This window comes from Corvus moneduloides, chromosome 8, assembly GCF_009650955.1.
Source record: "Corvus moneduloides isolate bCorMon1 chromosome 8, bCorMon1.pri, whole genome shotgun sequence".
Classification (NCBI taxonomy): Eukaryota; Metazoa; Chordata; class Aves; order Passeriformes; family Corvidae; genus Corvus; species Corvus moneduloides.
The window spans coordinates 20474904-20596799 of NC_045483.1; the positions used below are offsets into that span (position 1 = coordinate 20474904).

General features: G+C 39.0%; 3 protein-coding genes and 1 long non-coding RNA gene across 15 annotated transcripts; 2 read left to right on the forward strand and 2 right to left on the reverse strand.

Annotated features, from left to right (window-relative positions):
- Positions 1-37862: 37862 nt before the first annotated feature.
- Positions 37863-62405, reverse strand: LOC116447671. The gene is made up of 4 exons (XR_004241646.1): positions 62317-62405; positions 47215-47289; positions 40723-40839; positions 37863-38846 (listed from the first exon to the last, which is right to left on the reverse strand). It is a non-coding gene; the product is annotated as an uncharacterized LOC116447671 (long non-coding RNA).
- Positions 51978-57910, forward strand: EIF3F (eukaryotic translation initiation factor 3 subunit F). The gene is made up of 8 exons (XM_032117074.1): positions 51978-52263; positions 52376-52446; positions 52589-52668; positions 53740-53877; positions 54958-55049; positions 55260-55396; positions 55534-55647; positions 56399-57910. Exons 1-8 carry the CDS (start codon positions 51993-51995, stop codon positions 56474-56476), a joined length of 981 nt encoding a protein of 326 aa, XP_031972965.1. The 5' UTR covers positions 51978-51992; the 3' UTR covers positions 56477-57910.
- A 90-nt stretch (positions 62406-62495) lies between the features above and the next one.
- ANXA7 (annexin A7) lies at positions 62496-75748 on the forward strand. 2 transcript variants are annotated; one of them, XM_032117072.1, is made up of 13 exons: positions 62496-62585; positions 64142-64199; positions 66977-67187; positions 67503-67604; positions 68699-68739; positions 69004-69106; positions 69390-69484; positions 70156-70269; positions 71526-71696; positions 73195-73365; positions 73479-73554; positions 74758-74870; positions 75396-75748. In XM_032117072.1, the coding sequence occupies exons 2-13, from the start codon at positions 64143-64145 to the stop codon at positions 75516-75518; spliced, it is 1377 nt and encodes a 458-aa protein (XP_031972963.1). In that variant the 5' UTR covers positions 62496-62585; position 64142; the 3' UTR covers positions 75519-75748. The 2 variants fall into 2 exon arrangements, with proteins under 2 accessions (XP_031972963.1, XP_031972964.1); XM_032117073.1 differs by having other exon boundaries at positions 62506-62570.
- On the reverse strand, positions 72468-119592 carry PPP3CB (protein phosphatase 3 catalytic subunit beta). Of its 11 annotated transcripts, none has more exons than XR_004241644.1 (16): positions 119376-119592; positions 108601-108801; positions 106384-106508; positions 104179-104290; positions 103154-103299; positions 97745-97884; positions 97569-97646; positions 97381-97475; positions 95728-95853; positions 93707-93784; positions 92150-92176; positions 89141-89225; positions 88184-88281; positions 78753-78811; positions 78061-78132; positions 72468-72847 (listed from the first exon to the last, which is right to left on the reverse strand). XR_004241644.1 is itself a non-coding variant. In XM_032117062.1 (16 exons), exons 1-16 carry the CDS (start codon positions 119443-119445, stop codon positions 80904-80906), a joined length of 1617 nt encoding a protein of 538 aa, XP_031972953.1. In that variant the 5' UTR covers positions 119446-119592; the 3' UTR covers positions 79338-80903. The 11 variants fall into 11 exon arrangements, 9 of the variants coding, with proteins under 9 accessions (XP_031972953.1, XP_031972956.1, XP_031972955.1 ...); XM_032117062.1 differs by lacking the exons at positions 72468-72847; positions 78061-78132; positions 78753-78811 and adding exons at positions 79338-81082; positions 82744-82773; positions 84369-84395; XR_004241645.1 differs by lacking the exon at positions 92150-92176 and having other exon boundaries at positions 89141-89222.
- Positions 119593-121896: the final 2304 nt, after the last annotated feature.

The following is a 121896-nucleotide window of genomic DNA, read 5'->3' on the forward strand; positions in this document are numbered from 1 at the left end:
AGTGTGGAAAGGTTCAGCTATGAGGTGATCTTGAACAGCTCAGAGATTTTGTGTCATGGTTTTCAACCTTGGTGGTAAATGCTGCAGACTCCCAGCTGGTATGAAAGGGGTCAGGACAGCACTGTCTTCTGGAAATCCTTTGGAAAAATAGATTTTAACTCAGTGAGCAGTCTTCATTTGTCCTCAAAAGACTCTGAGTTACTTTTAAGGTAGACAGTCCCACAACCTTTATTCTTTATAATTTAAATGGGATCATTGTAAGAAACTATGATTATTGTTGGTATTGATAGTAGAAAGTGAAGAGAGCAGCATTCTGTTTGTGCCTGCACTAGAGCCTCACTGGAGACAGGACAAAGGTAACCTTGGCATCTGCTGTCATGTTCCAAATCCCAGGAGGAATGAGGACTCTGAATGCTGGTTTAACACTTCTCTTGCTGGGAACTATGTAAAGAGAACAAACAGATTCTGCAAATGAAGACAGTTTTTTTCTGAGCAGAGATAAAGTTTGACTTTTCTTTCTCTGCCTTCCACCACAGCCTATTCCTTCTCTCTGTCTGGTAGACAGGGTAGTATAAAGGAGGATATATAGATGTAATCATTCAGGGACCTGGCTGAATTTCCAGCTTTGCCAGTACTACATGCAGCCTTGTACAAAACACTTGTCCACTCTGTGCATTGCCTGTATTTCCAGCCCTTTCAATTCAAATAGCAGCTGCCACACACATACCAGTGTCCACAGATACGTTCTCTGTCCCTTACACAGAAAGTCAAGGAAGTTTTGATTTGTCTAAGTCTACTGCAGACCATATGTGCAAGACATCCATGCTTCCTCAAAGGGAATGTCTTGCTGTGCAGTTGTGACGGGGTGTGTGGGCATATGTTTCTGCCTGGCCTAATTAATCACTAAATGATTTCAATAACCGATTCTTCTTTGGCAGGCTATGCAGGTTAATTCACATCCGTTAATATATATGTGCACATATACACAGGTTCACACAGAAAACATACAGCCATCTTTGCTAACTAAACACAGCTCATAATTTCAACAGGTATTATGGTGTTCCCTAGTAAGATACAGATAATACTTAGAGTAAGATTTTCCATAAAAATAGAAATAATTTATGAACCTGAAATACTTTCCATAAATGCATTATAATGCTACTTCAACTTCTTGTTGTGATTAATAGTACTGACATCAGACTTGAATGTTTATGAGCAAATAACAACAACAACATTAAAAGGGTATGGACAGAGTCCAAGTGCATTTCAGGCTTTGGTTTGAACAATTCTCAACATACGTTTACTTTCACTGATAAGTTCTCATCTCTAATAAGAACTCTTAGGGACATCCCATCCCAAAAAAGGGATCAGATCTGACATAGGGAACAAGAAGCTTCAGCAGTAGGGAGACTTTTCCCTTCTATCTCTAGAGGTAGAAAAATACCTTTACCTAGCTGGAAAGGGAAACACAGCCCAGCAAGATGCATGAAGTGTGCCAGGTCTCAAAAGTAAATAGTGAGGAAAATGCTAAGCAATCACTAAGAGTATGCAATGTCCATGACTAGCTGTAAAAGTACATTCAGATTGGATGCCTTTTATGTAATTCCACTTTTCAAGATTCGCTATTATTTCTACCTTAAAAGAGCAGAAATAATCTGTGGCTCAGGACATTTTCTTCCCTTCCATTCATAGAATAATTGAGTGGGGTCTTCTGCCCATTCTTGTCCCATCCACCCTGGAAAGGGAGAGTGAAGAAATTTAAAAAAAAAAAAAAAACGAACAAACAAACAAACAAACAAACCTACAAAAAAAAACCAAAACAAAAAACCAAGAAACCTGCAGGAGAGAGTGAGCTATGTTGTTGGGGACAGATTTTAAAAGTGAAATTGCTGAAACAGTGTAGGGTTAGAGACAGATTTAACAGTTTACATAGACAATGGGGAGAGCAAAAGTACAGGTAATGATAGATTTTTTTTCCTTCATGTAGAGCAACTTAAAGCTGATTGCTTTGGATGAAATAACAATACATCTTCCTTAGCCTAATTTTTAATTTATAAAGCAAATTGAACTGAGCAGGTCTGGAAAAGTTCTGAAATGTCTTCTTTGCATTGCTTTCTGCCTGTTTTTACCCAAAAGATAGATAAAGAGACAACCCAGAGATGTGCTGAATCTAAAATTATTTGGAAATAGGGAACAAGAAGCTATGGGGACATAAGGAACATAAAGCAAGAGAACCTAAGCTTGTAATACTTTAGACGAAGGCCCATCATGAAATCTCTGACCTGTGGATTCTTACTCAGCATCACTGGCTGTTAAGTTTATTTCTCAGTATTTTCACTGTAAGACTGAAGTCTTGAAAGCAATTTGGGAGAGGAGCAAGCACTTATTCTCTGCTGGGATTTAATTTGCTTTCTGTCTTTATTTCTGTCAGCCGCAAGGGAATCTTTATCTACCCACAGCAAGCCTAAAACATTTGCAATTTGAAGGATCTGAGCACAGCAACATTAAACAGAAACAAACAGAAATAAAACCAGAAACAAAGCAAAGATTTATTTTAAAAAAATTTAGAGATTCCTTCATCTCTCCTGCATCAAGAAGATTTATGCTTGTAGAGAATCTTAGATCTAAGTTCAGACCTATCTTGCATAAAGAATCATAGAAATAGTGGTAAACTTAACACACAGATTTTGAAATAACAGTCATCATCATCGTAATCTCAATTTCCATTAAAGGCTCGGAGGGCATTTCAGAACTATTACTGAACTAATATGCCCAGTGCAGCCATTGCACAGATGGTTTTTTCACATTTCTTTTTGTCAAAAAAATTAAGTAATATGATATATAATCCCCCTCTCAGCCTTAAAATTTAAGCTAAAATAATCTGTAAGTCTTCACTCAATAACCCAACTCAAAACATCCCCTAGGTGACCTGTTTAAAGCTGCAGAGTTCTTCTCTACTCACAAGCTCCCAAAATCTCCATTTCCCACCAGTGCAGTCTCTTATCCTAGTGGGTGGGCATTTAACGCAAACCTGTATAATGCCAGGACAGAGTAAAGTAGTAGGTCCCAGGTATTTGTCCTTTGACAAATCTACTTGCAGCTGGGAATATATGAGCTCCTGCTGAGTCCCAGCCTGTCATGGGTAGCCTGCTTTCAGCACCCAGTTTAGTTCTAGGCCTCAGTATCCTATACGGCAAATTCAAGTGTAATGCCTTGTTGACTCATCCCCTGTCTTTTTGAAATACTCAAACTACCAATATAATCCACACTCTGAAAATCAGGATTTTCTAGTCTTCTAAGTAATGCTTTGTTGACTCATCCCGTCTTTTTCAAATACCCAAACTATCAATGTAATCCACACTCTGAAAATCATGATTTCCTAGTCTCCTGAGTAGCCACCATCCCACTGCAGTAAATTAAGTGCTGTGCACAAACTTTAGACGTGGACTTGCTCCCCAATAACCAATCTACCAAGTAGCTTAAGCAAGAGACCAGTATTAAAGTCCTAGGACAGAGCACAAATCCTGCTGTGCTGCCCCTTTGACAGGATGTCTAATTTTAGTAAAGGGCCAAAAAGGAAAACTGAGGACAGTATTGTTTTAAAAGTTATTACAACTAGTCAACCAAAACCCTTGAGTCCTCACATTTGTATTTTGCTACATAGTCTACATCTGCCTCAGTCTGAGGCTTAAAACTGATGAGGGAGAAGTAAGCTGTATATACAGAATCCCTAAAGTTCTGGAATGTTAGATAACAACAAGTCATTTTGTAGCATTTGTTTTGAAATAAACATATAAATTACAGAGAACTACTGAAAGTCATACCCTGAGTTACACGGCTTTTGCTGTTACTTGTCTGCTGAATAAACCACTCCACTCTGGGAAAACACAAAATATCAACAAATCATGCCTCTATGACATATACCTTATAGGCATACAGAAATACTGCTGTTTAATTTGGGATACCCTTAATGGCCAGACTAGAAGTCAAGTTTCCTCTGTAGCTTTCAACACAGTTTCAAATACAAAGCAAAGCTCAATTATTTTTGAGACTCTGAAAATTAAATGACTGTCACAGTCTAACACCAAGCTGTGAATCTGGGACAGAAGTCCTGTGCACCACATGTTCCCATCACAGGACATTGACTGCAAGATGTAATCATTTCTCTTAACACAAATTAAGAAATCTGTCCTTTCATACCCATGAATTACCCTGAAAACTCCATTATCTCCAAGCTGTTAAAACAGTCACAGTTTTATTTTGCCATTGCAGCACTTCTATTAAGTGTGAAAGTAGTGCTTTCCTCTGGGATTGCACAGTATTTTAGGAAACCTATCTGTACACAAGCCTTTGCTGAGAATGTTTATCAATAGAAACCATATCTATAACAAATCAATAAACATTTAAAACAGGTAACATGGTGCAGCTGAAGTAGGGAGATAAGAGCTTCCACCTAAGCATTATGAATGTAAAATTTCATTGTGTTAAAGAGTAACACAGGTTGTGACTACTGGGGATTTAGAATGCTGTCTTAGTGCTTTTACTGGTTAGAGACCATTTCTAAGAAATAAGCATCTTCCTCATTTAGCTGGTACCTTGTTTGACTGACCCTGATGGGGTGGACAAAGGAAAAGAGACTGAGTATCATTTATCACACACACTACAGAGTGATGAGAGGATATCAACAGTGGGGACCTACAGGGCAAAACCTGTGAGTACTGACTTAGATACTGGACGGCAATGATAAATCTCCTGTGCCAACTCAGTCTGACTGCCATTATTACCCAGAAGCTTGGGGACAGATTTTCCTCCTCTGCATATTAACTAAGGGAATATGTGCAAATGTAACATGCCTTAAAACTATTAGTCCTACAGCTTGACTTAATAAATAAACTTGGATCTTGACTTAATAAATAAATTTTGATATTGACTTAATAAATAAATCTGGATATTGCATCAAGACCTTTCCAGCTTTATTGGCTGTAGCAACCATTTTAAGGACATTGCCACATGCCATTTTATCACACTGCATACACAAAGTGTACTCTGTATTTTTCTTCCAACAAGAACTTCACTGTGATTGATTTAAGGACACATTCACTAGCTATTTTGATAGGCAAAATCACAGTCCAAGGTATGTAGATATATAATCCTGCCAGGTACATTCTTGTCTGAAAACCCATGTATGTATGTACGTACATATGTATATTCTTGTTCCCATGCCACACAATGCATTATGTAAAAATCACTATACTTTGTAGCATCATCTTCTGGTGATGCTTGAAGCTGCACAGATTAAAGAAATTGCTCTGCCTTCCAGTGAGCATTTAATTTGCCTAAACGTTAGTTGTCATGATAAATAGATTGTAACAAATGTGGTTTGGAAAATTTAATCCATTTCTCTGTTACTTCATTGGAACTTGAGTCTGTAAAAGGTACTTGGTGACTATGGAAAATTACTGTGTATAGTAGAGCAAGACTATTAATAGCTTCCTAATTTCAAAATAATAGAGACACACATCCCTTCATGAGCTGGGTACATCAGAAGAGTCATCCTATGCCTCTGTATCCCATGTAAACACATGTATCCCTCTGCGTCCCATGCAAATACAGTCTGTGGCAGGACAACAGTGCAATAAAGACTACTGCAGTAGAGCAGAAAGAGAAATTCTGTATGGTTTGCAGAAAATGTCAGATGTTAATTTGAATAAACTTTTCGTATAAACAAATTACTAGATTTGATGGTAATGGCCTAGAGAAAGATGTTTTAAAAGAGCTACTGTCAATGACAGAAATCGTGCTACATTGGGTTTTATGAGATAAACCTTCAAAAGTTCATAGAAGAAATTGCAATGCAAAAGCATCACCTTGGCAAAAGGAATAGTGATCTGATGGCTACTGCTGAGACCAACCTTTAACCTCAAGGTACAACTCCTGCCATTGATGCCAGCATTTTTGATGGAGCAATATTTATTAGCATGTTGAAATCTGATGCTAGCAACACACTTAATGATTATGCTCTGAAAAGTTTTGTCATACCTTTGAGCCAGAGAAGCAGGCCTGGAGGCTAAGCTGTTTGTGCTGACAGATATCTCAAGTCTCAGATGCAAAGCCAGAAAGGAAAGGGAACCAAAAGATTTTCCAAACCTCTAGCATCAAGCCAGCAACAGCTCTGGGGAAACACATTACAGGAGTTACATGCTGAACAAGGCCCTGATGAGTTTATACAGATGGTACTGGCAGCTGAGTTTCCTTCACCCTCAGAACTTGAATAGATTGAGAGGACATTGAGAGAAATCCCTCCAAAAGTAAGTGTATGACAACACTGAATTGCATTCCTCTGGGGCCATAATGGGACATGAAAAGCATGTGCTGAAATAGGGAAGATTTCATTGGTTTTTTTATTCATTTTATGCTGCCCACTTCTTTAAATTTCTTTTCCTATCATTTCTAAATGTTTATAAAGTTGTGTATATTCCTAAAACACAGCAATGTGTAGTAAGTACACATACACCAATCTGAGTTACTACTATTAGGAAAGAGAAAGAACATATCATTATTTAGCAAAACATGCATTGGTGACGTGCTACACAACAGGTCATGTTAATTCTAGAACTTCTACATAATTCATTGCTTTAGCTTTCAGGAACCCTTAGACAGGAATATAAGCATATAAAAAATAAAAAGTAACTGGGATGTGTTAACAGGATAAATAGTACTGAGACATCAGGACTCAGATATTAGGCAAACCACCACTGGCACCATGGAAAGGTCTAGCAGAAATTTTAGATTTCAGTGTCTTTACTAACTGACATCTTCAGCTGACAACTTCAACTGTTGCAGTCTTCAGGTTTCATCATGAAATCAAGAACTTTTCGTAAGTTCTGGGTTATTTTTCTTTATTGTGCTTAGGCAGAGCAATCATAGTAGAGCCTATAAAGATCCAGTGTCACTTCAAATCTTGCTAGGTCCTTAGTCTCGCTGACATTCATCAACAGAAGGCTCTACTCCCTAATTACTATTCATTAGTGCTGTGTGAAAAAATATTTCCTTTATAGCTACATCAGCATGCTTGTCTGTGTTTTATTGTTGTTGCTCCATCTTTGCTGCAGCAGTCAGACACATTACATACCTTTGAGGAACCATGGAATTAAGCAACTTGGATGTTGGAACCAGCTGAACAGCTCAAAGCAACTACACGTCCTGGAACGTGCAAATAGATTTATGTCATCTATATGAAGCATATTTTATTTAATGAACAATAGACCAAATCTCTGTCTTGTGAGCTTCAATTAAACTCCTAAGCTTAACCTCAAGCTGGATACATATTAAAATAAATTCCTAGGGATGTATTATCAACAGAAATCTGACCTGATCTCCCTTTAAAATAATCACCATGTAATCAGTTTCTGTGCAAAAACAGAAGTCAGTGTTTCCCCACCTCTCTATCTGGCTGTATAAAGCTGGTCCATATTAAATTAATGTGTGCCTTTGATTTCTCAGTCTTTGGAGGCTGTGACTGTGTGTGGTCTGTTCTCTCTGTAGAGTATGAGCAGCAACTCGTGTATCTTCTACATTTGTTCAACAGCCATGAGTGGCCCAGAGTATCTCTGCAAAGTGAGGCACATATGGCAATGATTAATGGGGGCTGAGAAGTAAATAAACTGCCCAAGTTGCGGGGGAGACTTTGAAAGGGGCACAGAATGGAGGAGAACAAAGCATCCCTTGAGTTTGATAATGCATTCATAACCAACTGTAAGAAAAATGAAGAGATAGTGCCTACACCTAGAAGCAAGAGAAAACAAATTAGGCGGACACATTATGAACCAGGATTTATAACACAATAAAAATGAAGAATACCATATCTGGAAAGATCATAATAAAAGCACCAGCTTCCTGGCAGTTCTCAAACAGGCAGCAGGGCTACTGGACTATTAGCTTCAAACAGCAGTTGATAAAAATCAAGGGAAGGGCAAGAAAAATGGTATGCCTGATATTAACCTATAGAGTTCTGTATTTTTACTTTGCAGATTGTATGTTTCATCTATAAATACCTACAAATTGTATGTAAGGTATACGTACAAGAACAGAGAACTGCACACAGAAATATCTGCTGTGATATGAATGTCATAGCTGACAAGATACATAGGATTCAGGCTTACTTTTGGGTTGATATTTGAGTACTGGCCCTTTCTCCAGGGTTAGGCTAGAAGGATCTGAAGTTGCTCAAGATGCCAGCAGCATTCTGAGGAAAATACGGGACAAAAGAATACATTAGCCTAGGCCAAACGCTGGGGAGCAGGAGCCTTCAAGTTGTCTTGGTCATGGTCTTTTTCTTCCTGCCATGCTCCTTTTTAATTTCTTGGCAGATGTAATTTTTATCTGTGCATATGAAAGGGGAAAAAGATGAGATTTCATATCTGCTGGGTTTACTTGCCATGCTGCTAATAATGCAGTGCAGCCCAGCCCTATAACACTACCATCCCACACAGCCACCTAAAGTCTAGAGAAAAAACGTGGGCAAACTGTAAAGCAGCAATCAATCCTAAGGCCTCTACTCCAGCACGCTGAGTGCTCTGGGCTTCCTCAAAGCAGAAGGAAATATTCTTGAAATACCTCTTCTTCTATGGAGATCTGACTATGATCTATGTTTGACTGGACCAAGTACAAAACAGTGGGTAATTTCCTGCTGATTCCACAATTTTCTCGGTCACGGGGGCACAAGACACTATTTGGACACTCATCCAATGCACTGATGGGTCTCAGGAGAGATGGAATCATAAATCCCTCTGAAGCAGGTTGCCTTCTTAAGGAGCAAAACTTCAACAAACCTGAAACAAGCAAGCAAGTTTTCACATAACTTGGCTTTTCACTTTTTTTCTGCTAAAAAATCTCTATACAGCAATGTCTATGAGTACTATATATTACAGGTAAGGTTCTCAATACATCACAGCCTGCACCACTTCACCATCACTGCTACTGGCTGTGATAAGAAGGATGAGGCTATCCAGTTCCAGGATTTGAGGCATTCAATTTGAGTTTGAGTGTATTTCATCCACCACGTGCAGCTTTCCTAATGTTTAGCTGAGGAGACTGTCATGCATCTGACCTTGTGCATTGATCCATTTAGATAGGGCAGATTATAAAAGTCAAAGGAAATGGTCAAAGTAGTAGCCATTTTCTTGGATTTTTTCTATTAACATTTTCAATTAGCTGTATGTTTTTACATCTTTGGCTCCTTTGGTTAAATCTGAGTATGATGCCACAGAAATAATGTCTTAATGCAGAGGGCAATGAATAGAAGAGCAATATACACTACATACTTTACACACTTAGGAAAATATATTCTCAGGTCACTGCTAGGCTGATAAAACACTCATATGCTGCTCTCTGATTCTGTGACATGAGCAGAGCTCCTTTACTGAATTATGATATTGCATTAATTCATTCCAGGTCCAGCTGTTAGGCAACACAGCTACAGTTCCATTTTGATGTCTTGAGCTTTGCGCATGTAATAAATCACCGTGACAGCACAGGGATTTATGTGAACAATTCCTCATATATTTATACAAATTCATACACCTATCAAAGGCTGTCTTGTTTTGCAGCTCATTTCAAACACCACCTGTGTAGTGGTTTGGTCCAATATACTCATTACTGTCATGCTAACCCATGACAACCTGCAAAAGCCTGCTAAGTTTCAGGATCTGACATGTTCATTGAGTCAATTTATGCAATGAGAGATTCAGTAGGACCAAAGACTCATAGGACCTTTTGGAGAAATGCTTAACATGAAGACTTGTTGTTACTTCCTTGTTCTCCCTTTAGAGCCTCAAACACATTCTGTATGCTCATGTATTGAAATGAAAGTGATAGTAATCTATGCATCTTGACTGTCCCCACATTTTAGGGCATTCACCATGTCCCAGTTGCACTGGCATGGCAGTTCCAAGCAGGCAGAAGAACCAAGTACACATTTAGCAAAGCTGATACACAGAAGAAAGAAATATCTCCTGGCCCAGAGTTATGCTGAACAAAAGGGACAGGTCAGGCTTTTCAGAAACGCTCGGGGCACAGGACACACAACTCCCATTAAAAATTGGCTAAGCGACTTCATGTTTCTTTAAAAATACTAGCTGAAGTTATTCAAAGATCATACCAGTTAATATATTTGGATGTCATTACTCTGGTTAATAACAATAGGAGCCTAAGTCAGGCTCCTGAACCCACACTGAGGTATTAAAGTAAGTGTCCTGGTTTGCAAAAGTGCTGAATACCAGGCACTCCCACTGACTCAACGAATGTGCTCAGCACCTTGCTAGCAAATCAGGCTCAAATTAGAGCACTAAGAGACGTGAAGCTATTAATCAGCCAAGTCTCAAAGCAAAAAGAGTTCATCAGGGGAAGCAAGGAATAGTAAAAAATTAAGACTACAGGGAAGAGTGAAGAGAGTGCTCTACAAAGTCAGCTTTAGATTGTTACAAGAGATTTTTCTTCAGACGTTTGATATTATTAATGTAACATAAAACAGTTCCAAAACCAGAAGCTCTTTGCTTGAGTCTGCTTCAACAACAGTAACACCACTTTCATATAATGCACAATGCATCCCCAGAGATTTGCTCTAAATCAAGTTGACAAGAAAATCAAGACAGAAACCATGCAGAAGAGCTTTGAAAAATAAATCAAAAAGGCTATGCTGATTCTGCAGCATAGCTCTGTGCACAGATAAGCCAGCTTTCTCCAAAGTCATCTCGGATTGTTGCTAGGGCATGTGAAAATGTAGAGAGGCAGGATAGGAGCAATGTAGAGATTACATATCATCCACGGATATGGAAAAGAAATTGCCTTCACTTACACGAATTCTGTTGGAACTTCTTCAGCTCTACTATTGCTTCAGCACAGGCAGGACTGGGCCCCTGTTGTCAAATACAGCATGTTCTTCTAAAATGTTTGAACTACCACTAAATTACTTTTATGCTTACTTGACACAGGTTCTTCCAAACAATGTCTCTTCTGATTTTTTGCACAGACTTTGCACAGTTTTCTTTACACAGATTTATGTTTTCCACTTCTATATTTTCCTATCTTGCCTTAATGTGGTTTTATAAAAGGGTAAACATTTAGTCTCTTTCCAGAGACACATGGCACCCAAAAAGCTTTCCTAAAGTGTCCCTTGAGAAGTCTCTGGGGCAGAGGAGTCCCATGTGAGATAGATCTACCAGAAAATTCTCTGTCATATCATGCCCCAGTCTCTGCCACTGGTGCTGGGCGTCTAGCCATTTGAAAGAGGATATGTCCCAAAAATGTCAAAGCACTGCTGCACCCTGAAAGGTGTGAAAGACACAAAAATTCAGAAAAGATTCAAGGTTACTCTGAGTTAGATGGCAGCATGTTAAGGCCTGAAGTTTATGAGATATTCAAGTCACCAAAACCCTTCCAGTCTTTGGCTGGATCAGTGATTCTGGCCTACATATTTTGGTAGACACATCTTCCTCCATAATTAATTTGATACAATCTTGTTTTGACAAATATGCAGTTCAAACTTATTATTACTTCCTGACATATTTTATACAAAGCTCCACATCTATTTTGCACCTTATATTCATTATTTTAAGCAGTTCCCACCCCAGAGTCCTTGCACTCCATGTTCCCAAGACAAGAAATTGAATGACTAAGGGAAAAATGTATGAAAGGTGTTGTGAATAACAATGAAGATGGGTGTGCTCACATATATCAGCAGTTACCATGGTCACAGATGGCCTCCAGCCTCAAGACCGCCAGGTGACAGTGATTTGTAGGCAGTGCAGCAAAGACAGGCCTTAAAGGGGGTTTTGAAAGATAGTCAGGGGGTAGTTGAAGTTTGGCAGAAGATTTTACAAGAGAAAGTGTCTAAATGGAAAAATGCCGACAAATAAGGAGATAAATGTTAGTGAAATAAAGCAAAGGCACAGAAAATCAGGTATTGCATTAAATAGTGAATGAAGTCTTAGCAAGGAAACAGAAACTGCTCCTTTGGCTTTGTTGGTATTTTTTAAAATGAAACATGATTTTTGGTTTGGTTTTAATTGTACAGCTTATATTACAAGCTTATATTAACAAGCTTGTTGGGTCTTTTCCCACTTGGAAAAAATACTGAACTCATTTTATATACATGAACACTCATTTTCTGAAAATATTAAGAACTTTCACTGGAACATTGGTGAAAGGCCAAGTTTATTAGTATATTTTTAAGAAACAAAGTGCACACAAATCAATCTGATGTAACAGACACAACTTTGTATCCCTGCTTAAACTGCTCACCTGTACCATGTTTTGGTAGTTCTTACTGAATCATAACTACTTGTCATGTTACTAGTAAAATCTTTTAGGGCAAATTTTGTAGGTAAAAGTAAAAGTTCTTCCTAGATTAACTGATACAGTTGAGAAAAAACAGACAAGCTTCTGCTACTGTCAGTTTCCTAAGCCTTTGATAGAAAGACTCCATCATTCCCAACAGATTTACCTTCTCTGACCCTCTGACACAAACATCTGAAAATGCCATTTAATTTATTAGTAACGTAACTATAGAGAATAACGACTCTTGAGTAAGATGTGGATGTGTTCAGACAAGGAACAAACTGAGGAGTCTAAATTTGATGTTCCAAATAAGCATCATTCTAGAACAAAGTTGCAAGCCAGCATCCCACCCTGTTTAGGTCCTGAAAGAGCCCATAGATTTCACTGGCATCTGGGAGTGATTGAAAGGAGGGAGCACTTGCAAAGACCATTCAGTTACTGGAGATCTTGAAAACAGTTATTAGATTTCTCTGTATATCAGCAGAGAAAGGGGGGCAAAAAAATCCAAATGCAAAACTATTCACTAATTTCCTTAAATTTCTAGGAAAGCAAAGAGAAATTTCACACCTTCCTTAGTTACATGTATTGAGGGCAAGTATCCAAACATAAAACATTACCGTTTTAGGAGCCACACAGTGGCTCATTGACTTCTCTCAATCTTATTTATGCTAATATACAGAACCAGCTCTTTCTTTGCAAGAGAAAGATTCTGGGCATGTATCTGACTTGGGAAGGTGGCTGTTTAGAGACTGAGTGGAGTGCTACTGTTCAAAGAAGAAATTCAAAGAAGCTCACTGTACTTGAAATGTATACACTGTACAAGGTTACTGAAGAAAAACCCAACAACTAACTGAATGAAAGAAAATGTGCCTAAACGTTAGTGACCTGGTTAGAAGGACTTTTCCACTAATGGGTATCTGGTGTTGTTACTTAATGACCAAGCCTAACTTCAGCACTTTTAACGTGGGGGATGAGCTACAGATCATTGCATAGGCCTGTTGCGAGTGGGAGGAAGCAGGAGCTCCCCAGGAGGGTGCCAAGCCACAGGCAGCTCTCCCATATCCAGGGGACAGAGCAGGAAGGTACGGGAACACAGGAGATTCCTCTTCCACTTGGTGTGTCCAAACTGATGCTGAGCACTTCACAAATGCTGTGCAAAGTTCATAGACAAGCTGGAACAAGACCAAAACTTCTCATGCAATCCACGTCCCTCAGCTATTTTGAGTTTGTGTCAGACAGAAGTTTGGACAAGGCTAATGCTTTTTCCAAGTGTAGACTATAAAATTCAGGAATAACTTGAGAGCAAAGTTCTTTTATTGGGACCAAAAAGCAGCTAATGTCACGGTTCATAATGTCCACAAAATCCTGACCCAAATCTCACCAAAAGCTTACAAAATTCAAATGTCACTTTCTTGGTCTATCCCTGACAGAAACAAGGAAACTAAAGCCATCTAAACCACGTGAAGAGTCTTGGCAAACCAGTTCTATTACTTCATGAAAAGGTCAGGACATAGTTGCAGAACATGTGTTTGTCCAAAGCTACTAAGCCATGAAAAGGTGGGGCTGTCACTAGCAGAAGTACATTTAATGGGAGGTGTTACGCAGCATGGTGACAGTATCATTTAATATATTATATTATTACTATTAATATTGTTATATTATTATTTAATGTTTCTAGCAACATATCAGACTACACTAATAATTCACATTTCTGCTCTCTCCTAATCTGTTAATGCTCATCAGTAAATCAGAAAATTATGATTAGTTCTGAAAGTATTGCTGCTGTATTTCCTAAAAAGCATGTTTTTAAACCAAATTCTCTGCACATAATCATATTTATACACTAGAGATAATTTCCAGTGAAAATAGAAATAAAATGGAATTGTCCACTAATAAAATACTTGCGTATTAAAACCTCTGATCGTGAACCTCAAGACATGAAGGCTCTGGTTTGTCTGAGCTGCAGGCCAGCATATGCAGGCAGAATGCGAACTGTAACCAAATGTGATTACAGCTTTATTTTGCAAAAAGCATTACACATATTGGCCTCTCTTTCTCAAAAACTGTGTATCGGGATAATTCAATGACCGTGTTTTCCAAACATCAGTGTTGATGACTGAGGCCTTTTACAACACTCACAGATTTCCATGAAGTATTAAAATGAGAGATGTTTATATAAAGCTGACACCCTGAATGCACTAATCAAGTATCTCAGTGACATAAATGTCAAATAAATTAAATCCAGTGAGGTAGAAACATGTCCTGTAGCATTTTTTACATGACATTAGGAATGCAGTAGCATGGTAGTTCAGAACAGAGCTGTACTATGTAAGGAAAAGCTGCAAGGCTAGAGATGAGAGCAGCAAATAGAGGAAAATTGTTTTAAGTGATTGCTGACTGCAGGTGCCCCATTTGAATTTTCTTGTGTCTGTACTTTTTCCCTCACAAATGCTGAGTGTCTAGAGAATGCAGCATTTTTGAAAACAGTTTTTAAGTTCCATGGATTTCAATTTAAATATATATAAGGGATGAGGATTCATTCAAACATTGGCTTTCTTTTTTCCAACTCTAACATTAGTGGAGCCATTTTCAGCAATTTCTTTCATTTCTTTCATTTTTCTGACAAAGAAGAATTACTTAGTTGGAGCTCAATGATATCCTGGTTTCCCTGATTATGTAACTAAATAGCCATAAAACAAACCAAGGATGGGTTCAGCACAGCTGACATGGAATGGGGAAATGAAGTTGATCTGTCACTGCCTTCTGGGTGACAATACAAAAGACCTTCTCTGATTCAACTCCTGCCTCTGCATAGTGCTGGTTGAAATATATTCCTCCTTTGTAAAAATTGGGTGGACACTTTTTTCTTCCCTCCGCCTCTCTATGGCTAGAGCTTCATCTCACACAGTATTCTGTTGACAGATTCTTCTGTTTCAAGGCAGCTGCTAAAACATACCTCAGGAATTAATTTCTCCTAGCATCAAGAGCCCTGGCTGGGAGTGTCAGAGTGCAGTATTTCCTTGTCACAGCCTTCAGGTCACTTTACATAAAGCTGTAGCATAAGGAAAATATTGAAGTTTCCCCAGAGGTGCCATTTGATCACAAAGCAGAGTGTATGTCTTAGAGAACCATCCTTGGATTTATGGTAAGTGCTGAGAAAAATCTAAAAAAATCAGTGACAACCTATTTTCATCTACTCAGGTTTGAAATTAATGTTAAAGTTATATATCAAAGGCAAAGTCATCCAGTAGCATATTACCATGCCCCCTTATCTCCCAGATGCATACCTTGTTTTCACTCAGATAATTACTACACAAAGACTAAGTCTGTCAAATATAATTGGAGTGGGAAAGGGGGCTGTTATGCAATGTTTTTATATTCCAAATACCACCTGTACTGGACCGTACAGGTGAAAGAGTAATTGTTTTTAGCTGTCATATCTTGCACATGGCTTCTCACAATAAGCGCAAACTTCCTTTACAAGTAATTGCAACCAAGGGCAGATGAAGGACAAATCTATTTGCTTTGTGCTGATCCACACGCAGCACAGCATCTAATAAAAATCTTACTCTCCAGCTGCTGGTTATGTGCAAACTTGCATTTGTTACAAGTTTATGTGAATTTCCCAACCTGAATGAGAGCAGTAGGACTTCAATGAACTTTCACAATCTCTGTCAGAAGCAGCACCGGAAGGAAACTTGTCTCCCAAGTCAGTGCATCACTGGTGTGATGTTGATACTGCAGCATCAGTTCTGGAGGCTGCACATTAGACATTCGAGTGCATCTAAGTGGATGGTACTGGTCTGGCAAATTCAGGGTTTTTCTCTTAGTGAACGCTTCTTGCAGCTGCTCAAGGGTCTACTAGATGCCTCAGCTTCTAGTGCCCCAGCCAACAGAGATGCCAGAGACCTCCTCTCCAACAGAAATGTCACAGCCTAATGTCTTCCAGACAAAACCAAACAAATCCTAGGGACTCTAATCAGCTCTATCCCATTGAGAGCTGTACTATTTATAGATCCTCTAGGAGTCAGTCCACACATAAGCAACTTCAGCAGTAATTAAACTCATAGCATAGATGCCATGAATTTTTCCACTACAGTTTATATAATTTTGCCAATGAATATGTTTGATCTCAGCTTAAAATCATCTGAAGGTTTCAAAGCCGTAAATCACTGCAGCATGAGACTGCTAGCATTGATGAAGAGGTGTCAGCCAAATGTCTTTTATGGGAATTCCAGAGACCAAATCTCTTCCTATTGCAGCATGTCCCAGGAGGCTGCAGAGAATGACTTTCCCCAGCAAAGATGACCCTGGGTCTGCTCAACAATGATAAGAGTTCAAACCGCAGGCAATTTGTCCTGTGTTGCCTTTAGCAACACTGATATGAAAATTATGTTAGATACCCTGGTGATAACTCCTGGTGTCCTAGCTGGGCTATTTTAAAAGAGAAACAAGGCCTTCTCTTTTGCTAGCACAGACACAGCTCAAAATAAAGGCTGCAAAAGCAATACTTGCCTGCCTTTCTAATGGGTGTGCTGGGAGCTTGCCTGTACTGTTGGTGTGTGCCCCTGCAGCAGCATTAGCCAAACATTGCCTCATTCTGCTTCAGCTGCCTTGCTCTGGGAATGGGGCAGTGTTTCTGTAGCAATGCCACCTGCTCCCTTCCACTCATGAAGAATCTTGTGGATAAGCTAGCAGGAGTGGTGATTCACTGCATTCCTCCTATCACCATGTACTGTATTTCCCTGTTGTCACTTGCATTTTAGTTATAGGCAAGTCCCTTTGCCCCATGCTCATTTCTCTTCCATAGCTCACAAGAAGCAGAAAGGGATGAATATTACTGTCCTAATGACCTTCATGTTGGACCTGGCCTGGAACAAGCATCTCTCAAATGAAGCCACCAGAAACATTGTGCAAGGCCAGTACAGTTTCAAGTAACTGCTAGTGTTGTCATCAGGACTCCATTCACTGTGCACTTTCTGTAGCCACATGTGCTGTCACTAGCATGGATTGATCTACATTACTAAGTGTTTCATAACAAAAGTTTACAGGAATCAAATACCAGAAAATGTATGAGCATCATATTACAATTTACTACCACAATAATTTTGTGGTTTGCACTGAGGTTTTACTACTGCTTTCCAAGCAAGCTCTCCGGAAACATGAAAGAACTTTCTATGCTTAAGTAAATGCTGTTCAAGGAACAAGACAACCTCCAGCAGGAAAAGGAAACTCCTGCAGTATTGGCTGGGAGAGATACCACAGTATTTCATTAGAAGGAACAGAAAATTGATGATCATTTCTATCTACATGGTGTGTATTCAAACACTCATTAAAGTGTTCCTTGTTTAAAACACACACTAAAATCAAAACACTTAGCACAATATATTTCAGTTGCTGTGACCAGTCTTCTATAATCCCTGGACTTGTTAAAGAATTTTCCAATATGTGTAAATATCCTATTTTTATTACAGTTGTTGCTAACCTAGTATCAAGCCACTGCTAAACATTTCTGAGCCCAAAGATCTGCACCCAAAGGATGTAGGGGTACTGCTAGAGGGTTCTCGCTTCTAACAAGTAAAACTGTCCTCTTGAAGAAACAGCAACTGCTTCTGCATTTAGTTTCTGCCACAAGTCTTTCTTTGTGAGACAGACACAGTCAATACTATTTGTTTTTAATAAAGAAGAGATCACTGAGATTGATGGAAGGAGAGACTAAGGTGAAATACTTAAGTAGTGCATGTGGATAGCTACTTGTGTCACTGCTAGGAATAAGACAGTCAGTCACACAGGACCTAGAGAAGGCAAAGGCAATACTTTAGGTTATGGAATGAGATTGTTTACATTTAGATTAACAACTTCAGGAAGAGTTTACAGATTCATACAGTGCTCAGGGGGATAAATCCTTACTGGGGGATAGTAGAGCATTACTGTCAGAGATGATACGATTTACGAGACACAGAAGTCTCACAGTTAGGGGTTAACTTGAGAGAACTGCAAGTCACATATACAGTGCCTAACAGAACACACAAGAATATGTACTGAAATCCATGAGAAAGAAACATCAGAAAAGGTATCCTAATACCACTTCTCAGAAATCATCTGTTCTATATCTACCATTATCTTTCAAAGACTGAATTCTGTAGCTGTTAAAGCTGCCCTGTGTGTGACACTCTGCACTAAGCAGGCTCAAAACTTAGTGAATCCACTCAGCTGGGGATTTCTCCTGTGAGAGGGAATCCTTTTGCAGCATAAAACAATTGCAGCTGTTCATTCCTCAGCTCCTGCTACAGGAAATACAGCTGGGAAAGTTAGCAAGGCCTGGACAGCAACAATTTTTCTGTTCCCAGCTTCTGGAATAACAGGTCAGCCACTCTTTTTTATAACTTTTAGAACAAGATAGGAGCTGACAAATTTTCCTTGGACAAGTTTAGCACAGTTTGCCACAAAAATCTGAGAAATTTGTGTGTTCTCTGCACCCCGCTAACATTGTCTCCAACTCTATTTCTATCTATATTCAGTGCTTAATTACACTTGAAAAAACAAGTCTTGTATGATGCAAGTCTTCCAGGAAGGTGTTTCCAATTAATTCAGAATCTTGCTAATCTGCTCACTGTTACAGGGGCTGGCACAGAGCTCTCTGCTCAACTACCGCTTGAGATGCGCATGTCGAGATCTTCTGCAGAAGGGAAGCAGAACATGATTTAAATTCATGGTTTTCTTCTAAAATTGGAAAATCCATTTCAAATCCTGTAGATAAGCATTTGTAGCATCCTGTACAAAGAGGAGCCCTGTTACCTTAGGATGGATGACACTCTAAACAAAAAGGCTTGCTCTATTATTATGAATTAGGCAATGTGATAGGGGATTTTGGTAATGTTTTTAAAGATGCATTTAAGCAATAGGGAACACACTACAATCTTCTTTACTCCTTGTCTCACACCCATCACTTAAATATGACCATTCAACACATCCCCTTAACCAAGTCTGGTTGTGAGGCTTTGCTCAGTCTGAGTTTTCTTAGTAGTCTTGACTTGGATACAACTGCCTTGGAAGTACTGGAGTAGTCAGACACCAATTCAAGAACGGCACTTGAGAAGAAGGGCCTCATGTCTCGTTAAAGTCAACAGATCTAAGTACATGGGCTGCTGCAGCTTTGCTTATCAGCATTCAGTCAAGCAACTATACAAGTAATGCATTTAGGCACATCAGAGTTCCTTCTGCAGCAGTCTAGTTATGCTTCTGGAACACTCAACTGGAAGTCTAGCAAAATTATCCTTCTGAGACAGCTAAATTAGATTATTCAGAACTCCAAGACTCTGCAAATTAGGATTGCTGGTTTCCATCCATCTATCTTAGACAAGTCTCTTAAGTGATAATTTTTCCTCTACTTTCTTCTCATACAGTGCCTGAAATGCAGAAAAGGCCCTCTGCAGGACTCTTTCAAGAGCACAAGCAAAACAGGACAAGACACATAGGACAAGAAAATTCAGGAATTTAACTTTTTAAACAGTATTTTCAGCTGAGGCTTGTATTAGCCCTTCTTGACTTAATCGGCCTTTCCATGGTGGCTATGGCAGTTGTGTTCCAGCAGCTTTGAGATAACATATGGGGAAAAGAGAACAAATTCACTTGTAAAGGAACTCCACTGGTGTGTGAGATTATTCTAGGTGTGAATTAGACTAAGTAGCTTATCCCCAAGCAATTTTCAAACTCCTGTGCCAACTAATACTTCGCCAAAAGCAGAAAACTCATTGCCAAATCTTACCTTGTAGTTCAGCACAGTGCTGCATCTTGAAAACCCATTTTGGGAGAAGAGCTGGACTTGGAGGTGATAAACAGGATAGGAGAGTTCAATGCTATGTGGCCGCTCCTCAGAGTTCCTTCCAAAAATAAGCTACTACACCCTTTAAAACAAAACCTTGACCATGCAAGACATTAAAGCCCTCAGCTCAAGCACTCTTTGTACACAGCAGGAGGAGAAGTTTTCAGGACTAGCCCAGCCAACAGAAACAACTGCTAAAGCAAAATCCTTTTGTGACTGGTCCATTGTTTCTGAACACCCAGCAAGAGGCAAAGGGTGTCCCTCACTGGAATGGAACAAACCTGTGTAACAGCAAGAAGGTTTGCAAATATCATTAGCTACCATTCAAAACAGCAAGACGGTGGAAAAACAATGTGAGGGCTTACATATGCTTTATCACTTCTTTGCACTCCCCACGCACAACTGTCCCAAACAATAAAAGGGTGGGAGGTTGCTGTCTAGTGAATGGAAAGGATATTGTAAGGCAGGATCTCCTGAAGCCAGGCTCAGAGTTAAGTGCAAGCTGCTGTAAAATGCACAGCAGGAACCTGCAGTCAGACTGAAGTTCAGGCTACACTACTGCACCAGGGAGCAAGGACATGCAGGGACATTTATCATGCCTTGCACAGATAATCTGAGTTTGGAGTAGCACTGCCTCTCTGTACATCTGAGCACACTCTGGCCTATGCAGGTGCATCAATACAGTGTCAAAAGCCATCTGTGCCTTTTGGAGATTATTGTTTCCCCACTGGGGTTCCAGAGACACACAAGTGTCAGATCTGGTGACTAGTCTTTGGCACATGACCCACAGAACAACCCTCACTCAAAGCATATGAAAAAGTCACACAGAGGACAAACAAGAATTATGTTGTTACAGCTGATACAGCCAGAGCAACATATAAAACAGGAGAAGTAGCTGGTAGGAGAATGTAAGAAGATACGAGATAGAGCAGTCCCACCCGAAGATGTGCTGCCAATATTTTAAAATAACAGCTTCCAGAAGCATTTCCCTGTCATGTGATGGATCCCACACAGGAGGGTGTGCTGCAGAGAGAAGTACTGGGTGGGTCGAGGAATCTGTTTGCTCTTCTCTTGTTTTCCCCATTTAAGCAGTGTTTTTATAAACACAACTAAGGAGGGAGGTGGCTCCGCTTGGCAGACAGGCACCTCCTGAGTAAATTTGCTGAAGGTGATTATTCTCTGTTCCTGAAAGCTGTACTGAACATACTCAGTAGCTGTGCACAGAGCTCAGGAGGTACAACCTGAAGCAGTGCTGAAGGCTTTATGCAGGCAATTAGATTGATCCTTCCCCCAATATTCCTCTTTGAGCCTTCTAAAAGTAACTGCTCTTCCGGCATTTCAAAAGTAACTGAGTTTTACTCCCAAACTTGCTTGCATGAACCTCAAACAGGATTGACTGAGTAATAACCAGAAAATGTAATTTGGCATGAAAAATCACTTTCTTCTTCAACAAGGGCTGGTTCCTGAAATTCCAGTGACCATCCTCCCAACACACAGCTGTCCCAAACCTTACAGACTGACACAGATATACTGAGCATGATAAATATGCTTTAAATTCCTTCCCTATAATCTCCCTTATTTTAGGCATTCACTGGTTTTCTGACCACTTTTTGGGTTCTCAGAAACAGAAGAGATGTAAAAAGTACTGCAGTGCAGCAAGGCTCACTCCTGTTCTCACAAGGAGACGCAGTGTAGGAGGAATTTGCTCTTAAATCACCAGTTTCAGTCCTCTTCCCCCACACACATATAGATGATGCTTAATTATAACCGACATGTATTTCTGCTGCAGGGATTGCTTTATGTATTTCAGTCACCTAATGCTAAAAAAGCCAAATCTTATTTTAGTCCCAGACCAGGTTCTCAAAAATCAGAGCTAGCCAGGTCATTTTATGCTCAGTAAGAGGGAGACAATTGTATCTACCTTATATACATCTGTCATTTCATAACCAATAACCAGGTGTTGAATTGTCCTCTGGGGAAGAGTCCCAGGAGGGCTGAGAGACTGAGGCATTACAAAACTGCTTACTTCAAGGCCACTCATGATTTATGCACTATATGACTAGCCAGAATCAGCCTCTAGGGTTAAGCTTGCAGATACTAGTTTGCAATAGACAGAAATAGTAAGTGACCTAATCAAGTATTTTGCTACTTAATACATAGCCTAATTAAGATATTATAATATTCAGGAAGTTACATGCCCTGTAAGAGATTTCTTGTAATATGAGTAAATCACATTTGTGTAGGTTTAGAGTAATTAATGAGAGGAAACGGGCATTAGAAAAATAAATAAAGAAGAACCAGAAACATGCAGGAATGTTGGCAAAGAAATGCAGAGGCCCATCAGCAAATCAAAGCAGCACTGTGACCTGGGATGAAAATAGTTTCCCAAGTAAATTTAGCATCTTCGGTACATTAATAAATCCATGTGCACAGCATGTAGAGAATGGCACACAATGCTACAGATGCTGAAAGTAAGGGTAAGGGAAACAGTCTGTGTTATCATCAGGTATTTAAAAGAGCCAGGTTCTTCACTGTAGGGTGAAAAAAAGGTAATCTTGCTTCAGAGAAGACAAGACGAAAGTGGATTTGTGCTCCATGCAGGACAGAATTCGTGGTGGTCAAAACATAGTGACAACAGGGAGTCTTACTTCCAGTAGCCTAAATGTAATCTCCTGTTTCAACAGGCTGAACTTGTCAAAAAGGCCTGAATGAGGTTGAGAGTCAGAATCCACTGCTTGAGAAGGCTAGAAGTCAGCTCAACATCCTTATCAGAGGGTTCAGCCTGCTCCCACTGGAGCCAGAGAAAGGAAACCTCTTACTCTAACATATTGCATCCTCTCCACAATGCACATCTAAATGTAACTACAGTGAAGTCTGAGGTTGGCACTGAGTTTGCCTTGCCTAGACAGCTTCCCCCCCATGCAAGGGTTTACATCAGGCAATGATGTTCCTCATTTTAGGATTCTGATCCCTCTGATCTGTATTTTGGTTAAAAACCACTATTGACAGCTGGCAGCCAAGACTCACAGAGTGCATGTAAGTCACACAAGAACACTGAACAATCCCCTAAAGGTGTACTAAGTTCCTCTGCTTCAAACTACAGAACATCTATACCTACAGGTGGTCACAGGCCAGGTAGCCAGGGACAAAAACCACAGCTGAATGGGAAGACTCATGCACAGTTTTCCATGGCTAACATCAACTTCGGTAAATAAAAATTACCAGAGCCAAGTCACAACATTGCTCTGGTATACCATGATCCAATATTTAATCTTTAAAGGATTCACCTTCTCTACTCCCTTAATGCTAATAGTACCACTGTTTTCCAGGGTCGGTATTCCATGACTGGAAAACAAGAACATGTACTTCCTGTAAGAAGAAAGACAACAACTAACTACTGGAAAACTTTAGTGTGAAAGCCAGTCTTGATATAAGGATATCAAACTACATGATGTCCACTGCATTCTAGGCACATTTTGCAATTATTCACTTATCTACAGCATTAACAGTTCACCTATCATTTCCAGCTTAAATTTGCCAACTTCCATTTACTACAACAACCTCTCTGTGCTTTAATCTGAGCCACCTAGGTTGCTTTTCCTTTGTGAGATATTTCACTATGCTAACTTTAGCTAAAATCATGAACCCCAAGCATATTTCATTATGCAAATTGCATCAGATTTCAGAGCCTTACTGAGAAAGTCATGTTCAGTTCATTATATTTGTAACAGCAATTGCTAGGAAGCCCAACATATAGCTGAAAAGCAACTGTGGAGTTTTTGTTATCAGGGGTAAATTCAGCTGCATGAACAAGATAGAAACCAAGTTCTGGCTTATTTCAGAGACTCCACCTTCATAATTCCCCCTGAAGGATATGGAATAGCTACAAACAGGACAAATTCAGTTCTGATAAGAGCATTAGATTAGAAAACATTACTGACTCCATAACCCCATGCACAGTGCAGTGTTATAGTTGGGTGGTTTTTTTAATACGGTGACTTTGTCTAGTCATCATTTACCCTTCAAACTTTCTACTTAAGCTTTTGAATTATCAGCTATGTCTTCATCATACCAGTAAAAGGCTTTCATTTGGTTTGAATTTTTCTTTAAATTAACCAGCATGGTCAACTTTGAAGCTTTACCCAAAAGCAGTTTAACACAGTTACTCATGACTTGCCAGGTCTTATTAACTCAGGGAAGGCAAAAGTTTAAGTCAATTTTCTTCCTGAGAGATAGATTTTGAGTATATGGTGATTATCACGGCTTACTAGACAAAAGGAACCTGATTAGCTAAGTTAGTTTATTTTTAGTATTTTACTCTTGAACCATTTTTCAATGTTTCAAATGCTCAGAAACACATATAACAGGCAATGGAATTGCTGTTTGAAACATTACAAAGGGCAAGAAAACTTTTTATCTGTTGCACTGTGTGATTTCTAGAAGACAGCAGTGAAACATTCACTTCCATAGGGCTGACTGAACATCTTTTGTAAATAAAAGGTAAAATCAAAAATGGCCATCATTTTTACTCGTATTATAGATTATGATGTAGTGACTAGTGGCACTGAGCCAGTCTGAGGGGCATATTATAGATACTCAGGCCAATCTCAGGGTTATCAGCATCTCAGTATTACCTCACATTAGGTAGGAGTAAGCATGTTAATGTAGTCACGTATTTTTAAAATATGCATTTTAAGTGTTCCCTGAATCTGGTAGGCCTTAAGCAAGTATACCCTATAGAGAATATTCTGATAGTTATTTCGTGCATTGATGTTTCTAGGCAACACAAGTATCATCCTACACAGCTGGCCATACTTGGCCAAGATCATGCAAAGAAGGATGACATTGCAAAACCATAAGCAGAGCTGGATCAATACACTTTGAAGATGCTGGAGCAATGCAACAACATGACTGTAAAAGTGTTCTGTGACTGCCAATTTGTGTGTATCAGGTAGCACTATAGGAAGCCTATGGACTTTTTAGTCACCCATATCAATTCTTCTGGTAAACTTACACCTACTTGTGCAAGAAAGACCAATTTTTCCACAGGGTGTCTCTTGTGAAATAATTTTTTCCTCTGCAGTTGAGCACATAACTCTGTTTTCAGGCTTCCTATTCATACCTGCGAGAAGTTGCTAACAAATGACATTCAGGGAATCTCAATGAAGCAGATAAGAAAGATTTTTCTTAGAACTTTTGCACCACTCTTGGGCACAGGTATTTTATGATCAGGTAAAGACAGACATCTGTGCACCTTAATATTCAGCTTTAGAGAAAATAAGGTCAATTCTTAAATTTGAGAAGCAACATCCTAAGACAAAGTAGCAGCAAGTCTGTAATGTTACTGTTAGAAGGTGATTTATGTTAAAAGCATGGACGGATCCAAAAGAGTTTATAATAAATTGTATTAAGTATAGAGGATGCACTGATCACAGCAGATCCACATCCCTTTATGTCTGCAACACTTGTCTCAACCTGATGTTGCACACCTGTGTTCAGCTATAGCATCTGAAACATTTTCTTACTGAAGTCTCAGAATTAGACCCTATATTCGTTATTCCATAAATGAACCTGTTAAATTCAGAGGAACCATTCCTGAAAGCAAAGCCAACCATGTTGGGAACATTATTGGAGTAAAAATCTATCTGCAAAAGTTGTTTTGAAACAGATTTTAAGCTGTGGTCTTCTACAAAGTCATGGTTCTAATAAATTTTGCAAAATTATGTAATTGCTCATGAAAACAGAACTCTTCAACAAATATTTACTTTTTTTTGGTAGAAAAATATTTGACCAGACTTCGAATTCAGAATTATGATCCTTAGTCATTGTTTGAACTCCTGAAAGCATGAGTAAATTGACGGTTTTATGCCAGTTATCTCAAGGCTGTTTTACACCAATCACCCACCATCCATGTTCATTTCTCTATCCTACATGGTACCAATTTGTGGCTCACTGCAGGACTCGAATCACAGTCACTACACAAGATTATGCACAAGTACTGGTGCAAGCACTTCATGCAAAGATTTTAGTCTTCTCTTTCTAGGAATGTTCTTATAAGCAAAAGTTTGCATGGATAAAAACTAACAGAAAATGGTAGGATTCAAGGGGTGTCAGGCACCCCTTTGGGTGTTGGGGGTGCTTTGAAGGTGTTTGCCAGCCTTTATTCTTGCAGAAGAAAAGGTTGTAGCATTTTCCTGTTTCTGCCATGCATATGTTTATGTCCTACACCGATATAGGTATTACCAGATGACCAAGTGCAAGCTGGAAGTCAGCCAGGCTGTGTCAAAGCTTAAACTGGTAATCGGTGCAGCTCTGTTGTTTCAGCTGAGGGATAACTAACACCAGCTGAGGATCTGGCCCTTTACATGCTGTCAAAAGAGAATGGCTGTAGAAAAGGATTTCCACAGAATCAGGTTTTGTGTATGTTTCCTGCCATTCTTTATCTCTAGTTTTCCATTGGCCTATTTCATAATTTTATTACGTTGCTCCAATTAGATTTGGTTTTGCAGTTACATAATTCTCCACACCCTCCCCCAGCCCTGATTCCACTACTGCTAAAGATTCAACCATAAACAGGTTTTATAAGCTCTAGAAACAATTCTCTAGCTTTCAGGTACTAAGGAATTACATTCCCTTCGATTGCAAGGTAACTAGCTGGGCTGTCAATTGAACAGGTTAAAACAAACAAACAAACAAACAAACAAAACCCAACCACAGACAAATAAAGGTTTTTGAATCTTCTGCTTGATACAGCAGCACTGTATCACAACAATAGTAACTAGTCCAGACTTGCTAACTCCAGCAGCAGAAGTGCTCACTATGTGTTATTGCTATGCAGATTATCGGTTCCATGAAAATAGCAAAATGCCAGGTCTCACTCCTGCAAACTGCATGTCTTCTGCAAGGCTCCATAAAGAATCAAAAAGACTCAACAGCATCAACTATTTATATAGCACAGCCCATTTTTTTTCTTTTGGATTCATGTTCTAGATGGACCTATGGCCTCAAAAGACTGATATCTCTGTCCATTATATTCATTAACTACAGCTTCAATGACTTTTAAAGTTACTGTTATTTTACTCCTTTGTAAAGACTATGCTATAACTGCATTCGTTTTAGGAGTCTTTAGGATTTCAGCCCCTTTAAATGCACAAATAAATTTTCAAATTTCCTGACCTAGCCAACCAACATTATTAATCCATGAACTTCAGAGAAATAGGAAACAAGACACATTGGATCAAGATTAAAATTCCACATGATACTCAGAAGGGCTGCAGAATGAAGTTCTAGATTGAAGAGAAGTGGTAACTACTTTATGCCGAATTCATCATTAGATTAAACAGATGTGATTTCCAAATTTATGCCAAGTTGTAGCCACTTCTTATGAGTACATGACCTTTTCCATTCCCATCACTCCTACCTCCCCTGCCTCCAATCCCTTCTTTATTTTGGCATGAAGCCCAAGACTGCATGCACCAGTTATGTTTTTATAATACTCCAGTCTCAGTTTCCACTAAGAGGTAAGAACAGCCAAAATGCACATTGCAGGGCCCTTATAAATAGTTAACATCTAAACAGCACTCCTACAAGAAGAACAGATTGAAAATGGCAGCAAGATGCTAGATCTTACAGGATATAAAAATGCTGAAAATGGAGTAATCAGAGTTTGGTTGAAGAGTCAGGGTGCACAAGACAGTACTGTTTCAAATATGATTCTGCATTGATTAATAGCAGTGAGTATATGTGTCACATTTTGCTCAAGCAAAAAGCACTGAGAACCTGTAAACAAATGTTAAATAGCAGGCTAAAAGTTAAAGAGGGATTCAGTTAGCAACTACTACACAGAGACGTCAATAATTCATGGACGCCTCATCCAGATACCTAAATATCCAAAGACTTAAAGTGTAAGCAAACCAATAGGTCAACAGAGTAGGCTTTTCTATTAATCTAATAGGGGCTTTAAAAGCTATCTGGAGTAGACAGGCCTGGCTGTCTTGCCATCATTTAAAGATTTTTGTGGTCTCTTGTCATGCCAAGTCTCAGCTTTCTCCAGGACAAAAGTTCTGAATACAACTTTGAACAAGGTTATGGCTAAGGATGTCTGTTGCTTGATTTTTAGTGAATTTAAAAGGCTGGATTAAAACCCTTGTCTTTTATCCTTTCACTTTCAGTTGAACAAGGATTTGACATTTTCTCTTGCAGTAAGTAATTTCAAAGGTCTCTATTTCAAGTGATTTTAGCACAGGAAGTATTGGACTAACAGCTCTAAATATAAAAGAGGCAACAGAGAGCATGTAACAGAGCAGAGTTGTAGAGCAGCCTTTCATTCACCTAACCATGGTCCAACTGGTGGTTATAAATGTGGACTTGATATAAAAGCTGACTGCAACTTCGCCAACATGTTTCTCTGCAGACTATAATAGTAGTCCCTCTCAAAAGCTGTACCTGTCTGATTTGCAGGTGTGCTGAGCTAACAAACCCAGGCGTGAGAGCAATGACAAGGCACCAAGATTTAAAACACTAGAAATGGAAGGTCCACCTGCTGCCAACTGCCCTTTGAATTGGCTAAGTGTTATTGCATAGAGGGTTGCTCTAGATCCAGTCTAGATGTGGAAGCTTGTGAATGCAGCTATACACAGCTTTTAAAGAGTTAACAGTATGTATAGGAGTATAACTGCTAGGTACATGACATTCTTGAAATTGGTCTGTGACCAAGTCACCTGGATGCAAATACTAAATACATAATTTCAGCCTGTTATTCTCTACATAATACCTGCAGCATCAGGAGTTGGAGTGATCACCTCTATGTAGTGACCCTGAGCAGCAAGAACAACCAGAGCAACTGCAGAGTTAACCATAAAGAACCCATTTCCAGTGCTCATGGGAGTTAGGAGGCCAAAAAAAGAAATCATGCACATAACTATTGTTACAGCTGATATTATATATAAAGGCTTAGAGGTACCAAAATGTCATGAGCTGCGTTCTTCAGCAAGTTTCAGTTCCAGTTTCAGAAGTTTCTATGGCAACTGAATTGTTAATCCACAGGGTTTTTATTCCAATTCATGCTACAGATCACATTTGGCAAATGCCATAAGCTTTCAATTTATGGCTAATTGATTCCGCGTTTGGGGATATAAAGTCCCATTTGCTGGATTGCAGTGAGTACTTTGGTTTTGTATTCTTATACACTGCTTCTTTTAATCACAAATATGAAAACCCAAATATTTTAAACAGAACTTCAGTAATGCATTGAAGTACAATTTAAAAGATGCAGACAGGCTCAATGTTTGTGATACTGAGTGCCTAGAATGTCCCTTGTGTTACTTTCCCCGCACATTTTTTCTTGTGTAGGCATTAGTGGGCAGGACTTGCCTGCACCTCACAACAACCTGCTGAGGCTCCAGCTCCCAGCTAGGGATGCCATGGGTTATAGAAGCTTGGGACAGAAAACAGAACAGCAAAGGATGCGCAGAGCTCACCAAGGCCTGGCTCCATACCAAGGTCAGTCGCTAGAAGTTGTTCTAGTACTAGAATGTTCCTTTAAAAATAAAAGGTGCTACATGTCTCTTAAGGGATATTTTATGGCAAGTGTACTCCCTTTAAGGAATGTGGTTATTCTCCCCATTCAAATGTCTTTATCTGCTTCCAACTACAAATTATTTTGAACTATTAAAATTTATCAGTTTTAATGTTCAAAAATATTATAATCAATTCCATAACACTGCTTAAATTAAAAGAAGTTAAATTGAGGCTCAGACTTGAAAAAAACAATATTTAACAGCTCTGAATATTTAGCAGTCTTAAAATTAGAACTCGTTCCATTTTTCCAGTAATTAGTATTTGTACCACAATTATAGTTTGTCTATAATTTCAGTAATCCTTAAGAGTTTAGCTGCAAATAGAGAGTCCTTATTCCATGTACAAGAATTTTTCCAATCAGCGGCAAACATTTAAAATCTCTTCAGACACAGTGTTTAAGAGATCCCCATGGATGTGGGGGAGAAGAGGGGATGAAGACAACACACGTATATCATTACCAAAAAATTCAAAGTCTGCAAAACAAAGTCTAATTTGACATCACAGGCTAGTGCCTTCAGAAAGGCCCCAACATTCAGAAAGTATTTAGGCTATTAGTATTTGGTACTTACATCATTCTGAAACTTACACAAGTCCTGTCTCTGTGAGTGTTCTCAGCTCAATTTTGGAGGAAGCTATTTCATTTTTCAGTTTTACCACTTAACTCTGAACCTTTTCCTCAGGCTACTTATTATCAGCATCACACCAACAAGTTCCCCAGAGGTAAAGTTTTCCTCTGGGATAGCCTCTGGATCCAGCCAAGGATCTCCACAAGACTTCTACTTAGAAACTCTGGCCCAGTCATATGAGTTACTGCAAAACTCTGCCTCCAACAAGCTCTGTTATCCTGAACGTACTATCAGCTGAAAGATTAAAGACATATCCGTGCCTACATGCTGTTTACAATCTCAGCAAAGAGCCTTTTTAGAAGTTTATACACAGTATGTAATTTTTTTTGTCTGGGTCACAAGTACAAGACATGATACTGCCCTGGCCTGTAATTTCAATGGAAAAGTCTCAATTATATCCATGATTTATTACCCAAACACAATTTCTACTATTTTAGGTGTAATCTTTAGACAATATAAGAGGAATACTTGAACCTACCACAATTCTTCTAAGATCGAACATAAGCCTTTTCAGGTGGAAATCCACACCAAGAAGAGAGTGTATTCAATAACTGCATTTCTTAGCTTGCAGAGTGTAAGCTACTGAACATCTAAATAATTAACGTAGCACATGAATAAGAAATATCCCTTAAAATACAGGGCTTTTCTTGCAGGCAAGCTAAAAACTATAGGGACCCATTGTGAAGTCTGCTCAAAACAGTAGCTTGGTTTCTGGGACAGCTCTATTTTCATGGAATAGAAGCTGCATTAACAAATCCAAGGTTCAGTACTTCTGTTCCATCCTAGTCTTCCATAGCTCTTTTACTTCAAAGCCTCTCCAATTTCAACTACAATTTCTTTCCAAAAGCAACATCTCTGTGCTCATATTTTTCCATGCAATATCAGTCCTTTAAATACTAAAACCTAAGTCACACTGCAGAAATGGGAAAAATGTTCTGAAGAACCAGAGAGGAAAAAAAAGGAAAAAGATTCCACAGATAGCTTTACAACAGAGCTATAGAATTTGCAAATCAATTTTGTTGTGCCAGCCACTAATCTGTGCTTTTGTATTGTGATATTATTCAACAGTTGCCAGCAGACACAGCAAGACAATGCTTTAGCACCTGATCAACTGCATTAGAAAAATAATGGCATTTATAATTTAAAATGGACAGTAAATTACTAAGTCTTGGTATAATTTTGGATGTTTCACAGCAAATATTTTCAGCTGATATTCCCCCTCCTTTCCCCTTCAATTTTCTTCTCGACATACAATCACCCATTGAAGACAAGCATTTGATCATTGAATGAAAAAGAAAACTGGTAATTTAGTACTCTGTAGACTCATAAATCTGTGAAAAATACTTGAGGCCCTAGTAACAGTAAAAATCACAAAATAGAAGGTCTTCTCTGTTATAGGGCAACCAGGCAACTTTGTGCTCACCAGCAGTTGAAATATATGCTGCATGACAAGTTTGGAAGCATCATTTATTTCTGGGAATTGGAAATTTTAAATACCAGTAACTAAATGTAGTAAGTGTTCTCGATATTCCCAGATACTTTCCCTTTTCTAAAAAGGAAAGGTGGAAGATTAAAAAAAATCCACAAGTAGTATGACTTTTTAAGAAATAACTCAATTTCTAAAAGAATTCAACAGACTTCTGGGAAGTGTTAAATAGAAAAAACCCAAACTTGTAGGACCCTGGTAGCTCGTAAGTAGAATCATCACTCAACCAGAGTTTCCTTAAATTGTAGTACCTGAATGTCACATTATGTGCAATCAATCCTATGCAAGGTGTAACATAAACCCCCCCAAACTACAAAGAATACAGCACTCTTCCAAATTTTAGACTATGCTAAGCAAGCATAGATATCTGTAAGGCAACACCATTCAGCATTCAGTGCCTACTAGCCTCTATTTCTACGTTTCTTTCTCATTCCTTTCCCCTGCTGTCTTGGGATAAGGTCAATGAGGGAAACTATAAAGGTAAAAGAAATTAAAAGAAAAAGCAAGAACAAAATACCACTTAAGTTACTTCAGCAGTACATCTTGGCAGTTCAGGATCTTTCTTAAGATCATGCCATTATCAACTACCCCAGATAACCACCTTCCTCACACTGGACCTGCAGAAGAACAGTGCAGATATGTACTGATGCCAGATGGTTTCCAGCTCCTTTTGGGCAGCACATGCAGGTCACTGAAACTGTCTTCTAAAAAGACCTTAGAAAAATCTGGTGAACACTTAGTGAATGTGCTACTCTGGGTTTGCTGTGATGCTTCCTGAAGTCTTCTGTAAAAGTCTTTCTTCATTTCCATAAAGACAGCTCCATGCAACAACACACACACTACTTCCTCCAAAAAAAGTTCAGCTCATACTGAGCTGGTAACTGGGGTCTCTAATTCTCTGCATTCACACTACCTTATAAATGCACGGAGGGGAAGCACTTCCAGATCTCTAGCTACTGTCCTTCGACTTCACTTATAACAACTGCTCTGCAGTCCCAGGAATGCCCATCTGAGCAGCCTGGCCTGAGCCAGCATTCCTGGTACACTAGCCAAAACCACAATACTTACAGATTATTCTCTTAACTGCCTGGAGAAACATATCATCTTCTGGCAGAATGCAAAGGAATTAACAGTTTAAAAAACTCAACATAGTAAAGAAGGAATCAAGCACAAGAAAGTTAACAATATAGGCTATCAGGTTTCCAGGAAGCAGCAGAGAAGATTCTGGTCTCGTGCCCTGTAACTCACTACGCTACCAAACAAACCACTTAGTGACATAAAGCAGCAAATAAACACTGAAAACCATCTTCTTTCTGCTTCTATGTTATCTCATGAAAGGAGGCTGTACACAGGTCTTCCACGTCTTAGGAAGCATGAAACTATTGCCTCTCTGGGAACACTGTTACCTTTTCTGCAAATGCAGCATGCAAAAACTTACAAGATCATAGGTTCAAAGGTTGGAAAACACTTTTAAGATGATGTAGTCCAACCATTAACCCAGCAGCAATGTGTTCAACACTAAACCATATCCCCAAGTGCCACAAGCCTTTTGAACACTTCTGGCTGATTTCCAAGGGCAGCATGTTCCAACGCTTGACCACCTTTTAAGTGAAGAAATTTTTCCTAATATCCAATCTAAACCTTCCCTGGTGCAACTTGAGGCCATTTTCTCTTGCCCTGTCGCTTGCTACCTGGGAGAAGAGACTGACTCCCACCTCACTACAGCTTCCTTTCAGGCAGTTGTAGAGAGCAATGTCTCCTCTGAGCATCCTTTTTTCCAGGTTAAACAACCCCAGCTCCTTCATCTGCTCCTCGTAAGACTCGTGCTCCAGACCTTTCACCAGTTCAGTATAACCTTCTTCAGAAACAGAAAGATTACTACCATGTGGATCTCCAGTCCCACTGGTTGTCAATTATTCCAACGAAGTTAACTTCTGGTCCTACTGTAAGCCAGGGTACCGAAATGCCATTCTGTAGTTCTCAAACACGCAAGATGCTTGCTATGGCCACTGCATTGCATGTTTTAGACCTAACTGGAATGGGAAAAGTTTTGTTACAGAGTTTAGTAGTGTAATCTGTTATATTTAGTGTTTCCAGAATCATACCTAGAGATTGAGGCAAATAATGATCAAAATAAAATGTGAATGTTGGAGGGGGAGGGGGGCGGGGAAATGTGAGGTGGGGAAATGTGGTGGTAATTGGGGAGGAAAGAAAAAGACAATTTATTAAGTTAGCAATAAACTTCAGAACTCAAAAAATTTAAATAAATAAAATAGCATTCTGTCCAGATAATTTTAATTCACTACAAGAGTATAACACCACTTTGTGTGGGAAGAATAACGCGCTGCATCTCAAGAAAATTTAAGGATTCATGCTTTAAATCCTAACCCTTGCTAGGAATGAATTCACAGCTCAGAGAGCTCTCAAGTCAGAACTTACTGGTTTATGCCTGTTTTGGAAAATATTCTGCACTGCCAAAAGAGAAAGGTCAACAACCTCAAATACCATGAACTGTGTGACAGTATTACACAGTATGATCTCTCACTTGCCCATCACAAACCATCTTCTCTGTCTTCCAGGTGACCTCTATTTACTGAACAAATATTCAAGTACTTTTGACAAATTTAGGACTCATGACTTAAACTGATCTTTACTGATACTCACCCTGAGGGAAGATTAAATGAGGAATGAAGGGAAGGGCTAGATTCAAAGTTGTACCCTTGTGTGTTCTGCAGTGCACTTATTTAGTAGTTTTCCATTATGTGGCTGTTGCTTTGATTTTCTGAAGAATTTTGTGCTCAGCAGTACACACCTAACTGTGCAGTTCTTGGCAGTGGGCCCCACCAGCTTTGCAGTGTCTACTGGTATTTATACTGGAGGCATTCCACATCTCACCACAACTCTCTAGGACCTTCTTCAGACAGGTGTCATGACAGAGAATACTTACCCAATTCCCTCTCCAGGCAGTTGCTTTAGCACACAGACAATTGCACGGAAACTCATTTCTGGGGACACAGAGGAGTCTACTGCAGAATCACTCATTGCATAACATTCTATTAACATATATTGTTATTTTCCAAAAATTATACTGAATTGATTCTTAGAAGAACTCCTACAAATATTTTCTGAATCAACAGACACAGGGAACCTAGGTGCCAAATTTGCCCTTTTGATCATATGTTCAACTCATGAAAGAGGATCCAAAATTCAAAAGTCATCTCCAACTTTGAAAAGCAATTTGATCCAAAAGACACATATCAAAGCTTCCCGAGGGTTATACTGTATAAACGCTGTGTTTTTTCAGCTGGAGGTGGTTTTGAGCTACTTTAATTTCATCAATTATCTTTCAGATAAATATATAATGCTAGACATATACAATGTCAAAACAAAACTGTATATGCCATGTAATAGTTATCTTTTGGAAGGCTGTTAATTCTGCCAGTGAAAATTTTATTTCCAGAATATTACATTTGAGCTAGGCCAGATAGGCTCTTCATTTTTCCTATTTTTCTTTTTTTAACTTGTTAATGCAACAGAATACTCCATGAAGAAGCACACAATAAAGAGAACATCCTTCTTCCCACCCTTCAAAATAGATTGGCTGCAAAAAAGAAAAACAACCCAAAAACCACCTGAAACATCATGATGTCAAGATGAACAGGTGATGTCAAGAATACCATGAAATAACTGGTTTACACCAAGACTTCATTTAGTATATGGTCCCTGTGAGTGCAGACTTCGACCATTCTGCTTGGCTTGGATAATAAGCCAGTGGCCAAAGGCTTCGTAACATTTTCTTGGTAACAGCATTGGTGTGTTTAAGGGACACAAGGGGTCATCTGAATGTTATGAATGGAAAAGTCGCCATCCTAAAGAGCATATAATTTTATATATGATGGGAAGAAGAAAGCATTTGTCACATTTTACAGGCAGAAAAGGAAAACATACAGTTACAATACTATCACAAGAAATTGGTGGCTGGACCTACATATTTACACCAACATAATTGTTATTATTTTGCTGGACTTTTCCTTTATCCACTCTAACAGTACCCAGCAACAGAACAAATTGCGGACAAATTCAGCAGTTTAGATATCATGGTTAACTAGTAATGAGCATCAGAACCAGCTTCTGTGACCACAATTTGAAGGAATGGAAAGATGATTCAGCCTAAGTTCAAGCTTCCAAACACTTTTTCTTGCAAACGTAAGATTAGGACTGAAGGAAATAAACAGCTGGTTTACAAGTCTGCAGAATTTTCTGAGGAGCAGCAAGAACTGTAACAGAGGATTTACCAAATAGATACACTAAGACAAACTTCGTGTTTCTAAGTTATGTCAAGGATTCTCATATACCTCCATCTTGTAGATTTGTATATTTCCTTCTTCACAGATTTATCTTCTTGCTGTTTAAAAAGTCCCAACAGCAGTGGAAACTGGATTTTGCTGTTCATCCAGAATCCAACACAAGCAATCTTGCTTACAAGTTCTTCCATCTCTTTTCTTAGTCTCTTCCTTTTTCCTCAGCACCTGAGTTTCCACTGAAACCAAGAAGAAAGCTTTCTCAAGAGATATATTCAGATACTTCACAGCCAAATCCCCAGAATTTTGATGTCTTTACACTAGTACCACCACAGCTACCTCTATTAGCCATTATACTGGACACACTCCAATTCCCAGCTTGCTGCAAGCCCCTAGCTCTCCAGGAAACCATTTTGTCCCTTCTCCATACTAAGAAGAGAAATGGCCTTCTAGGAATCAAAATTACAATATACCTCTTCAAATCAATGGCATTGTATATATGAAGTCAACAGACTCCAACATCCTACTTTTCTATTGTACAGCTGTGTCCTCTGATGTAAAAGCCCTCATGTATTGATTTTTCTTAGTATAAATTACCGTCTCAACAAAACTGAGGCTGACTGTTGGTCTCAAACATCTGCTGATGCTTTGAAGATCTGTCTAAATATTGCTAACAGTGCTTTCTATAGATAAAAACAAGCCCTATAAAACGTGGATAAATAGCATAGCCTCACACACATAAAACACAACTTAAAAGGTTCTTCCTAAGCTGTGCATTGAACCTTGCAGTGCCTCTGGCTCATCATTACATCTGTCAGCTCTGCCCTGCCACTGTCTGCTGCAAGAAGTCCCTTCTTGTGGGGCCTCAACAATGCCACACACTAGGGTGTTCCACATTGCTTTACAGAGAGATTAGAAGCCACTCCCATTGCCCTCCCTGACACACAGAGAAGGCAAGCAGAGTTCCTGAAAGTGGAGGCAAAAAGGTCAGTCTCTTTAGGGAGCTGAAAACATCAAGATCACCTATTTGAGTGCCTGCATGCTTGAGTTGTGTAACAGGCTAGGGAGTGTGCTCCTAGAATTGGTTCCCCTCCTCTGAGGACAGGAGAACCACCCAGACATGTTTGGATTGAGGGTGGATCTATCAATTCTTCAGACGTTCATGGAGCCAATCCTCAAGCTGCATTGCTCGGTTTGAACAGGTCACAGACGACATACAGGGGAATGTGTTATTTACTATTAGTTTTGGTACATTTAGGTAATGGAGTTGTTTTATTTCTTTGGGAAGACACTCTTATGGTGCAGAGTTATCTTGCCATCCCTTGCAGTAGTTGAGAAGGAATTGTAAGTATGAATTACTGGCTGGCCTGTAAACCAAAACCAACCAAATGTGGCAGTTCATATTCACTTGCTTGCTTTGCATATAGTTTCCAGATGTCAGGAACCCCAAGAAAGAAAGTCACTCGCCCAAATAAAGTTCTCAAAATTACTACAATGCAAAGTCATCAACTTTCAACTCATTCAGTCATACGGACAGGCAACTAGAGAGCTGATATAAAACCCTCATTATTTTCCTGCTACAAATAACAGGCACTTAAAAGTCCCACCACATGAGACCATTTACTTACAACATAAAGGAAGATGAACTCCTTTCTGTCCTCCCTGTGGGACAGAAATGACACTGTAGCTCATCATCAAAACTGAAAACAGGAAATGTCAGTAAAACACAACAATCTCTTAAAATGCAACATAAACAATGCCATCCAAAAAAAAAGTGCAAAAAATGTCAAGACAAGTTCCTCCTAAGTAAAAACCAGCTTTTTTATTCCATGTAATGCCACCAGCTGACTAATCCTGCTGATTCACATAGGCAGGTGGAGTTACAATAGCTTTTAATGGAAACACTCCTGCAATTTTGCATAAAGAACACTTCTACACTTTTGACTACATTTGTGCTCAAGGAACATGTTGAACAGCTTGACACCAATGCTTTAGAAGATGCTGATGAATGAACCCAGACCTTCAAAAATCCTTATACTGGAGCACAATACTTCAGAAGTAAGGTTTAGGAAATCAAATCACAACCAGTTTTCATACAATAGGCGTGTCTTAGATGAACCAAAAGCAGCTGAAACTTGACTGACCAAGAACACCTGGCAGTGCACTAAGTATTTCACTACCCTAAAACACATTGTTCTAGTCACAACACAATATCTAACCTTATGCAGGTATCTCCCACTCTACAGACATAAACTGCATGGAGATAGTCAGAAAAAATGCTTATAAGCGCATTATTAGCTTCTCTTTAATGGAAAAACAAATTGGTTTAATCTGTGTCATATTAGACATTTTAAGCAGACCCTGCCTTGCTATGAGCTGCAACCCTTATATTTGCTTATGCATCAGTGTTCTCACCCTCCTCACTCCTGACCCACACACCAAAAGCTGAGAGTAGAACAGGATCACATATTCCCAGTGCAAGTGTGCATCCCAAGTAAGGTGCACTGCTGTATTTAATTCTTCTCTAGTTGCCAGTGCACTTCTCTGTGCTAAATTTCAACCCAGTCTCAGGACTGAGAAACCCAAGTACCTCTTCAGGTAAAAACACATCCTGTTACAGTTCTATATACACACAGTTCTTTGTTTTGCCAGTTGCTAGAAGACTACAAGCAGGTAGGACCTCACTGGTAGACCTGGTCAAAAAATTAAAAAGAAATCAAGTTAGCTCAAGCCCTATCTACTCTAATTTCTAGTCTAGTCTGATTAATCCAGTAATTTAGTGCACTAACCAGGAGTATAGGCAGTAAAGGCCCTTACTCTTCTTGTCCAAGGTAACCTAGAACCTAGAGAACTCAAGGCAAAGCACAGACCTTCTGGGCTTCCAGTAGTCCTCCTCACAAAGCAGAAGCTCTGGGCTGGGAATCTCAAAGCTTCCCAGTTCTAATCAGTTGTTCTGGCTTGCTCAACCCTTCATTGTGTAATAAGGAAACAAATTATTTCATGTAGCAATTGCCATTTCCAAGGGGTTACATAAAAATTTCTGATTTGCAGATAACTGCAAACACTGGTTTTATTCTGAATTGGGATAGACTTGAGCTAAGATTTCCTATGAGCCAGAAATACTTGAAGTTAATAATGCTCAGGAATAAACACTGCTTGTAATTTGGTTTTGTAGAGCATCAGTAAGTGTTTGGGGCATTGCAAATGGCTTCTTAAGGGTGGCACTTAAATACCCTACAAGTACACCAAAGAGGTTCACCTCAGTAATTCAAGTTCTGTTGAATTGAAGGGTTTCACAATGCCAGAGATGGAGAGGAAAAACTGTGATAAATGATACAGGCATTATTTAAAAGATGGTGTCCTAGGTTTATAGATCACCAATTCTGATAAGGAAATGAACAATACAATCTGAGGTCAAACCAGACTGGAAAATAAATTCCCTCATTACAGAGAATAACATTCCTGCTGCTCCTTGAGCCACCTAACTTTCCCTGGTGTTTTCTAGCCAATAACCAGCATGTCTTGCTTGTTGTGATTTTGTGTATGCTTATAGACAGACAACTGGTTTCAGATTATGCTTAGTTCCTCTGTGAAGACAGAGTTCCTCACAGTTATATTAAAGCAAGTAGATCTAGCTTCAGGTAGATGAAACAGTTTATTAATGTCCTAGACCACTCACTGTTAAATGCAGAGAGCAAACCAAACTTGTAGGAATTCTTTAAAATCATGTATTGGAGGCTTACTCTCACTTTCACGGAGACTGAACCACCCTTGATATATAGCCCGTCAGCTCCTGCATCCCACAGCATGTTGCTATGGTTTCATTAACTTGAAGCTGAAGCCAATACCCCAGTTCTTTAGAGCAACCCACTGAGGCTTCTTTAAATACAGGATGAAGAAAGCCTCTTCTTCTACCAGACTTCACAAGGTCTGGAGCAGTGAGCAAATTAAAGCTCAGATATCTCCCAAAGCCAGCTCTACCCAAGCCATACAAACCAAGCAGTTGCCATTGCAGTGATCTTGTTCAAGATGCAGCCAAACTGAATCCTAGGAAATACTGGGAAAGAGATTTTTGTGGCAGTGCTCTTCCCCAGGATGCATTCTTGATAACACAGTGCTGATGCATATTTAGTACAATGTCAGACTTCTAGGGACAATCAGATGCTCTTAACCAAGTTGAGATTTTCAATGGCTTCCCCTGGATCCTATCTTCCCAAGAGCTTTGTCTGCTATCACCATGCTCATACCACCTCTTTAGAATAATATCAGGATAATAATTTACCAAGATTGTGACAAGCCCAAGTCAGTGCTTGTGGAACCCCCAAGAGAAGATACTGAAAAAATGGTGAACAAACACCTTTCAAAGGATATCTCCTGTTCATTAGGAGTGCTCTGTGGCCACTAATGTTAACTTAGTTTAATATATATCACATCACAGCAAGCTTCTGAGAAAGCATATGCTGGGTATTTTTAAGTGCAAATTACTCTTCTTTTTCAGTGATCTTTCTCCACCACTATTCTCCACTGGAATCTTGGATTTCAGAGACAACAGTTACGAAATGAGATTACCTGTTCCTCTGATTCAGCCATGCTGGAGTTTATGCAAAGTAAATCAACCATATTGTGTTATTTCCATGGGCACAGGCTTCACGGGAGCAGTAAAAGCAGAGCTCCTTCTGAACTTTGCTGAGGGAAGAAACCCAGTGTCAAAGCCAGTCCAAGTAAATAAAGTCACATACACAAACACCTGCTTCTTTAGAAATCTAGAGATGTATAAACAGGGTTGATACCCTTGCCACTTGCTCTTCTCTCCGCCTCAAGCTCTAGAAAATCTTAATTTCACAAGACACCCTGGTATCAATTACACTGGGTAGAAGGACTACCCAGGCATGCATCACAGTCAATGAGGTAAGAATCTGTCCCAACCTCTACTGCAGCATGACCAGCATTTATTTACCTTTTTTCTTGATCAGACACTTGGTATTTCTTGAACAAAGCTATCCAGATTGATTGACTGTCTCCAGAAGAGCAGCAAATAGCTGCTTATATCCTGGTGATACCTGTGATTACAGTCTGACTTAAGAACTCATCATCTCAGTTCTAGTTATGGATCAGACATCTCTGTGCCCCGGGACAGCTGTTTGGTTTCTTTGTCCTCACCTCCTCTCACTGTTGGGATCTGGAGAATGATCATGTGTTTAAGCTGCACAGAAACTGTCATAGAACAGCATCATCAGGCTGTACTTTTAACACAGCCTGAACCAATCCAAACTGCTGGCGTGCTCTGTCCTTGCCTCAGAGTCCCACATCCCTTCTTGGCACTAACAGAACTGACACCAAGAAAGTTATTAACTTTCTCACCAGATCTCAGAGCAAAGATGGCGCTATATGAGGACAGATAAAGGCCAGAACCAGCAAATTGAAAGGCAAGGAGAAATATGTGGCCAGTTAGATCAACTTCAGTCATCACAGGAGCATAGATTTTGTAATTCTTGATGTTATGAGAATCTGAAACATTTTTAAGTGCAAGTATTGGATGCAGTATGGAAAGTGTGAATGGAAGGCCAGAGCAAAGCCTCTGAAAGAGTTTTCACTATTCAAGCTAAACAGAGTCTATTGGGAAAGGACAAAATTAGACTCCTCAGCGATTATGAACAGAAGCTCTGTTGTTGACTACAGCAGCCTTCACAGCCAGAAATGGATTAAGGCCCAGAAGCTGAAGTGAGGTGGCAGACAGATGAGATGGGTCCTCTAGTTGGCAGAGCGCTAGAACAGAAGGGGTGCAGCTTGCCCACACAGCAAGTCAGAAGCAGAACTAGGTAGCTGCCCTTCCCTTTTCCTATATACTCTAACAATTTTAGCCATTCAGTCTAGTGTTTTCTAGGCTAAGCATCTGTTAGAGCTTATTTTGGCTCTGCTTCAGGTCACAGTCTTGTTCTCAGGACGGTATTTTGCCAAATGAAATAGAAACCTTTTGGCTCTGTTGCTTGTGAGCAGATATTTAAAATATTGTTTTTGTCAAGGACAACTTCTTTTGATGGGCTGCAAAAGAGCCAAATTCAACTTGATACAGTATTACAATCCCTGGAAGCTCTGGTGCGTATTTGATTAAAGGGCAATGGAAATCAAAGATTTCATTTTAATGGAGCAGTCTTTGAGCCTTTGCAAAAGTTCTACCCCAAAACCCAGAATTTGTGGCGACACAAACTGGACATACCACTTAAAACAATTAAGCACCATGTTCTCTTTGCATAGCATATGTCCTGTAATTTGACTTCAGCTGAAAAAACAAATGTGTTTAGCAACAACTAAGATACATTAAAATCTGACTGTGAACCCACAGTCAGAATTATGTCTTAGGAAAGGCTTGCTATTACACAGGAAATAAATTCTGGTTTCCATGCTGAACAAAGATGATAAAGACTGAATACTACCTAATGCAAGCCATGTTAAATACCAGACTGTGCTCCAAGTCACTATGCAGACATTTGTATCTGCTGGAGCACCTCAGTTGCAACAGAATATTGAAATACTCTTCCCACGATATTGACATGCAACACAACAGCATAGAGAGCTGCCATGAGAAAGCAGACTGAAAAAAAGCATATAAAAGTTTTCAAGGAAAATGAATAAAAGGAGAACGAAGTAGTTTCCAGCCTAAAAAAGGTTTCTGCAAAATTTTGGCTAGCATGCAGTCTCATCACCTTTGGAAAGTTCTGTTACAGGATTTACAGTCACGCAAGGGTAACAAGCACATCATGGTGAAGTTTTGCTAACTTGTTGTAGCCAAACATCAGCAGCTCTACAGTTCTTAACCAACAAGTCTTACATTTCTGTGAGCTTTTATATACCCATAAAAAAGTAACAAGGCTCCCACAGAAATGAGAAGTATGTTCCACACATTACCTTTTTCCCCACAGCCCTCAGATTTACTGTAGATGGTGGCATGACTGATCATCTGACTACCATCTGTCCAACATCTGCTTTTTAGGAAAACCACCCTGCAAATATAATTAGCTGGCTCTAGGCTACCATTATTCATAATGAGTAGCCTGTTGTATATTGAAGCTATCACTAATGCTATTCCCTTAAAAAGATTCAGCATACTGACTCAGAGCCTGAGATCTCTGATTGGGGTGTGTGACAGTGATGCTATATTGCCATCAGCTTTTAACACTCAAATATCCTAGCAATCCTCTAAACTGTGAAAGCAGGCCACAGTAGCTTGTCTTAAAAGCCAAAAAAAAAGCCAAAAAAAAAGAAACAAAACCTAAAGCCAAACCCAGCAATTATTGCAAGATTTGCAACAAAATGATGTGCTTGGAATCATCCTTCTGATGGCAATTCAGTAGCATGGCACCTTACACAAAAGAGAGAGGCACCTTACACACAGGAGAGCCATGAACAGAACTGCAGGTGCCTCAGTCATTTTAATGCCCAGAGCTCGCTACAAACTGTTTAGGATTCCCCTTCTATCCCCTAAAGGCATAGGTAAGCTGAGCCAAACCACTGACTATTCCTGATTCCTATCTGAACTGTAAACCATTTGGAGCTATATATCCTTTTGTATCTGTATAGCTCTATCGAAACAGAAATAATATTTCAGTCTGCCAGAAATCCAGATCCCAGACTCAAGAAAGCTACAGAAGCTTTAAGGTGCCATGACCCAAATTCTGCTTGCAAAGTGAGCTTCTTGCAAACTCCCTCTAGACTCATAAATACAGTTCTGTTTCCAATAACATGATTCTATTTAATGCCTTCTGCATTTAAACTCATAATCCTTTAATAACTTCGGGAATATTTGAAGATATTAAAAAAAACACAACTCAACCAGAAAGCAGTTGGACATCCCTGAAGTTGATTGTTTATTTGAAAAAGACATAGGACAATAAAAGGCCAGACTGACCACAGTAATAACTCCCAATGCTGATTTGAAAAAATTAAAAGCAGGTCAGGAAGCTTAATTCTAAATGTGTTTTCAATTGATCTTTGTTCCTGACTGTGTTTAATGGTTAGCCGTTTGAGAAACCCTCTGGGGTTCTGCTAGTTGATTTCAAACTGGGAAACAGCAAGCAGTACCACAGAGAGAGAGAGAGATGCTTTTCTTTTCAAGAGAGTGAATTAAAACACTGCTGAAGGTTGCATACTACCAGTCTCAGAAATGTATTACAGAAGAAACATGGAGGAACATTTTTCACTCCCTCTATTTATCAACTGTGCTCATACATCTCCCAGGACAGCATATCCAAACTTCTAACAAACTAAAATAATTGGCCCCATAATTGTCTTGCAAAGCATGGTAGCGTTATTATCCCTGTCTTACTCTGATGGAGAAAGACTCTAGGCTATATTCACATGACCAGTATTTTAACTGTGCCCCTGGGTTTAGTGTTTTCATAGACCAGGTGTCTTTAAAAGCCATATCAGCCAATACAGGAGTCAGTGCAGGAACTGAGGTAAAATTTGACTTGGTTCCACAGGACACAATGTACATCTGACCTCTACAACTCTGAGAGCATCCATTAGACATTCGTTTTGCAGGAGTGATGCTGTGCTGCTCCCATATGTGACTTTAGCTTCTGTTCTTCTGCTTCTAATCACTTACTCAATTCTTAAAACTAAAAATATTTTTTAAAAAGCAAAGGGAAAAAAAAAAAAAAAAAGGCAGGAACAAACAAACAAAGCCATTCCCCAAGAATCAGATCCTTGAGGGAGATGAAACTTTATTTTAGCTATAAAGACAAGATATTTGAAGCCATGGGGGCAGGTATACTCAGAATAAGATAAAATGCATTAATGAACTAGAATACAGTGATTAGAGTGTAGAAGCAAGAACAGAAAAGCAAGCTGCTATCCCAGAATCCCTTTCATTCCCAAATACTGAGAGTACAGCTACCCCACTGCTGGCCAGCACTATTACAAGCTGATGCCATCTTGTTTCCACAGGTCAGGGCTGCCTTCAGATGGCTTGCATTAAGCAGGTAAATTAGATACCTATGTTAGACATCTAGGCTCTGTAGGCTCTCTGTACAAACAATACAAAGTGGCTTAGGAGGGCAACTACTACAGAGCACCTGTATCAGACTTCAGCAAGGTGACTGAATTGCCTTCAGGGGGTACCTCTCTTGTCAATCACCGCAGAGAGAACACACAGAGTCCAGGCTCCAAACATGGGTAGTCACCCAAGAGAAAGGATAGACTACAGAAGTACTATCCATGATTCGTTCCCTTGGCCAGAACTTACTGGAGAAGTATCATTTTTCTGTCTACTTAATTTTTACAACAACAAATGAGGTAAAAAAAATTGAATAGGAAGGCTGCAAAATCTTATATATTAAATCCATTGGGAGACTTCTAACTAGGAAGTCAAAGCAATTTCTTTTTCTGGGTAGGCTTCTCCTACCATTCAATAATCTTTTCTTTCAGAAATGAATAAGGGATTTTCTTATATTTGCCAGTCTGGGACAGGACATAAAAACGCAAAACGTTGTGACTTCCGCTGCCTTAAGATAAAATGCAATTCCTGAACCTGACCATTCTGTTAATGAACTCTGCAGAATAGTCTAAGTTTTATGCAGGCGAAGTGTAACATATTGTCACATTTAAAAACAAGGCAATGTATACATATTTGGTTAAGAAAATGCGTAACAATAAAAGAATCTCCGAGAGAAGTTTCACAGTATTTTCAGAAAAAGGCAGAATTCACTGTAAACTTCAGAGGGCAGAGAATGAAAAAGAAAGATTTCTAGGCAGAGCTAGATGAGGGAAGATGACAGGGCATGGTGAGGGATATCTCCCATAAATTTGCCGTTGGCAGAAGGCAGCCTTGCTGTTAGCAAGAAACAAATGACTGGGATGATATTTCGGTAATGGATCAGCTTGTTTTTTATTACAATGTAAAAAAAAGATATGCAAAGGGATGTCATCCAGAACAGCAAATGGCAAATTGCAAATGTTTGAGAGAATTAGAACAGAAAATCCACAGAAAATCTAAGAACAACTGTGGAAATTCTGAACTTTTCATGTCAAATTACACCATAAATGCTGTGAATTTGTAGCTGCAAATAGAAATTTGACTTTTCAAAATGGGCTGGAAATCAGACCTGAACAGTCTAATTAACTGTGTTTATATACTCCCCTCTCTGCCACAATAACTCTAGCAGTGCTGTGAAGACCTGTGATACAGCTGGAGTACTGGGCAGTTGGAATCAACTCTTTGTTTGTGCAGACCAGTCCAACCAGCCTGATGCAGTTCACTCAGCCAATGCAGTATCATGCTTTCTGATGCAGAAAGGCAAATTGGCAATCAGAATGTAGAAGGTGAATTCATATGTCAGCGCTCACGGTATTTCAAATCTAGACAGACTGGTTAGGACAGCATTTAGTAAAAAGCAACCTATGCAAGATTTGATACAAGATGAAATCAAATTTTGCTGCTGCACCTGAGACCTCAGCAGCATGAACTCATCTCAGCTGGAGATTATTTATTATTGGGAAACAGTATGGAGACAATACCGTTCTCCTTCTCCTTAGGCTAGTGGAAGATTTCCTCCCTTTCCAAAGTGCACAGTCTCTGGGTCAGGAAATGCCCTCTTCAGCTTCCTCTCAAAGCTGCGTCCTCAAAGGGTAAAGTCTTTCCTGCCTTTCCTCAGTAAACTAACTGTGCATATCCTATCCTCTACAGTAAAAAGACAAACCTATCCTCTATACAGGATAAACCTATCCTCTACAGTATAATCAGTCATATTTTGCAGAAGTGGAAAACTCAGATCTAAATGTTAAATGACTTCCCCAAAGTCAGTTTCACAGGCAGGAGGATAATACTATTCTAGTTGTTATCAAACACTTCACATTGTAAGAGCTAAAGCATTACCCAAAGCATGTCCCTGACATTTTTTCAGTTATCTGGATGCCTTGCCTTAACATCACCCAAATGCCAGTAACAGAAACACATTGGACCCTCAGGTCTCCCAGGCTCCTACACAGAAACTGTCCCCTAGATTTTATTACCACTGTTCCTTTTCAGCTCCCATTTCTATATGTAAATCATTATCTTCTTACCTTCTCCCTCATTGCCCACTTATTCATCCAACACATCATGATGCAGCTGCCTCAAACTGGAAAAAACACACGGAGCTGTGAAGGGACAGAAAACACTGTCAGATTCTGGTGATATAAAAATCATATAATTCTTGGAGTTCACAAAACAACATTTTTGCCATTCCATATCTTGGCAGGCTTCCCTCCACCATCAAATGAAATATGCATTTTTCATTCTAGTTACTTCACTTCTGCATGCATATTTTGTCTCTAGACACCAAAGCAAATGTTTGTGCTGAATGACACAGCAAACATTGCCGGTCTCAAAGGTCTTGTTCAACACTTTTGAGGACATATGCAATTTTGGTCTGGGCTGAAATGTATAGAAGACAGTGACTTTGACCCATGCTGTAATGGACACCAAGGAGAAGGACATGCTTATTGATAAGAGAAATAAAGCTGTAAAGTGATTGCATAAGAACAAGGGACTGGAAAAAGAGATTATCTTCCCAACAAATAGCACACTGACACATTAGCTATTAGAAGTGTTAGAAATTTTTAATATTTGAAATCTGCCTGCACAAGATCTTTCACACTTATCTGCTATCAGTGGCATTACACTTAATTTTATTTGGATGTCAGGTATTCAAGGACACAGCTCTTCTCTGTTACAAATGCTTTTAAGTCAAACACAGTAGCAGCAAGTTACCAGACAAAGGAACACTGTGTTTAAGGCTGCCTACCCAAGATTATTTATTCAAGTTGACTACATGGAAAGGACAGTAGTGCTCCACTCTTCTACCCCATACTCCTTGGGGAAGGAAAAAAGCCATATCTAGGTTTTCTTTAGTTCTCACTGCATGGGGTAGGCAGAAAGAATATAATACACAGACACAAGGTTTGATCTTGCAGGGTAGCGCACCTAACTGCAAGCACATTCTATCTTAGTTTTAAGTACAAAATGCCTCTCATGCAAAAGCTGACTCTCTCCATGATTTGAGTCAAAAGCAGAAAATAATCGTTATTATACATCATCAAGAAGCAAGAATGTCTTGAGAGATTGGGGAGCTCATGCTCTCATCAAAGACCCAAAGCACCTTTCATTTCCATATATTTCAGTAAAATTTGGGGTTATACTATCATATTATCACATCTTAAGGTTGCACAGTCTTACTATCCATAAGTAAGTCTCTTCATGACATTCTTATGGGAAATTAAGGTAGGATTTTATTAATTATGAGGAATTAAAGTAGAACTACGGTAAAATTAACAAATTCCACCTCATGGATTCAACCTTAATGTTACTAACTTAAGAAACAAACTGCTGTGTGAAATACATGTAATAAACACCGGTGGGAAAAGCCGTGTGCACAAATTCCCACTTAGGCTGCCTACTTGAAAGGCGGCAGAGCGCAGTGACCGAGTGACCGGCGCCCACGGCCGCGCTGTGTGTGGGAGGGCACCGGAGCCGCAGCGCCGCCAGCGGCCCCGAGCTCCGGCCCGGCCCCGCGGGGCCCGGCGGGCGGCGCGCGCCCTCTGGCGGGGAGCGCTGCGCATCCCCCGGGAGCGGCCGGCCCTGAGAGCCGGCACAGCGCCCGCTCCCGCCGGCCGAGGGACCTTTCCTCCGGCTGGCACGGCAGGCAGCACCTTCGGTAAGATCTATCGGTATCTTCACCAAAAAAATACACTGATGCGTTTATAAAGAATACCAGGACTAGCATTTTCAGTCAGGTAACCCACCCAGGAAAACAGGGTGAACACATGACAGTACGTACTAGGGGAGAGGCACGGTATGAGACAACAGAAGACACTGTTGAGAATTTCATGGAATCATTTACGTCGGAAAAGACCTCTAAGAGGATCAAGTTCAACTGTTTACCTGTCACTGCCAGGTCCACCACTAAGGCATTTCCCCAAGTACCACATCTGCACATGCTGCTTCCCTGGGCAGCCTGTTCCAATGTTTGACAACCCTTTCAGTGAGTAAATTTTTCCCAGTATCCAATCTAAGCCTTCATGGTCTGGAATACCCCTTTGGTCAGTTTGGGTCACCTGACTGTGTCTTCTTGCAACTTTGTAGACAAAATGTACAATGGGAGACCTTTCTTATAATAAAGGAATAAAAATATCAGATTCAATCCTATGAAACTAACCAGATAAAACTACATCCTGAAATGATGAATCAAATAAGTTGTAGATATTTTATTTTACTTGTAATGCGATGTAGCAAATATCCCCTAGAGCAAGAGAATATGTTAATTCCAGGAATACAAGCAAGATAAGAAGATGGCTACTGATAAAGAAATTAAACATCATCAGTGAAAATGCAGCTGACATGACAGCAAATGCAATAATAATGACTCAGTCAAAATCAAGGACTATAAAGAGAAGTCATACAAGAGCAGAGCTTGGAGATAATTATATTCACCACCGAAATCAGATACAGGGAAACCTAGCAAGGGAAACTGTAAAATAAGACGGCCCTGAGTTATCATGCTGATCCATGTACATACGTGAATGTGTTTTCTGTGTCTCTGTAGGCAGACAGATTCTACTGTAGTGTAGTTTATGAATATCTTAATCATATCAGTAGATGGATATCAAGTTTTCACCAATAGGCACCATTGATAAGTGTATATACCCTCCTCTGAAAGTAAACTGATACTTTGTGAAACAATATTAATTATAAAGGTCTTCATTTTTCAGCAGTCATTTAGCAAGGAAAAAAGACTTTTGTAGCTTGGACACATCTGCTTCAAACACAATCACGACTGATTTTCTTATAATTAGATTTATACAGTCTTCGTATTAAGTGAGCTTTGTATGAGCCAACCACTGATCTTTGACTTTTGAGATACAGACTATCCATCTTCATTCACTACATACACTCTCTGGCACCCTGTGCAGCTACTTGACATTAACATATTAGTAGAAGTTGCCTTGAAACACAACTGCGGCTCCATATTAAGTTGCCCAATTTTTAAGGTGGAAACATTAAGTATAATGGGCTCTTATAGAGCCTTGCTTGCTCCACATGACTCTGCAGCTGACTAGGTCAAATTAAGCACCAAGCCCAGTTTGACGAAAGCAAGAATGAGATCAAACGACTGCTCTCTAACAAGAACACATCACACATTAGGCTTCTCAATGACACATCAAAGCTCTGGGAACAGAAGCCTTTTAAAGCTTTATGCAATTTGATCCAGGCACGCCTACAAGAAATGAAGGCTGCACGGAGAAAACCTAAGAATAGGAGATCTACTTTTTACAGGTACGCAGACTTGAAAATGCTTTTATGAAGAGATAAAAATCTGTTCATGCTCCCATGCATTATCTCTCCTTTGTAGCTTTGAAAGGTGTTCCCCATTTATGTAAAAGAAGCAAATTGCTTCTGCATAGGCAGAACATGTGATCCTTTATTGAGGTGCTTCTTTAATACTCAGGAGCCTTCTTCAATGACATAGTTGAAACTGCTCATTAACTGGTGACATTCAGACCTCAACTAATGAAGCAGACAAAACTCCAAAAGCCATCCGTCATGATGTAATGGTTAACAACAACAACAAAAAACTTCTAAAATAATCCAATCTTCTTATGAAGTTATTGAAAGTATACGCGTTTCATTTCACAGAATATCTCCTATTGGAAGGGACTCACAGCTCCAACTCCTGGGCCTGCACAGGACCATCCCCAAGAGTCACACCATGTGCCTGAGAGCATTGTCCAAACACTTTCTGAACTCTGTCAGGCTGGTGCTGTGACCACTCCCCTGTGGAGCCTGTTCCAGTGCCCAGTCACCCTCTGGGTGGAGAGCCTTTTGCTAATATCCGAACTAAATCTCCCCCGATACATTCCCGGGTCATTCCCTTGGCTCCTGTCCCATCAGCACAGCCATCTGTGTCTGCCCCTCTGCCTCCCCTCACGAGGAAGCTGTGGACTGTGATGAGGATTCACCACCTCAGCACTACCTGCCCCACCTGCACAGCTTCAGAGCTTGCTCGAGAGTGAACACACAGGGCACTACAAATAACAGGCAAATGTCATCCAGTAAGTGAATTTGTTGGGTAATCACTAAACCTTGGATAGAAGTAACCGGCATTTGCTCTCTACATAATTCTTGACAACCACTTACTCTTCTATTGAGGCAATAAAGACCTGGCGAACAGGGCTAACAGCACTTGCCTGTCTCACAGGGCCAAGAGCGCTCGGGCTGTACAGCCCCGTACACAGCACTGCTGGAGCACCTTCCCGCCGCCGCGTCCGCGCTGCTGCGTTTGCCGCTCCGCCGCCGCAGAGCGGTGCGGCAGCACCGGCCGCCTGTGCCCTCACGGGGGCGCGCCTGAGCCCCGGGACAGCGGCCCTGCCGTGCCCAGCCCGCCCGCGCGAGGGCGCTCACCCAGCCCCGCCAGGGGCGCGCGCGGCACCGCACAGCCCGGCGCGACCCCGCAGCCTCCGTCCGCGGTGGTGAGCGGCATCTCCGCAGCCAATAGACGGCCCGACAGGCCGGCGGGGAGGGCGCTGCTGGCCAATAGAAGAGCGGGCAGGAGGGAGGCGGGGAATGCGAGAGCCCAATTGAGAAACTTTCCGGCCCCGCAGGGTGGGAACAAGAGTAAGATTCAGTTACAGACGGTGCGCGCTTCCTCCAATCAGAGCGTCTCCCCTCATCGCACGCTTCGGATTGGCTAACACATGGCCTTAAGCACGCCCGTCTCGCCAATAGGAAAACAGCGCTGCATGACAGACGTTCGGCTCAGCCAATTACTGTCGGTGCGGAGAACCCAGCCTCTTTCTCCGGCAAAATGGCGGCTACAGCTCCGTGTGCGGCTCCTCCCGCGGTGGCCCCGCCGCAGAGCCCGACGGCGACTCCCGCCGCCCCGGCGGGGAGCGCTCCCCCTCCGGCCGCGCCCGCCGCGCCGGCCCCGCCACCGGCCGCGCCACTGTCAGCCGCGCTCTCGGGCCCCTTCCCCGGCGGCCGCGTGGTGCGGCTGCACCCGGTCGTGCTCGCCTCCATCGTGGACAGCTTCGAGCGGCGCAACGAGGGCGCGGCGCGGGTCATCGGGACGCTGCTGGGTAAGAGCCGCCGCCCTGCCCTGCCTGCCGCAGCCTCGGGGCGAGCGCCCGCCCTCCCCGCGGCGCCCCTCTAACCCGCTGCCCTCCCTTCCTCCGTGTCTCCTTCCCGTAGGGACCGTGGACAAGCACTCGGTGGAGGTTACCAACTGCTTCTCTGTCCCGCACAACGAGTCCGAGGATGAGGTACGGAGGCGGCCCGGGCCGAGCGGGGGCTCTCTCGGCGGGGCGCGACCCCCGCGCTCCCGCTGCTGGCGGCCTGGGCCCGTGTTGCCCTCCGGGCTGAGCACCGTGTAACTAGCTGTCTCGGCCCTGTCCCGTTTCTCAGGTGGCTGTGGATATGGAATTTGCCAAAAATATGTATGAGTTGCACAAGAAGGTGTCTCCTAGCGAGATTATCTTGGGCTGGTAAGTTCTCCTTTTGCAAGAACATGCAAGTAGTTGATTCCTTAAATTACTCAAAATACGTAATTCACTTTATGCCAGATGGAGAAGCAGAAGCACTAATGCCTGTGATAGTCAGATCTTGTAACTCTCATTATACAGTCAGTGGTGAAGCTCCTGTAGCTCATAAAAGGAAGAGATAATATTGGAAACTTACAGGATTTGCTTTTGTTTATGTCTAGCAAGGATCACAGAGGAGTGATGCCTTAGAGAATTGTGTGCATAACTTTGTTAGAAGAACTTGCTACCTTTAATACAAACTATACCATGGAAGTTAACTGGTTAGAAAGAAGGGAGAATACAAAAGAGGTGTTTCAAGTATCAAAGGTGTCAGGAGGAATCACTGAAATACGTAGTTCTCTGCTGGAAGTACCTGTGTGTGGGATGCGAAGCAAGATCAGTATTGTGTTACGGGAACAGAGTCTGTGTCTGAGTGAGTGGCAGTGTGTTTATCACTCTTTTCATGCCTCTCTGATCCTACAAAATAACTTCGTTTTCTTCCTGTGGAGCAAGCTTCCTCAACAGCCTTGTAATGGCAGAGCTGAGTGCAGTTCCAGTGACAGCAGTTTCCCTGAGGATGTGAGATGCTAATTGTAGAGCAGTTAAAGGAGCTAGATTAACGAGTTAAACCTCCTGCAGAGAGATGTATGATTTGTGGAAGACAAAGTTGGTCCGAATTTGTTTGGTATGCTTTGACTTACTTAGATGGAAAAACCTGGTCTAGAACACAATGACAGATAACTGAATATTGGGTGTCTGAGGTCAGTCTACTGACATTTTATGGCTGGTAGTACAACACTGGCCTTGTGCATATTTTGGGCATGGGTGTGCTCAGCCTGTGATTCCTACAATTTTAGGGACAAGTGGCCATAAGCTAAAAAATCCTTAGTTAGAACACTTATGTATAGTATGCTGCTACAGTTCAGTGTTTGGAAATCAGTGTTTTAGGATACAAACCTGTTAAATGCCAACAATACAAAACACTGGGCACATGAATGTTGAAAGAATGGCTCTTCAGCTTGTGTTCTTTTGAAGGTACGCAACAGGTCATGACATCACGGAACACTCAGTCCTGATCCATGAGTATTACAGCCGGGAAGCACACAATCCAATCCACCTCACTGTGGACACAAGTCTCCAGAATTCACGCATGAGCATTAAAGCCTATGTCAGGTACTCTGGGAGGCTGCAATTCTGGGAGGGGAGCAATCTGAATTACTGAGAGATGCCCCATCAGGTTAACAAGAAATGTAGTGGGGTGCAGTGTCCTTTTTTGGGCAGTATTGTGCAGTAGTTAAACATAGTGGTGAGCCAGGGATCATGGCTTACTTCTCATTGGAATATCTTGACCACTGTATGTAGGCGGAAAGACTTCATGAACTGGAACCTCATTGGGGTGGGGAATTGTGACTTAATTAACAATTTTCAGAATGTCTCTGGGACATTTCACAGGGTTCACACAGCTAGCAGTAATGTCACTAACTTCCATCATGCCGACTGAATGCTAGCCTGTAGCCATAGGGCTTTACTGCTCAGCAGTGCATTTATACAAGTTGGAGGATTAATGTGGTTAAAACAATTCAAACAGCATCTTCTTGACGTGTCTTTCTTCCCCTTAAACCCATCTTTCTTGTAAATTAACAATGGAGATTAAATATTGAGAACTTAAAACTCTTCTACCTCACTGAATTCATCCCAGTATTGGCTGAAGAACTCTGCTCCGTAGGGAAAAAACGCTTTCTTTGTAGAGAAAATACTGCTTCTTGACTGTGCATCTTTAAAATGGGAGCTGTTCCATGACATATTACTTAAATGGACTTCTAGTAGTTTGAATAATAGGTTTAATAAAGGTGTTGAGAGTGCTTTGTACTTGAATTTTGTCATATTCCCTGTTCCTTCAGTCATTTCTTAAAGCATGAATATTTCAGGATAGAAGAGCACCTGCTCTAAAAGCAAGAAGGAACTTTGGCTAAGATGACAGTACTTGGCTCTTCATGCACTCATGCTGACAAATGTCAAACCAACTAGGAATATTCTTGGATGAAAAAGAGCAATTAATAGCATGCCAGAACTGATTTCCAGTCCTCAGTTATCCTTGGTCTTAAAATTGCTGATTTTGGTGAGAATGAGTAGTCTACTCATGTTTATGCTTTAATGCTAACAGAGATCATTGAGATGGAAATACCTTTTTTCCTCCCTTATATATGTCCATGCTGAAAACATCTTGTTGTTCTCTTTTTTTTTTTTTTCTAGTGCCCCAATGGGAGTCCCTGGTAAAACTATGGGCGTGATGTTCACACCCCTAACAGTGAAATATGTTTATTATGATACAGAGCGGATAGGAGGTGAATGCTTTCTTCCTATTTTGGTTATAACCATTGTTGTGACACTGTTCAAGTACTTCTTTTTACCCTGGTAAAATTGCCATTCTGGTAATTTTACTGGTAATCAGACTGTCTTGCTGAAGCTTTCCTAAAAAATCTTCCACACGTTAAGGATTTAAGCTGGTTTCTGTGTCAGTCAGTTTTTTTCACTGATCCTCCTTTTGCTTTCAGTGGATCTTATCATGAAGACCTGCTTTAGCCCTAATCGAGTGATTGGCTTGTCCAGTGACTTACAGCAGGTGGGGTCAGCCTCAGCCAGGATCCAGGATACCCTGACCATGGTGCTGCAGTACGCCGAGGACGTGTTGGTAAGGCCAGCTTTCTATCAGCCAGAAAAAAAGGTTGATGTAAACTTGTGCATCTTGTTTTTCTCGTTATTATTTCTCTTTCTGGGCCATAAACTTTGAGTTCCACTTATGCTGAAGTGTGTGTTTCTTATGCTTAGTCTGGCAAAGTGGCTGCTGACAACACTGTCGGGCGCTTCCTGATGGATCTTATTAACCAGGTGCCAAAGATTTCACCAGAGGACTTTGAGACCATGTTGAACAGCAATATCAATGTAAGTTCATAATTTAATTTTTCTGTGCCTTCCTCGCAATTTTGAAAGTTTGTCATACAGACATAAATTTGTCTGTGGTCTGTCTTTTCATACAAACATGTTAATAGCAAATATAGCCTTTTATTTTCAGTAATTTGGTGTTTTAAGGGCTGAGGGTGGATAAAGGAGCTCACCATAATCTTGCAAGCAACTGAAGATAAAAGAATTTTTAAGGACTCAGGAATTTTGCAAGTAATCTGAAAACCAGTACCAATTCTTCTTTCATATTGATTGGACGATATCAATTACCAAACTTAAATAATTTTGGTTTCAGCAATAACTGGTGACTTGCCAGATTCCTTTGCCTGAGCTGAAGTTCTGTCTCTTTCCATAACACTTATGACATGAACAAGGATTTTTTTAGCATGCTACCTGATTTCTGTAACAGATTTTTAGAAAACTTAAGTTCCTGAATATGTTGTTCACCCACAGTCTGTAAGACCAGAACTAATTTTTAATTTTGCTTATACCCTTTGACTTGCCTGGTTAACATGGGTGAACTCAGAGTTAAAATTTCACAAGCAGTGTTTCATATTCCAGGAATACCAAAAGCTTCCTGCAAGGGAAGCATTCCTCAGGGTAGGACTTTCAGGACTAATTATATTTCTTCTAGCTGATTGTAAAATGCTTTACAGATGTTAAAAACTCAGCTCTCTAATAGGCTATGATTTATTAGTATTTCTGATCACTGCTTTTTTCTCCTCCCTTTCAGGACCTACTGATGGTAACCTACTTGGCAAATCTCACACAGTCACAGATTGCTCTCAACGAAAAACTTCTGAGTTTATAAAGAAATTTTGCCACCCTACACTTAAAGGAGCCCGAAGAATGAGCAGATACACTTTTCTGTGGTGTTAGAAACTTCCTTGGACTGTAATTTAATTACTTACATGACTTGGTTTACATCATTATTTCCATTGCTCTGAAAAATCCCTAACATGCTTTAGGAAATGAATGGGAATGGCTGCAGTTCAGTTGAGCCTGATATTTTAAAATGCAATATGAGAATCTTTTGTCTCCTGGGTTTATCTACTTGTATAACAAAATACAGCTTTACTGTAAGAATGTATTTGGAATAAAACTTCATTGCAGTGGCAACAATGGCTTCTGTCCAGAAAAAAACTTTCTCATTTATTGTGTAATGAATCCACTTTTGGAAGAGGGTGGAGGGAGGTAACATGGCATCAGGAAAGAAAGAGTGGATCCAAGTCAACTCCAGTTCTGCAGACTTCTTTGCAGGTTTTTTTCCAACTGTTAAAGCACACTGAAAGTGTGGGGTTTTGTGTTGCATGCTTTACCATGAAGGACTACAGAAGGGTCTCTGGTTTATTAGTGGTGCTGTGTATATCCCCTCAGCAGGGTACTGAGAGACTATGAATCAGTAAATTCAATTTATGGTACACTTCTATGCATCTAATTATTTTCTGATTGTTTGGGAAAGGAAGTCAAGGTCAATAGCATTAGCCCCTCATAAAGGGGGAGTTCAGAGAATTAAAGCCAGCAACTGAGTTCATGGTAAAAGTGTTTGAAAAGCATTTCTGGCTAAACAAGTGTGGCAACTGGAGTTTCCATCTTTGCCAAAGAAGAAAAGGACAGCAAAATGAGAATTCATGAAATTTGAGGTTAAATTTGGATGTTAGGAATTTTCTATTTCATAACTCTCTACTGCTGTTAAAATTATGTGAAGAGAAACCTCATTTTCTCCCCAAGACATATTTCATGTTAACTGAGTTCCAGATGAAAGAAAGCCGATACAAGTATCAGCTGTAACTTCGCATGGTCTCTGCCAATAACATTACCTTTAGAAGGCTGTCTACAGTTCAGCTGTACTGAGGGGGTACTCTGCTTTAACAAAATTAAAGCATCCCTCTTCTACAACAAAACTTCCCACCTTACTAATGACTGTATCTTGTTTGGTGAATAAATTTGAAATTGGAGTGTGCAAAGAGTGTTCCCCCAAATAATTCTGGTAATTTGCCAGATAAATCCAAGAATAAGACTCAAGTTACGAATCTGTAAGATCCTGTTTTGGTTGTTTTAATCTAGAGAGTTCCCCCAGTGACTCAATGCTAAATTCTAAGTTGTAATTGCAAGGTCAATGTATGTGAAAACTGAACGTGCAGCAAAGATCCTGATCTCATTGAAAATGTTATTTATGAGCATTAAATAAGTATTAGAACTCAACTCTTGTTTTTTATTAGTCTGAATAAAAATGTTTTGCTTCCCTTTCTCTTCTTTAAGCTTAATATTCTTAATTTCAGCCACTTAATGTTTCAAAATTTTCAGTTCAAGGTGTTTTTCGAAGTAAGTTTTGACATGAATGGAGGAAAAGAGGAAGCAGCAAAGCTGGTTATGTCTCTCACTTACTGAAAAGAAATTGCAGAGTGGGGAAGCATAATATTCTTTCCCTGATCTCTCATCTGCAGGAACCCCTTTCCCATTCCCTGTTAGGAAAAGTGAGAAAACATAAAAAGAAAGCTATTCAACTTTTAGAGCGTTAAAAATCAATGTTGTTTTATAAGCTAGTGTGCAGAAAATGCAAAGTTCCAAGAAAAGCAATTTGTGATCTTTGTGGAACTTGCTAGTCCTTGCAAGTACCTGAAGAAGGTATGTGACAAAGGACTGAGGTTATGTCTTCGTGGGTGCAAAGATTCACTGCAAAGCAGAGGTGTCTGAAATGACCGAAGTCCATGAGTTTAGGCCTATGCAAGACAGGACAGTGCCAAATGCTTGGAAGTGGAGTAGGAAGTTTCGTTTTTCGAAACTGTCTGATCCCATCCATTCTGTCTTTGTGAAAGGACACAGGGTGATCCTTACTTTGGAGTTTTGAATGCCTGATTTCAAATTTCAGTGGCCACTGTTACAAAGGACAACAAACACAAGCGTAATGCATCCTTTTGCTTAAAGCCTGGGCTGTGCTATTTCCTAGAAGGCTTTCCTCCTCCTCTGGAGCTGTAAAATGTCGACAGGAATTACTAAAGGTATTCTATTAGAATTGTTCTACTCTGCAGGAATCTGTCTAAAAACTTGAACTTCAATAGATAATCTCATGGGAAAAGCTTGGGAGTCAAGAAACAGCACCAAGGATTTCAAGCTTTAACTCTGTATTGACTTGTAAACCTCATGAATTTATTAGGGGACTTTCTCCTTTTTTTTGTTTGTTTGGTTTTTTGTTTTGTTTTGTTCTTTAGAATGTGTTGCTACAAATAATTGACAAAGTTTTACATAGTCAAGATAGATAATTCTCTGGTATTCTTCTGTGTATTATATTTAGTCATATTAATGATCTCACTAATACAATAAAAACTTCTATCCTCTGTGATGTGTTCAGCATTTTCTTTTCCTAGATGACTTCTCTGAATGATTGTAAATTCCTGGACATTACTGTATTACATGTTTATTTGTGGCAGTGTGCATGTTTTCCTGGTAAATACTAGACTTAAAAATACCTTGTTCAAGCAACTCTTTACCAGCTCCCAGCACTGAAGTATTTAATGGCTCAAATGATGTAAATGATTAAGAATGTTAAAATGCTTAACATCTTCAGATTTTTTTAAATCCTGGCTTAGTCGAGCTCACTTGGGATTTTACCTCAGCATGAAGTTCTTGAACACTTCTTTTCCTCAATACATATAACAATATTCAGAACAGAATTCAATGTTATAACCGATTCTCTTTTGGTATAACTTGGAGGAATGTATAAAATCCATCCATCTTGTTGCCTTGGGCCTTTCTCAGACACATAATCTCAGGCAGCTTCAGCAAAGGAAGAGAATTTCAGCCAAGCATCTCTGGGCAGTGCAGAGGCAATGAACCTTTATGGTTTTTGCAGTGAGCATGGTGACTTTGGACAACCTGCAGTTTAATTAGCACACAGACATTATGCTTCACTCTGACATCTTCCCAGCACAGTAAGACTGCTTGTTCACAACACTGAAAGTGCATGTAAAACATGCAAACACATGAAAGTATGCTGTGTTTCTTACCAAAATCAATACTTGCAGGATGAACTATCTTACTTATCATTTATGTTTATGAAACGCCTTCATAAAAATTTGGGAGGAGGTGGTAATGGTCTACTATTTTTTAACTGATCAGTCTCAGCAGAAAAAAGTTCTATATTGTTGGGAATAATAAACCTTATTCTGTTATCTGCAATTTGAAACTTAAAGCCTTGCTACCAGAATGGCAATTTCGTTTGGTGATTATTTCCATGTACTGGGATGAAGGTCACTAAATTTGCCTTTTTAGTTGAGTCACTTTAGTTTCTTGGCAGAACACTTAAATCTGCTGCAAAGAGGAGGTGGAGTTTTGGTGTGTAATTTTGCGAATCTGTGGACATATGCCACCTATATCTGAAATTCATGGGTTTAATCCTAAGGATTAAAAGGTTGATGGTGAAAAATGTCAGACACACCACCGTTCTGGAGTAGTTAAGCAGAACAAGCTGCTGTTCTCCTGTGCTTTGAGGAAGGGTGAAGCGTCAGTTTCACCACACGGGAACTAGAGACTGGCTGGCAGTAGTAAGGGTGGTGTGAAACCCTCATGTTCAGACCACGGCGGGTGGAGCACTGACATGACTCACTGGGCAGTGACTCCCTTCAGCTAACCAAACACAGGGTTCTTCCTGAAGTGAGCTGAACTCACTCTGCTCCCTGCTCACAGGGAAGGTTAACTCACCAGCTTACTGGGACCGTGCATTTTAATGACTGCAGTCACAAGGCAGTCTAACAGGAGAAGTATTTTTAGTACATAATGTAGACTTGGACCACTGCAGTATCCTGTGGGTTTGTTACACTTTGACCTATGGTTCAAAGCTGACCAGATCTTCTTTCTTACAATAAACTTAGGGAAAGTTTTTGTTTTGAATTTGACTATATTGGCTGGAGTAGAACATAAAATGTAATGCTTTATATTACTTAAGTGGGAAATAATATTCCAGTGAGGATACACAGAACAGAGAAGCAGCATTGCTTTAGCCACCTACATCACCAACAATAAATTCCTCTGGGAAAAAAGTTTTGTTTCAGCTCTTTTGACAGCACTCAACAAAACTATGTAGTTAAGCCAGGTCATTCTGTACCAGAATTCTGTCCAGTACCATGTCTTAGGATCAGAAGCAAGAATATTACAAAAGAGAAGAACAAGAGTTTGTCTCTCCACTAAACTTGAATTTTCTAATAGCAAGAAGCTGCCTTGACTCTGCATGCGGTTTTAGAAGCTTTCCTAAATGTATGGGCTCTAGCTATAGTAGTAAATCAAGGGATTTCCTTAAATATAGAAAGTGAAATTAGATGACCACAATGGTTCCACTTCATGCTTTAAAAAAGTAATTCCAAACATTCTCGTTGATACATAAACATTCAATGCATTTAGCAGATTCTTCAGACACACGTAATTTTGTTAAAAATATTCTCCTCCTCCTTTTACACTTGTTTTTAAAATAAATTGTTCTTTTCTTGAGTAGCTCAAATCAATATAGTCCACTAAATGAAAAAGATAAAGAATTGTGTATTTTATAAGTGTACTTGGTTCCCATGGAAACAAGGATTTAAATATATATACCTGTCCTGAAAGAAATGTGCTTAAGAGGTGAAATAAAGTAGACATACACTCAGAGTGTCAGCGGAAGAATGCTGAGAGGATTAAATTCTTAAAGCCACTCCTGATGTATTCTGGGCAAACAAGAGAGAACAAGCCCGATTTTCCTGGATAGGTAACGTATTAGATTCTTTATGTGGCTTTAGGTGCTCTTAATTTGAAGCGAGCAAGCATGGTAAATTATTACCAACCTATTTTCTGCTGCCTGCACTTCATGCTGCTTTATAGACAAATTGAACAGTGGTTGTTATTTCATCTAGAGCTGAAGTGCTGCACCAGGTTACAGGAAAAAACCAAAGCTGGTTGCATTGGAATGGTCTCTAAACTGCTAACATGTTTGTCATAAACAAAAAAGGGGATATTTTGAATAACCTCAAGTAACTGGTGCATTAATATCGTAGGTGAATCCTTCATAAATGGTATCTTGCTTGTCAGAATGCCTCATGAATAATTAACCATCAGGTAAAGAAAGGACTATGGGTGTTTAATGTCTATTCAAAGTATAATATGAATAAACATTACAACAGACAGAAACAAAACACTAAGCGCACTCCCCATAATTACATACAAATAACTATAATTAAGATTTTGTTCTAGAAAAATGTATGTAGTAGTCAGTCAATCTTACCTTTACATCCTCTTGGGACCTAAATCCTGGTCTTCAGTAGCTACCGCAGAAGGAGCAGCTCCTCCAGCTCCATGCACTTAGGTCTTTTATATTTTTTGCCTGTTACATGCAGTTCTGGTGGCTTGGGTGACCTGACATCTACTGAACAATGATCTTGATCTAAAGACTCATGTGTTACTGGATTACAGACTTGACTTAGAACTACACTCACTGGGGCTGAACTCCATTGCAGTGGTGCTAAAGGGAAACTGCAGTGTGGACTTTTCTCTCCCTTTCCTAGCGGGTGGCAAAGGATTCCCGTGGGACGGCATCTCCGGGCGCTTCCTGTGTGAACGCTTCCCCTGACACAGCTCCACTGGCGAGCGGCTCTGCGTTTGTGACACTTGAGCCTGTGAACTTACCTCTCGTCCGTCCCGAGGGACAACCGGGCATCTCACAGCCTTCCTTCAGCGAGACGGGGCGAACCCGCACACACAGCAAAGGGTTCTGTGTTGGCAGGGCCATCACTGCCGGCACCGGGTGCGGTGCCCCTGCCCGCGGGGAGTACGGCCCGTGGGCCGGGCCGGGGCGGGCTCGGTGCCGGGGGCGGGGCGGGCATCGCCGGCCGCACAGGCTCCATTTTGCGGTGTGGCTGCGGAGAGAGGCCGAAGGCTGCGTAAGTTCCCCTCAGGTGAGGTGGCTGGGGGGGAGGGAGGAGCCGGCCGGCCGCGACTCGCGTGCCCCTCGCCCCAGCCCCCGGCCCGGCCCCGCCGGCTCCTCTCGCACCGGCGGGGGCTCGGCCGCAGCCCCGGCTCTGCTCACACGTCGCCCGGGGGACTCGGCCCCAGGCCCGAGGCGCTGCCGTACTGGATGGAGCCCCGGGCAGCGCTCCCGGAGCCGCGGCCGCCCCCGGCTCGGGGCTCGGCAGGTGTCCGGCCGAGGGAGGTGCCGCCCGCCCCAGGGAGCCGCACCCCCGGCGGGGGCTGCCCTGGCCCTGCGGAGCGGGGACGAGGTCAGGTGGCCTCGGGGGAAGCAGATACCGGGATACTTGCCTCCGCCCGCAGCTCCACATCGCCGGGGGATACGCCGGGCCGGCCCGCGGCTGGCTGCTGAGGGAGCGGGAGGAGCTTGGGGCGATGCGTGACTGCCCGGAGCGGAGCGGGGCGGCGGCGGGCGGGGCCCTTAAAGGCGGCGGGGGCGCGGGCGGTGCGGGGCCGTCCCCCGTCCCGTCCCGTCCCGTCCCGTCCCGTCCCGTCCCGTCCCGTCCCGTCCCGTCCCGTCCTCCGGAAGAGGGGAGACTTCTCCGTGTTTACCGGCTGAGCTTCTGCCCAACACACCGAGCGCGGCGCGTCCGCTGATGTTTTACCGCGGGCCGGTATCGCAGCTGACTCACACCCGGCCCCCGGCTTAACCCGCCCTGCGCCCGTCCGGGGACAGCGGGGGAAAACTACAGTCTGACGGGAAAATCTGTTGTTGTTTTGGTTGTAAAAGTAGTTGTGTCAGAGCTCTTGTTCAACTTGAGGATGCTTGTGCCAAATTTAAAGTCCATTTTTTTTCCCTGTCATTAAATGTTTCATAACCTGGCGAATGGTCTCGAATCTCCCTGCCCACTGGTTGGCAACATGCGGGATGGGATGATCTCTGCCCCTACTTCCCCCAGTCCCTCTGTTAAAAATGTGACTAAAATAAACAGTTACTGTCAGGAAACAGGAATTTGCTCCACGAATGAAGAAATGCTGAGGGATTACTCCCGTTCTTACCAAATTATCATTTTAAATGGGATAGCTAGGGTACTGCTCTTCTCCCAGGAACTACCCCTCTGAGCGGAGCAGTGCAGGATGATGGATACAGGTGCTTGGTGCAGTGCAGGACTGGGGCCTGCACTATTTCTGTCATGGCAAAGGGTTCAGCTCCCTCCTGCTGGAACCTCAAAGTGTACCCTGTATTTCAGAGTTTTCTGGAGGTTTGAGCCTCTTACCATGCTTAAGTGTCTGTCTGACCCTGAATAAGAGTGATAGTTAATTACGAGTTGAAGATGCTTCCCTTCTGAATTCTGATTGCTGTGGTCAGATGTAGGAGAGAAAAGAAGGAAAAGTTTTGTGGGTTAATAGCTGACAAGTACTCCCGAGCAATTCTAAACCTACTAAACATATTATTCAAGTGATTTAAGAGGTAATTAGCAAGCAAATACCTACTACAAACTCATATATAGTGCTTCACAGTGAAAATCTTTTTTTTCTTCCCTAGAATGTCATACCCAGGTTATCCCCCTTCTGATGGCTACCCTGCTTTCCCAGGTTATCCTGTAAGTATGGCTCTTGAATGTGTTACATTCCTAATGCATTTATATTCTATGAAGTCCTTACTGTGCTCCGTGTGTCTGTAAATAGTAGCTGTCCGTTCATGTACCCTATTCTCTAGTGATTATGCTCTTTGTTTTCATCTGTATATCTCTGAAGGTGACTTTACAGCTGTCACACAAGAATTCCAAGGGGGAAGCTTAGTTTTGTTAATGATGTCTGTTGTTCCAGAAAGGTCTTTGATTCTTTGGTCTTGTTTTATTTTTTTCTTGTGAGTTTGTTTTTTTAAATACAGTTGTCTCATCTCAACAATTCTTTTTCTCTTTTTCTTCTTTTTTTTAAGTTTCTTCTATAAATAGGAGGCCCTTTACATGTAGGGTTAGAGGTAATCTCTGAATCAATCTGTACCAAATACTCACATAGCTGTATCCGAGGATTTAGAGAGATGCTGAACAATTTTCAGTGGTCACAGCCATCAGGAAGAGCTTGGAACACTTTACTCAAGTAGCCCAGCATTCGTACGACACCAAGTAAATATTTTTCTGAGGATAGAGGACACTGTATCTTGACTACCCTATCCACAGGACTGTTCCACCTTCAGCGCACAACTGAATGAACTAAGAATTTTAAAGGAAACTTAATGGAAGGCTAAAATGTAGCAGGTATGGCTGATACTGCAGTCTTTTTGATACGCCTGCAATATTTTTCAAAGCTAGATTCATCTCTGTACTTTTATGGCACTGATCATGGCACTGATCAGTGTCATTGTGGGAATTTTACCTGTGTTTTATGTAATACAGAACCAGACTTAAGCATGGATCTCAGCCTAAATGTCATTAAGATACTGAAAAGCTATAAATAAATGCAAGATATAAATATATGCATATAAATACATGCAATAAACTCTCTGATGATTTTGCTTTACAATCTGCCCTTACTTCTTCTGAAACATTAAAGTCAGTCAAACTAAAGACAAACATATTAGAAACAAGACTATTAACTCCGGGATTTCTTTTCTCCCCTCAAGGTTCTGCTGAACCCTCATGATTTTAGCTGTTGTTTATTTTTAAATACATCTGAAAATATTTTTTTTTCTTAGCTAGCATTTAAAAAATGGCCAACTTCAATTAATTCATTTAAAAGACCTTCTAGACTTGTTATCAATGATTTCCTACTCTCATTGATGATGCCCAATGTGATAACCAATTCAAAAAGCATATGTGAAATTATTTTTTTCTGCAGCACTGGTAGTTATCTGAGCAGGGCTTTTGAGGATCCTAATTTTGGCTTTATGAATCTAAATTCCAATAAAATATTTTTGTTGAGTCTAGCAGGGAAATATCCAACTGCACCCCTGGGGAAAAGAATATTATATAGCCTGGGCACAGAAATTTGGGGGTAGAAATCTTGGGGCAGCCAAACCCAAGGAGAACATTGGAGCTAGGCTTTGCTGCTCTGCACTTTATTTCTGTTTTCTGGGGTCAAGAATGAATGTGTACTGTATGTAATGTGTGACCCATATTTCTAAAGCTATTCAGTAAAGATGATCCCCAGCAAGGGAGTAATGGGTCCATCCATTATGCTTCATTATGAAGCTGATTTTAAATACTTGATTTCTAAGATCAAGTATAATGGCTTTTACCTTACAGTGCTTTCCCTTAGAGATCCAGATCATTAAAGTAAATATTTCTAATATATCTTAATGCTAATAGCAACCTTTGTGGTATGGCTGGTAAATCATACATGTAGCAAAACAAATATATAGGTGTTGGACTTGTTCTTTTTATTTAAAACCTGTAGTAGGTGTTCGGTCTGACTCAGTGATCCAGATTTAGTCATTGAATGTCCATGCTTTATAACCTGGATTCCAAAGGAAGTGGGAAAAAACTCCCAAGAAGTTCTTACCCTGTAACATTTGAAAATACTGTTTGTGCAATAGAGGCAGAAGTTTCAAAGCTACTGTGCTCGTGCAAGTCTTGTAACAGGGGGTGAGCTCCTGATGATTCATAGAGAGCAAGCTGAGCTGAGCTCACCTCTTCCTTGTGTGGCATAGAAAGAGCAGCTTTCCAGTAAGGGACCAGGTGTCCCAGTGGCTGACAAGTGAAGTGTGGCTCAGCACTGCCAAGTCCTCAGGGAGGAAGGCTAATGACACACCAGGCTTCAGCAAGAGCACCTCTGGAATACTGTGTCTGGTTGTGGCCTCCCAGTACAACAAAGATGTGAACAAAGAGGAACATGTCTGGGGAAGGCTGCTTGCCTGGAGAAGAGCAAGTCTTCTGCTGCGTGAGAAGGAGCCATAGAGACATTGGAGCCAACTTGTGTCGGGGTACACAGTGAAAGGGCAGCTAGCAAATACAGGTTGCAATTTGGTTTGAGGAAAACATTTTTCACTGTAAGGGCAGTCAAACACTGCAACAGGGGCCTAGAGAGGCTGTGAATTTGCCATTCCTTGTATATACTGAAAACCTGACTATTAGGCTTTGCATAACCTCACCCAACTCCAAAGCTGGCCCTGCTTTGAGGGTGGATGGGATCACAGGTCATCCAGAGGTGACTTCCACCCTGCAGCACCCTCTGATTCTATGTCAACGAAGGAGATGCATCAGAAAACCCAACCAAGAGGACCCCACCCAGGCTTCAGGAATTCTGCTGCTGCTTCAAGCCCTACATCTAATTGTATAATTCACGTTGTTATTATTCATGTGGACATTCTGGCAGCTTGGGAGTTTTTACTCGAATGTGCTGTTAACAGGCATACAGACATCCCATTTCTGTGTTTCAGCCAACAGGACAGGAGTCTGTCTATCCACCAGCTGGTCAGTACCCCTATCCCACCACCGTTCCTGGAGGATTCCCTCCATCAGGAGGAGGTACCTTTCCTGCAGCACCACCAAATGCTGGGTTTCCAGGATATTCTGCCCTGGGGGGTTACCCTGCTTCAGGGAGCTTCCCTGGAGCTCCCCAGGCTGGAGGAATGCCACCTTATTCTGGAGGTAAGAGTACCAGCCAGAAGTGATTTCCAGTGTCAGCATTCCCTGTGCTCGTTAGAAGTAGTAAAGAAAAGCAGCTTTGTTCAGTGATCAGCTCAGGCAGCAGCACACAGGCAGCCAGCCAGGTTGCCATCCAGCAGGAAATACCTGCATGCTGATGGCAGAGCCTTGGTGGTTCTGGGTCACTGCACTTACATGGAGAAACTGGTCTCTTACGTAGCTCTGCTCAATAACCTGACTCATGTTGTGTTAAAGAAGTCAAGTACAAAATACTAAGTGTGCTAAAGTCTGGGTTTTTTCCCCTGGCTTTGCTTCCAGGCCCTGGCTTTGCTGTGCCTCCCACTGGCCCTGGCTTTGGTGGCTATCCACAGCAGCCTCCCGCCCAAAGCTATGCTGGAGGTGGACCAGCACAAATTCCAGGTATGTCATATATAAGAAACTTTAAGCACCCAAGGTTAAACCGAGACCCCAGGATAGGTAGTAAGAAATTAGGCCCTTACCTTTGTTACTTGTAGCTGTTGAGGTTTGTATGCTGTGCACCTCCTGCCACCTTTCTTGACCAGGCCACTGAAGGGCTGATGAGAACCAGTTCCGTAGGTGCTACATCCAAAAGGGATGGATGTCCCTGAATAATGGTCATGATGCAGTGGTTTAGGTGCTTATTCTTTTTCAAACTGCAAGTATCTGATGAGAACTGTAAAATCCGAAGTCCATATTCAATAAGTATCTAGCAGTTCTGTTAATCTCAATTGCATTTTTCAGATCTGTGTGTTCACAATGATCCCTGGCATATTGGAGAAAGAGGAAAGGAAAATGCATACATTTGCTTAAAAGCAGTGCAGTGTTTGTAATGCTTTAAGTGGTCATTTACTATAAGAGATGATTTTTGTCCTGGAATATATCAGTTGTGTTTTAAAGAAATTCAAAGCAGCAAAACGTTTTTATGATTGCTTTGTTAACTCTGGTACTAAGTTTCTATTAAAATGATAAGGAATGTCCATACATATTATGAATAAAAATAAAATTCCAGTACAAAAAAAATAGTTTTAGCTTTTGTATTCACAGTGCTTTTGATCACAGAATGAGATTCCTTCAATCCTTTCTGCAGCAATGAATTCTGAATATTTATTGTTTACATGCTAGGCATTTTAAAGTGTATATAACGGCTTTTAAAGAGAGCATGGGACACACATTCTTCATTTGTTTGGGCTATCTTGGCTTCTGTCAAAAATAGCAGAATTTCTTAAGGAGAGATCCTTCCAGTTCCCACAGCACCAGTAAGTTTAGTAATTTTAGAATTGTCTTGCTAGTGTATGTATCAAAATGAATCCATGATTGCTTCTTCCCATTATTCCCAAGGAAAGAAATTCAGTTACTGATTGTGGTAGGTATCATTACTTAGGAAACAGATTGTGTACAGTGGCAGGTTTGGCTTTATATTCAGATTAGATGGTATTTTTACAATAAGAGGAGATGTAATTAATTTCTTCTACCTTGTTCTTTATTTTCACTAGGATTTCCTGGTGGACAAGTACCATCCCCAATGCCTGGTCCGGTATGTGCTGTTTTCTCTCCTAGAATTAATCTTATGTGGCCTCTGTAGTTTTAATGTTTTTACAGCTGATTTCCAATGGTTTAGACTGTGTTCTGCATCAGGAGTTTCCATCTACCCTCAGAGTAATGTTGCCCTCATTCTGTGTTAGAGTAAGAAATGGAGAATTAACGGACAGTGCCTTCTGAAGTACTGATTGCAGAGCTGTGATTTTAATTTGAATTTATATTGTGCAGATATCTAGTTATGTGTGACTCTTATTTTCAGCCTGCTGCAGTGGTTCAGTATACCCAGGGTACAATTCAAGCTGCTCCAAACTTTGATGCTGGAAGGGATGCAGAAATTCTACGCAAAGCTATGAAGGGTTTTGGTACGCAAAGAAGCTTTCGTTCCTATTAATCTAACTTCTTAATGCCATTTTGTTGTTTTCTTCAGTTTTTATTTAACTATACTTCCCCCCCGCCCAGCTTTTCAAAAGTTACATTTTCAAAAGGGCCTGGGCTATTTAGTAGATGAAGTTCCATAGAAAATTTGGTAGACTTAAATAGCAGCCACTTACTATGTAACTATGCCCAAATGCAACAGTATAAAATGCACAGTTTTGGGGGGGACTATATTGCATTCTTACATGACATTGCCCTTCTGTTTCCAAGGAACTGATGAGCAGGCCATCATAAATGTTGTTGCTAACCGCTCCAATGATCAAAGGCAAAAAATCAAGGCAGCTTTCAAGACTATGTATGGCAAGGTACGTTCACTAGTTCTTTGAATTGGTAAACAAAACCAAACTTTCAGCTGCTGCTTTAACTGCCTGGTTGCATTTTAGTCCTGGGGAGTGATTTGGACATTTTTTAAAATATACTTCTTTTAGTTATGTTCCTTATATATTGCGATATTTGACATAGTGTGGTCCTGATACCTGGAAGAAGCAGGGGTGGGGGAAGGCTGGAGGCTGTCTCTGTCCCTGACCATGCAAGAAGCTTCTCTGCTTCTCTAATGCTTGATAGAAAGTAATCAAGCTTAAACTGCCCTTGTATTTGTGTCTGAAACTACTGAGTTTTTTATGCACACAAAGCAGCACTGAAATATTTTTCCCAAGAAAAAACTGAGAAACTGATTGAGGATTGGATAGTAAATAAAAGTCCAGGTTAATTTAATTTCTTCCCTCTGTCATCTTTGCAACTTAAAGTGAAATTTTGTAGTTGTGGCATTTAATAACATCTCAAATAGTGAGGAGATAATGGAGAAGAGCTGAGGTGTCAGAGGAAAGATTTTCATAAGAAACAAAGCTTTACAGGAAAAACAGCACAAAGGTAGAAATAAGTCATAAAAGTAAATTCTAGTTTGATCTTTCTTTGGTATATAATCTGTATATGCCTAACACTCTGCAAAGCTCTTTTTGTGTTTGTAATTGAACAGGATTTAATTAAAGATCTGAAGTCTGAGTTAAGTGGTAATGTGGAAGAACTGATTCTAGCGCTCTTCATGCCTAGTACCTACTATGATGCCTGGAGCTTACGTCATGCAATGAAGGTATGGTATTCCTGTGAAGGAAACAGTTTAAAATGACCTTAAAATGCTCATCTAAGAATACCTGGTCCCAGCATTGTTGAAAAATCTGCTAGTGTCAAATAAATCCTGGAATTGCAGGGCTTAAAATTATTTTCTGCTGTGTCCCCCAGTTCCAGATGATTTCTGCAGGATTAGCCAATTCAGGGCAGATGTCCACTCAGTAGAGGAAGAAACGCAGCAGGACAGAACCTTGTTCTCTACCACTTGGACATAATTATTGCTAGAACCTAAAAAGGGCCACGGTGCTGTTAAAACCATAGTCACTGTTTAAACTAAAGGTACATACCTTTCCTTACTAGGAACAAACCTTTGTTACTGAAAGGTATTTTTGGATTATCCGTTTTTTCCCCCCAAAAAAGACAATGAAAAAATAATTTCTTGAGGTCAGATGGATATATCTGTTCAAGTATAAAGACAGCATTTAGAGATTAGGTGAGCAAGTTGGTTTAAACTTTTAACTCAGATAAACTGGTACATCCAGCTGACTGGAACGTCTTGCTTGAGCTGCAGCAGCTAGCAGGTGGCTGATAGTGGAAATGAGTAACTCAACCCATGTATGAATGCACACCTTCTAGAAAACATGGAGCTTAAATGAAGATCTGCTTTTAATGGGGAATAGTCATTTTCAAAAATTCATAATATAAGATTTCCTAGAAGTCTCACATACATCCCCTCTCTTATCTAATCCTTGCCTGAATTGAGATGACCATGCCAGTAAGATCCCCCGGTACACAGAAATCACACTTAACTTTTATTGTGGGGAGAGGGAAGCATCTGTAAAAAGTTCCACGCTGAGGAAGCAGCCACATTTGGATAGGAAACACACTTGTGTACTGACCAGAATGGAATTTACATGTGTACCTTTGACTTCAATGATAATCATAAGGCTCTACCTTCCTATAGTAAGTTTCCAGATTAAGGCTGCCAAAGAATTTTCCTTCCTAAACCATTTTCCAGTTAACTTTTGGCCAGTGTCACTGATGTGGATGTATAGTTTTGGGCTGTTTCTCTGAACTGGTGCAGAATGGCATGTTTGAGGAATCTTCATTCCATTTTAAGTGTACAGTAGACTTGGTGCTTTCACACTGCAAGGATACTGTTCTTACAAGGTAGATGTATTAGGTTTTGAAATACCAGATGACTGGTATTATTTCACAGTTGAAGAAAACTGCATAGGTAGTGCTCTGTAGTTATGCCTTTGTTTTCTCTGCCTACAGGGAGCAGGCACGCAGGAGAGTGTGTTGATTGAGATCCTTTGCACAAGGACAAACCAGGAAATTCGCGAAATAGTGAACTGCTATAAATCCGAATTTGGAAGGGACATTGAAGAAGACATCAGATCAGACACTTCAGGACACTTTGAACGATTACTTATATCCATGTGCCAAGTGAGCTTTAATTATTTTTTTTTAATAAGATAACAGTGTACAGTCTGATGTGTGTAGTCACAATGGCTCCATAAATAGCCTGTGTATGCTTAGTTAGAGGCAGGTTTTTAAGAAATTAGCCCATGGTCATTAATTTATTCCCTAAGATGTGACTCTTCAGTCCCTCCTCAAGAGATACTTCTTATCTGCAAATCCATGATGAATTGTGTGACCTAATTTAGCACCCTCAATTAGTATCAGAATTTATGTGGAAATATTGTGCAGATGCAACCAAGTGGTTCCCTAAAGCAGTGCTCTATACTGCTTTTAGAGCAGGATGCTTTTTATTTTTTGCATATGTTAACAAAGTAATCTGGGTGAAGCTGATTGGATAACCTCCGTGGTATGTAGAATGCCTCTGAGAATCCCTACAAACAAGGTAAGATGTGCCAGAGGGCAAAACCTGCTTCCCAAGTTACTCCACAGCCTGCCTTCCCCTTACATCACCAGAATTAGGGAGGTGCTGCTGCTGAACTCAGGTGACCACTGGAGTTTGTTTATCCCGTATCATTTACTAGGGCTCATTTTGTGTTGAGGAATAGTAACTTGCAGTTACCCATATTTAGGAAGAAATATGTAACTAATGCAACTTCCCACAGTTCTCTGATAAACTTGCCTATTTTGTGTTAGAATTTCTATGACACTTCTCTACCTCCTTGGCTTCTACCTTTGTGAGAGTTCACCTATGCTCTAGATATTTGGTTAAAAGTAAAAATCCAGAAGAAAGCAAACCTGGAGAAACTCATGCTGCTAATTTTTATTTTGATAAATCCAGTAGTTTACAATAACTGACAATCACATCATTTAAATAATATATTAACCACTACAGATACAACAGTATTCGAGAGATTGTATTCAGCCTAGTCAGCCAGTATGTTTAGCAGTATCCATCCATGCACCGGGCAGCAAAAAAACCAAAACAACCACCAAAGCACATAAAATGTCATACAAGCCCTACTGACACAAGTGTAGTAAGTGCTTTCTGGAGACATTCTTACTTGAAATAAGCAACTTCTAAATAAAATAGGAGGGAAACCTGAGATATTTCAGGTGTGCATATTCAGTAAGATAATTCATTAGTTCATTTGGGAAGAGTCTTTGCAACTTGAAGCCTAGAAACAAATCAAGAGAAAGCTTACATTATTAAGTAAAATAGAGAATTAAGTACAGTACTCAATTAGGACTATGAGATGGTTTGTAGGGTGAAGTTATCTGAGTCAGTGTATCTGCAGTTTAAAGCATGTCCTACAGATAGGGTTCTGAGCCACTTTTGTATTTGTTTCCTATAAAGAATATTAAACCAAAGAGGAGTTTTAAAGCAATGTAATGTATTTCAAACTATTTCTCTTTCTGCTTCAAGCTTTGAAGATGCATGCTTGGTGTCTATGTACCCTGCAAGCAGTTAAATCATAGCCTTCTCTGTGAAATTTTATTTGAAATCTGCTGTCTTTGCACTAAGGGTAATCGTGATGAGAATCAAACTGTGGATTATCAAAAAGCTCAAGAAGATGCTCAGCGTCTGTACCAAGCTGGTGAAGGAAAACTTGGGACTGATGAATCTTGCTTTAATATGGTTCTGGCAAGCAGAAGTTTTCCCCAACTGAAAGCAACCGTTGAGGCATACTCCAGGGTAGGAGTTCTTCACTGATTTCAAATAAGCTTGGTGAATGTAATTAACCTTAAATTAAGGTTCCAGTTGTTACTGCATTTCATCATCCACATATTAATCTCATTTATTTGTAGATTGCTAATCGTGATTTATTAAGCAGCATTGACCGAGAATTTTCTGGAAATGTGGAACGTGGTTTGAAGACTATTGGTAAGTTATATTGTTCTTCCCTCCCCTTATCCTTTAGGAATTAAACCTAAATGTAATCAAAGAAGAATCCAGTTCAGCACTGGCCATATGGCAAATGATCCCACAATCAGAGACTCTGCTAGCACAGAAGTAGCTTCAATTATTCAAATGATTCATCTTGCACTTAAATGAAGAAAACATGCATCCACCATGAAGAAGTCAGTTTCAAATAAGAAAAGACCACAGAGGAACTACTTGTCACTTCTCTGGGAAGGCAGGCAAGTGCACAGAACCAAAGGTCACTGGTTAGTGCTTGTAGCTGTATAATTCAGAGTTCTGCAAAAGGAGGTAGCAGTGTCACAGAGCTGTGACTGGGTGTGCAGCTCCTCAGCAGAGACAGCTGAGCCACCCACACAGATAACCTCAGAGCCAACATGAACCTACTGAAGGCACAGTTCCTTTTCCACCCCCTTCCCCACCACCATCTACCCCAAAAAGCTCAGCAAAATAGAAGGCGCCAGTTTGAATTCACTTTTTCCTACCGACTTGTTACAGCAAAGCAGTTCAACACAATTCAGCACAATTAACTGATAGTGAAAATCAGTAATATTTAGTAAATCTGGAGACACCAGTCGTATCAGTGCTCACCCAAATGACAGCAATTCTGTAGCCATAATGGATAAGCAAAAACTTCCCAGAGTATATTCTACTCAGAGTTTAATGGGAAAAATTCAGGTCTGAGAATAAGGTAGAAGAATAACGGCTCATCTCTGAGTGTGAACAATCTACCTGAAACAAAATACATGCTGTAACTACAAGAGCTACAGAACTACTAGAGAACCTTCTACCTTTGTACTTTTCTTAGTGAGATTCTAGCAATGGAACATGAGTAAAATACCTTGTGTCCCAGTACCAGCTACCCAAGGAGAAGAACTGGTTTTGAATTACCTGTTTGAGAGTTAAGATTTCAGTGCTTTGAAAAGCACTTCCCCAGAGGAGTTAACTGCTAATAACCATAAGTTTTTGTGTGAAGGAATAACTCATTTGTTCAACTTGAAAATAAGCTTATTAGCTTTATAAACAGGTCCCGTTATTCACAGTAACTGGATCTTCACTAATACCAACCTCTAGGTGTCTGCAGCAAAAATCCTGAGTTGATCTTGCCAGGTATCACTATACAGGATACAATACTGGAACTAATCCTAACAATATACTTTGTTGCAGTGCAATGTGCTTTAAATCGCCCAGCCTTTTTTGCAGAAAGACTTTATTATTCTATGAAAGGAGCTGGCACAGATGATTCTACCCTCATCAGAATTGTAGTCACTCGCAGTGAGGTAAGAAATTTTCTCCTGTGTACAAGTCACATGCAGCAGAAAGCTATCTACCCAAACCAGCTTGTCACTTAGTCCTCCTTTCACAGCTGTAAAAACATGTACTGCATGAAGCTTTTATGGGGCTCACATTTAGATGAATGTATTAAATTAGTTTTAAAGCCAGCTTTCATGTAGTAATTTAATTAAGTCTGGCTAGATAGTAGTAACTGCTTGTTTTCCTTTTTAACTATTATTTCCCGTCTACATAGCAAATGAGCACCTCCAGGTGAGAAGTTCACCTGTTCAGAGTTAGGGCAGCACAATCCTAACAAAGCATGGAACAACTACTGGACTCTGCTTGGGGAGCTGCTCCTGTGTCCTTGGAGGGACCAGCTGGCTTGTCCACTGCACAGGGTTAATCATTGCACATCTCACCCTTGGCACGTGTTCTCTAGTTTGCAAGGGAGGAGATGTGGGGTGACTGTCTAGGATTTAAATCATACACTGTGGTTAAGTTTTCTGCTTTTTTTTTTTGTCTTTGCATAGATTGACCTTGTGCAAATTAAACAGATGTTCACACAGATGTATCAGAAGACACTGGCTACAATGATAGCAAGTGATACAAGCGGTGATTACCGGCAGTTGCTGCTGGCAATTGTTGGGCAATAGAAGAGAATTATCTGGTTTTTTGGTTTGTTTTTTTTTTTTAAACAAACTGAAGGACATGAAACATGCTTTACATAGATACTAACTATCCTTGTAAAAGAGTAATTTTAAAGGTTGCATAATCAAATATGCCTTCTTGATGATTCAGTAAGCTTTTTGCACTTACAATGCCTTAATTTACAGCATGTAGTATTCTTCATTGTATAATAAAAAGATATATCTTGTCTATTAGACCCTAAGCCTCAGTCTTTTTGACCCAGACAAAACCACTTCCCCTCTACTGCACTCCTGCATGAGTCTCTGTGGGAGTCAACTGTTTCAACCAAATGAATCTCCAGCACTCAACAAGTTTCCTGAAATACCTAAACTGCTGAGCTTACTGTGGAAGAGAAACAAAGCCTCAGGCTAGGATGTAAAGCATTTTACACCCCGTCCCCTTTTAATGTCTTTCCATCATAATGTTGAAAAACATTAAGTCACAATACACTGACAGTTTAGGGGCCTTGGCAGAATCTGACTGTACTCCCGGTATTAAATTCCTTAAACTACTGATTAGTTACCATTATGCTTACGGCAGCAATGAAAAGGAGAAATCAACTTGGATCTGATTTTGAAGTCTCTCCTTATAAAGGAGTAAGTTATACAGCAGCTGACCGAGCAGTGAAAAAGTGTTTATTTAAAACTAACCTGTAAATCCAACCCAAAGCAGTTGTGACCTACACAATATAAATGACTATGTGGATGTTTTCAAAGGATTTAAAGAGAGTAACTTTGCACAGCACATTTGGTTTTTTTAGAAGGCTGCAGTGAATTTGTCCCCAGCCATAAATTTAAGAGAAGCTTCGAGTCTGGCAGTAGTAGGCAGTGTGTTCCTTCAGCGATGCTTTAACAAGTAACAATTGCATTACAGGACACACAAAAAGCAAAAGCCTATTTCTAGTATCTCTCAGACAAAAATCACTAGGGCTGGTAGCGCTGGTTCCAATATGACAAACCTTTCACTCTGCACAGCATGAACACAGAGGTTTTTACACAGCAACAACAGATTATCAAGTGTATCATACCAAAAGAGCTTATCTATTTTACTTATATCACTGGTCTGCAACCTAAGTCTGATTTTAGACTATAAACTTTTTCTGATACTGGGAAATACAGTTCAGCTGGGTCAGATTAATTATTTCAAATACAAAATCAGTGGAAGTTGATTTGGAGAGACTAGAAGACATTTTACTCTGCACTGCTTTGGTCATCTTGGTGCAAGTATCCACTGAGCTAGATATACGGGTGTGTATACAGATACCCATCTGTCAACAGCTTTCCAAGCTTGACCAAGATTCTTATAAGCTTTGGTTCTTGTTTCTTTGTTCATGAACAAACTTCCTTACAAGTGAAGCACCTTAACACTTAATAATTAAAGCATATTAGTGCATATCTATCTTTTTATGTGACTGAAAATCCCTACCACTTCACTTGTCATTCAAAGCAGAATATTGATTAAATCTGGCTTATACATACTATCACTAGAAAATGAACAGGTGAAGAGGGTTCTATGTTCTATTCTATGTGAATGTAAAACATTTACTTGTTTTATGGCAAAAATATTTTCATTACATGCTAGCAACAAAGAATTGTTAAATGGGTAGCAAGAATTGAATGATTGACAATGAAACAAAAAAAGTAGCAAAAAATAGGCAAGGAAAGACTGAACAGATATTGTCTGTCCTGCCTCTGAAAAAGCCTTAATTTTCTACATAACTTATGTAATAGTGCTTTCAGATTAAACATTAGGAAAAAAGCAAGCTGTTAGGAGAGTCTTCCCTCCAAAAGCATTTAGACTCGCACCGGAAGTGACCTCCCTTTCTAAGAGAAAAACAGCCTCAATCCCAACCATTTGGTTTTTTGCAAGGGGCCAATCTTCACAATTGAAGACATGAGACTGGGGCAATTTTTCCATTTCACAACTGAATTTAACAAGCTTTGAAAGGAAAGCTGTTGTTTCACACTATAATTTTGGGAGGTGAGGGTGTTTGTTTGCCATTGAACTGGATACAGGTAGGTTGTGAACTTGGCTGTTCTTCCCCGTTTGGCTCAGCAAATGGCAGCACATTCCCTGACAGCACAAGTCCCTGCTGGAAAATAATCCCCTAAAACCTGACCCAGCATAGTCTGTACTTCTGCTTCTCAGTTCCACCAACACACAGTTACACTCTTTGGGGCAGAGACCCCAGCCCACCTCTGAATACTCGCTGCTGGTGCCCTCCAGGTAAGCACACCACAGATGCTGCTCCCACCCATCTGCTCAGAAGAAGTGACCCACATGTGTCTGCTGAGCCCAGGGCAGGGCAGGGAGGCAGTGACCACACCAGCTCAAACCAGGGACCTGCCTTGCCTCTCGCAGCTTTTGCTGCCTGTCCCCTTTGGCTGTCAAAGCCAAGCCTTCTCCCCTCTCTACCCAAGAACAGACTAAGGACATATAGATGACTTCTTTTTTTCTTCCCCTCCGTAAAATGCTGAAAGCATAAAACAAGTAATGCAAACTACTTACAATTTTCAGGGAATAAGGATATAATTTCTTCTCCCAAACAATATAAGAATTAGAGACAGCTCCAGACTCCACCTTACAGAAACACAGTAGTAAAAAATGAGTGCCTCCTTTACAAACAGGAACACCCCCAGATACAACCCTGTTACCCGACTACTTGCCTAAAGGGTGACAGGAGAAACACAGCATGAGAAATCAGGCCGACAACTACACAGTGAATTTTCCTTTACAGCAGATCTGCCTTCATATCTGGCAAAAACTACTACAGACAATGGACACTGGAAGGGAGTCCTTAAAGCAGCAAAATGGATGCTGCCAGGGAATCCTCACAGAAGTGACCATCATTGCTGCTGGGCACTTACTGCTATACAAGTATCAGAACCAGTTCTCTCCAATTACAGTGAGGTCTTTCCACACAAAGACTGTATCTATATTTTCTTCATATACACAATTCCAGCTACTCAAAATCCTCATCACAACCAAGATCTGAGTATCAAATCAGGACAAATAGTTTCTTGTGAGGTTGCGACATTTTCCACTAGCACTTAAAAGGAGAAAGGTACCATCACCATGTTCATAATAAAATTTCAGTCATACTTCGTAATAGATTTCTGTTCTGCTCTAATATGACACCATATGCAGACTGTACAGCTCGCAGGCATGGGAGTGCTTCATAAAAAAGCCAAAAAACTTACCATTTTTAACTTGATCTTCTGCACTCAAACTCTGAGAAGAATTTCCAATTAGAATGCATCTGCAATAAAGTAAAATTGAATATTAAAACTCCCTTACCAACACTGCGTCACTTATCTTAATTCTCATCCTGTTCAGCAGCTTGTCCTTAGTTTAAAAAGAATATTCCAAAAGACTCATTTATGTGTCTGTACAGACTGTCAAAACAAACAATTTTCCCCCTCTGCCCAAAAAGCTGCCCCAACACACTTCAGTAGTCAAATGTTTAGTTCAACATATGGAACACAGCTAAGCATAAGAGTCTTTCTAGAGTCCACTAACCCTGCTCTGACAAGCGTGTACAAACCAAAAGTGGATGTCTGGTTTACCACACACAAAATATCTCTGAGAGAGAACTGAAAAGCAAAAAAAAAGCAGCAGGAATAAAATATAAATTAAATAGTGTTTACATTCAGCTAGTTCTCTGCAAGCTAAATCTGACCTTCTATGCTATTTCTTTGAATAGCTTAAATATTGAAGACTATGTCTAAACAATTTTCAAGGTCAGATTAGACCTATGTATGCCAAATAAAACCAATACACAGTGATAGGAGCCGCAGCCCATGCACAGAATTTATTGTGTGCTACCGTTTATAAAATACTTTAATAGTTCAGAACATGCATAAAATTTCCAACTTAGGGGTATGTACAGATTTTACTTTATGGCAAAAAAAAAAAAAAAAAAAGGAAAATAAAAAAAGGAAAAAAAAAAAGGAAAAAAGAAAAAGAGAGAGATGAACTCTAGTGACATCAGTTTCAAGTTGTGTTCCAGGGGATAAGAAGGACATATAGCAAATGTCAAAATATATAACAAAGTACACTGGCAATCAGTACAGTCCATTATTTGTGAACAAATTAGCACAGGGCTTCAATTTTTATTTTAACCAAGCAGTCCTGTAGATACCAAAATACATGCAGTCTCAAGTTTACACTTCACTAATGCCTTAGCAGTTGAACAGAGCAATTGCTTACGCGCTGCTTTGCTTAAACAAAAAGTATGTCCGATATAGGTTCAGATTCCTTTACAGATTTAAAAATAATAAAAAGCTTGCAGCTATTCAGCCCAGTGATTATTAGCTATTTATGCAACCGTAATACTCACAATAAACTAAAAGTACCCATAACATCTAGGTAACCTATAGATGTACATCATAGGTCTATATATTAAATATTTGCAAAATGAAAACATGCATACACAAAATACAATGCCAAGCTTTACAGACTTGATATGAATCAAAATTTACTTAAACAATGTACAAAGTTCAATTAAAAGTACCTTAAAATTAACACTTCCATATTTTTCTTACTTTTAAAATTAGTATATATAATTTTTTTTTTTAAATTCAAGGTGGGGAAAAGTCTTGAAAAAGCTGGGCAAAAAAGTTTCTAAATTAAATATTTTTTTTTTAAATCTGTGTTCAAGTAATAAACATTCCTACATAGAAATCTTCTGATAAGCTGTAACTAAAAAATACAGTGAATACAATATAGAATTAGCAACATCTAAGGAGTAAACCTGAGGTCAGCATTTTACAGAATGACCAACTGAAATTTTTTGGCATTTTTTCTGTTATTTAAAATACAGTTTTTGCAGCCTCAGATATTTTAAGACCATTCTAATCTATAATTTTAAAGACATATCATGAAACCAATGTCCATTAATAAATAGTTAGCTCTTAGGGTTGCATTTGAAAGTCTGATTTTAAAAAACAAACAAACAAACAAACAAACTACCTCTACTGAAAGAAAAATCCCATTTGTAAACTTAAAAGTGTTGACAACGATAAGTGTAAGATGCTAGTCTAGGTGTGCTTTAGTGAGAACAGCCCATTTCTTTCCCCAGATCTCTTCCAATCTGCAGCAGCCAGTGATGGATGTTGGTGTGAAAGGGTGAGGCACACGCTCTCAGGAGGTTGGGTCACCGTGTAAGAGAGGGGCTGTTGTCTCAAAAGCATGATGGTCTCTCCTCAGTGGGATCAAGTCAGATGGTTTTCCACCTTGTATTAACTAGTCACTTCAAGTGATCCCCCTGTTTCATTTGCTGTCGCATCAAAAAGCAGTAATCTAGGAATTCTCAGGCAGGACATGAGTGAGTAAACCAGAAGCTGATGTGGTCACTGTGCATTGTTGTTGCCAGTTCCATTGTTTCCATTGGCATTTGCTGTGTTTATAGTATTAATACCATCTTGCTGAAGAGCATCTTTTCTTGGTGGCATTCTCTCATTGATCCTATCCAAACCTTTTGCTTCTTCAAAACTGCAGATTTTATGTTGCGGAGAGAATCCTCGTATTGCTTAACAAAATGCAAATTTGATATGTCAGTAATGGAAAAATAAGTTGAAAGCATATACTTTTTCTAACAAATTATGTTTAAAAAAAGGTAAAAAATCAGCCAAAGAAACTTATGGCCCTGCAACTGTATTGCTAAAAGATTCTATAACCTGCTTTTCTGAAATGTTTATGGCAATCATGATTTCAGTTCCTTACAAAAAGAACAAAGTATGGCAAATATTCTGCAAGTAGGAATCAAGGGGTTTAAGCCCACTTGATTGCTTCTGCGTGTCCCTGGTGGGGCCAGCTATCACCGCTGTGCTTTTGCTGCCCAGCTCATCGGGCTAATCTTAACATCCCCCTTCTCTTCAGGGCAATGTCAGTAAGATCTAAGCAGCACAGCAAGTGCAGTGGAGGCAAAGCAGCAAAGGGTTACAAAGGTAGTAGCAGATTTACATCCTGCACACGCACCGATGGCCTGATCCTGCAGTTTTCATGCAGGCAAAACTGCAGGATGTGGTTCACACTGTGCTAATCATGTGGATGATGGAAATGGACACAACCACAATCACCAAGTTAGCACTGTGGTTCAACAATGGTATCATTTAAATACAGATGTATTTAAAGTAAGTATAGAAAAAAGGTATTATTTTGCTACTGATTATTTTGATGAATGAGGTCTGTAGTTGAATTTACACCTGAAAATGGCTGACCACATAATAAGACTGAAGTTTTTGGGATGAAATAATTCTTTGGAGATTTAAGTACAGCTTTCCACTCACAACAACAGGACCTCTTGCAGGTGTGTGTGAGAACAGAATATGGCACTTGTTTATATTTTTGGAGATCTGACTTCCTTAATTAAAAAAACAAAGAATACAGTCATTAAATGGTGCTTTGCGACTAAATCTGAAAAACCCCAAAGGCAGCTCTCTCAACTGCTATGCTGTTTCTCATTCACTTCATTGAATTCTGAGCAAGAAGAAACTAAAGTCTCTCTGAAAAGAAACAATCTGAAGTTGAATACTCTGAACCAAATAATTTGATGGCATTTTGCTCAATACCACTAACAGAGGACGTATATAACGCATACACAACTTATTTAGCACAGAAGCACTGATAATCCATTGAATTTAATGTCCCATAAATACTAGAAATAAATCTGAACAATAAATTATATTCAAAATCTACAGAAAAAAAGTTATACATCTTGCACTACCAGATATCACAGAAAGGTAAAAAAAAAAATTTTTCAAAGCCATTAAATAGATTTTATGAGAAAAGGCATGCATAAAAAACCCTCCTTCCACATATAACATCCCCTCCCCACAATCACACAAAACCTTCAGTTGAATGCAGAAAAAAAACACTAAACACTGCTATTCTTAAAAACTTCAAGACAATACCACATATCACAACATGCTATTATACAAAAACCTACAGTATATTTTGTAAAAAAACAAACCAAAAGAGACCAAAAATCCCCAAGAATTTCCCTAAAATATTAAAGATAATCATTATCCTAAAGCCAGAAATGAATGTTACATGTAAAATGGATGAATCAATGCAGTTGATTCATCTCTGCTTGTGCAAGTTGAAAATAAAACACACCCACACAGAGTACTTTTGAATTCCCTCCCAGACACCACAGATCTCTGCCAAGGGCAAAGACTCTGATCATACCTTTTTCAGCCTCAATTGCCTCTACAGTGGCTGTACAGAAGTGAGCAGATGCATGCAAAATGAATGAGAAAGATGAAGAGTGTAATATCGCATAGCAGAAAAGGCAATGATCAATTTAATATAGTATGCTAAGCCAGATTAGATTACAATTAGTTAAAAAGACAATTAAGTTTTTGGGGGGTTGTTTTTAAGTCTAAGTGAAATTTTTCCTAAATTTTAGCTAACACAGTTTATCAACTAAAAGTCTGTCAAAGTAACACTAATTAACTGATGTTATTAACTATACATTTCTGTAAGTTTTGGTTGTGATTTTTGTTTCAGCTTTTTTTAAGACAGCAACAGAAAACTTCAACTGATGCTAAAGCTGTGGTATGGTTTAAAAAAATACTAAAAATCTATTTGAGACTATTTCTGAAGATTAAAATGCATTAGTGAGCTTCATTAAATTACCAGGCAGGACACTATAAAAATAACACGACCAGCATTCTAATAATTTGAAATTATTTTCCTCTTTATCATTAGCTCCCTGAAGTTTAACTAGTACTTCAATTTGTCACAATATTTTAAGCTAAAATGGGCACCTCTGAGAACTGAATCGTGAAATTTAAGCCATAAAAGACAAATCTAGCAAATCATATTTACAAAGTCTTGTAAGTTGTTTAGTTGAATCAACAACAAAGTCTACAGCAGGAAGAGGTCTGGATTTAACATAGTCTTAGTGGGTGAATTAATGTGAATATGAAAAACATTTAGCTCACTAGATGTTTTTCTAACTAAATAACTGTGACATCAGCTGTGATTTCTCACGTGTAAGATCTTTCCTTATAGTTTTAGCTCTAGAAGGCAAAGCTTTAACGTAAGGTTGTTATTATTATTACAACCTGAACTGTAGCTAAGTCAATTCTGGTAACAACTTTTTACCTCCCCTACTATTTGCCATGCCTCTAATACCACAATTTCAGAAATATTAAGTAAAAGTAGCTTACACAGAGGTAAACCTACTTGTGTAGTGCTTCATACATTCTGTTAACAACACAAATCATACCAGAATATTCAAGCAAGTACTGGGGAAAATAGCTCTATAAGAAAATAGGGCATTAGATCAGAATAGAATTCTTTAAAGAGATTTAAGTTCATTACTTCTCATTTCCTAGCCAACAAAACCAATCACCTACACTATGCCTACACTATGTTATGTATGAATTGCCTACATTATGTTATAAGCTCACTGTTGCATAAGATTCTAATTTTCACTGAGACAGTCTAAAAAAATTTGGATACTTGCATTAAGTAGGTATCCAATAAATACTTAAGGAAAATGCAGCATTTTGTATTTCATATACTGCACTTTCTATGGAACAAAAAATGAAAAAAAAGCTAAAATATTTCAGCACTTAAATCTACAGAGACAAGGGCAATTCCAGAATTAAATCAAAAAGCCACTTGTATGGATGGTTATTTATGTTTATGTTAAGGGAGAGAAACTTCCTCTATTTCTAAAAATAAATTACTTTAAGAATTCTTTTAGAAAGTCACCAAATACATACTTTCAAACTATAATAAATTTGCCATACAAATACGAAACTACGTAAAAAAAACCACCTCTTTCCACCATTTCCTGTTACCTGTGGAGTCTTTCTTTTCATCTTTTCCTGAAAAGATCACGAATACTGATTTATCTCTGCAAATTATGTAGCTTGGTCATAAATACAAATTTCAAAATTTACTCCTAGTTCACTCTACTTGTAGTACTACTATTCCAAAAAGACCTTGGAATATACATCACAGTTAAGGAAAAGATAATTTTCAACTTAATGTAAAAGAACAAACTGACTGGAAAATACAAGCACTTTAAAAAACCTGTACAGACTCAATTTGGAAAATAATTTTGTTGGATTCTCTTTTGCAGGTATATCTAAATTAAAACTCTAGTTTTTGTAGACTTTGATAAACCTCAAATAAATACTGGATCATATTAACAGGTAATTCTGAAGTCTTTGCTCTGAAAATTCTCACTTGAGAGCTGATTTCAAGCAACAGGTTTCAATGGCATTTCCATCCTTAATTTCAGCTCTCCCCTTGTTTTACTTAACAGATGGATGTGATAGAAAATCCTTGCCAATTTTCAACATAAACCCAAAAAACTATCTTAACTGCTTTCTGACTAATAGCAAGGGCAGTAGTTCAACCGATGTCCATGGAAGTACTTAAGAGTTTTTAATTTAGACTTGTGTTTAGTATGTTGCTGAATAAAGCTTTAGGTGTTTTGTCATTTTTTATCAGATGTTGGCTCAATTTGGAAGCTAATTTTACTGAATTCAGTTCACAAAATAAGTCACGAGGAAATGTTATTTTAAATAACAGTACTTAATATGGTCTTTAGTATTTCAGCTATTATTATGCAAGCAACAAAAATCATAAAATACAATTAACATTTTAAAAAATTTAGAAATATATGAAAACCATGATTTCCCAAAGTCTGTTTTTATCCTAACACATTAAAGCTATCCACGGGTAAGCTATGACTCATTTTAAAATAATATACCTATACATTCATGAAAAATAAAATTCATACATTGACTTCTCCCATAGGATGTAGGCTTGCATTTTTTTCCAGAACTATCTTTTTGAACTGACTTGTCTTTGTTTAGCCCTTCACTACAGTCTGCATTTGCCATTTCCCCTGGGCTGCTCTGTGCTGCAGTGAGGATCTGTCCTGGCACTGCCAGCTGGGACGGCAGAGCCACCAGGCACCGCCCCTCCAAGGAAGAGGAGCAGAAGGGCCAGCAGCTCACAAAACACAGCAGCTGGGCTCAGCAAAGTCCTGACAGAACAGTGGCATTTGCTAAGACCCCGTATGAAAAGTGTTACTGACATTAAGAGCTATAATAGGTATATATGCAAAAATCGCATATATGTGTATATCTATTTGCCCTGATAAAATAACTTTAGCCCAGCTCTCTAGAGAAACGTAGATATACACTCCAATTTCTTATCACTTTCAAAACTGCTTATAGGTTTAATAGCAACTAGCGTAACTAGACCTTTCCTCAATGTGCCATTGAAAAATGAACATTTTTAAGACTGAAACCAGGAAAACCTACGGCTTACTGGTCAATTCTGTGTATCTTTAAGCAAACAAAAGAACGGAGTAAAAAAATTACTTCAGTTAATATTATGTTCTTTCATTTTTGCAAGCCTAACTAGTTTAAATTATTGATAGTATACTGATCAACACAGTACGAAACATTTCAAAGAGTAATTAAATATTTGTAGTAAGAAATCCTACTATACTATTGGTGACCATGTTTTTGTCAAGAATATAAATTCTCTGATATTACAATGATTTAGAAAATTGTCAGTTAGCGAAGTTTTATTTTATTTTTGGTTTACTTCTACCTTTGCAGTTGAGCGTTATAATTTGAAAACTACTCTTTTAAGACTGAAAACAGTAACATGCTTATCAGTAAAAAGAAGTTACTTCAGTTTAAGAACTAACAGTTGGCATGATTTATTTTGAACAATCAACGACTAAAACAAATGAGGTATATTAATGTAGTGCATCAAGGAATATTGCCATCAAAAGTTCTAGTCAAGAAAAAACGCACACCCACAAAAATCCAGAATGCATTTTGCATACTTTCCAAATGTCCCACATTTTCAGTAATGGTAGAAAGTCACATGCTTTATGTAAAAAAAATTTTCTAGTCAGTTTGATCCTCTCTGGTATTTGTAATGCAACATGGAAAAAAAATTTGTTAAATCAGTGAGAGGAATGCAGACTCATTTTTTAAGCATAATAAAGTTTCTTATTAAACAATGAAAATTAAAGCTAGAACATGTTTTTGGAATAGTTGAATGGATTAGGAAACATACACCATTTCTTGTTATAGACATTCACAAAACAATCACATACACACACTGGACATATAAACTTACTTGTAGACATTATATGTCCACTGAAAAATTATTTTAAATGTGACATTCCTGTTTCAAAGCTATTAAAAATCAGCTTTGACAGTTTAATAGAAAATATAGTGAAAGGCTTAAAAAAAGCTACATAGAAAATATAAGGAATTCACATAGAGTCTAAATCATGAAATGAGAAAAGCAGCTACTCTTGGAAAATAGATTGTGTAAAAAGTGGTATTCATATATTCACAATCTTTCAACAGTTATAAAATTCAGTGTTCCCACACAGAAGTTTTATACTTCCTAGTAAAGCCTGACGGTGGCCAATAAAGTCTTTGAATATGTTAAGAGTGCTGCTGATAGGAAGTCCAGTTTCAGACTGGTGTATTTTAGTTATTCACCACTGAGAACAGAAAACATGGACTTCATTCTTTTAATACACTTGGTACAAGCTCAGAGCATTCTCCCTAATCCTAGTTAATCATTATGGGCCTTGTGAAAAATATGATCCAATGATTCAACAAACTAAAAAATGAATAAAAACCTTTCACAAAATATTCAATGAGCCAGATTACAGGTATATTTTGTATAGAGTTCTTTTTATTTTCATGCAAAAAAAAATATATGCACACTTAATAACACCCTTTTATTTTGATTTATTTACAAGTTTTAAATTCAATCCCTTTATTCTCAGCTGATTTTATAACAAATGATTGAATATTTTTCAAGTACATTATTGTTCAAATGCACAGACAATGTGCAGCAGCAAATGCAGCAAACCTCAAAAACAAGGTGCTACAACATTGCTTCTACATCAAGAGACAGACAAGTGTCTGGGATAGTGGTTTAATTTTAACACTTATACAGACATACATCTATACCTAGAGAGAGACAGACAGATCTAAGAAAGCAGCTACATCTGCAGAGGAAGGAAACAGCATGTTACAAGGACAATTCAGGGAGGTCAATTATACATAGAACATTTGACAAACAACATAGAGAACAAACTTTGGCATTAATTACCAGGGTACAAAACGTAGCACATTCCAATCTGTCAATGGAGTATAATATGGAACTATGCAGTCTGTAGCTGTTTGTTAATATTAATATCAACAAGTATTTGACATTGTCAATGAAAATACTAACAGGGCTATAATAAAACCATTTTAATGGAGAGCAGACAAGTAATAATGCAAAATTACACTGCCATTTTTGAATCTCTAATGATTAAATGCCTCAGTACGAGATCTGTAAGGTCACCCCACCTGAAAAATTGTAAACTAAGGAAGCTCAGAGTCTGAAAAACATAGCTTGACACTGCTGAACTAATTGGCTTTTAGTTTTATACCCTGGTTAAGTATCCATTTCACATTGCCTGATTAACACATAACACTATGCTTGTATCAGCCGCTAAGACAAGAACTGAAAAGCATAAGAAATTCCCTGCATGCATTATGTGTGGTGTTAGCAAAAGAGTGAGATGTGCCCCAGTCCATCTGAGGCACAGCAAGTTGCATAACATCATTACCACTTTGCAGGGTCTGTCGTCCTCCAGCCAACACTCCACTAGGTAACATTCCAGTGGGAGTCAAACCCTTGAGTGTCAGCACACTTTCACTCTCCTCCCTGGTGTGAAAAAAACCAGTAACAAAAACTTAAATATCTGCATGAAAACTTGCACTGAAGTAAAATAATGGTTGGGGAAAGGGAGAGCCTAGTTTTGCCGTGTTTTAGGCATGTCAAGACTGAATGCAAATTCTAATTCAAAGAATTTAAAGGGGGAAAATAATTCTATTCCACACCAGTCTTTCCTCTGCCTAGGAGTTATAAATGCTGGCTACTTCTGAACTAAATTCTGAGCAGTTATTCACATGCAGGTTCATTAGCTTTGAAATGAGCACTGAATGCCTCATGAGGTACTGAACATACCTCATAAAACAATCGCCAATTTTGTTGTAAGTGTCTTTACTCTAGGAAATAACAACTTTAAAAAATTACCCCTATTTGAGCAATTGTAGTCTGTGGAAAAACAGACATTTTGGGTAAATATGATGATGAAATCTCTGGATTTAAAGAGGATGGGGTATTTTTTAAATAGCTGAAAAGAAACAAACAAAAACTGGAAACAAAACTACTCAAGTTTCTCGTATGTCAGAAATTTTTGGAGTCAGACCTGATCTCCTCCATTACACCCCGATTTCAGTCTTTGTATCTGGTATTGCCTTTCCAAAACTTAGCTAACAGCTGGACAAACAACATGTAAATTAAAGATCATGTTCTCTAATTTCTTGAAATATGTCTCAAAAATAACTCAAAAATATTCTTTAACCAAAAATTCCGACATCAACAGGGTGCAACAATATGCCAAACAAGATTCTGATGCACAGTGATCTCCCTGAAAAATGTTTGGCATTCATTATCCTGAAAGAGATGTTTGCCTTACATACATAACGGGGGTTTAGGAATGCAGAAATCATGCAAGTACCTGAGAACAGAGAAGACTCTTGCCATCTTGCCAATTGCACGAATTTTGTTTCTGATTATTTCTTTCCGTGCGGCCGCTGTACCTACTTTCAATAGAATAAGAAAAAGTCTCAAGCTCAGGAGTATCTAGAAGATCAGTTTTAAAGTGCATCAAATTTAACACAATTGTTTAAGTTCAGTATTCTTCACAGGAGGTCAGTACCCAAACACTTAAGGGCACAATGTTATCAAATTAGAACTTCAAACCCACCATCACCTCTGTGTCCACAAAACGCACACAAAAAAGTTTAGATTGTTCACAATGATTTCCTGAAGCTAGTAAGCATCTGAACTACCACCACTACAGTGTAGTAACTATTGTAATTCATTTGCCTAAATTTTACACTTTAAATTCTTAGTACTGACATCTGTGTATATAAAGATGTAGGCAAGCAGCCCAACAGAGAAGCCACAAAAAAAAAAAGATTTTCTAATTGTTACACAGCTGTTCAAGAGAAAACAGTAGTTTCCTTGTTTTTATGTCAGCTACCCAAAACACAACTATACGAAAACCCCCCAGAAAATAAAAAAGCAAAAATTTGCAGTGGTACCTTTCTTACCACTTAAGTCTGTGTTCCACATCATCTTAGGTTTTCATCATTTGCAGAAATTACAAATACCAAAGATCTGGAGTAAATACTGCACATTCCACAAGGCAGAGTGATACCACTTGTGACAGAAAAAAGTGAAGACAAAACTCTGAAAGGAGGCTTGTGATTGGGAAGGAGAGCCACCTTTGCCTGCCTTGACATGAAAACAGAAACACCTTTCTCCAACACTAAGTGTTGCTGGTTTGTTTCAATTTATAAATGTCATCCTTCCCCTCATCTTACTTTCCCTTTGCCAACGCCTCAATTTCAGTAAAACAGTAGAGGCAGATGAGGAGGTATCAAACCCAAAGTCCTTACTTCTCTTCAGCCATCGGGGAAAGGAAGCATTAATCACATCAAGGCAAGAGTAACTCAGTTATACTGTGAACTGAACCACAGGGGACCAAGAGTGAACAAGCTCAGACAGGTCTATCAGGTATTCCAGAACTTCCATGTAGCGTGTTCAGTCTTGGGAGAAAGGTACACAATAAGAAGCTGCCAACTAAATTGCAAGAATGTAGAAGAGGGCACCACAGAAGTGGGCAGAGAAGAGCCACGTGTCCACGAGTTTGCCTACTTGCGTTCAAAAAGGGAGCTGTGGAAGAAGCTGTTTTCCATCCCTGCTGACTAGCAGGGGACTTCCCCATGAAGGTAAAGATGCTCGGGCACAACAGCCACACTTCTCAGACCACAGCTGCAAGAACACAAGGCCTTCTGTGGCACAAGAGAGGGTAGACTTCCCACCCTGAACATCAAACCAAATAAAATACAAAAGATAAAGCATGTAAGGGCAAACAACAACAAAACCACACAAGACAGAAAAGATGTGATGACAAAGAAAAAAAGGGGTCAAGAGACAACCTTTTGATGAACACAATGAAAGAATCTTGGGGTATGACAAATATCTGCCAGTCCATATAAACAAAACGAGAAAGACAGGAACTGCTGAGTAAAGTTTTTTTCAGACAAAGTCACAATTTTAACAGACATCAAACTAAAAAAGTGACAAAACAGGTGGCTCAGGAAAAATTTGGAATAGGATAGTATGAAACATTCAATTTTTACTGATAATAATTTCCTTGAAATTTTAACTTTTAATTTTTAAAGTCCTAAAAGTTTTTACTTTCTCTCTTTGAACAGTATTGAGTAGCCACTTCAGAATCTGGAATGAGAAGGGGACTCTAATTTTAGAGTTTTTGAAAAGGTCAGGGCTAAGGGGGACATCAAAGATTTCTCTGTAAGTTCCTCAGTTTTCCTTCTACCTACACCAATCTGCAGGCCTCACTGATGCCAAACTGTAACACACCAACTGGACAGACTTCAGGCAGTGCTAGATCCTGTGCTTTAAAGTGAGAAAGGTTGCTTTGGGGTAGTTTTGGTGTTTGGTTTGTTTGGGGGGTTTTGTTTGTTTCGATTTTTTTTTTAAATTAAGATGATGTCTCATTGTCCCTACAGAAGTGACACGGCCAAGGCAAAAGGCCAAATGCATTACTCCAGGCTACAGAACTGCACTTATGTGGTCACAGAATTCTGGTTACTTAGAGAAGACAGTAAGATGGCATCTGCTTGCAGAAGAATGTCTTGATTACATCCTAAATTATAGGAGATATGGCAAAGAACTTTCCCATTTCCCAGTGCCTGCACAAGAAACAAATTCTGAAATGCTGACACGTTATGCTCCAACCCTAACCTTTGGAAATGTGTCTATAATCTAATGCATTCCCAAGTATTACAAATACTCTCTGGAACCAACAAATTTATACAGAGAGCAAAATGATTATTAGGTTAGTAGTAGCCAGAAGAATTTCTCTGTACAGAACTATCTACCCAGTGATTTCTGAAAAACAGGTGATAGACCATGAATTTAAGTTAGTAAGTAGGCTTCTTTTCACAATTTGTATCTGGCCATCTTCCAAACAGCACAAGAGAATCAAAAAGTACTTTTTTTGACATCTCAGTTAAGAAGACTAAATGTACTACACAAACCAGGTTTTGGAACATTGTATAAACACATTCCATGCACAACCTTAAAAAACACAGCTCATGAGGAAAGTATTAAAGAGCAAGACAGACAACTGAAAGCTCCCTACACATGCAGGATGAAAGATAAAATTTTAGAAGCAGGAAAAAGAATGAAATTCTACAGAAAAAGGAATGAAGAAAGAAGGAAAAAAATTCATGCACAGAAAGACAGATGTCTTGAAATATGACTTCTGATAACAAAATACACAAGTCTTTATAAAATCCCCATTAAGTTGGTTAATAATCATAAAATACTACACAATATCTCTCAATAGAAAGGTATTTTCTCATTAATACTTTATACTCTCAGGTTCTGTGAAGTCATATTTCAAAACATTCCTACTCTGTCTGGTCTGTACCTTTTTTATTGCCATATATGAGTCGCTCTTCAGATGGAGAGTCCAGAAAAAAAGGAAGTGAACGATGGAGAAAAAGGCGAGTGAGACAAAAAAAAAAAAAGATATTTAACTTGGCAGTGGTAATAAAGAAGGAATGGAGAAGAAATGTGAAAAAAAATAAAATGGAAAATTGCAACACTTAAAAATGCATTCATCAAACAAGAAGTGGAATTGTTGAGAATATTTTAACATTTGACGATAAACAAGTGAAAGTTTGAAAGTCAACAGTTAAAAAAAAATCCAACCACACAGATAGATAAAGCATAGACAGTACCTAGGTGGCATAAGAGATGCATCAAGCAAAGAAATTGTTAAAGGAGACAGAAGAATAAAATAATTCAAATTAGGAAACTACAGACATGGCATATGCAATCAACTGACAACTGCAACTACTCTGGCAGACATAAATCCTAACACCTCAGAATACCACCTAACCCTGCTTGGTGCAATTGCTTTATGTTCAGTTTAGTAGGTTTACTTGAATAAAAACCAGGAATTGACTGTTGGCAGGATCACTTTTGAGACTTCTTTCACATTTTCACGTTTCTGGCAACCATCTAAATGGCAACAAAGTTGAAGTGGCTCAGAACCAATGCAATCCAATGTAAAACACACAGCTGCTTAGCACAACACTATTCTGCTATCAAATTTGAACACAGTAGCTATCAAATATTAAGAAAGGGGTTGTGTCTCTAATATCTTTATAAACGATCCTTTCATGTTCCTCAAAGGCTCCTGAAAGTTTCCTTCTTCCTCCCCCATCAACAACAATCCACCAGATCAGTTCTGTTATTAGTTAAAATGAAGGAAGTCTGAAAAATGTTTAGGTGTGACATTAAGCACCTCTGTAAAAAGACCATCAAAACAAAGTGTGATATGCTAGGTCTTCATGTCAATGTTGCTTCCTAATCATCATGCTACAAACATCTCTTAACAGTCTACTGTATCACAGTTTAAGAGACAGAAAGATGTTATAATCCATTACATGGATACACATAATACAAAGTACAAATACAAGTTGTCCTTTAAACTCAAACGCAGACTTAACCTTGCATTCCAGACTTTATTTATAGTACTTTGCCATAAAAAATATTGTATCTAATGTTCTTCCACATCAACTCTTATTGAAGAGCAATCATTAAGAAATTTAGGGTATTATAATACATTTATTCTAAATACTAGCAAAGTAAGTTAGTATGTTTTAAATTTTAAATGCCAAGACATTTGGAGAACTTCCCACTAAAAGTTTGCTTTATATAGAAATCAGATATGAGTATTTGCAAAAATTTGTTTTAAATAGAAATCACATACGAGGATTTGCAAAGGTTACTATTACTGCTTCTTGATCACAAACACAAACACAATTCCCTTCTCTGTCCTGCCAAAAGCATTGTTTCTACAGAAAAATTTGAAGGTGGTTTTCTTCAAATGCCAGGCAATATTACACCAATCTAAGTTAATTACTGTTCACAAGTTATTACCACTAAGACGATTTATGTATCTTAAAGTAATCCTTACCGTCAAATTGATCTTCTCCCTCTGTCATCAGCTCATCATCAGAGCAAATGCTCAAAACATTCACCAACATTTCTGTTACTGTATAGGAAAAAATAAACCTTACTTCATTCTGTGTACAATTTAAAATATTTCCATGCACACAAGATATAGCTAGTCACGAGCAACTCTAGTGAATTAACTTCTCACACCACAGCCATTGTTCAGTAACCTCATTTCAGAGTAAATGTTTTTTTGGATGAGAGCTGTCACAGAATTTAAAAAGCTCAGAAAAATAAGCAGCTAAAAGTTATACAACTAAACAATCAAACAACACAAAGAACACTCCTCTCTTACAAGGAGTTCTTTTAGATAAGAAGACTTTTCTTGTAAATTAGTAGTTTTAACCTTAGGTTAAGTATTTGAACTAGTTTTTATGCAAACTTTACTTAAATATGAAAAATTTTGACTGCTCAAATTCAGGCTTAAATTGAAAAAGCCACTCTGTTCCTGACACCTGCAGGCATGTACCAGAAGCACTCAAGCAGAAAAATATTTGAATATAAATATGGGAGTTTGTCTTTTCAAACTCTCCTTAAATATATCAACATAGTGGATACAACTTTTGTGAGACAAGTATTTTTTTTTTCTCCAGGAATATTCTTATTCTGCCACTCAATCTTTCCTACATATATCAGACTCTTTCTTAAAATATTCTAACCTTCCTCTACATAGAGTATTCAGAAACCTATCCAAAAGGCAGTTGGTTTAAAAACCCTGTAAATTGCTTCCTACATTTATTCATGACTAATTCATACAACCCCTGTGTCATCTGCTATGGCTGTATTCTTCATTCTTGGGAAAGAGTTAACTCCCTACCATAAAAGAAAAACCCAACCAAATTATTGTGATTTTGATCTGATCAGTGCAGACCAGACAACACTGACACTAAATCCTTCATCGAAAGTGGAAGCATGCATTTGTCCAAAGGCCCTACAAGGGCCATGACTCCAGCAGTCTGAAGCATAGAGCAGGGCAATGAAACACTCAAACACTATTTAGTAAGTTGCTGGATGTCATTACCAGCAACACAACAAAAGCAAAATACACAGTATCAACCCTTTGCTGTTGAAAATGTTATCTACTGCATCATCAGGCAAGAAAGATAAAAACAAAATCTCCTTTCAAATGTCAGGTCCCTTCATTTAAACATAAAAGAAATTGTTGAGTGGGTTAACCACAGTAAGAAGTGTCCAAACTATTTGCATTTAACTGCTTACTAGAGACAACATAAGCAAATCCAGAATCCTAGGTTTTTACGTCCATAATACATAACTGCAAGAAATTGAAATTTTATTTAAATTTATTTTATTTGAATTGAATTTGAACTAAATTAAAAATAATTTTTCAAAGAAATTTAAAGAGCTCTCCAGATCTCTTTTTCTGAAAAGAGCAGTTTCTGTCATGGAAGGATTTTAAACAGACCCAAATAGCCTCTAACCTCGTTGCTTGTCAACTGAGGACTACTTGGGGCCCCAGTGTCCTAGATTCAGAGTTATCATCTCTAGAGGGAAAAGAAAAGAAAAAAAGGAGGATCTGTTCTAAATTATCTTTTTTACGAGAAAAATTTTAACTGAAAAACTTATCTTCAATGAAGGTCAGTCTGTTATATCTACATAAGAAAGTTAACATTTTACACTAAAATCTCAATATAAACTTGTACCTATAACTATACAGGATTAATCATGTATATAACCTAGCATTTTGTACAATATGAACAATTTTAATAGTAACTTCAAAAGCAGTTCAAAGACACTACTTAACAATGAAGATGTACACCCTCAATGGAAATTACAATTTCTGTTAACATCTTAGCTATATTAGACACAATTCTAACTACCTTGACTTAAACAAGTGAAGAAAACAACACAAAAATAATGCAATTCATCTCTCATCAGTAAATATATTTAAAAAAATAAAAATCTTCCCAACATGGATCTGGGAGATATAAGAAAGATATTAGTTGATGCATAACATCTACTAACCTTTTTCTCCAACAAATGGCAAAGACCATGTGAAAACATCCATAAAATTTGGTAGCCAGTAAGGATGAGGAGAACAATTGAACTGACGAATATTCATCACATTGTTTTCATATTTTAATACAGCAGCTAAAATGAAATTCAGACATTTTGAAAAGAATGTTTAAAATTTTTGAGTACCACTAATGTAAAGTCACAGGCTTGGTTTAGGTCTATTTATACTATAGACTAAAGAATCCCAGTGGTATTCCATTCTCTTTCTTTCACAGTATTTGCAGACAGATAACTAATGGAGCACTTAGGATTTTCACTGCATATGTTGCACTTTAAGGTACGGTTACATGTCAATAAAGGTCTGTATTACCGTATTTTAGGTCTACAATGAACAAAGGTTTTAAAAAGTCCTGAAAAGGCATAATTTCATTAACTTTAACAAAACTAACTCAGAACAGCAGTATATTCAGTATATGCAAATTCAGGTTTTATTCTTCATTTGTGTCTTCCCATGCTATAAACCTGGAGTAAAACCATAGACATCTAGAAGACGAAGGAAAAGAGGAAGCATTAAGAAAAAAGACAAAAAACCAGAAGCATTCTAAAGCTAAACAAGCAGTTGACTACATTTTTCTATACTTACACTTACATTAGACTGGGATTAGCTCATGTGAAAAAAGCTTACATTAGACTGGGAATAGCTCATGTGAAAAAGGGTTGTATGAACACAGTATCCATAGAGATAGTGACAAAACTTAAAAAGCCAGTTGAAGATATTTTTACTTCCCCTTTACTTTGCAATTAGTGAAAATAAAAACAACTCATCTTTTCCTGTGTACAGTCATTCACCCTACAGAAGTGGTATGGGCTGGGGGTGGTTCCTCATAGGTGGGTGGAAGAAAATGCAATGTATTTAATAGAAAAAAAGGTGTTGGTTTCAAAGGAACACTACTTGAACATTTGGAGATCATTCATTCATCACATACTTGAAATGCCTTACTTTAATATGATACTTGAATTTCAGCAGGCTTTATTTTTAATTTCTGTTGTTGAACTTTATTCTCATCTATGAATAACACTAATTCACAGCTAAGCTCTTCTCTGTAATTCTGACTTGTAAATCTTTCTCCACACTATTAAACATGCTTCTCGTGTTCAACTCTATCTTAGCAGAGAATGGACAGAAATGGATTCCTTGTTTTATACCTCCTAAATAATATTCCCAATGGCGATCAGTATTTTGATCACTACTTGCTCTTTCTTGATTTCCCATATACAGCCATTATGGGAATTATCATCACAGCTAAGATGCTCAGATGCCAAGATACACAATGCAAACCACCTTCCTTGCCCACTGAAGACAAGCAGAGGAATGCAAACTCATAGCACAGGGAAACCTTGCCTGACTGGATAACACCAGCTGATATAATCACAAGTACTAAATAGCAACAACTTTCACAAAGGAAACCTTTGCCCACACTTATGTTTCAAGGTACTCCTCTTAAAGGAGGTTGTCATTTATGGCTCTTCTTTATAACTTTCATTAATAGATTTTTTTCTGTCCTTCAGTTTCTTAATTGGCAAAAAGCTGTTGATATTAGATTATCTAGTTAGACAATTTTATTTTATTGTTACATACAATTACTAATAACAAGTTCTTACCTTTATTATTGTAGACATCCAGGTAATTAGGTGCTGAAAAAATTGTTATTAAAGATGGGAACCCTGTAGTTTGACTTTTCCTGTACATTCTATAACTGCAAAACCAAACAAATTATATTACAGCTTACAGCAAATAAGCAAACAATTTTCACACTGTGAATATTTCTTGAAAGACACAAAGTACTCACCCTGCATCTTGTGCTTCGTGTGCTCTAATGATTGACAACAAATTATTATTTTGCAAAAATTCACAAACTGCTGGATAGCTGTGAAATGAAAACAATGATGAGTAAAAGATATTCTCTTAAAATACGCAAGAAGAGACAGTACTAAAACACCCAAGTAGATCATAGCATACTCTCACCTATAAAAGTATGAGCATCCTCTGACTGTATTATGACTGAAATGCTCGGGTGAATTTTCATTTCCAAAATCTTCTGAAGGATCTGACCACAGTAAGTCACACATTGGTCCAAATGCTGGAGGCTCTTTGAATCTATCTAACTGTTTAGAAAAAAGATGTAACAGCACAAAGACTCTTTAAATATTAAATTATTAAGTTTTACACATTTGTTAACCTACATATCCATCAATACCAAGCATTTTTAGAATAAATCCCAACCATATCAAAGAGAAGTAGTTTCTGTATAGTTTTTCCTCTCCTCCTCATGAAATAAGGCAGAGGCATGCCAAAAGAACCAAACCTGTTAAGAGCAATAAGATTTATTAGTTGTAAAAAGAAGGGAGATAACTTCCAGACTGATGGATATGTGTAATACAAGGTCAGGATACAGACAAGGAACAAAATGGTCCTTTTTCATGCACATGCCACATCTACCAATCTGGAGACACTACCAGGAATTAGCAAAGAGAAACAGTACAGAAAACAGGAATTACAAAAGAAAAGGATGGATAATTAGCACCAACTAGAAGAGACTAAATATATATTACAAAAAACTGCTAAAAATCCAAACTAACAAAAGAAAAAAAAAACCACCCTGAAACACCCATCTCCATAATGGATCATTTAACAATGTAATGAAGATGACTGGCCCAGCTGTCTTAGATTGTTTTCATACAAGCTTTATTTTTCAGCTCTATCCCTGATGTAATGGGCCACAAGCATTTTGGGAGATGTCTGCATTTTCTCTCTTGCTTCTTCTTTACTGATTTTCACTTGAAACACCTGTTTTACCAGCCTGCAACTTTCCTAGTAGCCACAGTCAAAAAGGGCAGAAGTAAGGAGGAAAGCACATTTGTTAACGTAAAAGGAAAATACCCTGCTTAAGTAAGTTACAGGCAATTAATCTCTGCTGTCCCAGAAATGAAAGTAGATATCCCAGATTCAATGTAAAGTTTATTTTGTCTTTATGTAGCTGGAGTTTGTTCACAAGATGATTTTATCCAAGAAATGTAGGAACGGTTCTTTGATGGACAGTGCATTTATCTCACTTCACTTCCCATACCAAAGAAGATGACTTTGATGGTACTAGAGAACACTTAACTCTTCAGGACAGGCTCGAAGGGAGGTTTGGTGAGCACCTGGTGAATTTGAGTCTAACGGTCCATAGGAATCCATTCAAATATGGAACCAGCAGTAGTGCCAAGCTCTCTCATGCCCTGGAAAATCAGAGCTCCCGAGGCTGCCACCTGCAACATAAGTGGAAAGGTCCAGATCTTTACAAACTCCTGCCAGATAATGGTAAGGCAGGTATTAACTGAAGTTGTTGTTGGAATTTATTCAATATTAAAAATCCTGTGGTTTAACATTTCCCACACTGGATGATAAACCTGGTATGGAGTATTTCTTCCAGATTGAAGAAGTCAGTCCATCAACTTCTGCAAGTACCTGAATTTCTGTAGATTAAACCATCAAGTTTCTAAACCTCCAGCAATAAATTTGGGTCCAGAAGCTAACAGAGGCATTCACACAAGGAAGTTTCAACTGTTTGCTGATTGATGTTTCCTGCAATACAGAAAGCTGAAAGTCTAGAAAACATTTTTAAGAATTTTTCTTCAGTCTTCAAGGATTTTCCTTGTGACTTTGGCCAAATGGATAGAGACATTACAAATAAGAAGTTTTGGCTGCCTGCAATTAACACACCTCTCTCCCAAACTAATTTCTCATAGCATTCAAACAATAATGCAGCCATTTCCTGAAGGAAGGTCAGTTTGTAAAAAATAAATATACTTGCATATACTTATACTACATATACTTACTTACATTCACACCAAATCAGTTTCTCCTTCACTAGACCGTCAGACTAGACAGTCTACTAACTGGCATGGTTCTCAAGACATCTCAAAATTCAAGGAAATGTCACTTCAAGCTACTCAACCCAGATTGCATATATCAAATCAGAATAATCAACTTAAGGATTTCTCTATATTGGCACAGCACAAAAGTTAAAGGACGTGAGTCAATTCAAAACACTTGTTACTGATTAACTACTTCTGAATGTGCTTTGACAATGGCAAAACAGAATCTCAATACAAACTGGCTTAACGTTTTTCTAAGTATGATTAAGGTAACTGAGAAAGACAATTTTATTCAAGAATAAGAATCAATACACCTGGTGTTGGAACAGAACTAGGTAGTATATTTTTTAATATACTATAAAATACTTAAATCTAAATTATTTTCTGGTACTATGCAGTCAGGACAACTAAACTGACACGTATGAATGTTGCAATTCAGAAGTACCAAAACCTGAGAGGCAGATTAAGGTACAGCAAATTAAAACAATTTTACTTTTGAGGCAAAAGACCTTCACAGAAGTTTCACACAGGGACACCAGTTTTAATTAATCTGTCCTAATTTTCCTTGAGAACTATCAGCTAATAAAGCCTACGGAACAAGATGAAGGCCAGTGAAGAGTGGCAGTCATCTTACATATTACTGAACAAAAGGAAATTTCAGCAGGCCACAGAAAGGAAGCAAGGTATTACAAAGACAGATTCCCAGTAGTGCCACCATATATTTCAAGGCAATTAGCTGACCAAGTCTTATATCACCAAGAGCTAAACAAAAGAAGGATCATCTGCTGTAAATGGGGAAAAAAACTCAGTCTCTCTTTTTTAGAGTCACCATAATCTCACCTGGATACTTCCTTCTTTCTAAAATACTAGGCTTAAAAATCACAATTCCTGGCATTTTGTTTCAGTAGAAGTCTTGGCAGTGTAAATGATCAACTAAACACCATCTCTAAGCTGATGTGTTGGAAAGAGACACTCTTTACCAAGACAATCAGAACATTTGTGGAAGTGATGTTCAGAGAATAAAAATCAGATTACTTCAAGATTCACAAACTTCCATTTTGGCAGAAATGAGAAGCATCTACAACAACCTCTCTGGTTAGGATTCACTATCATGCCTAGTGTGATAGCTGTCCCCTTCTGGAAGTAAATTTATGACCGCAAAAATAATAATTTAAATTGTGTAGTTTAATCACCTTCCTGCATATCAATACTGATGAAAGACTTCATCCAGAAGAAATTGCACCCTGCATACAACTCTTTTCTTAGGTGATTCCTGCACTATTTATAGAGCTGTGATTTCCCTTTTATGCCAAATAATTACATCCTTGCAGCAAAGACCTCTCCTTAATAAGAACTTCTGCTAATAAACCAGAAGGCTTGAAATATTATACAATTGTCTTGATTGTTTACAGAAGTAATTTCACACACCTCACTTGTACTCCAAGTATATGATTTTTTCCTAGATACAAAACGAGCATTTCACATCACCCATTTAATTTAAATACATTAAAAATATCAGTGCATGCCAAGGTCTAATGCAGCCATTGAAGCTGCTGCCAATCCATGAATAGCGCCTTTTTCAGGTTACCAGATGATTCTTTAAAAACAAAAAAGGCCCAAGGAACAGTTCTATTAACACTGCCTTACATTTATAAACATGTTTTTCATCAGAACAAAATACAATGCAGATTTTCATATATGCATATAAACATTTCACCGTAATGTAGCCTTGAACATTAGAGAAGCACATCTGAAAGTACAGGCCAAGACAAGAGAATTACCTTTTAGTTTAATTTACTTGACACTTTGAAACCTGATTAGCTGCAAGACTGAGTCTACCAGAAAAATTAACCACAGTCCTGTTAAGACAGTGGCTTTCCAAAGTGTTTTTCCAGAATATGGTTTCTTTAAATTACTTTCCAAAAAGCCTTGACCATGGTTCTTTTCATCTGTATAGTGAGAAGTATTAAGGCATTGTCAGAATGGCACTGTTTGGTCTCTTTGCTTTCTTACTTCTCTCTCTCTGCACAATGCATATGGATTTCTGTACACGTTAGTATTTCCTTTGACAATGCAATGTGCCTCAGTACATTTTCCCACTTACACCACTGCTCTTGTAAATATACTTCCTCTCTGTTTCTACCATTTTCTTCTCCTCTCACATCACTCTGCTTGGCAGTGTAACATCTGTAAGTGAAATAAACTGACATTGGAGGCTCTGAAATTGTCCAATCAGTACAAAAAACCCCTAATGAATAAATATGGTGAATTCAGAAATGAGATTCAACTGGACAGCCTACAAATTTGAGGAAAGGGAGAGGTAAAAAAGAAAAATGAAGCACAAATAAAAGAGAAAATGCTAAGAAAATGAGAAATGCAATTAATGAAGATAAAAAGACAAAATAGGCTGTCAATATATACTTTTATACACTATAAAAGCAATTTAGGAGCATGCTTTTACTTTCTCTCTGACATTTAGATTTTTTTACAAATAGGCCCCCATGTACCATCTTCCATAGGTGGATAAACCACATTTTTTCTTCCATCCTTACCTAGAATCCCAAAGCTTTCTTAGAACTACCTATGTATATTTTAAGCTGAAATAATCTACATTTTAGCTGTTCCTAAACAACAGGAATGGTTTTGATTTCCAAATGCGGCAGTCAAGATGTCAGCTAAGTTAACTTAAAGAAGTCTAAAAGGAGTATGCAAAAAGGAAAGCAATGGACTTTGAAAATTCCCATCTGAGGCAATCTCCACCTGACAAGTCATCCATGCAAGTAGAAAGCATGTTATTAGAAACAGATACCTCATGTCATCACAATCTTCTGCCCTTTAAATTGCACATCACTACTTAGTATTTCCATTGTATAATTTTTAAAAAACTTTTTAAATTCTTCTTATGAATATGCTCAGCACATTTACCACAGTGAGAAGTACTCAACTGTTACTCAAATGCCTACCAAATTTGCCATTTTAAACAGCAATCTGAATTTCTACTAAATACTGCAATGTCTCACTTTGTCAAAACTAAAATCCATATATCTAAGACAGTAAAAATTTTTTCAAAGAAATTCGAGAATAATTGAAATATGATGTTAGATATAGTAAACAATTCTAAGACTACAATTAATTTCAACAAATTCTCTCCTGGAAGCCATGAGAACACTAGCTCTTATCTGGAAAGAAATACAGTGGATTGCTTTGATTGGATATGAAACTCTTCACATGTAATACCTGTCTCAGAAAACTACGTGGGGATTTTGAGGGTTCCTTTTTGTTGTGTTTTGTAACAGTCCCAGCCTGTCCCAATGAAGCCTACTAATGAAAAATGCACTAGATAATCTATGAGTTTTTAATTATGATACTACTTAGCGTACATTTCAGTTCCGGATTTACACTTCAACAAGAGACAAGAACAGAAAATATACTGACAACTTCATAAAGATGATTTTGTATAACATTATATAAATATCTCTATTTCTGCTTATTTTCAAATACACAAAATACTCACTCTCCTAATGTCATCTAGTGTATTAATTTCTGGTGAAAGTCCACCATGGACACAAAGAAACTGTTGATTTAAGAGAGCAGCAAGAGGGAGACAATCAAAAGCTTCCATACAAGCATCATAGACTCTTTCAGAGTACTTTATTTTACCTGCAGGAAAGAAAACAGAAATCATTATAAAATCCATAATATATGGATGAAGTAATCTAGTGGATCATAGTTATAAGAACATATATCAAAGTGAATGCTTAAAAAAGCCCCAAAACAATGAGTATTTTGGGGTTTAAATGAGCACTTCCACACACCACAACAGCAAGCACATTTCTAAGACTTATTTTCTTGCAGAACTATAAACTGCTTTCACTTCTTCTGTTATCTCAACTGTGGAGAAACTATTTTTATTTAAAAAAACAAACACTGAATTATTTAATATTTTAATACAATTATACAGCATACTTCAGTATAAAATACTACTGAGAAATTTGTGAATTCTCATTTACAATGAAAAGCTAAGAACTGATTATAGATTACACCATTTTTACCTACACCAAAGGGGGTTTTACCAGGCCAAATGATCCATTTATCACTGGATCTATAGTTACACAAGCCTTCAAATGGAGAGACAGCTTACATCACCAAAGAGTTATCTTACTAGTATAGCTGAAATCAATCCTCCAAATGGAAAAATTACCCCGCAGTAGGGATTTTTGCTAGCTTCACAATGCTGCTCAGCAAATTACTCTGCACTCCTGACTACAGCCAACACAGCAAAATTATCTTCCTCTCCAGGATTTTAAAATCAAGATTGTTATATCAAAATTTACTCAATAATGTATATTTACAGCCAGCTGTCTTCTTGCACTCCAAGGCCACACTGAACTGCAAGCAATTCTACAGAAGTCAATGGGGGCCTCCAGATGTTTGTAATGCCTTAATTAACTAAGGGACAAACATCTCTCAAGCACAATGACAGACTATAGATCAGCAGGTTGGAAGTAAGCTAATTTTATATTCTTAGACAGTACTTACATTCTTGCTTAAAGGTAAAATACTCTGTTAGGTGTCTGCATTCATGGTTGCCTCTCAAAAGAAACAATGTGCTTGGGTAAAGAATTTTCAGGACCCATAAGTACAGCACGCACTGTTGAAAAAACAGGATATGCAGTAAAATACACTAGTTTATGAGAACTTTAGAAATTATTACTGAGGAACACTGAGTAAGGATGTTAACAGTTTCAAAAAGCACTGCTTTTTGTGTCACTATTGCTTAATGTGTCATTTTAAAATGGCACTATTTCCCCGAGTCCAGTTCTGGACATGAGTTAGGCAAATTGTTTATTACTTTTCCTAATAATAGCCATACAGAATGCTGAAAAAATACTTATATTTGCTGGATATTCAATAATAAAATAAACTCAGCAGAATTAAACTGTAGAACACTTTCATCTAGACTAATACTGTATGTGTTTCTGCCTAAAATCTGATTTTATATATGATTCTAAACACTGGCATAAGAAGAAAAGCAGACATTTATTAATGAGACTGTAAAAAAAAAAAAAAAAAAAAAAACAACCTGACAAAATCACTTCCCTTAAGGTTACCTACATCATTTGGATACAACTTTTAAACTTCAACTGGACAGAGTAAATCATCCCTTCCCCAAACACTGGGAAATCTGATTGCTTTTTCAGTGTACAAGCAGCAAAGTCAAAGAATTACAGTGATTTTCTATCTATCATTATTACTGCAACAACAGCAGCAAACCCTCAAAAAGACAGAGCTAAGAACATGCACAATTATTTCAGTTTATAGCCTGTTACCACCCAGCAGTCCTGAACGCCCAAAACGTATTTCATAAATTTCAAATCTAATTCTTGTCTTTCTAACTGAGCACAGAAATCTCAAAACCCCAGAAGTTTTGGACTTCACTGAAGTCACCTGCAAGCTGTTATTATTGTTGTTCTTAATCAATACCAGTACCCCAAAGCTACCATTCTTCAAAGACATTTTGCACAGAATACCAGAGTACATGAAGGAAAAAAGAAAACAAATGAACACTGCAAAAAACCACTGCAAACACTGAGAAACACATCAAAGATTTTTATTGTGAAGTATTGCTAAACTATTTACTGAATTTTTATCTTCTTCGTAAAAATATGCAAAAGCAATCATTGCTCAGAAGTTTTTTTAAGTGTAACAGTGAAAAGCTTTCATACCAGGTTTTGATATATTAACATAGAGAGTTGCTATGTAAATGCCTTTTTCTAGGACAATTACATTATTTGTAATCATCATGAACAGGCGAAGAAGATCAAACTAATAAATAGGGAATGTCTATCGAAATTTTTCCTTAAAGATGACTTTGAAGCAATCATTCTTGCTACATCTCCTGTTTGGCTACCATCTCTAACAACCCCAAAATGCATTGTGCATGCCTTTCACAGCACACACCCACACGTTATTTGAAGCGCAACATTTTAATAGAGAAATTAGAGAAAATACACCGTGCACGACACTATTTCAAATGATATGCCATTCCATTAGAGTTGGTATCTATGAAGAGATCCCAAGCTGAGGCACTTCCCAGGCTGGTTCCAGAAGAACACTTAACTTAAAAACCATGCTCTGAAACTAATCGATGTGGATAAGTGAGTATCTTTGAAATGTAGCATACTTAATAAACATGCTGAAAATTAAAAAAATTATTTGAATTCAAAGTAACTGAAAAATTAATGGCAGAAACACAGGTCATCCTTAGGAAATATCTGTATTTGCTCTAAGAATTTTAGTAAAGAAAAGTATTAATAATTATTAAAAAACATTTGATTATATAAATAAAACTAGTTTCTTTTATAAAAACAAACAGCTAATAATATTAAACAGATAATAATATTACAAATGATAAATTTAAAAACTCACGACTAACCTGTTCTCCGAAAACACACAAACATATTACCAGAGAAGCAGCATTATGTGTAATAATGTTACAGAATTCAACTTTTAGAAAATTAGCTAGAGAAAGAGGAGAAAAAATGAGTAAGTCTGGCGATTTCAACAGGACAGTCCGAACAACTGGTCAACATCCTGCTGTAAACAGGCCTTTGTCACAGGAGAAGGCACAGCAAGGAAGAACACATTCACATGTTAAAGCAGACCTAAAATTTCATTCGAAAACCTAAGTGAAAGCGTGCTTATACAAAAACTAGGACAAAACAGATTAATATATTCAGTTACCTCTATACTAAAATAACCTCTGTCTACATAGTCACCGAGGAAGAGGTATCTTGTGTTAGCAGGTGATCCTCCCACTTCAAACAGCTTCATTAGATCAAAGAACTGGCCATGAATATCACCACACACTGCAAGCAAAAATTTTGTTCGAATTAATTTAAAAATATCTAACAGAAAAGTTACTAAGTTATAGTTAACAGCCACAAAGTACTTCTAATTAAGAGGAAAGGCAGGTATAAAGCAGGAATAACAGAAATTTTTGAAGGTTCCCCCTTTGCTTTTCATTAAAATGCTGTCTTCACTACCTGTGACAATGCTGATGATAGCTCTATTTGAGTCCAGGCGACTGGGGGGTATTTTTCTAACACATTTAATGCACTGAGCATTGAGGTCTTGAAAGCTGTCAGCACCTCTTTAATGTCCTCCCCAGCTCCTTAGGTATCTTTGCAAAATCTCCTTGGTACATGTATTTGAAAATGCCTGCTGCTTCGCAACAATCTGCTGATTCCATGTGAACTTGAAAAAAGCAGGGAGAGTGCTTTTGTTTCTGAGTCAGACTAACATACCTTTTAATAAAATCGTATCTTCTCCTTACTCTTCTCCTTCAAATAACCACGTTCACTATTTCAACAGTGGATTTTTCTTGTGCTTTTAGAATATGAGATAGGACAAGACCAGTGGTCAGCAACTGAAGGCAGAAGTGCCAAAGATAGCAGCAGATGGGAAGTCTTTAAGGAGCGTACAGCAAAACCAGATCACCTCACAGTTTTAAAAAAAGTAATTAAAAAATGCATGGAAGAGACAACTGCTCCTATCTCCTCTTTCCCACAGGAGTTCCCAGTTCAATGGAAGTCAGGATCTGCCTTCTCACTTCTGCATAATGTGTCACTGGCAACAATTAACAGGAATTTGAGAGACTATGCCTTTCATTGAAGCAAAATGTCACTGATCAACTGATAAATAGCATCTTCGGACTTCTTAGAGTTAATCAGTAAAATTTTTGAAGGAAAGAAAGTTGTCCTAATTCTGGAAAGAAATACTGGATATGGCACACCACATTTTAAAGGTTGTTATTCTCTTTGAGCAGACCATTTGTCATCACAGCCTACAAAATATGAGACTAAATAGAATGTGCACTCTTTTATGTCTCTTTCATTATGACTTCTACTCAACCACTGAAAGAACTTCCCTCCTTTTTAAGTTGCCAATATACCAATTACCTGTACAAACAGAAATATAAAAATGCTAAACAAACTTTAGTTTTGAGTTTATCTGGAACTTCAAAGGACTCTGAGCTCATTCAGCCACTTAGTAGTTAGTAGCATTTCAATCATTCTTTTTTTTTTAAATGTCAGCAATAATAATGATGTGCTGATGTAAAGTTTCCATTTACCCAATACTAACAAATAGCAAGCTGATGCCCTAAAAGAAGCTTTCAGACACTAATTTTATATAAATCCATTTAGAAGAAAACACATTCAGATGAAAGAAAATCCAATTTGAACATAAAAAGCAAATCTACTTTCATAATCATAAATAACAGACATGCAACATAAACTACTGTCTCTGAGTCTAGATTGTTTATAAATAAAAGTATTAACGGACACCAAATTCCACCTTTCACCAGGTCAAACAGAAATAGAGCTGTTCAAACTATGAAAATACTCAAGAAAACCCTAAAAGTCAGTTTTGTATCCCAGTGGATCTGGCCCTAGTGTCAAAGATGCTAAAACAATCTTTATCAGTACCACTACTCTCACAAGAACGTGGTTTTACATGCAATCACCAGTCTCACTTATAGATGAATATGAAGGTGTATTTTTTACTAAGAATCCCAGTTGACAGTATTTGTTTCAAACCACAATAATTAGCTTCTCTTCACATATTTAGATTTCAGGATTATCCTGAGTTCAGGTAGATGCCTTTATTCCTACGTATAATATTGCAGGAATTAGAAATCCATATTTTAACAGCATTTAACTACTTCCTTCTTTTTTCCCAATTTTAATACCAATCCTACTAGCTTTTTCAATAGGTTTAATGCCTTCATTTTGCAAAACAATGTGCAGACTGTTAGGCAAATGCAGTTGTGAGGGATAATTCAATATGACTAACAGAGAAATTTTAATTTAGCAATTTTAAGACAAATTCTACTACTGAAAAAATCTTTTCAAATTTTTTTCAAATTTAATTATGTATGAAATTACCTAGAAATATTACCTGTAATTGGAGCTTCAACTTCTATCATAGTTTTTTCCCTCCGTAATATTGCAGCACCCTCATTGATGATTCTAAGTGCAATTTCTTCATCCACTCGACCTTCCTTTATCAAGTGGTTCTTCAGAATGTCAACCCTTGGTCTTCCATCTGTGTCAAATACTTCTTCAGACGTCAAGCGATGTGTTGGTGGAAAAGGGACAGCTAAAATTTAAAAAGAATAAATGGCAATCACAACAATGCTATTTTAAAAATACAGTCCATCTAGGAAAAGGGATCTATCACGGAATAGCTGCTATCCCAAGTAGCGAACTTGTCTTTTCACCAACCAATTTTATGACATCATTAAAATCTGGACAGAGCAGTGCTGTGTATATATTTTAAAAAATAAGGTTGTAGAAACTATAAAATGTAGTTAGAAGGCACAGTAATATGTACAGTATCTGGAAGAGTCAAAACTGACTTTGCAAAGTGAAATAATCTCTTTCCAATATACCACCATTCCCTGAAGGACCCATGAAGTACTGATGATGCAGGATTATCCATGTAATAGCCACTCGGACTTTCAAAAGCATTAAAAATTATCCCATCATTGAAGCCTCAGAAGAAAAAAACCCACCAAAAACCCTCAACCAAACAACGCAACCACCAAAACAAATGCAAAGCTAGCAAGAAAAGGATCCAATACTGTTCAAAAGACTAGAAATAAAAGGAGCCAGCAGGCAGTGGCTGGGGACCCAAGCAGGCTCAGCAGCTGCCCAGACAGCACGTTTGGCAGTTGGCAGCAGCTCAGTTACTGCACAAGTGAAATACGCATGTGAGCTATGGAAAAAGAGGATACTTCAAAACTGCCACTAAGCAGTACCATGGCACTCAGGATGTTACAGGAAATAAAACTAATCTGACCCTGTCCTCTCCTCAAGCATAACTACTGTTGAAAGAATGAACTAAAACAGAAGCAAAACCATTCTGTTTCTTGCCATTTAAATACTGTATGTTAAAAGAGAAAAATGGGAGGAGCACATGTATTCAAAGATAAGAACTAGTAGTATGAACACACTTGTAGATAGATTATTCATACTTATTTTCTTACTCTCTGAAGTCAAACTTTACATTCCAAAAATCAATGCTTAGGTACTGAAACATTCACTAACTTCATGAAGTCGATTTCTAGATTACTAGTAACACATTGCTACCCTTCTCTTTCATGAAATAATAAAAATCTATCAATAAAACAACTGATGCATAAATCAGACATATATTCACTGAAATTAAATTAGTCTAGAAAATAAACTAGAGATATGTCTACTATTCCTCTTATAAAACTTTCTAGGTAGGAAGAAGCTGAAAAATGTGCCTTTACACAGTGTAGAACAAATTCACCACTTTTTTGTGGACATAAAGTATTTGATTAACAAAAGAGAAATTACATGCTTTTCCTTCAGTCCCCTCTACCAGTAATTCAAATTTCACTCAGAAATGTTAAAATTCCATGTAGTCCAAATGTTAATAAACTTAACTTAGTTATCAAAAGAATCACTTCCATTTTATGCACAATTGTTTAAAAACATAAATCTAGCTCTGAAAAGAGAAATTAATTATTCCAACAAAATAAATCTATCTAATTTTTAAAAATAATTTAATTATAACCATGCAAGCATCAGTTATAATATTCACTGCTTTTCTGAACTTAACTTTGCAACCTTCAGATTCTCTTAATGTTATTTTTTACATTATCTGGAAGTTTATATCAATCTGTACATAAATTAGTTTTAGGCTCTTTCTTGCCCCACTTTTTTTAATATATTATTTGTGGGCCCACAACTGCCTTCAGCAACTCAAAGTTGAGTTCGTCCTTTTAGGAGAGACCAGACAACTCACAAAGGAGATTTCTCCTGCTTTAATCGTTTCAAACGCATTAGAGATCTCACACACCTACCCAGAACCAAAGTCAGTCACCTCCAAGACACAGTTTTCTAAGAACTGTGCTTCATTAATCCTAGTATTATTCAGATCTACTTAGGTGAAAGATGACTGTTTGTTCTTTTTGGAGTTTTCTTGGGGTAGATAGAGGGTGTGGCAGAGAATGGTCTGTTGAGGTGACCACCTGTTCTTCATTTTCTAAAGTGCAAATCATTACTGACTTACTACAACTACCAGTGGCTGCAGAATTCAGAAAGACCCCTTTCTTATGACAGTTCAGATATTTCAGAGGTTCTAAGTCCGTGGTAAATGAAATTTTCTTCTCTTAATAAAGTCCTTATATCTACTTAACGCATTTCAGATCTGATTAGCACAAAAATATCTATTTTAACAAACTATAGCTTTGAGTTTCTCTATCAAGCTATATTTTCTGGGAGGCTAAAAAACCAGCTGTTTTAATCCAGTGTCAAATTATTTGAATTAATATACTTATGAAGACTCAAATTTAAAACTCTGTATCTGGGGGTTCATTACCCATAATGTCCAAAGCCCACGACTGTGGTATGAGAAGTAATTAAGCATCTCTAAAGTTATATTTGCCTCATGAAAAAATGAAGTATGAAGTCTTAAAACTAGTTCCTCAGAGTTTAACAAAATCCTTTTCACACAATACATGTATTTTCCCATTGCTCAAGAAGGATTTCTTAAGAGTAATTTTCAGAGAAGGCAGAATAAAATATTGCTAAAGATTTGAGCCACGATCTGCATCATCCAGTGACTAAAAAGTAATACTTAATACAAAAACTGTTTCTTTCCATTTTATACTTTAATTTTTGTCCCAGCAATAGTTAACACTGTATTAGAGTGCATACCTTCGAAAAATATTACAAACAACTTCTTTTAATAAGTTAAGGATGATGATTTTTGAAGCATGTAGACAATTTCTGCAAACTAATGGGTTTAATTAAACCTTTGATGAAGTAGTCATAGAATGTTATAGCCTAAGGAAAAAGAATTGCAGCATGATGTGTTCCAAGACAGAAATATAATCCACGTTTTAAAGTCTTTGTGCACAATATGTGCTCTCGGGACTGTAATGGAATGGTAATTAAGAGGAATTACCCTAAGGAAATAACATGGTGTTGGGCATTAAAGGATTCTCTTCTTCCATTCCCAGCAAAGCTAAACAATAGAAAAGTATCTAGAGATCAATCTCTAAAGTAATACACACTGCAGTACAAAATAACAGATTGTATCTTATTAGTAAAAGTATATGTTAATAACAAATGTAACACATCATGATTTCCAACCACGAACAAGATTTTCTACAACAAACCATTGCTTGCTAGTCAAAATTAATCAATTTCACTTTAGAAATATATATGGATGATACAATTTTAATATATTGATCAAAAAATGTGAACAATAGTTTTGGGGAAAAAAAGCAGTGAATAGCTTTTGGGACGTGTTAATAAAAATATTTTGATGGGTTTTTATTACTACTTGTATATGCACTAACAAAGAGGAAAAAAAGCACCTTTCCTTTATACTGCAGTACTAATAAAATATAGAAAGCAAAACCTCTAAACCTAGTTCTACACTGACTTTCTACAAGTCTCTGGGTCCATTGATATCTTAAAATAAAGCATGCTGTGGAGATTCAAAGGATAGCACCAATCTGAAGGGATAAATTCCCAGTACGTAGTAAGAAGTTCAAAGCAGAAAAACTACATTAGTGTGGCACTTCATCCAATATCATAATCCCTGCTGAGAGGTGCAATATGGCAACTAACACAAACACGCTACTTCCAGACCCAAAGCAGGTCTCACACTGGCTAGTAACAGAGTACAACAGCAGCTGCTCATAAAATCTTACATGTAGATATTGTAAATTTAAACCACGCTGATATATATGCTCAATTGTAACAACCTCAGTTAAATCTGGCTTGTATCAAGAGACACCCTGTTGGAATAGGCTCATGAAACAAGATGAGATCAAAGCCTCTAGACTAATGTAAGAAAAAGCATCAAGGATCAACTGTACAAGGTACTGTACTTTCATAAGCAAAATTGTTTCTGTTCTTATAACCGTAAAACTTAAATAATTCTTCGTCTCTCACAGGGACAGAAAATTAGCCATTTTTCCTCTACCATCAGGAGCCCACGGCATGTTTCATGAATTTAGTTTTGGCTGTTAAAACCCGCTCAATATCCCAGATTGCATTTTCTGTTTCAAGAATGTTTTTGATTTCATAGATAAAGTCTCACCTCACATTACTAAGGTTACTAAACACAGACATTCTGTTTGCAAAGAATTTGTTGCTTCAGTGATAGGTATACATGAAACAGTATATATGTTTGTCTCCACCAAATGTACCATGTATCAATACAACCACGGTGTTCTGTGACAGAAAGGCCAGCATTCTTCATTTTGTCAGCAGGTTTATTATCATGACAGCAGAGTGGTCTGTGGTGTTTCTGTTGTTTAGTCACCTTTTCTGGTCTTCTGGTTTTATAAATGCATTGCTATGTACTGTCACTCAGAAGAATCACAAAGCCTAACACCTACTATATCTTTCAGTCTGTCCCTGGAGTTTTCACATCTCTGCCAACATTCCTACAGAAGGAAAAGATGAAGCACCCATAACTGCTAAGGACAGAATACATCCAATAATCCTTCTGCACTGGCAGAACAGATTTGAAAAGAAATAGGATAAAGACATCACAGATGGTCTGTGGACCAGCAACCTTGAAAATACTAGATAAGCACAAATACACAGCCGCATCTACTGGAATCAGAAAGCTACAATCAATAGCTGACAAAAACCACAAGTTACCCTATTCACCTCAAACAAGGAAGCACAGATCCAGCAAAGTCAGTTTCTTGCAAATTACAAAAAAAACCCCAAAGTTTCTTTGAATGCAAGGTTCCTGCTGTATTAGCCAGCATTCTAGAATCAAGAAAAAGGGCCCTGTAAACCGTAAACCCTACAACAGCACTGAAGGTACTATTTATTTCATCCTCACTTATCATGTACTTGCAGTCTCAAAAGTTCCATAGAATTTTAAATCTCAAATGAAACTATGGATATATCTTGCATGCCATGGTGCGTTCATTCATCTTTTATACTGTCTGTGTAGTTTTTCAATTAACTTGGTTGATGTTTTTGGAAGTTCCTCACAGGAAAAATACAATTGTTTGTTTGAAAAGTATTTAAAGATACTCCTGCCATTAAAATGGCCACACTGTGTTTTGCCAAAAGATTACTTAAGTGCTTAAATGTGCTTCTGGCAATGATGGATGAATAGATCTTTCCCTCTCCATACTCTGTTGTCCAAACAGGGTGGTTTACAGATTTTCTCTGGAGTTTCATCCAGACTATCATGTTCATGACCACTGCTAGAACTGTTTTCTGCTATTTTGTCCAGATTCTGAATAGACGTTTTCATAGTTTTTGCCTCCAGTGCACCTTATTGCTACAAATTCCACAATTTGAATCACATGTTATACGAAAAGGTATTTCACACCTTTTCTATTTTGTTGAGTACCACATTTCTCCTTTTCACAGGAAGACAAGAGTTACAGTTGCTTCCTAATCAATTTTTCCATTAAATACCACTCATAAGGTAAGAAATATCTAATTCTATCCCCTATTAAACCACTCCTTTTCCAAGTCAGAGACTTGTCACTTTTGTCATTCCACCCTGTCCAAAAGGCACTATGTGCCTCTGAACATACCTTTACATAAACAAAAAAATCAGGAAGATGGAACAAAATTACATGCTGTTGTTCAAGATGGACAAATAACACAAAATACATATAATGCATGATGGTACAATCTCTTTTTTCTAAATTGGTCATCCAATACTCCCTGAATTCTTATCAGACCATTTGACTGCCACTGCAGTAACATTTTCAGAATGTTATCCATACAGATCCTAATATTTCTTTCCCAAGTTCACTGCCTTCCATGTTTAAGCAGGAATTGTTCTGTCCTTTGTAGAGTCTGCTCTGTCTTTATCTGAACAGTATCTCCTACAACTTCTTTACCAGGCACTCAGTCTAACAAGAGCTTCCTGAAGCATCTCTGGAAATTTGCTGTCCTGGATAAGTGTTACTATTTGCCATTCACTCTGTTTTCTAAAGAACTTGTCAACACATTTAAAGAGCACAGATGACAGATGTTAACCTCTCTCCACCATGGGAGTTTACTACCTATTCACATCCTTTCTCACCTAATTAATTTTGATCCAGAAGAGGGTATTTCTTCTTTTGCTTACTTTAAAGACTTCAATGCCTGATGAATAGTTTTGCCTGGATGAAAAAGCTCACTGGATCCTTCAAAATATTCTAACAATTTCTCTTGATTTTCATCTATGAAAACTGTACCAACTCCTCTTTAACACTGTATTTGCCAGGGATATAGTTAGTCCACTCTTTCTTACAAGTGCTATGAATCTGTTTAAATTAAACTTATTGATCAACAGTTCTCCAGTGCAATCTAGAATTTTTTTAGAAAATGCTGCTGTGCTCCATCTCTCAGACTCAGAAGATGAGATATGCCACAGGCTATTGAAAATAAACCCATAATTTTGTACCCCAAACCCCCAAATAATTCCTTTAGAACCACCAGACAAATATCTTCTGATCCTGGGATATTTTTTGGAGAACATTTCTTTTGTTGATATGTTTTGAAACCACTTACATTTCAATGAGAGAATTATTTGATCCATTCAGCAATAAGAACTGACTCATGTGCGAAGGAGTCCTTAGTTCCTTAAACAATAAACACACATGTAAGCAGTTGCCAGATTTTTGTGCTCTGCCCTTACCTTCCCAGCCCTCAACTGCCAATTTGCCCAACTGAAATCTAAGCAGGCTTCCATTTTTGCGTAGGGTTTTTTGGGTTTTGTTATTATTTCAATATTTAAGCACTCTAAATATCCCCTAATACAAAAAAAGACCAGTCAAACACTTACTTGGCAGAATTCAGTTCCATTCCATTGTCTCTCCCCCAAAACAAAACTGTGATTTTAAATTTTTCTTTCTTTTTTTTTAAATATGAACTTTTAATACTCTCTATACACTGCTGCTTTTCTGGATGATGTTAGAATAATTTCTGGCCAGCAGCATAAGTGCCATATAATATTTTTAAAGCAGGCTTCATGCTGCCTGTCAACTTTTAACCTTTTACCTTTTTTTAAAACCAGACTCTGAATTATAAATTTAAATACTGCAATGATTTCTTTTTCTCCTTACATGGGCGTAATTGTTCAAAAGTAGCTATCAGAACCTTAATTTAGGAGCCTGTTCAAGGATATGAGTTACATCTCTTTGGGTTTCTCTAAAGAGTTGTTTCAATAAGCTTCCATTTAATATCTAAAATGATTGTCTGCCAATCAGACTGTACCATGACTTTTATCCAAAACAAAGGAATACTGAATCCTTCCATTTCCGGAAGAACAGACATAATCTCCAAATTTAGCATTAGGTCAGCATGACAAGGTCCCATGGATTGCTTCCCAAGGCCTAGCAACACCCACAGTGTAATGCTGGGAGGATAGAGCACTTCCAAGTAGAACTACCCACAAGTGAGTCAGAGAAGCCCTGATGCTTTGCCCTCAAAGTAAAGGCAATGAAGGCTCATCCCTGCCATGCCCAGGAGCACTCTATCAAACAGTGTGAATTTACAAGCACTTCTTCATCCTTACCAGGGAAAAGTACTTTACTACAAGGTAGCAAAACAGTTGTTTCAGTAGAAAAGATACATTGACAAATTTAAAACTTGAAAGTCACATGCTGAAAGGTGAGGTGAGCCGATTGAAGTCAGTCAATTGTCATCCAACAAGAAAGGCAAACCCAAAGAACCAGATACAACATTTAAGTATCAAGAGCAGTTTACAGAAAAAAGATTTTGACAGAACATAACAAAGGGAACTACTCTGTTTCACAGGACAGTAAAACACTAAGTATCCTTCAAAGATGGAGAGGGTGCTTTAGTAAACAGTGAATCAGAACAACCAGGTACATTTTCTCATCCCTATTTAGAGGGAAAAAAAAAAAAAAAAGCAGTAACAAAAGCCTCATCACAAGACACCTTTTGGGAACCAAATGCCAAAAGCTGACTTTAAGGTGTTTCGGTTTCATAGCTAACCATTAATTTATAGGAAACTCTGTAAGTACAAAGTACTTAGGAAATTTAACTAAGTGGTGTAAAAAGAAAATTTGAGCTTTTTATACACTTTAAAAGCAACCAATGACCTTTGATGAGACAATTCATACTTGGAAAGATATGCTAAACAACACAGCTAGACTGCATATTTGAAGTCATTATTATGTTTATTTTATACGTATCTATCTAATACCTGATAGACTTTCAAATACTTCTCTACATATTTGTACATATTTGTACTTCCCATCAGCTGCTAAATATACAAGTCAAAATATGAAGGGGGACACATCCTAATCATTACCCTACCTTCTTAGAAAAGATTAGTTACTGATGATACAGTAATTCAATAATTTCTTCTTGGGTGAGCATCTCTTGCTCATTTTTGCTAACACAGAAGTGGTAAAGAATTCAATTTCTCAAAGCCTGTGAAATTTAATGGATTCTGTTCTTTATCCTCCTCTTCCAGTGATACAGAGAAAGAAAATAAAATTTAAATAAAATCAAGATAAATAATGCAAATAACAGCAAGCTTTAAGTCCTGAATTCATATTTTCTCCCAAGAAGACACAGTATATAGAGAGCACGAAAGCTGAATTACGGACCAATACACGGATACACCAGATAATATTACTACATTTTCTCTGTGGCTTTTCTTAAGAATCTGAGACATTATAAAAGACCTATTCATTGTATAACAGGAAAGAGTATGGTGAATGTTTCTTGGTATGTGAGAGGCAATGCATCTGTTTGTGAAGAGGGATGTGACACAGTTGTCACATTTCAGCATGGTTTCAACAAACTGCACAGATACTCCCACTTAGGACTGACATAACCTGCAATCTTGCACTTCTGGGGTCACTGTCTAAAAAAAATATTTCCAACTGCACTGCACCTAATGGGGGAGGGGAAACCAAACCACCCTGTCCTTCATATCAATAACACAGACAGCTTGGCACAACTGGCCAGGCTTTCTCCAGAAGCCAGTGATTCAGCATGATAGGGATGGATAGGACAGGTCAACAGAAGGTATAGAAAACTGCTGCTATATGAACTGGTTGTAATTATGTCAGATGAAGCCATCAAAGACTGATTACAACAGTTCTGCATCCTAATATCCAGGTTCAAAGAAATACTGCAAGCTTGGGCAGTAATTCTGCTTAGAATGAAGCAAGTCTTAACTATTATTTTAAACAACCAGATGCATAGGTCACATTTAACAAGCTGAATTATTAAGTGATTGGAAATCACCAGGTTTTCCACTGCATTCTAAAGTATCTGATCACTTACTATTAATTCTTTTACATTGTTTGAAGAACTTAACTTCTTACCAAAAATTGCAGTAAAGGTACAAAAATTCAGCACGTCTAAACACCACACACTGAAGTAGCACTAATGAGTACAGGTTTCCAATAGACTTGGTTTTAATATTTCCTACTTTTACCCTTGCAATTTGTTCAAACAAATCAACAGGTTAAGCAATTCAAAATGAGTAACAACTTATTGCGAGTAAAGCTCTCCAGTTTACTAGAAAACATGCCAATGTCCAAAACATACAGTGGGATTCCAAGGCTTTAATTAACACCTGCTGAAGACAAATGCATCCTTTTCATTTCTCAAGGCCCCCTGTTCTGCACCCCTTCGAACTCAGTCAGACCCTGTGTTCCTAGGAATGTCAGTCTTAAAAGCAGACTGCTTGCATACACCTGTGATTTCCAACAGCCCAGGCCTGCCATAGCAATTGTCCACACTGACACCACCGAATTCAGTTCAATATGAAAGCCACTGGGATCAAAATAAAATGATGTGCAACTTGAGTAAACACAACCTAGGAATTCTTTGAGGCACTCGATATACCATTAAGTATCAATTTAGGTCTAACACACATATTTCAGGATGTTCTGGTTGCAAAGGATTATTCTCCTCACAAAAACTAAAATGACACACTTCATGGGGTTCAGAGAAAAGAACTTGCTATTTTATACCATTTTGGTCGCTAGACCACCCTAGTTTTAGACAGATATATCTACTATAAAATTCTTTACTTTTTCTCCTAAGAAGTATAACGTTTGACTTTTCACGGCTCCCCACGAGATTACCAGGGAAGGCCACAAAGAAATAGATCAAGGTGATTTTTCTCCATCAGAACCAGAACCTGAGAACAGCAGCCAATAGAACGAGCGGCAGCACCTTCCCACTCGCTCTTCCCCGGCGCTGTCAGCGTCTGCAATTACAGGGCTCTCCCCTGCGCAGACAGCGGAAAAGCCCCGCAGAGCCGGGGCGCGGAGGGGCCGGGATGCGGCGGTGCCCCCGCTCAGCCCCGCACACGCTCCGGGCAGCGCATCCGGGCGGGACGCGCCAGGCCCGCAGGCCCCGGCCACCGCTGCCATCCGCGGCCCCGCCGCCCTCACGGGCCTGCCCGCGCCCCGCTCCGTCCCCCGCCTTCAGCAGAGCTGACCCCGGGTACTCCCACGCCCGTGCGGGCATCCTACGCCTCCGCACGGTGCCGGGCTGCGCTCCCGTCCCCACCTGCGGGCACGGCAGCCCGGCCCGCACGTGGAGGGCACCGCTCCCCACGGCCGGGCCGCCTCTCCGCGCCCAGGCGGGCCCCGGCACTCGGGCGGGGGTCACGGCCCCGCCGCGCCATGCAGCCATGCTCCCTCTGCGGGACGGCGGGACGCTCACCCTTGACGGCGCGTTCGCTGGTGGCGTGGGGCGTCAGCAGCAGCACCTTGCTCCCCTCCTTGGCGGACATCGCTGGGTGCTGCCGGGTTCCGACGGCGGCTGCTGGGCGCGGCAGCGCCTTCGTCCGCCCCTCCGCCGGCGGCTGGCGGGGCGCGGCGGGGCGGGCGGGGGCGGCTACAGGCGCCGGGCGGCGGCGGCCCGGCGGAACATGGCGGCGGGCGCGGCTCGCGGCTCCTGGCGCAGCGCGGGGACGGTCCGCCCCGGGCCCGGCATGCACCGCGCCTCCGCCCGCCGGGCACCGCGGGAGCGCGCGGAACTCCCGGCCCCGACCGGGACCGCGGCGAGACTCCCGCCCGACCCGGGACGGGGCGCGGGGCAGGGCGGGGAATGCGGCCCGGCGCCTCCAGGCGCGCCCCGGACAGCAGGGAGAGGCGGGCGAGACGGCCGGAGCACCCCCGCCCCGGGACGGGCGGGCGCCAGGCCGGGGCTGAGGAGGCGGTGCGGCGGATGGCCCGGCCCCCAGCGACCCCGCGCGGGCGAAGGCCGGCAGCCACCTTGGAGAGCTCCGTGGGGTGGCACAGCTGTGGGAGCCATGTTGTGGGGTGGCGAGGCAACCAGCGCGGAGAGAGGGGCAGCGCCCGTGCCATCACCGGGCGCCAGCACGGCAGGAAGGGAGGAGGAAAGAGAAGTTCCCCCTCAGTGAGAACCTGGCCACAGCTTGAGGCAAGCTCCCAGTACCAGATAATTCAGCCAGACTTCTCTGGTTCCCCCCTGGAGCTGAAAAAGAGTGGACCAAAGAATATGGAGGGCCCTGGGTACGGCGGCAGGAGCTGCCCCGCCTCATCCCCGACATGCCCCAAAGCTGCGCAGGCTGACAAGGGGGCAGAGGCTCTGCACCACGGCCCGGTGTGGGCAAAGGCAGCAGATTACAGCCCTTACGTTCTATACAAACCATGCAAATGATGTGCAGAGCAGTAAGTCCAGCCAGATGCAGGGCGTTAAGACAGGGCTTTGCCTCGGCCAAAAGATTGGTACAACTCATACTAACTATAAGGTTATCTGGTCATTATGACTACTCCATATTAAATTAACGTTGCTGATGAAAAAAGCTAAGTAGTTCTTGCTCTCCTTTGTAGCAGCTAATAACCTCATCCCCTCTCCTCTGATTTAGTGTCTTCTCAGTTGTACCAGTGGAGGTTGGCTGTAGGACTGGCACTGTACTTGAGATCACAGAAATGAGCTGCATTTAAACGAAACAAAGCAAACTCACAAACAAACAAAACCCACAAAGCAAAACAAACCCAAACAATAATCAGCCAACTGAAAATTTTCAGATTTTGCATCACTTAAATATCAGCCAACACACCAGCCAGATCTAGCAAACATCTTAACATGTACACATATACTCCATTTGATTAAATAGGCTTATCTAAAAGTTGCTGCTTTGCATCCCAGCTAACAAGGAAGATGCATTATTTGCACTGAGCTGTGCCATCTATTCCATACAATAAACCAGGAATTTAACAAAAAAAAGCCATTCAGAAGTAGTGGTTTCCAGCAAGGTCTTGGTTCTTGCCCCATTCAGCTCCAAGGGAAAGGATGACACCTGAAGTGAGGATCTGCCATGCTGAGCATGGAAAACTCTTTGGCTTAAGCAAAAAACATTGAAATTGATAGGTCACACAAGTGCTCAGGTTAACCATGCTTTTATTTTACAGCCAAGACAGTACAAGCAAGAAACTTTGAATGAAACATCACATAAAAACATTCAAGGAAGCAAATGAAAATTTTAAGGGAATAAGAATGATAAAACCTTGGGGTATTTATTAGTACACTTGCAAGGCTCCAAAGTTTTGGAAAAACAGAATTCTAGTAATTCCATGCCCACAAGTAAAATGTGTGCATGCATGCAAAAAGAGAGCTGGAATACATTAGAGTGTCATGGAAAAAATCCTGGATGACTATTTGGATTTAATCGCTAAGCTTTCCAGCAGCAGGAATTACTACTTTATACCACATGTTCTGCAAATGTCTGTCATTGTACAATCAATTTAAAGGGCCTGGTTTTTAAATAGGACAAAAACTCATTTCCTTCAATAGCAAGGATGTGTATCCATTCAGAGTATGCAGGGAGAGCACAGGACAGGAAGGGCAGTAAGTAAATGTCGCTCCTACTGATTTTAACATTAGCTTAAAGTAGATCTGCTGAAACAAGGAGCAGGGGAAATGAATTCAGTCTCGTATTTAAAATCAAGAGGAGCCCAGTAATAAATGCAGTTTGAATTTCTGACAGCATGAAACAGCAGAGGGTCCCATATTATAAAGAAATTCATTTGTCCATACATTTCCAAACACACAGGGAGCCAGAGACCTTGCTGAGTGTTGTCAGGAATCTTCTCTTCACCTCACCTGAAGTGCAGTTGAAAGAGAGATGCCTTACTTATTTGAACTGTTCACTTCTCTCAGGAGCCTGCAGCCATGTTCCCTGGGGTGTGAAGTAAAAGGAGCTGACATAGTCAGA

Bases quoted from the DNA above. Each gene is read 5' to 3' on its own strand.
- EIF3F (XM_032117074.1), top strand. From the start codon at position 51,993: ATGGCGGCTACAGCTCCGTGTGCGGCTCCTCCCGCGGTGGCCCCGCCG. The intron at 52,669-53,739 runs GTAAGTTCTCCT...GTTCTTTTGAAG, and splicing joins AGCGAGATTATCTTGGGCTG to GTACGCAACAGGTCATGACA. The intron at 53,878-54,957 runs GTACTCTGGGAG...TTTTTTTTCTAG, and splicing joins AGCATTAAAGCCTATGTCAG to TGCCCCAATGGGAGTCCCTG.
- ANXA7 (XM_032117072.1), top strand. From the start codon at position 64,143: ATGTCATACCCAGGTTATCCCCCTTCTGATGGCTACCCTGCTTTCCCA. The intron at 70,270-71,525 runs GTATGGTATTCC...CTCTGCCTACAG, and splicing joins GCTTACGTCATGCAATGAAG to GGAGCAGGCACGCAGGAGAG. The intron at 74,871-75,395 runs GTAAGAAATTTT...GTCTTTGCATAG, and splicing joins TTGTAGTCACTCGCAGTGAG to ATTGACCTTGTGCAAATTAA.
- PPP3CB (XM_032117062.1), bottom strand. From the start codon at position 119,445: ATGTCCGCCAAGGAGGGGAGCAAGGTGCTGCTGCTGACGCCCCACGCC. The intron at 89,226-92,149 runs GTACAGACCAGA...TTCTATTGAAAG, and splicing joins CATATATGGCAATAAAAAAG to TAGGTACAGCGGCCGCACGG. The intron at 81,083-82,743 runs GTATGATCAGAG...CATTTTGTTAAG, and splicing joins GGCAATTGAGGCTGAAAAAG to CAATACGAGGATTCTCTCCG.